At 38.9% G+C, this 144,179-nt stretch overlaps 6 protein-coding genes across 7 annotated transcripts in view; 2 read left to right on the top strand and 4 right to left on the bottom strand.

Moving 5' to 3' along the window:
* Nucleotides 1-46,721, top strand: part of LOC111224062 (cGMP-inhibited 3',5'-cyclic phosphodiesterase A-like) — a 65,254-nt gene extending 18,533 nt beyond the window's left edge. Inside the window, exons 2-15 of the mRNA XM_022748441.1 lie at nt 14,366-14,611; nt 17,216-17,361; nt 17,494-17,609; nt 17,727-17,970; nt 18,225-18,301; nt 18,670-18,866; nt 19,114-19,251; nt 35,669-35,780; nt 36,892-36,999; nt 38,024-38,223; nt 39,252-39,455; nt 39,705-39,866; nt 43,224-43,491; nt 44,972-46,721. Of these exons, the coding sequence (XP_022604162.1) occupies nt 14,366-14,611; nt 17,216-17,361; nt 17,494-17,609; nt 17,727-17,970; nt 18,225-18,301; nt 18,670-18,866; nt 19,114-19,251; nt 35,669-35,780; nt 36,892-36,999; nt 38,024-38,223; nt 39,252-39,455; nt 39,705-39,866; nt 43,224-43,491; nt 44,972-45,288 (2,535 nt within the window). The 3' untranslated portion in view covers nt 45,289-46,721. The remainder of the gene's footprint in view (nt 1-14,365; nt 14,612-17,215; nt 17,362-17,493; nt 17,610-17,726; nt 17,971-18,224; nt 18,302-18,669; nt 18,867-19,113; nt 19,252-35,668; nt 35,781-36,891; nt 37,000-38,023; nt 38,224-39,251; nt 39,456-39,704; nt 39,867-43,223; nt 43,492-44,971) is intronic.
* Nucleotides 46,722-59,519: 12,798 nt separating this feature from the next.
* Nucleotides 59,520-91,813, top strand: LOC111224059 (solute carrier organic anion transporter family member 1C1-like). Its single transcript, XM_022748438.1, has 15 exons — nt 59,520-59,657; nt 64,260-64,432; nt 74,032-74,173; nt 78,172-78,304; nt 79,544-79,665; nt 79,738-79,884; nt 81,113-81,211; nt 82,451-82,699; nt 83,123-83,287; nt 84,250-84,445; nt 85,539-85,704; nt 86,443-86,615; nt 90,060-90,124; nt 90,369-90,486; nt 91,516-91,813. Exons 2-15 carry the CDS (start codon nt 64,337-64,339, stop codon nt 91,751-91,753), a joined length of 2,109 nt encoding a protein of 702 aa, XP_022604159.1. The 5' UTR covers nt 59,520-59,657; nt 64,260-64,336; the 3' UTR covers nt 91,754-91,813.
* Nucleotides 91,814-93,768: 1,955 nt separating this feature from the next.
* On the bottom strand, nt 93,769-98,034 carry bcap29 (B-cell receptor associated protein 29). Its single transcript, XM_022748437.1, has 8 exons — nt 97,926-98,034; nt 97,274-97,391; nt 97,001-97,101; nt 96,209-96,356; nt 95,941-96,076; nt 95,690-95,792; nt 95,403-95,503; nt 93,769-95,114 (listed from the first exon to the last, which is right to left on the bottom strand). The coding sequence occupies exons 2-8, from the start codon at nt 97,363-97,365 to the stop codon at nt 95,079-95,081; spliced, it is 717 nt and encodes a 238-aa protein (XP_022604158.1). The 5' UTR covers nt 97,366-97,391; nt 97,926-98,034; the 3' UTR covers nt 93,769-95,078.
* Nucleotides 98,035-99,122: 1,088 nt separating this feature from the next.
* Nucleotides 99,123-101,290, bottom strand: dus4l (dihydrouridine synthase 4 like). Its single transcript, XM_022748498.1, has 6 exons — nt 100,961-101,290; nt 100,559-100,680; nt 100,330-100,447; nt 99,945-100,067; nt 99,584-99,810; nt 99,123-99,453 (listed from the first exon to the last, which is right to left on the bottom strand). The coding sequence occupies exons 1-6, from the start codon at nt 101,050-101,052 to the stop codon at nt 99,203-99,205; spliced, it is 933 nt and encodes a 310-aa protein (XP_022604219.1). The 5' UTR covers nt 101,053-101,290; the 3' UTR covers nt 99,123-99,202.
* A 1,553-nt stretch (nt 101,291-102,843) lies between these two features.
* Nucleotides 102,844-105,824, bottom strand: rflnb (refilin B). Its single transcript, XM_022748467.1, has 3 exons — nt 105,225-105,824; nt 104,584-104,678; nt 102,844-104,302 (listed from the first exon to the last, which is right to left on the bottom strand). The coding sequence occupies exons 1-3, from the start codon at nt 105,420-105,422 to the stop codon at nt 103,984-103,986; spliced, it is 612 nt and encodes a 203-aa protein (XP_022604188.1). The 5' UTR covers nt 105,423-105,824; the 3' UTR covers nt 102,844-103,983.
* A 245-nt stretch (nt 105,825-106,069) lies between these two features.
* On the bottom strand, nt 106,070-133,456 carry vps53 (VPS53, GARP complex subunit). 2 transcript variants are annotated; one of them, XM_022748555.1, is made up of 22 exons: nt 133,317-133,456; nt 132,771-132,851; nt 130,240-130,289; nt 130,080-130,146; nt 124,600-124,686; nt 123,925-124,040; nt 123,255-123,374; nt 120,675-120,753; nt 120,366-120,509; nt 120,099-120,241; nt 119,453-119,594; nt 118,458-118,556; nt 117,846-117,940; nt 116,498-116,740; nt 114,710-114,857; nt 114,202-114,284; nt 114,027-114,105; nt 113,489-113,637; nt 113,310-113,379; nt 112,964-113,101; nt 108,054-108,158; nt 106,070-107,549 (listed from the first exon to the last, which is right to left on the bottom strand). In XM_022748555.1, the coding sequence occupies exons 1-22, from the start codon at nt 133,401-133,403 to the stop codon at nt 107,379-107,381; spliced, it is 2,496 nt and encodes an 831-aa protein (XP_022604276.1). In that variant the 5' UTR covers nt 133,404-133,456; the 3' UTR covers nt 106,070-107,378. The 2 variants fall into 2 exon arrangements, with proteins under 2 accessions (XP_022604276.1, XP_022604277.1); XM_022748556.1 differs by having other exon boundaries at nt 107,458-107,569.
* Between the last annotated feature and the right edge of the window lie 10,723 nt (nt 133,457-144,179).

The following is a 144,179-nucleotide window of genomic DNA, read 5'->3' as shown; positions in this document are numbered from 1 at the left end:
AGTTATTAAAGAGAACCTACAAAACTACATTTCTTGTGATGAAGATTGTAAAATATACACAAAAGTTCACCTGCCTTTTCCTCTTATCCTGTTGTGTCATTCCAGTCTTAACAAGAAGTTCATGAATGATAAGTACGACTAGAGAGAGGTGTAGAGGCAGAGATGTAAAGTTGTGGCTGGTGTCATTGTAAGTCTTAGTAAATCTATGCTAACACTTTTAAATTTGCAGTCTGCATTGGGGAAACTAACCAGCAACCATTCCTAAACCATAAAAGAACTCAGCAGAACAGTTTTACTAAGTACTTTTAAATAGTTTTTTTTTGCCATGTATCTTTTTTTTTTTTGCAGTGGCTGATGGATGACAATGTCTGCCAATTACATTTTGGTCCAGAGTGAAATATTTTGACAACTGCAGTATTTTTATACTAATATTTACATTTGTGGTGCCCAGAAGATGAAGCCTACTGACTTTTTGAGCTCCATGGCTTTTCCTCTAGCGTCACCCTGAGGCTGATAAATGTGATTTTTTTGTGAAATATTTAAACAACTATTGGATGGATTGTGAATTTGGTACAGACATTTACCCTACTGTATGTCCCTGCAGAAAATTGTTAACATTGGTGACCTTCATCTAGCACCAGGCTGAAATTTCACTAAGTCCAATTTTTTATTTTAAATCTGCAGAATTACACATTCCCCCAAGTCCTTGTTGTACTGTATGTTTAGTGCCAATTAGTGCATGTTAGCACGCTAACACTAAGCTTAGAGGGTGACAATGTTAAACTCTATAGCTGCTAAAAATCAGCATGTTAGCATTTAGATGTACAGTATGACCTCATAAATGTTAGCATGGCTGTAGACTCTTAGTCTTGCTTCAATAAATAAAACAGCTCACGTGGTTATTTATTACATGCTTATAGCATTCTTAGTTTTAAATAGTTGTAGCGTTGTTGGCTAGGGTATACAGGTCTAATGGATGTCAGTCTGCACCTCACACATGCACACACACAAACACTTGCTTGACCGAGTGACGCGAGCGTGTAATGAGATCAATAAGCAATCGCTGGTGTGGTCTGGTTTCACAGTGCATTGACAGGACCCCTGATACACTGATTGGGAACAATTAACGTCAGTGAGCGGCGTTAACATGGTTTTGAGTGATGACGATGATGAGAGCATATCTGAATTCACGTGCGTGAGTGTGTGGGTGGGTGAGTCATCATCATCCAGTCCAGGAGTCCCAACTGTCTCTCTCTCTTGCTCTCTCTCTTTCTCACACACACACACACACACACACACACACACACACACACACACACACACACACACACACACACAAACACACTTTCATAAACACGCACAGGCCAAACCATGCATACACAAGCAAGCTTTGCCAAATCCATTTGGCAAGCTCGCTGGGTTGAGTGGGTAAATGGTGATTCTTGGGGTCACGATGAATCAGTTTTTATAGAAAACATTATGTGCTGTACCATGAATGAAACAATCTGCTGCCCTATGAGGTACAACAGAATTAAGGTATTGAGCAACAGCACTATAACACAGGGATGAGCCTTCCCTCAGATCATCTTACCTTATCTTATCACAGAAGTGCTGGGCAAAAATTATGAATGAATGATTTCAAGCAAATTTCACATAACATTTTTGTGGTAAAATTGCTTTGTGTAATGTAATGCACAATTGTACCATTTTGCACAAATTAGCCACAGCATTGATCTCTGGAATACATTTGTATTAATATCATAATAATGATTTGCCCAGTCATCAGAATCAGTAATCAAATATTAAAATATTTATCACTATCCATCAGGGTAAAACAGAGCAGCATCATTTATTATTATTTTTTATTCATTTTTATTTTACTTCTACAAATGCTACTATATCACCAGATGAGATCAAAGGTGGCAAGATTAGATAAGGAGAGATGAGGAAATGATTCTTTAAATTTCAATTTGTCATCATCACTCTTTCTCTGTCTCTCTCAGTGTTATGTCTCTCCTCCTCTCTCTTTTTCTGCCTCAGATGGGATCTAGTAAGAACAGTTGCTGGCCAGTAGGGGTTTGGGTCCGGCTTGCTGGGTTCTTCAGGAGTGGAGTGTCTGAGTCGTGACAAACAGAGAGTCTGTGTGTTAATGTGTGTGTCGTTGCACTTGCGTGTGCTTGTGCCTTTGCGTGTATGCAAGTGTGTGGGTGTGCATGTATAAAGACAGACTCACAGACATTCATCCAGTCAGATCTTTTGTCCCTTTATCCCTTACATGGTTTTATCACTGGAAGTCATAACAGGCTCAGTTACACACACACTGCTGTTAGTTTAAATAAGAACCCAGGGTTAAGGACAGGTCACACAGTGTGAACAAGATCTACAACTCCTGTAAATAATTCCAAATGGCTTAATATTGCCAGAGTGGATTTCATGTTCAGTACTTGAAGAGCAGTTTAAGGAAAAAAGGGAGAGGTGTTGTTAAAATACACAATACGTCGACGTCGACGAAATATGTCATATTTCATCATTTTTATTTAAAGTAGTAATTTTGTTTTCTTTAATGCTTTTGGGCAGCCGAGAAATTTATTTTTATTTTTAGCTCCTAGGCAGTTGTTTTGTTGATTTGTAGCTGTATTCTGATTTTTTTGGTTGTTTGGAGCCGTATTCTGAATGGTTGGTGTGTAGTCATATTTTTATTGGTTTTTAACTGTATTCTGATTGGTTGGTTTGTAGCCACGTTCTGATTGGTTGATATACATTGCTACAAGTCAACCAATATGGCTACAAATCAACAAACCGGCCAATCAGAGCGTGGCCACAAATTGACCGATCAGAACGTAGCTACAAACTGACCAATCAGAAATGGTGACTAGGGAGTTAGTGCATTAGAGTTAGGGGTTAGGGTTATAAGGCTACAAGGCTGCAAAATTTTGGTGGTTTAAGGTTAAGGACGATTTTGGACTTGTGAACGCGATATCTCTGGAACTCCTCAAGGGAATCCCCTCAAAATTGGCACAAACATTCACTTGGACTCAAGAACAAACTGATAAAATTTTGGTGGTCAAAGGTCAAGCTCACTGTGACCGCACAAAATACATTTTTAGCCATATCTTAAGAATTCACACAGCAATTATGACAAAGTTTTACATAAATCGATATTTGAAATGACTGTTGATAACAGGGATGTAACCTGAAACTTGTCTGCATGGGCGAGGCATACAACTGCAAGGTGGTAATTCTAGTTTTCTTTTTAAGGAGGAGTGGGTCACAACATCATGGTTGCGATTATTATGGTTTTGAATAATATTTACCTTGTAATGATACGACTGATGAAGGATATGCATTCGTAGACTAACGTTTAATGTTCATTTATGAGTAGTCAAGATTAACAAACAGTATTGGTATTTTATGTCTTATTTCTTACATTCTTGTTTACATGGGAGAATTTGATTAGTAATGTCTCCCTAGGAAAAATTCCTAATTTGTAACTGATGACAATTGATATATGGTTTGTAGCGTGACAAATTTTGGATCAGTGGTACTTTAAGTGCTAATTTTCTTTAAATTACAAATACATGCAAAAATGGTTAAATTAAAGGTACTAAGGTAAATAAAAAATTTTGGTGTCTGTGTTTGTATTGTCATGGACTGGTGAACTAACTGTCAAGGGTGCAGTTCAGTGCATGCTGGGACCTTCTTAGGACCTGAAAAATTTTAATGGAAAGATATTATAAAAAGGTGTTTTCATAAGTCTGTCCATAAATGTAATGACTGTTGTGAATTCAGAGGGTATTTGTGTCCATTCAGGTTATGTATCAAAAATATGACATTAACTGTATAATTGTATAAAATTTTTAAATGCATTTTGGTGTTTGTTTCGCTTTTAGTTTAATTGTGCCGCTTTAGCACACAGGCTTGTCCCCATGTACAGATTTAAGTTCTGCATACCACAAAAACACCCCTGAGACTGGCAGTGGTCATGTGAATAAAAAGAGCTCCCCCTGCAGTTTGCAGTGTGTTTATGCATGTGTTGACTATCCCAACAATATAAAATGCAGGTATGTGGGTTAAGATGAACCACCCCTACTTGCACATCATGTTTACTTTTCTTTTTTTTTGTGACACAAATACTTGCGTGAGGATACCGTTAAGCTATGCTTATATTTGCATGAGCGAAATTAGTAGCAGTCTACTTAAGACTGAATGATGGAGCTGTCAAAGATTATGTGGCTCAGATGTGCATTAGGTCTCTGTAATTTCCCAGCCTCTTATATACTTGACTTGAGAAGTGCTTTTGAAGCGTAATGGAGGCCATCACGGGACAGCAGAGCACAGAGGAGGATAGGATTGACAGAAGCTGAAATGTGTGTGTAGATTGTGATAGAAAGAAAGGAGACTCATTTGGTTTTCTCAAGTCTGATTTCTGCCATGGTGTGGCACTTTGACTGCATCCTTACTTTAATATAACACCTTGTTTACTGACCCAACTCTTCAACAAGCATTATAAACAAAAAAGACTCACACAGTATTTAAAAATGAAGCACATATGTTTTACATGATCAAGAAGCTCAATGTGATTCAGCATTACAGTGCTTTTATTCTTCCAAACAACCTCCCTCCCATCCCGAGGGGCTCACATAAAACATGAATCCGCTGTATTAGGCAGATTATCTCATCTGCCATTCAAGATGCAAAGTCATCTCCTGTGGATGACAGTTGCACTGTCAGGTCATCTCATTTTATGACATCAGCCTATGAACTATGACAGCTAGGGCAGTCCACAGACGCAGCACACACTCACAGACACACACTGACATGCACACTAGGCCTGGGACCAGTAATTAAATAATAATTATTATTATCAAGAATTAGGCAATATCTATTATTAAATTACTAATTTCTTTTTGTACATGAAACATTCTGCACATTGACCTTATGTAATCAGTTAAGTAGAGGATACAGCCAAAGCTGTGTTTAAACCTTAAAAATAAATATGTCAAGCTTGCCTTCACATGGATGCCATTGAGACTGGTTAATGTTTGTTTGAATAAAAGATTAGAGTACTTGTTCTGACCACATTCAATGTAATTGAACAGGGCAATCTTATTTATGTCAAGCTGAAATCACAAATGAGCTTCATGACCAGCTGAAGCTAATTAACATAATTATGTGAGTTGTCCATGCCACAAAACAAAGCTCTTAAGCTCTTAGCTTTTGTCTGTAAAATTTGCTAGCCTCTCAAAAAGCCACTCCACATTTTGATATTTTAAGAGGAACCTAGCTAATTGCTCTAACACTGTCAAAAATTATTCTAAATTTAATTAAACTGTATAATCCAATTGTAAAAAATACAGAGATTTGATTGTCAGAATTAATATTTGATTGGAGAAAATAGCAGCTCTACTGTGGCTGTCTCCCTTGACTTCTGCGAGGGCACAGGCCACTGCACTGGACTGCATGATGGACAGGAGTCACACAACGTCACCTTCACTGACTAAAAATGAAACGTATGTCAAGCTGCAACAACTGTGTGGTGATGATGGCAGAGAATTCACAACCCACCAAACAAGCAAGATGGTGAAACATTGGCGACTCCATACCTTTGAAGTGGTGGTGAAGTCGGATTGTCTGTCTGTTCCTTGATTATTTATATTCTCTCAGTCTGTAAGGATCCACAGATCAAAAGCTATAAAGGTTTTTTCATAAAAGTATTCCATTGCAGAGAGTCGGACAACTTCTTCTTTATTTCTTCTTCTTCTCCTTCTTCCTCTGATATGGTTTTTTTAACAGTTGGTAAACAGCTTTTAGGTGCATTACCGCCACCTTCTGAGTGTGGATCAAAATGATCCTAGTAAATGACATTCTTCTGCTAAGTTCGGTCTTTTCCAAAAAAAAAAAATATAGCCCTATCAAGTTTGATACAATGTTTTTCCAGTCTGTATTTGAAAATCTTCCTGCTGGTTCTGAGGACAACAAATAATTATATGTCCTTCCTGTAGACTACTGTTACAATACTCACCAGTAGGCAACTTCTTCTTCTTCACTTCTTACAACATGACAACAATTTTTCAAGTTCCGGCTGGGGGACCTTAGGTATGCTTGTTTTGGTTAGTTTGCTACCTACAAATTGGAAGTGTCCCCACAATGTTCTGTTGAGCTTTCACCCTAGGAGGGCGAGTGAAGACAGGAAGCACACAAATTGGAAAAAACGATGACGGTTTCTCCCTTGTCATTACTCTGGCCCTTAACCAATGGGAAAGCCCTAGGGGAATGATTTTAGGTACCACCCACTATAAGTAAAAATGTGAATGGTTTATTCACCTGCTATTTTCTAAACAAACACAAGCAGCTGTTGGGGCTTCAGGCATTCTGTCCATTCTGTCTGTTGTGAGAAGGTATGCATGATGCATGTCATCCATTTGCTTGGTGTAAATTTGGTCTGGTACATGACTTGTTCAATACTTTGCTCACCTCCAACAAATCCACAATGCACTTGCATTGGCTTTGTTATTTAGTTGCAGTTTTAAATCCAGTGACAGGACGTTAAGAAGGTCACATGCCGGTGATTATTATGTCAACATTTGTTCTTAGTTGTGGTGACAAGCCCTGTTAGGCAAGGAGCAGAAATAATTTAATGCAGTGCAGTTTAAAGCTACACTACACAAATTTTTTTAATACAAAAATAATTTTATCTGGCCGTATCGCACAGTAGGGATGCAACAGAAAAAGAACATCCTGCTTATCCTAACTGAGATGCCATAACTTCAACTACCAAATTAACTTCTGCTGTCAGATATGATTAACCAGTACAAAGCCCTCTCTTCATACATGAAATGATTAATCAAAATTTGTGCAAAAAGCTCAACTTCTTCCAACAGAGCAGCTGTTAGTTCTCCATTTCATCCCCTCTACACCAGCTGTTACATGCATGAAATGTATGTGGGAGGAGTGTACACTTTATTCTATGTGTCTGAATTCAAACCGTTACCTCTTGCTGACATTTATTGCCACTAGCTGTCTATTACAGCTTTAATTGAACCCTCTTATATTTTGGGAAGTACCCTTGCTGGTCATTTTATCAGTGAAGACTATCAAATTCATCCTTGTGTGTCCAGTCTGGGATGTGTTGTGTTTAGTCTAGCTCAGAACAAAGCCTGAAACCAAGCTTTCCAGCTTTGTTAAAGGTGCCGTCCAAAAATTTCAAAGCAACCATAAAAGCCCCTCAGAAACTCATCGCCTGTCTGTGAAATGAAATTACACTTTTCTCATATTGAAGAAAAATGAAAAATCATTGCACTGAGAGGAGCACCACAGGGTGGTGGTGGGTGGGGTGTCCGGGGAGCCATAAGCCCTTCCGAGTTTGTGATGTGTCCTTTTCTTTTTTCTTCATCGGCCGCACCTGCATTTGTTTCATTGGGTTAACAGAGAGAGGGATGTAGGGAGGAGTAAGTAAAGGAGAGACAAAAGAAGTGAAAGAGGTTCTGTGCTCAGATAGTACTCTACAGAGTCATGGAGTGAGCAGGTTTCTGACAGTAAATTCTGTTTTTATTCTTCTGTCTCCAGATTATGTGCCAGCCAGAATGGGACTACAAGAGAGCTTTGAGCAGATCCCAGGTCAGTGCAGCCAAGAGGGAAAGGGGAGGAAGGATGTGTGTGTTGTGTGAGAGATGTATATCCTTGGCTTATTGCAGTAGAGTAGCACTTTACTTGTTACTGCAGGACATTTTAAAACAACAAATTTTAATTCATTTTTTGAGACAATGAGATGAGAGACCAACATTATAGCATATTTGGCCATAAATGGAAACTGTTTTAAGTGGCTTTATGTAATTTTTTTACCACTAGGGGGCAGAAACACATCACAACAAACTCACAATAGCGTGCATATACATGTTATGACTAGTGGGAATCATCTTCATGCCTACCTGTTAGATTGTTGAATTAAGTCAATTTCACTTTCCTTTTTTGCAGTTCTCTTTGGCTTACTAAATAATGTGACATTATTTAGTCTCTATGCCATTTTTTCTCTATGGGCAGATTGCGAGCAGAGTTAGCCCGTGTGTTACTAGTTGCTGCCTATGGTTTTATAGAAGGCAGCATTGTTTTGGTTTTGGCTTGTCCAGATGATTACAATACCTAATGACCGAAAAGCTGCTGAAACTTGCACAGATCAGAAAAGTTAGGTGTTGATTTTCAGTTGTATCAGCAATACTAGCAACAGTTTCATTGATTAAATGTTAATATAAACATATTGGATTATCAGGTGATCTTAGCTTAGTGGTTCTCAGACTATGCTGGTGGAAACCTCTGACTGAGGTAGAGGCTACTGGTAGTAGAAATACAAGAGTGCATTTATTCTAGCAAACCTGTTAAGATTCAGCAACAACAAACCTACCATCTTAATAGACTTTTAATAAATCAATATGTACCTCAGTTTCCTGTTGTAGAAAGCTCTGTAATGATATACTCAGGTCTCGCGGCTCGGTTGTCATGCATCACCTGCTATCACCGGAAACACTTGACAAGTGGTGGGCGTAGCATAACTGTGGCCAACTGAGCCCCAAACAACTATGTTATGGTCCATAGATGAGTCACTTTGATCTTTGTCCCGATGCACTGTATCCTAGCAACCAGGTATTTTCAATACAACTGATTTCTGTGTACTGCAGGTCTTCTCATCACCGAACCACTGGTGAACATTTGCAATTGGCAGATGCAGAGGCAGGGGCGGGTGGAGAGGACAGAGGGAGGTTCATGAAACAGCAGAGGAGAGGAGAGCTGAGGAGAAGAGAGTGCGAGGAAGTGTTTGTGGGCTACATTATTGAAATGTCAGTTGCTTTGGATTGAGACTCTTAGCACTCTGACATTTGAACCACAGTTGGAAGGAAGGAAAGTGAGCATAAAGCTATTGTATCATCTATTGGAATCTAGTTTGAGTGGTTGTGTTCAAATTGAACACAAATGATGCAGAGGAGGCACTCAGCAAGTATCATGGGACGCCATCAGGACAATACACATCCTCCTAAACAGGTTCAGTATTTGTTTAATTGGAGACTTTCCCCGCTGTCTAATGCGCTGTATGTGCATCTACATGTGCTTTGCTTTGTGTGTGTGTGTGTGTGTGTGTGTGTGTGTGTGTGTGCGCACATGTGTGCAGAAAAAGGAAAGCCATTTAATCAGTAATGATGAGATGGTTTAAATAGGACAACTTGAAGCAATGTCTAAATTAAGCTTCGTGATACAGCCTAGTTTTTAGGTCAGTTACACATGTGAGAGACTGGTGTTGAGGAGCAGGAGAGTGAAGCCACTGTTGAAAGATTCACTGTCACTATTGTTTTTAGATGGGTACCATTTGTTGAGCAGCATGTCCTGTAAGGGTGGATGTGGCACCTATATGCATTATATCTGTGTGTTATCACAAGACAACACAGTGGTCTGTGTATTTTTGCAATCTTCAACTCAAACTGAAAGAACAGTTACATCAGTATCTATTGATTATGCATCATTCTAACTCATTGTGAAAATCAGAGGAAGCGAGATTTATTGCAAAATGACAGTTACAAACAAATGCGGCCATCTTGGCTGCCTCAGCAAACTCCAGTAACAACACATCTCAGCTGGCTTGCAGGCCTGCTAGTCATTATTAACAAATCAATAAATACATTTGTTAAGGATTAATAGCCTCGCAACTGTGAGGCAATCCTGCTGTGCAATCCTGCAACTGTTTTCAATTCTGCAAGCATCCTCCTGTATTCAGAACATGAACTTGGCCTCTGGCATGCTTTGCTGGCTACTACTGCTTCAGCATTCATTCTTAAAGCTGAGAGAGGTGTAAAGGCATTCTACATATTTGATACTTTTTGTCTGTACAATAGGTGTAGTAGTACAGAGACAATGGGCAGACCCACATTGTAGTGCTGTATTTACAGTGTAGATGAGACTGCGGAGGAGCTCAGCTGGCCTGCAAGAGTGAGCTGTTCTCTTTTTCACTTGACTGACCATGGCCTGCCCGTGGACTCAGCTCCTCCGTGTCTATCGCTCCCTTTCTCTCGCTCTATCTCTTTTTTCTCTTTATCTCTCTCTCTCGCTCTGCTTTCACCATCTGCCTTTATGCCTGAACTGGCTACATATCTCCTAACTGCCTCTCAGGAGATAGCTGAGGGGTGGTGGGAGAGAGGGAAAACGGACATAGTGGGAAATAGTAGATACGCAAGAGGAAAAAGAAGAAGAGTACAAGAAAAAGGAAACTTGAGGAAAAAATAATAGAGAGAGAGAGGGAGAGAGTAAGGGGGATGCCATTATGTTTCAGAGCCAGTGTCAGCATTGAAAATCTCATTTGGTATCTGAATCATCACCATTTCTGTGGAATTGGCTTAAACTTTAGTTTTGTGATAATGTGCATTCCCATGATAATAGCACAGACATGCATGTGTGCTCAAAGGGAATAGTCACACAGTACGCATGGTTCAGGGATGATAACTGAAAACATAACACAGCATTTTAAACGCATGGTTCTGTCTTCACATAATTTTCAAGTGCAGGTTCCCTTTTTCTGTGTGGACTTGCTTATTCAAGCTCCTTGCATTAGGCTGCGCCTTTTAGATCAGAGTTAAAGGTAATCACCTTTAATGAAGTAAGAGAAATGATAAAGGGGGTTTCCAGTGGTGTAGGATTTCATTCTCTGCTGCTTTCTTACTTTTCATGGAAAAAAAAATATATAATGCAATCTTAATCAATGAATAGTCCAGCAATAACATAATAAAGCTGTTTTTGTGGGTGCAGTAAAAGTGTGACCACATATTGTATGTATCCATCTAAATGCCTAACACTACTCAGAATGTGGCCTGGAGAGTGATTCAAATCAGTTGTTCTATTCTTAGAGGCTTAATGTACACAGATCTTATTTTACTTATCTGTGTACATCATCACAGAGCAGTGTTTAATATTGTCTTCTGTTACAGTGCACTGCATTTGTTGCGGGTTATGACTCATCTTTCTGTGTGAAGCATGTACTGTATTACCCTGAAAGCCTGACAGACTGATCCCAAGGGGCAACTCTGGTACATGCATGCCTGTGTGTGTGTGTGTGTGTGTGTGTGTGTGTACACACATCTACGTGCGCCCACTGTTGATTTACTCATTGACCATTGCTCCCCCTGCTGTCTCCTGTGAGCCTTTATGCTGGGAGGAATCAATAACCTTCTACCTTGCCTTGCCTTTCCACCGTGGCTCTACCAGAACAGCACTCTGTAGCGCTCCATCAGCTCAAATGCTAGTGCACGTTGCACTGAATGCACTTGCAAATTCACATGCACACTGAAGGTTGGTTTTTTTAACTCTAAGTTAAAATGCAAAAATCTGCAAAATTAAATATCAGAAGTATTCTAACAGAGAAAAGTGCTGTAAAAACAGCTGAAACACACAGATACACACACAGATACACACACACACACACACACACACACACACACACACACACACACACACACACACACACACACACATTCAAGCTCCCTCTATCTCGCTCTCTCCCTGACATTAGCTGAACAGAGTCCATTACTGCCAGGTAATGGGTGAATGTCACAATAGCAGGATGTCATAAAGCTCTGGAGTGGTCTAATGGGTTTTGTTCAGGTTGAGGTGACACATGCACACTCGTTCATGCACACATACAGACATGTGCTCTTCCAGGAAACTATCTTCCTTTGTGCTTGATGCACATTTACTCATCACATCACAGCCCTGAGCCCTGACATGTTTGAAGAGCTAATACAATCTGTTTAAGGAAGCAGATTATGAGAATCACCTGTCACTTTGTTTGAATACACAGGGGTGGTCCTGCTCTTGTTACCTTTTATGTTCCCCCTTTACACTGCCCACTTATCTTTATCTTCTTCTACAAAGATTAAGCTCTACCCCTGGCACAGATATGGATGTGAGCAGGAGAAAAACTGATAGCTTGAGCTAACTGAGGACCACAATAGAGTAGAGTGGGTAAAAGGTGTACAAGTAGAGAACTTCAAGGCTCAGGATATGAAAAACCACTGAATGAAATCGCAACGAAGTGAAAAAGTTTGGCACAGATACAAGCAGAGTGGCAAAAGGAGAGGTTGCTGTGAGTCGTTAAGCCCAGTGTATTAGCCTCAGGGGACAGGCAGATGGGGGAGTAAAGGCTGATCATGTGTGCTCATTTGCTTCATGAGTTGGCACAGTAGGGAAGAGAAGAGGATGTGGGAGGAGAGTGAGGGTGGAAGACGAGAAAACATCAGGGCAAGTTTGAATGTCTTGATTCAGCTCTCCTATTATTACCTCTAACTAGGAGGTTATGTTTTCACCTGTGTCTGTTTGTTGGTTTGTTTGTTTGTCAGCCGGATTACACAAAAAGTATTGAACCGATTTGCACCAAACTTGGAAATGGGATGTGGCATGGGCCAAGGAAGAACCCATTATATTTTGGTGCAAATCTGGTTAAAAGGCCAGATCACTGTTCCTAATGCTGTGAGACAGGGCATTCTTTTACACTGTAATGAATTTCTCAGGAAATAATGTTTGGATCTTAATGTAAAAAAAAAATGCAGGCATATGTATGGTGTTGAGATCTATGACTTCAGATAATGCCTAATCTAGATCTGGCAGACATGTGTAGGATTGGTTGGCCTTGGCGGAGGTATGCGCTCTACTCAGTGCCATTTGAGTTGGTTTGTTTTTTTTAATTTGTCAGCAGGATTACACAAAAAGTGCTGAACAGACTTGCACCAAACTTGGTGGAGGGATGGGTCATGGGCCAGGGAAAACCCCATTCAATTTTGGTGCAGATCCGGATCTTTTACTTCATTCACTATGAATTTTATTTTTTTCTAAGAAGTCTGGTGTATGAAAAGTCAACAATGAAAAGGGATACAGCTTTTTTTTACAGTTGACAAGAAGTTCCGCATTGGTGGTCAGAGGAGTTGCTTGTGTAAATACAGCAGTCTGTTCCTCTGTTTGGTTCACTATCCTCCTCCAGACCAGGCTCCTCATTCAAATCTTCAGCAGGGCTGGTGGGGCAGGGGGGGGGGCAATTTGGAGGGGGTGTTTGGAGAAGGCAACCAGACGCCCTGCAGGACTTTTGGAACCACCTCCAACACCACCTCCTGTAGACTGAGCAGGTTGCTGTTGCTCTCTGTCAGGGTCCTGGCATAAAGTTTGCTTTAAAACCACGTCAACCACACCGAGACATCACAACCACTGCACTGTAACTGATAATAAGGCCTGATTCCAATCTGCCCCTAGACCCTCCCACTCTGTGACTAAGTGTAACTCTGTGTGGAGTGACACTTGCAGCTGTGTTTAAATACACCGGAAAGCTTTGGGCTGCCCTCACCTTTTACAGCGGAAACAGGAAATTCGTTGTTACCTAAAATATTTTGGAGGCTATTGTAATTCAGTAACTGAGTCTTATGAGACTCATCTTTAAATCTTAACCTTAAATCTTTAAAAACACAATTTAAACTATTATCTTCCTTTGGAAATTTTTTTTCATTGGTTCAGGTCTTCAGTTGCCTTGCACCTTTTCAAGGGAAGTTTGTTAGAACCTTTTTTCAAATTTTTTTTCGATTATTAAAAAAAAAACACATTTTCTAGATTGCGTCGTTAGGAGATTTGTTAATTTTCATGGACAAATTGTGTCTTTAACTTCCTCCAGACTCATTTATATGGACTGACTTTACTTACTATATGCTAAATTAGCATGCATGCACTTTTACATACTGTACATGAATAATAATTGTGTGTGTATCTGTGTATGCTTGTGTGTGTGTGTGTGTGTGTGTGTGTGTGTGTGTGTGTGTGGTTTAGAGTGTGAGGAAATTGATTATAAACTAAAGAGGAGCTGATTAGCACATGCCGACATTAACAGTGGAATCCATTACTGAAACCACACATGGTTGACCTTTGACACAGATGAGCCTTTGGGCTTATCAGTCAATATGTTGAATCGTTGACAGCTAACTATCGGCAGGAGTGTGTGTGTGTGTGTGTGGGGGGGGGGGGGGGGGTGGGGGGTGTTAGTCTTCTATATTGGATATTGTAGCATGTCTATTAATTATATTTTCATAGCTATGACTGTCAGTACTCCATACTTACCTGTTATGTTCAACCCAAGTAGCTGTCTCCCAACACGCTACTAGCTTATTTTTAACTGTAAGATGTTTGATTTAGTCTCCTACAGTCCAGGGGTGTGTGTATGTGCTGTCTCCAGTACAAGGGCAACCATACTGTCTTGGTGTGATGTTTGATCATTGCATCATCATTGCATTAGACCAAAGAATGATTATCTGATTGTCTTTCACCGCCCCTCCTTCCCTCTCACATTCTCTTCTAGTCTTCGGGCACCAGTGTGGTAGTGGACATCGCGGTGATGGGTGAGGCCCATGGTTTGATCTCAGACCTGCTGGCAGACCCCTCGCTGCCCCCTAACACCTGCAGCTCTCTGAAGGCCGTCAGCAACCTCCTCAGCACCCAGTTCAGCCTCCAGCCACTGCACCGGCCCCGCATCCCTGCAGACACACACACCTGCTCTGACTCTGAGGAGGGGCCCGAAAAAACAGAGAGACTCGCCATTCCAAAGGTAAAAGTTTGTCTTTCATTAGGTGTTTGAGATACTGTCCAGTGGCTGAATGTCAATTTGAAATTCCAAAGATTAAGGATGCAAACCGGAAATTCACCAGCTACTAGGAACAAGAACACAACAAAAACAAGAAAAAAAAAAGTTTATTCCAACATGTGTGCCATTGATTACATACCACTATTCAGAGTACTCCATCAAATTAGTACTGAACTCATATAACACCCAGTTTTACAGTTTTTGTTCTTTTTTTAACTGAAAGCATTTTTCTGCCTTTTCAAAACCTGGCGCTTATATTACCCAGAGTGCAACTCGACTGCTGACAGTTTAGTCAGAGATTTGGATGTGTTAAGCTAGCTGAGCCCAAAGCAGGTAGCCTCAAGCAGAGATGAGGAGCAGGCAACTGAAGTCTGGTAACCTCATTTCTTTCTAACTCTACAGCTCCAGATTTTTTTCATTTTTAAACTTGCAGTCTTCAGACCCAACCAGAGCAATTCATGAGACTTCACACAGCTCCCTCTGGAGCCCAAAAGGCTTTATACAACTTTTTTCATGTATACAGTAATACTCTCCAAGTCTGGTAAACAGACTTTGATGTGTGAAATCGGTGAAGTTCCCCTTTAAAGTTGAAGAATGTTTCCCAGTCGGAACCAAACATCACAACCAGTAAAGGAAAATATCTGTGAATGAGAGAAGTTAGATGTGTTGTGTTCATATAACCAGCTGTATCATTGTTACCTTTTGCTCTAGTCTCGTTGTATGCTGCAGGACATATACAAACACGTATGCCCAGGTATACTTCATCCTGCATACATCACCCCCATTTCTTCCCTCACCCCTGGCGTAGTGTGGGGCTCTAATGTGGCTAACAATGACGCACAGGCTTCCAGGGGGCTTTTTAATGTTTTACAAGACTGGTGCTTCAAAATGTATGCAGGCACTTAAGGCTGTAAGGAAACTAAATAAAGCGTGTGATGCAATGCAGGGTAGCCTACCAGGAAAGTGACTAGCAGCTTTAACGCTGCCTGAGTGCACTCAAATGCTCGCCCCATGTAGTGGAACTCGGTGAGATGCTGCCTCATTTCAGCTCATTGGGGATTTGTGAGTCTGCATGTGGCAATGGGTTAAAGTTGGTGATTCAGCTGACTTGTGCTGCCCTGTTGTACGGCTCTGAAGTAAGGACAGAAATAGCAGTTACATAAAGGTAGTCAGAAATGTTGGTGACCTGGGGCCATTTTTTACTCAGGTTTTTGACTTAGCTCAACAGGACAGCACAACACTTTGTTTCATTTCTTGTTAAAACCCCAGAACAATTTGTAACTTTTGCTTGTGGTTCCTGTAAGCAGAACGTCTTTTGGCTTTCATGTGTCTTTTCCCATTGTTCAACTCCAGCAGCGCTATTTGTCTAGTTTATAGCAGCTTCCAAACCTATTTATAGATTTATATTATTCCATATCACTACCACACATTTTCCATAGAACACTATAGTGTTATAAGATTTCGCTATAGTACAGCAATGCAGTAACAGAGACTTAATGAAAGATCACATGTAGCAATCCATCATAGTGAGTATCATGACTACTTTTATTTTTTTGTCAGCCACATTATTGTTGCATAATAATGTAGAGCAGAGTGTTTCAGACCTGCAATTAAACTATATTACCAACAATAATAAAATTCACAGTAGCAAAAGCAGACACGATGTTCAGAGTGGTTGATTAACAGCATGTGCCCTTTCTCTCTGTCCTCCTATGTCACTCTTTCACACACTATTAGAGGTCTTTGATTAGATTTTTCCTTCACTGTAGGAGAGAAGTAAACCACAAAGGAATGTGAGGTCATGTGTGTGTATCTGTGCATTTGGATGTCAGTGATGCTTGTTTGTGTAGTTGTCTGCCTAAGAAGTGGATAGATAAAGAGAGATTAACATTTTTTTTATTTCTGTAGTTTATGAAATTTGAACCTCTGCTGCCCTCTGTATTCTTCTCTCACCATGTGATCTGTGTGTGTGTTTGTGTGCTTTTTTTGACAGAGAGAGATAGAGAGAGAGAGAGAGAGAGAGAGAGAGAGAGGGAGAGAGAATTTTAGAAAAACATACCAACTGTACAAAGATACAAGCTGACAAATAACTGAATTTAGCCCATGGCTTTACAACAAAGTTTACAACATTGGATAGATTGACACCACAGGGAAAATAGACATGTCTCCTTTCCACTCACCATTCTGTCTTCCATATGCTTATGAAAAAAACAGGAATGAGCTGGAAGAAAAAATATGGCATCTTTCTAGTTTGATGTCTGTACTTTTTTGATGGAGGAGAAAAGGAGGCACAACAGTTGCTCTAGAAAGATAGCTCTATTTGTTATTTTAAACATAGGCCTAAGGCTGAAATGTCTAATAAACAGAGCTACAGCCTACTGGGACATGACATTGTAATATTTGGAAATCATTAAAATGATATTTTTTCAGATTATCAAAAGTTGTGATTATTAAATGTCAGTGGATATGGAGAAATTGGGCAAAAGTGAAAAGACTTTTCTTGTCTCATCCACGTCTGTGAAAGTTCTGTGAATGTGTTTACATGCCTTTTGTGTATCTGCATTACAGCGTCTAAGGCGGAGTCTGCCCCCGGGGTTGCTGAGGAGAATCTCATCAACGTGGACCACAACCACCTCAGCTACAGGGCTGCCCACCATCGAGCCGGGCCCTGTACGCCGAGACCGCTCAGCCAGCATCAAACACACCACAGACAGGTCATTCACTGACTGACTCACACACTCACTGGAACCAAGAGGAACAAAATAAGATTGAGTTGTAACAAATCAAGATGATGTTATAGGGTTGCTGTAACTTATTTATCTGACTGTTTTCTTACATCAAACCAGTGAATCATGGAACAACTCAGTGATGATGACCATCTCAAAGAGCCGCTCCATGTCTGCCTCCTGCGCTGCCTCTGTCACCTCCAACCATCTCTACAGCAAACCACTGGGAAGACCAGGTGTGTGTGTACAAACCTACTTCACACACTGAGTAACAGTTGAGTATACTGAGTAAGGTATGAGAGGTCTTTGTTTACATCACTTTTTTTTTTTAAATTGAAAACAATCTTTTTCAGGTTTCCCCCCCTCCAACGTATCACCTCTGGGCTCTCCGTGCCCATCTCCTCCCGTCCAGGGCACTCCTGTCTCCAGCCCTACGATAAAGACATGTTCAGTGCAGCTTCCTGAGACGACTGGGCCACTAACAGAGCGAGATCCTGGCTCTGTGGCCCCGAAGAGCCATCACAGAGCCTTAACTCATAGCCAGAGCGCCCCAAGCTCCACCACCCCTCATTGGCGGCCTCCATCACTCTGCGGCAGGTAACATGCATCCAATCACACATCAGATTACATCTTAAAGATCAAATTCACTAATACTGGAATACGGCTTTGAAAACATCTGTGCCTATACAGTATATGTGTATGAGTGTACATTTGTGTGGAAATAAGTCACTTGATTAGTCTTTACTGAGAGGACAGGAGCTGTTTCAATAAGCAGACTAGAGAGAATGAACAGGATGGACCAGAGTTTGTTCTTTGAACGTGTCAGTGTTTCTCTGCTCTGTTTCTCTCAGCTGTGGCCGGCCGTTCAACAATCGACTAAACCATGGGGTAGAATCTGTCGACAAAGGAGACAGAATACCCCATCCAGGTAAACAGCAGAGTACAACCTGCAAGCTCTTGGCTTATGTTCAGTATTACACATACCTGTCCACTTCAGCTGGAAAACATGATAATAATAAGCATAAACCCAGTCACCTTGAAGGTTTAAAATTGCCTGTTCGTTCGGTTTTGCCTGTAAAACCAGTTATGAAGTTGAAGTTTCTAGTTCAACAGACACATCTGTAAATCTTAATTAAGAAAACAATATGTTGTACAACCATATTCTCCCAGTTTATAATTTGATTCACTCATACTGACCTTCTCCACACTTGTCCTCATTGTATTTTTAAATAATAACCAAGATAGTTAAATTAAAGTGAATATTTGTAAAATGTAAAATGTAAATGTTCCCCCCAGATGAGCGCGCAGTGGCTTCATCAGACTATGACAGCACCTATGACAGCACCTATGAGACCAACCACAGTGACAGCAGCGACTTTGCACAGAATGAAGAGGAGGGAGAAGTAAGCAAAAAGCCACCTGAAGCAAGGGAAGGGTGCAGGGAGTATCCAGCAGAAGGCATTCTTCTTCACCCTCTGCTGCCATCACCAGAGGTAGGCGATCAAAAAGGTTTCATTTGGCATTAAGAAAACAAGTCTCGGTTATCTATAGTGAGCTTTAAAATATCCTTCAAGATTCCTCCAAAAAACAAAAAATAAAGATAATGGATTTCTGCACAAGGAAGATGCATTTCTTTCTCCATAAGAGCAAATGAGGAGTTTCAACAATTGAATTTTCACAATGATGTAACCTTTACTTACTGTCACCGCTCCTCTGTCCTCCCCAAACCTTACCTGTCAGGATAAACCAATCTTGGCCCTGGAGGCTCTAGTGATGCCAGGCCTGGAGCCTGTGATGAGTCAACTCAACAACTGGAATTTTCCGATTTTCAGTCTAGTGGAGAAGACTGACGGCAAAACAGGCTGCATCCTCAGTCAGGTAAACACTACTTAGTGAGGCTCAAGGGCATAGGTTTAGTCTCAACATTGCAAGGCCCCAACAAACCCGCCACCACTCCAAAACAAGGAGACTGACTATGTAATGTCATCAACCAAATGGTTTATTAACATATCAGATCTGAATTTACATTCAGGAATACCCATACACAAATGTAATATACAGTATGTCCATGTGTTGAATGTCCATATATGAAATATATGTACATATGAAGTAAAATCATATCTGCATTTAAAGTATAGCCTACATATATGTAAAAATTACAAAAAAAAATTACAAAAATTAAACCTGTTAGAAATTGGAACAATATCATGAATATCAAGAAGAGTCACCATTAACCTATCGACATGTCTTTGCACTATGGGAGGAAGCCGTAGTACACGGAGGGAACCCACTAAGAGGGAGAGCATGCAAACTCCACATAGAAAGGGCCCAAACTGGAATTCAAACACATGGTCTTCACACTGTGAGGTGGCAGTTCTAACCACTGTACTACCCTACCCTGCCTCCCTATTAAAAAGACATATTATAGTAAGGCATGAAAACATCACAGTATAGTGAGGCATAAAAACGTAAAAGTAAAAAGTATTTTTATGCCTTACTATACTATGACGTTTTTTTGACATTTTTTGCCTTACTTATACTATGACATTTTTTGACAATTTTTGCCTTACTATATTATGATGTCTTTATGCCTTACTATACTATGACATTTTTTTTTGCCTTAATATACTATAACGTTTTTTGACACATTTTGCCTTACTATACTGTATCTCTCTCTCAAATTAAATCGAAGGCAACTGGACTTGTATTTGTCTGTGGAAGACGTTTCGCCTCTTATCCAAGCGGCTTCATCAGTTCTTATGTATTGGTCTCTCTAGTCCGCACTAGTCTGACCAGACTAGTGCGGACTAGAGAGACCAATACAAATACAAGTCCAGTTGCCTTCGATTTAATTTGAGAGAGAGATAAGAATGACCTGGATGAATGAGAACATTCACAGACAGATTACTATACTGTAACGTTTTTTGATATTTTTTACCTTACTATACTATGATGTTTTTTTTAACATTGTAATGTTTTACTATACTATGATGTTTTTTGAAATTTTCTGCCTTTCTATACTATGATGTTTTTATGCCATACTATACTATGATGTTTTTTGACGTTTTTATGCCTTACTATATGATTGCATTTTATGGCTGTATATGCTATGATGTCTTTTAATGTCTAATGACCTTTTTTGACATTTTTATGCCATCCAATAAAATGATGTTTTTTGTCATTTTTATGCCTTACTATACTATGTAGGTTCATGCCTTGTCATACTATGACGTTTTTATGACCTTTTATGCCTTAATATATTACGATGTTTTTTTTTATTTTTTGCCATACTATACTATGACCTTTTTTGACATTTTTATGCCATCCTATAAAATGATGTTTTTTGGCATACTATACTATGTAGGTTCATGCCTTGCCATATTATGACGTTTTTATGACCTTTTATGCCTTAATATTTTATGATGTTTTTTTAAATTTTTTGCCATACTATACTATGACATTTTTTGCCACATTTTGCCTAACTGTACTGTGACCTTTTATGCCTTAATATGTTACGATGTTTTTAAAAAATGTTTTACCATACTATACTATGACATTTTTTGCCTAACTGTACTGTGACGTTTTATGCCTTACTATACTATCATGTTTTTGAGATTTTTATGCCTTACTATACGATCACAGTTTTATGGCTGTATATGCTATGACATCTTTAAAGTTCACTATCATGACAACCCATGTTAAGCTGGCATGGTAGTAGAGTGGTTAGACCTGTTACCTTTCATTGTATAGGTTGTCGGTTTGAATCTAAATTGGCACCAATGTGTGCATAGATTGCATGACATCTCAGTCTATTATGGTTAACTTACCAGTACTTTGATACTTTGACGTCTTTATGACATCCTCTATCATGATGATTTTTTGAATTTTTTGCCATACTATACTATGAATTTTTTTGACATTTTTATGCCATCCTATAAAATGATGTTTTTTGGCATACTGTACTATGTAGTTTCATGCCTTGCCATACTATGACATTTTTAGGACATTTTATGCTTTAATATATTGTGATGTGTTTTTGAATTTTTTGCCATACTATACTATGACCTTTTTTGGCTTTTTTATGCCTTTCTATACTATGTAATTTCATACCTTGCCATACTGTAACTTTTTTTTGACTTTGTATGCCATTATATATTACGAAGTTTTTAAAAATTTTTTACCATACTACACTATGACATTTTTTGCCACTTTTTGCCTGACTGTACTGTGATGTTTTATGCCTTACTATACTATGACGTTTTTGAGGATTTTATGCCTTACTATTTGATCACGTTTTATGGCTATGTATAGTATGATGTCTTTAAAGTTCACTATTATGACAGCAGCTGCTAAGCTGGCATGGTACTAGAGTGGTTAGAATTGTTACCTCATTCATTCATTCCATAGTCTGTGGGTTTGAATCTAGGTTGACACCATTTTGTGCATAGTTTGCATGACATCTCAGTCTATTGTGGTTACCTTACCATTACTGTGATACTTTAATGTCTTTCTGCGTCACTATACTATGTAGGTTAATGTCTTGCCATACTATGACGTTTTTATGACCTTATATGCATTAATATATTATGATGTTTTTTTTAATTTTTTGCAATACTATACTGTGACCTTTTTTGACATTTTTATGCCATCCTATTATATGATGTTTTTTGGCATTTTTATGTCTCACTATACTATGTAGTTTCATGCAGGATTTTACAGGATGGCATAAAAATGTCAAAAAAGGTCATAGTATAGTATGGCAAAAAAATTCAAAAAAACATCATAATATATTAAGGCATGAAAGGTCATAAAAACGTCATAGTATGGCAAGGCATTGATCTCCATAGTACAGAAAGGCATAAAAATGCTAAAAATATCATTTCATAGGATGGCATGAAAATGTAAAAAAAGGTCATTGTATAGTATGGCAAAAAATTCAAAAAAACATCATGATATATTGAGGCATAAAAGGTCATAAAAACGTCATAGTATGGCAAGGCATGGAACTACATAGTTTAGTGAGGCATAAAAATGCCAAAAAACATCATTTTGTATGGCAAAAAATTAAAAACAACATCATGATACAGGATGTCATGAAGACGTCAAAGTATCACAGTACTGGCAAGGTAACCATAACAGACTGAGATGTCATGCAATGTATGCACACATTGGTGTCAACTTAGATTCGAACCCACAACCTATGGAATGAAAGGTAACAGGTCTAACCACTCGACTACAATGCCAACTTAACATTTGTTGTCATGATAGTGAAGTTTAAAGACGTCATAGCATATACAGCCATAAAACGTGATCGTATATAGGGCATAAAAACCTCAAAGAAGTGATAGTATAGTAAGGCATAAAACATCACAATACAGTTAGGCAAAAAGTGGCAAAAAATGTCATAGTATAGTATGGCAAGACATAAAATAAAAAACCTAATATATTAAAGTATAAAATGTCTTAAAAACGTCATAGTATGGCAAGGTATTAACCTACATAGTATAGTATGCCAAAAAACATCATTTTATAAGATGGCATGAAAATGTCAAAAAAGGTCACAGTATAGTATGGCAAAAAATTCAAAAAAACATCACAATATATTAAGGCATAAAAGGTCATAAAAACGTCATAGTATGGCAAGGCATGGAACTACATAGTTTAGTGACGCATAAAAATGCCAAAAAACATCATTTTATAGGATGGCATAAAAATGTCAAAAAACATCATAGTATCGTATTGTATCGTCGTCTCCCGCTTATCCGGATCCAGGTCGTGGGGGCAGCAGTCTCAACAGAGAGGTCCAGACGGCCCTCTCCCCAGCCACTTCCATCAGTTCCATCATAGTATAGTATGGCAAAAAATTTAAAAAACCATCATAATATTTTAAGGCACAAAAGGTCATAAAAACGTCATAGTATGGCAAGGCATTGACCTATATAGTATAGTATGCCAAAAAACATCATTTTATAGGATGGCTTAAAAATGTCAAAAAGGTCATAGTATAGTATGGCAAAACGTTAACCTACATAGTACAGAAAGGCATAAAAATGGATGGCATAAAAATGTCAAATTAGGTCATGGTATAGTATGGCAAAACGTTAACCTACATAGTACAGAAAGGCATAAAAATGGATGGCATAAAAATGTCAAATTAGGTCATGGTATAGTATGGCAAAACGTTAACCTACATAGTACAGAAAGGCATAAAAATGGATGGCATAAAAATGTCAAATTAGGTCATGGTATAGTATGGCAAAACGTTAACCTACATAGTACAGAAAGGCATAAAAATGGATGGCATAAAAATGTCAAATTAGGTCATGGTATAGTATGGCAAAACGTTAACCTACATAGTACAGAAAGGCATAAAAATGGATGGCATAAAAATGTCAAATTAGGTCATGGTATAGTATGGCAAAACGTTAACCTACATAGTACAGAAAGGCATAAAAATGGATGGCATAAAAATGTCAAATTAGGTCATGGTATAGTATGGCAAAACGTTAACCTACATAGTACAGAAAGGCATAAAAATGGATGGCATAAAAATGTCAAATTAGGTCATGGTATAGTATGGCAAAACGTTAACCTACATAGTACAGAAAGGCATAAAAATGGATGGCATAAAAATGTCAAATTAGGTCATGGTATAGTATGGCAAAACGTTAACCTACATAGTACAGAAAGGCATAAAAATGGATGGCATAAAAATGTCAAATTAGGTCATGGTATAGTATGGCAAAACGTTAACCTACATAGTACAGAAAGGCATAAAAATGGATGGCATAAAAATGTCAAATTAGGTCATGGTATAGTATGGCAAAACGTTAACCTACATAGTACAGAAAGGCATAAAAATGGATGGCATAAAAATGTCAAATTAGGTCATGGTATAGTATGGCAAAACGTTAACCTACATAGTACAGAAAGGCATAAAAATGGATGGCATAAAAATGTCAAATTAGGTCATGGTATAGTATGGCAAAACGTTAACCTACATAGTACAGAAAGGCATAAAAATGGATGGCATAAAAATGTCAAATTAGGTCATGGTATAGTATGGCAAAACGTTAACCTACATAGTACAGAAAGGCATAAAAATGGATGGCATAAAAATGTCAAATTAGGTCATGGTATAGTATGGCAAAACGTTAACCTACATAGTACAGAAAGGCATAAAAATGGATGGCATAAAAATGTCAAATTAGGTCATGGTATAGTATGGCAAAACGTTAACCTACATAGTACAGAAAGGCATAAAAATGGATGGCATAAAAATGTCAAATTAGGTCATGGTATAGTATGGCAAAACGTTAACCTACATAGTACAGAAAGGCATAAAAATGGATGGCATAAAAATGTCAAATTAGGTCATGGTATAGTATGGCAAAACGTTAACCTACATAGTACAGAAAGGCATAAAAATGGATGGCATAAAAATGTCAAATTAGGTCATGGTATAGTATGGCAAAACGTTAACCTACATAGTACAGAAAGGCATAAAAATGGATGGCATAAAAATGTCAAATTAGGTCATGGTATAGTATGGCAAAACGTTAACCTACATAGTACAGAAAGGCATAAAAATGGATGGCATAAAAATGTCAAATTAGGTCATGGTATAGTATGGCAAAACGTTAACCTACATAGTACAGAAAGGCATAAAAATGGATGGCATAAAAATGTCAAATTAGGTCATGGTATAGTATGGCAAAACGTTAACCTACATAGTACAGAAAGGCATAAAAATGGATGGCATAAAAATGTCAAATTAGGTCATGGTATAGTATGGCAAAACGTTAACCTACATAGTACAGAAAGGCATAAAAATGGATGGCATAAAAATGTCAAATTAGGTCATGGTATAGTATGGCAAAACGTTAACCTACATAGTACAGAAAGGCATAAAAATGGATGGCATAAAAATGTCAAATTAGGTCATGGTATAGTATGGCAAAACGTTAACCTACATAGTACAGAAAGGCATAAAAATGGATGGCATAAAAATGTCAAATTAGGTCATGGTATAGTATGGCAAAACGTTAACCTACATAGTACAGAAAGGCATAAAAATGGATGGCATAAAAATGTCAAATTAGGTCATGGTATAGTATGGCAAAACGTTAACCTACATAGTACAGAAAGGCATAAAAATGGATGGCATAAAAATGTCAAATTAGGTCATGGTATAGTATGGCAAAACGTTAACCTACATAGTACAGAAAGGCATAAAAATGGATGGCATAAAAATGTCAAATTAGGTCATGGTATAGTATGGCAAAACGTTAACCTACATAGTACAGAAAGGCATAAAAATGGATGGCATAAAAATGTCAAATTAGGTCATGGTATAGTATGGCAAAACGTTAACCTACATAGTACAGAAAGGCATAAAAATGGATGGCATAAAAATGTCAAATTAGGTCATGGTATAGTATGGCAAAACGTTAACCTACATAGTACAGAAAGGCATAAAAATGGATGGCATAAAAATGTCAAATTAGGTCATGGTATAGTATGGCAAAACGTTAACCTACATAGTACAGAAAGGCATAAAAATGGATGGCATAAAAATGTCAAATTAGGTCATGGTATAGTATGGCAAAACGTTAACCTACATAGTACAGAAAGGCATAAAAATGGATGGCATAAAAATGTCAAATTAGGTCATGGTATAGTATGGCAAAACGTTAACCTACATAGTACAGAAAGGCATAAAAATGGATGGCATAAAAATGTCAAATTAGGTCATGGTATAGTATGGCAAAACGTTAACCTACATAGTACAGAAAGGCATAAAAATGGATGGCATAAAAATGTCAAATTAGGTCATGGTATAGTATGGCAAAACGTTAACCTACATAGTACAGAAAGGCATAAAAATGGATGGCATAAAAATGTCAAATTAGGTCATGGTATAGTATGGCAAAACGTTAACCTACATAGTACAGAAAGGCATAAAAATGGATGGCATAAAAATGTCAAATTAGGTCATGGTATAGTATGGCAAAACGTTAACCTACATAGTACAGAAAGGCATAAAAATGGATGGCATAAAAATGTCAAATTAGGTCATGGTATAGTATGGCAAAACGTTAACCTACATAGTACAGAAAGGCATAAAAATGGATGGCATAAAAATGTCAAATTAGGTCATGGTATAGTATGGCAAAACGTTAACCTACATAGTACAGAAAGGCATAAAAATGGATGGCATAAAAATGTCAAATTAGGTCATGGTATAGTATGGCAAAACGTTAACCTACATAGTACAGAAAGGCATAAAAATGGATGGCATAAAAATGTCAAATTAGGTCATGGTATAGTATGGCAAAACGTTAACCTACATAGTACAGAAAGGCATAAAAATGGATGGCATAAAAATGTCAAATTAGGTCATGGTATAGTATGGCAAAACGTTAACCTACATAGTACAGAAAGGCATAAAAATGGATGGCATAAAAATGTCAAATTAGGTCATGGTATAGTATGGCAAAACGTTAACCTACATAGTACAGAAAGGCATAAAAATGGATGGCATAAAAATGTCAAATTAGGTCATGGTATAGTATGGCAAAACGTTAACCTACATAGTACAGAAAGGCATAAAAATGGATGGCATAAAAATGTCAAATTAGGTCATGGTATAGTATGGCAAAACGTTAACCTACATAGTACAGAAAGGCATAAAAATGGATGGCATAAAAATGTCAAATTAGGTCATGGTATAGTATGGCAAAACGTTAACCTACATAGTACAGAAAGGCATAAAAATGGATGGCATAAAAATGTCAAATTAGGTCATGGTATAGTATGGCAAAACGTTAACCTACATAGTACAGAAAGGCATAAAAATGGATGGCATAAAAATGTCAAAAAAGGTCATAGTATAGTATGGCAAAAAATTCCAAAAAACATCATAAAATATTAAGGCATAAAAGGCCATAAAAACGTCATAGTATGGCAAGGCATTAACCTACATAGTATAGAAAGGCATAAACATGCCAAAAACATCATTTTATAGGATGGCATAAAAACGTCAAAAAACGTCATAGTATAGTATGGCAAAAAATTCAAAAAAACATCATAAAATATTAAGGCATAAAAGGTCATAAAAACATCATAGTATGGCAAGGCATGGAACTACATAGTTTAATGAGGCAAAAAAATGCCAAAAAACATCATTTTATAGGATGGCATAAACATGTCAAAAAACGTCATAGTATAGAAAGGCATAAAAATGCCAAAAAACATCATTTTATGGGATGGCATAAACATGTCAAAAAAGGTCATAGTATAGTATGGCAAAAAATACAAAAACACATCATGATACAGGATGTCATGAAGACGTCAAAGTATCACAGTACTGGCAAGGTAACCATAACCGACTGAGATGTCATGCAATCTATGCACACATTGGTGCCAACTTAGATTCGAACCCACAACCTATGGAATGAAAGGTAACAGGTCTAACCACTCGACTACCATGCCAACTTAACAGTTTTTGTCATGATAGTGAACTTTAAAGACGTCATAGCATGTACAGCCATAAAACGTGATCGTATATAGGGCATAAAAACCTCAAAAAAGTGATAGTATAGTAAGGCATAAAATGTCACAGTACAGTTAGGCAAAAAGTGTCAAAAAACGTCACAGTATAGTATGGCAAAAAATTTAAAAAAACATCATAAAATATTAAGGCATAAAAGGTCATAAAAACATCATAGTATGGCAAGGCATTAACCTACATAGTATAGTATGCCAAAAAACATCATTTTTATAGGATGGCTTAAAAATGTCAAATAAGGTCATGGTATAGTATGGCAAAAAATACAAAAACACATCATGATACAGGATGTCATGAAGACGTCAAAGTATCACAGTACTGGCAAGGTAACCATAACAGACTGAGATGTCATGCAATCTATGCACACATTGGTGCCAACTTTGATTCGAACCCACAACATATGGAATGAAAGGTAACAGGTCTAACCACTCGACTACCATGCCAACTTAACATTTTTTGTCATGATAGTGAAATTTAAAGACGTCATAGCATGTACAGCCATAAAACGTGATCGTATATAGGGCATAAAAACCTCAAAAAAGTGATAGTATAGTAAGGCATAAAATGTCACAGTACAGTTAGGCAAAAAGTGGCAAAAAATGTCATAGAATAGTATGGCAAAAAATTAAAAAAAAACATCATAAAATATTAAGGCATAAAAGGTCATAAAAACGTCATAGTATGGCAAGGCATTAACCTACATAGTATAGAAAGGCATAAAAATGCCAAAAACATCATTTTATAGGATGGCTTAAAAATGTCAAAAAACGTCATAGTATAGTATGGCAAAAAATTCAAAAAAACATCATGATATATTAAGGCATAAAAGGTCATAAAAACGTCATAGTATGGCAAGGCATTAACCTACATAGTATAGAAAGGCATAAAAATGCCAAAAACATCATTTTATAGGATGGCTTAAAAATGTCAAAAAACGTCATAGTATAGTATGGCAAAAAATTCAAAAAAACATCATGATATATTAAGGCATAAAAGGTCATAAAAACGTCATAGTATGGCAAGGCATGAACCTACATAGTATAGTATGCCAAAAAACATCATTTTATAGGATGGCATAAAAATGTCAAAAAAGGTCATAGTATAGTATGGCAAAAAATTCAAAAAAACATCATAAAATATTAAGGCATAAAAGGTCATAAAAATGTCATAGTATGGCAACACATCAACCTACATAGTATAGAAAGGCATAAAAATGCCAAAAACATCATTTTATAGGATGGCTTAAAAATGTCAAAAAACGTCATAGTATAGTATGGCAAAAAATTAAAAAAAACATCATGATATATTAAGGCATAAAAGGTCATAAAAACGTCATAGTATGGCAAGGCATTAACCTACATAGTATAGAAAGGCATAAAAATGCCAAAAACATCATTTTATAGGATGGCATAAAAATGTCAAAAAACGTCATAGTATAGTATGGCAAAAAATTAAAAAAAACATCATGATATATTAAGGCATAAAAGGTCATAAAAACGTCATAGTATGGCAAGGCATTAACCTACATAGTATAGAAAGGCATAAAAATGCCAAAAACATCATTTTATAGGATGGCTTAAAAATGTCAAAAAACGTCATAGTATAGTATGGCAAAAAATTCAAAAAAACATCATAATATATTAAGGCATAAAAGGTCATAAAAACATCATAGTATGGCAAGGCATTAACCTACATAGTATAGAAAGGCATAAAAATGCCAAAAACATCATTTTATAGGATGGCATAAAAATGTCAAAAAACGTCATAGTATAGTATGGCAAAAAATTCAAAAAAACATCACAAAATATTAAGGCATAAAAGGTCATAAAAACATCATAGTATGGCAACACATTAACCTACATAGTATAGAAAGGCATAAAAATGCCAAAAACATCATTTTATAGGATGGCTTAAAAATGTCAAAAAAACGTCATAGTATAGTATGGCAAAAAATTCAAAAAAACATCATGATATATTAAGGCATAAATGGTCATAAAAACGTCATAGTATGGCAAGGCATGAACCTACATAGTATAGTATGCCAAAAAACATCATTTTATAGGATGGCATAAAAATGTCAAAAAACGTCATAGTATAGTATGGCAAAAAATTAAAAAAAACATCATGATATATTAAGGCATAAAAGGTCATAAAAACGTCATAGTATGGCAAGGCATTAACCTACATAGTATAGAAAGGCATAAAAATGCCAAAAACATCATTTTATAGGATGGCTTAAAAATGTCAAAAAACGTCATAGTATAGTATGGCAAAAAATTAAAAAAAACATCATGATATATTAAGGCATAAAAGGTCATAAAAACGTCATAGTATGGCAAGGCATTAACCTACATAGTATAGAAAGGCATAAAAATGCCAAAAACATCATTTTATAGGATGGCTTAAAAATGTCAAAAAACGTCATAGTATAGTATGGCAAAAAATTAAAAAAAACATCATGATATATTAAGGCATAAAAGGTCATAAAAACGTCATAGTATGGCAAGGCATTAACCTACATAGTATAGAAAGGCATAAAAATGCCAAAAACATCATTTTATAGGATGGCTTAAAAATGTCAAAAAACGTCATAGTATAGTATGGCAAAAAATTAAAAAAAACATCATGATATATTAAGGCATAAAAGGTCATAAAAACGTCATAGTATGGCAAGGCATTAACCTACATAGTATAGAAAGGCATAAAAATGCCAAAAACATCATTTTATAGGATGGCTTAAAAATGTCAAAAAACGTCATAGTATAGTATGGCAAAAAATTCAAAAAAACATCATGATATATTAAGGCATAAAAGGTCATAAAAACGTCATAGTATGGCAAGGCATTAACCTACATAGTATAGAAAGGCATAAAAATGCCAAAAACATCATTTTATAGGATGGCATAAAAATGTCAAAAAACGTCATAGTATAGTATGGCAAAAAATTCAAAAAAACATCATAAAATATTAAGGCATAAAAGGTCATAAAAACGTCATAGTATGGCAAGGCATTAACCTACATAGTATAGAAAGGCATAAAAATGCCAAAAACATCATTTTATAGGATGGCCTAAAAATGTCAAAAAACGTCATAGTATAGTATGGCAAAAAATTTAAAAAAACATCATAAAATATTAAGGCATAAAAGGTCATAAAAACGTCATAGTATGGCAAGGCATTAACCTACATAGTATAGAAAGGCATAAAAATGCCAAAAACATCATTTTATAGGATGGCATAAAAATGTCAAAAAACGTCATAGTATAGTATGGCAAAAAATTCAAAAAAACATCATAAAATATTAAGGCATAAAAGGTCATAAAAACATCATAGTATGGCAAGGCATTAACCTACATAGTATAGAAAGGCATAAAAATGCCAAAAACATCATTTTATAGGATGGCTTAAAAATGTCAAAAAACGTCATAGTATAGTATGGCAAAAAATTCAAAAAAACATCATAAAATATTAAGGCATAAAAGGTCATAAAAACGTCATAGTATGGCAAGGCATTAACCTACATAGTATAGAAAGGCATAAAAATGCCAAAAACATCATTTTATAGGATGGCATAAAAATGTCAAAAAACGTCATAGTATAGTATGGCAAAAAATTCAAAAAAACATCATGATATATTAAGGCATAAATGGTCATAAAAACGTCATAGTATGGCAAGGCATGAACCTACATAGTATAGTATGCCAAAAAACATCATTTTATAGGATGGCATAAAAATGTCAAAAAAGGTCATAGTATAGTATGGCAAAAAATTCAAAAAAACATCATGATATATTAAGGCATAAATGGTCATAAAAACGTCATAGTATGGCAAGGCATGAACCTACATAGTATAGTATGCCAAAAAACATCATTTTATAGGATGGCATAAAAATGTCAAAAAAGGTCATAGTATAGTATGGCAAAAAATTAAAAAAAACATCATAATATATTAAGGCATAAAAGGTCATAAAAACGTCATAGTATGGCAAGGCATTAACCTACATAGTATAGAAAGGCATAAAAATGCCAAAAACATCATTTTATAGGATGGCATAAAAATGTCAAAAAACGTCATAGTATAGTATGGCAAAAAATTCAAAAAAACATCATAAAATATTAAGGCATAAAAGGTCATAAAAACATCATAGTATGGCAAGGCATTAACCTACATAGTATAGAAAGGCATAAAAATGCCAAAAACATCATTTTATAGGATGGCATAAAAATGTCAAAAAACGTCATAGTATAGTATGGCAAAAAATTCAAAAAAACATCATAAAATATTAAGGCATAAAAGGTCATAAAAACATCATAGTATGGCAAGGCATTAACCTACATAGTATAGAAAGGCATAAAAATGCCAAAAACATCATTTTATAGGATGGCATAAAAATGTCAAAAAACGTCATAGTATAGTATGGCAAAAAATTCAAAAAAACATCATGATATATTAAGGCATAAATGGTCATAAAAACGTCATAGTATGGCAAGGCATGAACCTACATAGTATAGTATGCCAAAAAACATCATTTTATAGGATGGCATAAAAATGTCAAAAAAGGTCATAGTATAGTATGGCAAAAAATTCAAAAAAACATCATGATATATTAAGGCATAAATGGTCATAAAAACGTCATAGTATGGCAAGGCATGAACCTACATAGTATAGTATGCCAAAAAACATCATTTTATAGGATGGCATAAAAATGTCAAAAAAGGTCATAGTATAGTATGGCAAAAAATTAAAAAAAACATCATGATATATTAAGGCATAAAAGGTCATAAAAACGTCATAGTATGGCAAGGCATTAACCTACATAGTATAGTATGCCAAAAAACATCATTTTATAGGATGGCATAAAAATGTCAAAAAAGGTCATAGTATAGTATGGCAAAAAATTCAAAAAAACATCATAAAATATTAAGGCATAAAAAGTCATAAAAACATCATAGTATGGCAAGGCATTAACCTACATAGTATAGAAAGGCATAAAAATGCCAAAAACATCATTTTATAGGATGGCTTAAAAATGTCAAAAAACGTCATAGTATAGTATGGCAAAAAATTCAAAAAAACATCATAAAATATTAAGGCATAAAAGGTCATAAAAACATCATAGTATGGCAAGGCATTAACCTACATAGTATAGAAAGGCATAAAAATGCCAAAAACATCATTTTATAGGATGGCTTAAAAATGTCAAAAAACGTCATAGTATAGTATGGCAAAAAATTCAAAAAAACATCATAAAATATTAAGGCATAAAAGGTCATAAAAACATCATAGTATGGCAAGGCATTAACCTACATAGTATAGAAAGGCATAAAAATGCCAAAAACATCATTTTATAGGATGGCTTAAAAATGTCAAAAAACGTCATAGTATAGTATGGCAAAAAATTCAAAAAAACATCATAAAATATTAAGGCATAAAAGGTCATAAAAACATCATAGTATGGCAAGGCATTAACCTACATAGTATAGAAAGGCATAAAAATGCCAAAAACATCATTTTATAGGATGGCTTAAAAATGTCAAAAAAGGTCATAGTATAGTATGGCAAAAAATTCAAAAAAACATCATGATATATTAAGGCATAAAAGGCCATAAAAACGTCATAGTATGGCAAGGCATGGAACTACATATTTTAGTGAGGCATAAAAATGCCAAAAAACATCATTTTATAGGATGGCATGAAAATGTCAAAAAAGGTCATAGTATAGTATGGCAAAAAATACAAAAAAACATCATGATACAGAATGTCATGAAGACGTCAAAGTATCACAGTACTGGCAAGGTAACCATAACAGACTGAGATGTCATGCAATCTATGCACACATTGGTGCCAACTTAGATTCGAACCCACAACCTATGGAATGAAAGGTAAAAGGTCTAACCACTCGACTACCATGTCAACTTAAAGTTTATTGTCATGATAGTGAAGGTTAAAGACGTCATAGCATATACAGCCATAAAACATGATCGTATATAGGGCATAAAAACCTCAAAAAAGTAATAGTATAGTAAGGCATAAATCGTCACAGTACAGTTAGGCAAAAAGTTGCAAAAAATGTCATAGTATAGTATGGCAAGAAATAAAAATAAAAAACATCATAATATATTAAGGCATAAAATGTCAAAAAAACGTCATAGTATGGCAAGGTATTAACCTACATAGTATAGTATGCCAAAAAACATCATTTTGTAGGATGGCATAAAAATGTCAAAAAAGGTCATAGTATAGTATGGCAAAAAATTCAAAAAAACATCATAAAATATTAAGGCATAAAAGGTCATAAAAACGTCATAGTATGGCAAGGCATGGAACTACATAGTTTAGTGAGGCATAAAAATGCCAAAAAACATCATTTCATAGGATAGCATAAAAATGTCAAAAAAACATCATAGTATAGCATGGCAAAAAATTTAAAAAAAACATCATAATATATTAAGGCATAAAATGTCATAAAAACATCATAGTATGGCAAGGCATTAACCTACATAGTATAGTGTGGATGTTTTTTGACATTTTAATGCCATCCTATAAAATTATGTTTTTTGGCATTTTTATGCATTAATATACTATGTAGTTTAATGCCTTGACATTCTATGACGTTTTTATGACCTTTTATCCCTTATTATATTATGATGTTTTTTTGAATTTTTTTTGCCATACTATACTATGAAGTTTTTAACATTTTTATGCCATCCTATAAAATTATAATTTTTGGAATTTTTATGCCTTACTATACTATGTAGTTTCATGCCTTGCCATACTATGACATTTTTATGACCTTTTATGCCTTAATATATTATGATGTTTTTTTTTTAATTTTTTGCCATACTACATGCCTTATGTATACCATGACGTTTTTATGCCTGACTATACTATGACTTTTTTTGAATTTTTTTGCCTTACTATACTATGACGTTCTTCTTCCTTACTATTTTATGACTTTCAATGCCATAGTCCATTATGACAAATTTTGCCATTTTTATGGCATTGTATTCATTAATTGTAAATAAATTTTTTGACAATTTTATACCACACTTTACTGTGATGTTTTCATGCTTCATTATACTTTAATGTTTTCACACCTTACTATACTGTGATTTTCATATCCTTATTATACCATGACATTCTAATGCCTTACTAAACTATGTTCCCAAAGTGTGATTCAAACCAAGATTCCTCGCACTTAGAGGTGACTGTTCTTACCATTGTACTACCCTGCCTCCTTATTAAAAAGGCATATTATGGTAAGGCATACAAATTGATAGTACATTAAGGCATAAAAAGTAATTGTATACAAAGTCACACTAAGTCATAAAAACGTCATAGTATAGTAAGGCATAAAAACGGGTGTAACTCAGTACTGCAGGATTATTTAGATATCATATGAAGTAGTATGATAGATAGTATATGAGTAGATTTGATTGTTTAGAATTTTTTGCCAGTACTTTGAAATATACTAGATTTGACAGAATAGTCAAATCCACAGGAAATATCTCTTAAAATGCTACTCTCTCAGATACAGTCACTAAAATGCATTATTGCAAATTAAGCATTTCCCTTCTAATTCAAAATATACTGTTGAAAGTGACTCTATAGGGATTTACAACCCTTTTGTGAATGGCGTCATAGCTTAGTGTTAAAATAATTTATTAATTTAATACATAGGTTGATTCTAAGTAGTGATGATGTTCCTCATGTTATGTTTTCAGATTTCCTATCGGCTCTTTGAGGACACAGGTCTGTTTGAGACCTTCAGGATTCCTGTACAAGAGTTCATGAACTACTTCCATGCTTTGGAGAATGGTTACAGGGACATCCCTTGTGAGTAGAAGGTCTCCCATGCTCAAGTTAGTTATTATTATGGAGCATTACCTTTATCTGCCACAAGGTGGATGTACTGCTTTGTCAGAGAAATAAAGGCACCACTAACACTAACAGGCTTACTCTGTGCTTCAGTAGTTTGTGGCATGTTCATATTTCTCACAGTTGACAATAATATAAAGTTTCCTGATGGTTAAATTTTTAGTGTTTAATTTCAGAAGAGGATCATATCTATGGTATGGAGACCATGAGCTTTGTTTTCACAAAGCATTCATAAAATACATTTGAAATACAGCACGTGACCAAAGTAAGACAATTATTAGCAGTGTTTTTGATAACACAATCTGTACATTTTGAATGAAATATTAATAACCTTTTATACTCTCGCTGTTGTAGCCAGTTTTATAATCACACTTAACATACACTTAGTTTGTATGTTTCCGTGGCCCATCATGTTAATCATGTTCCTGTGTGCCATTTTGCATTATATATCATGTAGATTTTGACCAGTCTCCTGTACAGAAGTGTGAGCCTGAGACACAGCCTGTTTACTACTTTAACTTAGATCTTTTACAATTTCAGTATCTCAGCTTTAAGTTAATAACAGCTGACTGCTATCAATATTAGCCCTTTTCAAAGAAGGAATTTACTCCATAAATGCTCTGCTAATTTCACCTGTTACCATTATGATTGGAAAAGACTCTGCATTACAGCATTGAAGAGATATGACTATGAGGGGAGACATTTGCAAGCTACACAAGCCACACTTCTTTTGTAAAAATGCCTGAACACTGATGTGATGCCAAAATTAAAGAACTGGTGAGATAACAAGTTAACAGAATCTCATCCTGCACATTGAACATAACGTGCCAGATTCTCAGTAACACAGCAGCATTGTCTCTATTTGATCTATCATGTTTGAACAGAGGCCCTTCTTTTAAATGTATTACAGATTCATGACTGAGAAGGGGTTTTATTTTTCAGTTCAGTTTAATCAGTTTAATTGTGTCAAACTGTAGAATGGTTAAAACTGAGTGGTAACACAAGAGATTTCATCACAGTGGTCTTACTGCCCTCCACTGGTGTGAGTTAGAACTTTTTTTCTCTCCAGATCACAATCGGATCCATGCCACTGATGTTCTGCATGCTGTTTGGTACCTCACCACTCAGCCTGTGCCAGGTCTGCCCACCCTGCTGACTGAGAACGGGATACACACTGGTGAGGACTTTTTATACACACAGTATTTTCTCATGACCAAACCTCAAGATCCTTCCATCTTCCCCATATTTTGGGCAATATAAATCTCTCATTTTGTTCCATTCTCTTAGATTGTAGTTGCAGCATTTTTATTCTGGTGGTGTAAATCATCAAGATACATTCATTTGTTTTCAATCACGGTTCTATGTCAAAACAAATCCAACTTCAGGGCACCCCTGTGGCTTAGGGGTTCAGACGCCAATCATGAACCACAAAGGTCACAAAGGGACTGCATATGTAAATTATCTAGAAGCTATAATCTGGTGTGGCGCATGAAATGGTGACATTTATGTTGAAAGCTGCACATGGTCCCTTTTAAATAAAATAAATGAATAAGTAAATCCGGGCTACGGACCTTTATTTATTATCTCTCTCACTCATCTCCTGTTATCTCTCTCTCTTTTCACCTTTTAATAAAGTCATAAAATGCCATGAAATATCTATAAAAAATATCAACAAATCCAACTTCATGTTTTGGTCTTGCATTAATTGAGTGAGGAAGGTCAGTGAGGTTATAATACTGATAAGACTAGAACATGTAATACATCAGTCGTATTAGTGTTGCACACATTCACAGAGGCAGGCAAAGAGAAACTGAGTCAGAAAAGGCAGGCGGATAAAAGTGTGTACACAAACAGAGGACGAGTAAACACACAATGACTTACTTATAGTTGAATAATTAAGGTCTTCCTTATTGGTCTTATAGCTCTTACAACTTAAGCAAATGTTTCTGCTTTATTTATTTTCACTCGTTTCTATATCTTGAACAATTTCACAAGTGCAGTGTGATAGCAAACTATCCTGGTACACCCACCATCACATTTCATTACTTTATTTATTTTTATTTTCTCTCCTGTTGCAAATTGATAAACTAGTCTAATAGCACCTTAGGTTTTATAGTAAGTAATCAAAGTAAGCGGCAGCATTTCAGCAGAGAGCACCCTCAGTGACTCAGGATCGGTATGTGTTCTCTTTCTGCCTGTAGACTCAGAGAATGGCATTACACCTGGTGCTACAGGCTTCCTGGTGTCCCAGATGAACTCTGTGCTGGAGGAAGGCTATGGCTCCCTGGCTGGCCTTATCCCTGGCCTGGAGCTCATGGCCCTGTATGTAGCTGCTGCCATGCACGACTATGACCATCCTGGAAGAACCAACGCCTTTCTAGTAGCTACCAGTGCACCACAGGTAAATAAATGTAGGTGTGCTTCAGTGGACCTACAGTCCACTGATTGAACTATTGCTGTTACTGCAACTTCAGTCAGCCAGCTCACAAGAAATCTGTGTTTTTACTGTATGTGAGTAAGGAACATGTATAGCCACAAGCAAACACCAAGCTCAGACATTAATAATAAACTTCCACCAAAGAGTCCCACTCAAGCTACCATGTGGCCATTTCCCAACAAAGACCTCCAATGATGAAGAAACTATGTCATCTAATGAACTGAGATGGATACATCTAAATTCAGAAGTCTGCCTGGTATGCATTAGCAGTACAAGATGGCCAGCTTCAGCTATGCAGCAGATAATTATTAATTTAACCATTCATGCCTTTAAGAAGACAGTGTGTGTTGACTCAAAATGTTCTGCAGCGTTGATCAGCAGCAGATCACCATTAGTTCGCTGATATGAGGTAAAAGTGTAGCTGTGTGTATCACCAGTATAAACCTTTAGAGTAGTTTAGATGACATGATGTGAGGATTAGTAAAACAAGCTGTCAAATGAAATGTTTTTTGTAACACTTTGCTGAATATCAAATGTATGGATTAATGTGAATGATACTGCTTATCCTCTGTGTTAAAGCAATATTACAGGAAAATATATTATTTGAAGATGAGCATTCATAATATTCAAACATTAGTTTTCATATTTCATTACAGCTTAATAAAACTCAAAATGATCAAAATGCAAAAAGCCAACCAGCAATCAAAAGTTAAATGAGCTCCGCAATTACAAAGAAGTCATTCACAATAAATACCAAAATACTGAACAGGATTATAGTTATAGAGTAAGTGGGAAAAAAGTAGAAACCACACCTCACACAATCTGTATGCAGGTCAGGGCTTAAGGGCTTTACACTTTTAGGCCTTAAATTAAAATGTGTTGTTCATTTAAGGACTAAATCAAATCATGTCAAATTTTAAGTAAGCTCTTGTGGGTTTCCCATTGAAGACCGGCATCAAATGTTAACTTCACTTTCTCCTCCTCCACCATAGGCCCTTCTATACAATGACAGATCGGTCTTAGAAAATCATCATGCAGCTTCAGCTTGGAACCTCTTTATGTCTCGGCCCGAGTATAATTTCCTGGTTAATCTTGAACATGTGGAGTTCAAGCGCTTCCGCTTCCTAGTCATTGAAGCCATCCTGGCCACTGACCTCAAAAAGCACTTTGATTTCCTCGCAGAGTTTAATGCAAAGGTAAGCATTCGAATCTGCCACATAAACTGTAGAAAAAGTGACCATCTGCCATTACTGTTGTGTCATTGATTATCTCTTCCCAGCTCTTGTTTTCTTGTTTAATATTTTGATGTTTTCCTGTAATAAAAATGGCCTTTTCCTCCAGATTGTCCTAAATTTATGTTGACAACTAATCAGTAGGGAATTCCTATTAATCCATAATTGAGTTTCTCTTTTTGTGCACATACCTCCCTCTGAACATCTCCCCAGGTGGGTGATGAAGGTGTCTCTGGTATTGATTGGACTAACGAGAACGACCGATTGCTGGTGTGCCAGATGTGCATCAAGCTGGCTGATGTCAATGGACCGCTGAAGTGTAAGGAGCTACACCTGCAGTGGACGGAGGGGATCGTCAACGAATTCTACGAACAGGTATGCATATAAAAATGTCTGCAATTTAATCGGAACAAGTGGTCGTTAGCTGGTCTGATAAATAAAACATCACTTTCAAAGTTAGTAGCATTTGGACAGATAGAACCTCATTCATAAATGAATGGAAGTGTACTGTAATGAACACAGTAAGAACTGAAATATATCCATGTGCAAAAACATTTTGCAAAAAAAGGTTGCTTACAGAACTGAAAAAACAGCTCAGCTGATATTTTTTTAGTTGCACCTAATTAAAACTAATGCAGTCTAATTCAATAGTCCTGTAACAGATTATCCCCCCATGGTTATAATGTTCAGTTCCTACTGATACTGATTTAGAGAGGTGCTGATTCAACCTCATGATCATTTTAGATGATGTAGTTTATGAACTGTATTGCATTACACACAGATGTGTTTATGTTTTTTAGCTTACCCTTTGTTATATAAATGAAGTGGGCAAAATAATAGAAACATCTGTCCTACACAATTCAACAACACCACAAACTGCAGCCTCCAAAATGATTATCAGGTTCAATCACCTCTCTAAAACAGTTTATATATATATATATATATATATAAGCATCATGAAGTTAGGATATATCAGTGGACTATGAATTTGAATTTGACCAAAAGCAAGAATTCAAACATAATGAAAATAATATATAATGTGAATTTGCATTCTAATGCCCCATCAATAATATGAAACTTTTTATCCTTTTGCTTGCCTTCTTCCACTGGAAGGTCATAGGTCAGGCAACTGCATAAGAGCACCTCTGCAGGTGATAGGGATTTAGGGCCCTTCAGCAGGGTTTTTTGTGTTCAACTGCATGTTCCCTCAGAACAGAAATAGAATATTCAGAACACTTACCTACTAACTCATGAATTGGTTAGAGACTATTGTAGACAGATGCCTGGCAACAAATCCTGCTAACATTGCCTGTGATTGGTTAGTTCAAGTCGATAAAGATAAAATCTGCTTAGCCAGAGAGATATGATTACCTCCCTAGCAACAACATGTTGTAAGTGGTGTAGCACTAATTAGAGCCTTTTGAGCCAAAATTGAAGCTAATGCAGATTTTCTTTTCTCAGTGGTATCCATAATGTTCACTCTTCTCAACATTTGAAATCTCTGTATTTATACACAGCTGTACAGGCCGTAGCAGAAGTTTGCTTTGTTTATTTTGTTCATCCATTCAATTTTTAATGAAGGGAACTTGCATACTAAGTAAATCAGACTACTGCGTATCCGCTACAAACCTCTAATCAGAACTGCCCTGATAAAGAAAATGTCCTCCCTCTGATCTGTGTCTAATGCTTAGCATTCTGCTATGTCTCTCAAACCTTCTGTTCAGTTCTCATAATAGCTTTGAGAATTATGTATGTCCTATGAGCGGGAGCTTCGGGGGGTGGGTGAAGTGAGAGAGAGCGGGTGAGAGACAGAGGATGTGCGTATGCTTCCCTCAGAGGGGAGAAGGATGACCTAAATGTGTCATCCTTGACAGCGCTCATTCACAACCACACAGGAAGATTACAAGGATGGAACTCCGTGGCAACAGAGTCAGTACAGATGTGCGCACACACACACACACACACACACACACAACATACAAACGCATTTACATTATGCTCTGCAATGCACCACTTTTAATATTCCAAACATTAGCACCCCACTCATGTTCTTACTATACATACACACACACATACACCTCTATCAGGAGCCACTAGTGCAGTGCACTGACGCCATCCAGGTTTCTGGTTGCTATAGCAATTGAAGCCCTTGCCCCTCTCACCCTACTGAATTGCTTTGAAAGCCCTGACATTAGACAACAAACACAAAAGCACAATACATGACTGTGACAATGTGTGAAAGTACAACACAAAAATATGCTGTGTAACATAAAACACAACATAGAGCTGCCTGTATTATCAACTGAGAAAATCAATTCATATTATTTCACTTTTCATTTATTTTCTATCAAGATCAATGCTGGAACCAGTCAACCAATCAGCAAAAGAAATCCAAAGATGAGACCCCAACCACCTTGGCTGTATAGGACACGCGTTCATCACAGCTCTGTCTTTGTGGACGCAAAATAGAAAAATGAATGAATGACAAATATCCCAAGGATGAGGACAGAACAGCAAGACTCCACTTTGGCCTCTATTACAATATGATTACAAACCTTTGATATATTGTGGAGAGTTTGACTTTTGTGGTTATTACACCCAGCCTGCCCATATATGGTGGTAAAAAAAAGAATCACTCAGAACCTTTACGTCAGCCTTTATTAATGGTGACCTTGTGGGTACAAATACACTATTTCCAGAACCATTACTGTGCCAAATCTCTGCAAACAGTCTCATTTACATGACCGATACCTACAGAACAGCCATTGATGCTTTCCTATTTGTAGTCTTCTTGACCTACTTTCAGGAGGCTGTACCCAGAGGCAGTGTGTCTGGGACTTTCTGTGCATGCCAGTGGAGTAGTACAGGGGACAAACTGTATATCTGCATATCTAAGTTAACAACTTAAGACGACTTGAGTGACATAGAGTTTATCCTACATGTGTGAGCCTGAGATCATTTCAATGTCATATATCAATATGTAATGTAATTGATATAATGTGGTACTTTTCTCAATAAAATGTACAAATGAAACAATAAACACCAGGAGTAATACCCACAAAAATCAAAACATGAAACACAGAGAGAAATTTTCATTTAAAAAACATAGAAAAGCAGTTAAAGATGTTTTTCTTGAGCTCAACAGGCGAAGTGTTGTGAAGTCTGCAAGTTTTCACAGTAAAAGGCTGTCAGTAGTGTTTTAAACGAATTCAGTTGCCTGTGTTTTATACTTCTTGACAAGTAATTATGCCATTTGTTTTATTTTGTTAACAGCACTTTGAACATTCAATCCAGTAACAGAACAAACAAAAAAGACTGACTTACGTTTGTACTATATTTAGTGCAAATATCATGTGTCATCTGTCACTTGCTCTGTCTCTCATCAAGTTAAAAGCTTTTGAAACCAGAAAAAAACCCAATAAATTTTTTGTATTTATGCATGATCAAGATTCTGATGGTTTATAGTGACTTTAAGTGGACTGAAAGAGGTTCCTAAAAATCTCTGTTCTCTATTAATTTTGACAGTTTGCAAAGTTTGAATTTGAATGCCTCATGAATTCTTAAGAAGTGATGTTCAGTGGACTGAAGAGATCACAGGAGTCATTTCAAGCCACTTTTCTTTGCTATCTTGAACTCTCATCACTGTATAAAATAAATGTTGCATTTTTATGTCCATTTACATTTGATTATTTCTGTGCACCTGACTTATTTGCTATGTTTGTGCCCTTCTAGGGTGATGAAGAAGCAAGCCTGGGCCTTCCCATCAGCCCATTCATGGACCGGTCCGCTCCACAGCTCGCTAAACTGCAGGAGTCGTTCATCACTCACATAGTAGGACCTCTGTGCTCCTCCTACGACTCTGCTGCTCTTATGCCAGGACGCTGGTTTGACCCACCTGAGGGAGAGATGGAGCCAGAGGAGGCAAAGGAAGAACAAGTTACAGAAGAGGAGGAGGAAGATACAGCAGATGAGGACGCGTCAACAAGTTCCGACAACTCCCGTATGTCAACCTCTTAGTTATTCATGCTGCAGAAAATATGTCACTGATTATATTGAGTTTGAGTGGCCCCTAATAATATCTGTCTCAGTGAGTATTCAGTCTATATCACTTGGTGAGACCTGAGCAGATTTGACTGCACTTGAAGAGTACAGTATGTTGTTCTTTTTTTTTTGGCTCATCTCTTGGGGTAAAATTAAGGTCAAGTGAAGATTCAAAATCAGCACTGTTGGTGGAAGCTTTTTTTTTAGGCTGAGAGTCACAAAAGGAAATCAATCACCGGGCTTAGTCTAAGAGCTTTAGTGGTGTCGCTTGATTTAAGTCTTGGTGGATTTGAAGAGGAACAGGATCAAATTCTAAAGTCCGTGTGAAGCCATATCCAAGTAATGCCCCGTTTCACCTCTGCTTTATTCACCATGTGCACCAAAATTAATTTCTAAATGGGACATAAAGGGGCATTGTTTTTTGATTAATATGAAAAGGTGGTTTCAAAGTATTCATGTGCAAGGGAGAACTGATATCCACTTTATCATTATTTATAACGCAGCGCATTGTAGTTACAACTAGTTTTCTCATCTTATTGTACTTGGCCCATTCAAATGAGTTTAAAGCTGTAGATTTGAGATTTGCTGCTGTGTAGGTAGCATTTTACATTTTACTAAGACTGTCTTTGCTCAATTTTTGTATAGATTTAGTTTTAATTACATTTATTGGAAGGCATTTGTACCACTGGAGTCACTTCCTACAGCTGTGCCATATTTGGAAAGGATGCCAACAGAGACTGCATTGATCATTATATAGTTAACATACTGAATGGCCCATTTCAAGAAACAGTTTGACATTTTAGGAAATATATTTATTCCTTTTCTTTCTGAGCGCTAGATGAGAGGATTGATGTGGAGCTGCACAGTCACCAGCAGGTCAGATTGTAATTGTACTGTGCAGCTTCCAGGTGTGAATGTGTAACAGTGGGTTCCTGTAAAAGAGAGGAAACTACCCTGAATAAATAAAGGTTAAAAAAAATCTGTCCATGATATATGAAGCTGGATCTAGGAGAGGGTTAGCTTAGCTTAGGATAAAAACTGGAAACACAGGGGAAAATAACAATTAGTCTCTGTTCAAAGCTTTAGGCACATACCCATAAATCCACAACTTGTTTTTACATTTAAGTTTTTACGTGTATAACTTGTTAGTGAGCTTTAGATAGTTCCCCATTTCCAGTCTTTGTGCTAAGCTAAGCTAACCGTTTGTATCACGGACATAAATTTGCATTTGTGCTACAATCCGGCACGTTTACATCATGTATTTTGTACTGATGCTCATTCACATGCATTGTCCCGGTCAAATAGATGAATAAATAAATAAATCCTTTCATCTAACTCTAAGAAAGCAAACAAGCATTTTTCTGAAAATGCCAAACTATTCATTTAAGGCCATGTACTTTCTGAGGAGCTTGTCTAACTGTCAGTTTTGTGTCTGACAGAGCGGCAAGAAACCAAAAAGGTGAGCAGGAGAAAAGTGTTTTGCCAGATCACGCAACATATTTTGGAAAACCATGAAATGTGGAAAAGAGTGATCGCCACAGAAGCCCAGGAGGAGGCCCAGAAAGGGGACCCAAACTGCATCGGCAGCCCCACTGATCCAATCACAGCCATTCATGAGGAAGAGGAAGAGCAAGCAAGCAAAGAGGAGTCTTCGACTGACGGCCTTGATGAAAGGGAAGAGGTGCCAGCTTTAGAGGAAGAGGAAATCCTTTCGCAATCAGAGACTTCAGGGGAAAAAGAGGACGAACCAGAGTGATATTATGAACTTTGACCTCCTCTTAAACCAGGAATCTGAACGTTGTCTAAAAATGTTTGTTTCTTTCCTAACTAAACTCTTGATATCGTAGCCAGCACATCACTTTGACACAACACTGTAGAAGATGTTTTGGGTAATATGTGCCTAACAAAAACAGGGTTTGAGGACAGGGATGATGCATGCCCAGTGCATCTGACAAGGAGAGAGAGGTGAGATGGGCAAAAGATGAAATGACTACGAGGCCGAAAAAGAAGCTGAAAAAGAAAAAGAGAATGATTGGGACTGTATTTGTTTTTGTTGTAGTGTTTGTTTTAGTCTGGATCTGGTGCCCTGCCCTCACCCAGGCTGCCCATCCTGCACTATGAGCCAACCACGCTGATTCACTCATTCACTCTACCAGTGAGTAATACACTGTCACAAGTCCCCCCACCCACCCTTCTTCTTGTTGCTCCCATGCTATCAGCACACTGTGGAGCCCCCGGCTGGTTGAGGATGTGCAACAAGCCCCTTCTCCTTGAGGACAATGGGATGAAAGCCAGGGAAAAGGCTGTGTCCACTGAGGCTCAGCCGTGTGGATTTCAGAGGGAGATGGAAAAAAAGAGCCAGTTGTAGTACATTGTGTATCCAGACAAACACCCACACAAGCTTCACAGACGCACACTCACACAGGCATATACACAATGCTACAGTAGAAACACATTCCATACACAGAACTGATAGAAGTTTAACAAAGAACCCTGTTGCTATAAAAGCTTTATTCTCACTCAAAGAAAAACATACAAAACAAGGTTTTGTTCATGACAAACAATGCTTTTCCCTAGTCGCATGTTTTCTCCCTTTCTTTTGTTACGCAGAGTCAGTCCAGCACACCAACACATTTCCAGGGCACACAACTCAGGAAAGCAGAGACCCATAGAGAAAAAAACACAAAAAGGACTAGCAGTGTCCTTGTCCTTTTAATTGCCACTGCTTCAATTCGATTTTCCTTCTGTGCAGTATGAGATGTTATTGATTAACTGATGTCGCTAGATACACGGTTCCCTTTGTGCATGACAAAGGAACCACGAGGTAAACAAGATTATTGATCACATTACACTGTCTGTCAACTACAACACAGCAGATCACACTGTTAACCACATTCAAACTAACATACAAAGCACAAAACTAGGTAATAAGGTAATGTGTTTTGTTAAGTTAAGCATTTGTGTTCATATTTTATGTAACTTCCCACCGTGTTTGCTTAATCTTTACAGTAATGTACTCTCTCATGAATTCTTTATCATTTCTAACCCGGTATGTAGGCCAAATGCTTCAGAAAGTGAGTAATCCAGTAAGCCATAGTGGCCCAGGCCAGAGCTGACTCACGACTCCAAATCACCCGAGCGGATTTACGTCAATAAGACATAAAAAGAAAAAAAAAAAAGAAAAACCCTGTGGTGCCTATTGCCAAGCAGGAGGTGCTGTGTGCAAGAAACTACGTAGAAGTCTCAATCAGATCTATAATATTCAAACTGTCATTATTTTGTTGCTCAAAAAGGCATAGAAGATTATATGAAATGAATAATGTACCCAGCTTACTCTTAAAACAGAAAAACAACCACAGCTATGTACCTGTAAACTATTATTAATATATGTTGTTAATTATTCATTAAGATAAGTTAAGTCAAATTTAGGTTTAATGAAGTGCAACCCTTATAGTTTCAAATGATGCTGCCGGTGATCTTTTGTTACATTGTCAAAATCAAAATCAAAATATTTTGTTTGCTGTATGTGGTAAGTCTTCAATAAGAGCAAATAATAATGGCAGAGTGAGAGATAGAAGGATTTTACACATTGAAGAAGATGTCTTCATTTTGCATAGTTTCTTTAGACCAGCATACTCACCACACCTCTGGATGTTTTTTCTCCATTTGTAGTCCTCAGTGTCACATGGCGCATGGCTTAACAGGTGGTGTCATGCTGTCCTTTGATGTCCTCAGAGATTCAGATTGGTGGTAATGGAGAAGAAGTGTGAAGAAGGAGAACAGCCTTAGTAATGAGGCTTAGTAATGAAAGAGGAAGGAGGAGAAGAAGAAGCTTTTTAGCTTGACTTGCAGCTGCTTATGAGGGGGTCAGAGGGGGCTCAGATCTTTTTTCACATTTCTGCAGATCCCTCTGGATGTAACTCTTTGAAGATGAGCCAGTTTGTTCTGATTGAAAATCATGTGATGATTTACATTTCCAAGTCTGCAAAATGTATTACAGGGACGTGCAGTACAGTGTATTTGATGTGACATTGTAAAAGCAACCGGGGCGCTTTGTGGATTCAGATACTGAGATCTGTAGCAGGTACTTTGTGTCTAAACTGCAAAGTGAACAAGGGCATATGTTAAATCAACTGAAAGACTTTCTTGGATATAGACAGCACTTTTTGGAGAAGCCTGACACTTAAGTCTGGCTCAAGAGGCGAGGTGGATGAGGTGGACTTACATAGAGCAGAGTAGGGTGTGGTTATATCTGCATGAGTTGTCAGAGGCTTGCAACACTGTAGTTCCAAAAAAAAAAGACTAGCTGATGTGCATATGAGATTACAGAAGATGCCCAGGAGTACTGAGATGTGTTAAAACACCATAAGCATTCACAAACAAAATAGCAAACACATAATTTGAAGCCAAACAAGTTGAGAGTGGCAGGTGAGCTCCTGGGTGAAGGTCAGAAAACGCTTTTAACATCGAAAAAGTAACATCAACAACAGGAAAACTTTATACGCTGGATAAAAACAGACTAAGAGACAGATTAAACAGGCTTGTTTGCAGACACTGTCTTAAGTTTTTACTGGCTGAACTTGCCCTGCTGTGACCCAATTTCTTAACTCAATTAGAGTTTGCTAACGTTAATACAGTCTAAATCCTCAGCTGTATCCATTGCACTGTTATGAAAATGCCCATTGTGCAAAGGAGAGCTAAACTGTGCAACATAATGCCCTTGACTGCTTATTCCCTGTACTTACAAAAGGGTGCAGTGGTTGAGCTTGTTTTTACTGCTATGAAAAAGAAAGCCTTTGCTAACCAAAGCCTGAGCTTATTGTTCGTTTTTCAGCTCATGTCGAGTGCTCTTAATAGGTGTTTTAGGTCTGTTTATTTATTTATTTATTTATTTTAATTTAGAATCATTATTGCAGACAACAAAGGAACTTAAAAAAAAAACTTAGCTGGGTTTCGTTTTACAAACTACAGTCCAGCATAATACACAATTAAAAGCAAAATTACCTCCAGCGTTAATGTGAATCAGACAGGAAGCCCTGGGCAAAAATAGTCCGTAATAAAAAGCTAATGTTGCTTAGCAACAGAAAAAAAGGAAAAGGCAAAGTGATATCTGACCCCTGAAACAATTTGTGTCTTACCTGCCAACACAAATGGCAGCAGTGTATTTTGTAGCGTTTGCAGCAAGATGCACAAATGTCTTCCAGTAGCCTCTCCTTGCATTGGCTTGTCATGATAAGTGCACCTGTAGCAGTAGAAGTGACCTGTAAACATCAGCTGACACACAACAGAGCTACAAAGCTGCGGGTCATAAGGCATCGACTGGGATGTTTTAGTTGAGCATTTCTGAAGCTCTGTAGAGCAACATAGCTTTCAAACTTAAGTTGTTCTAAAAATAACCAAGACTGTAAAAAGCTCTGCGAGCCTCCTGCCTCCATAAGGTATTTAAGCAGACATGAATGAGCTTGAGCTCCATCCACTGTAAATACCCTTCCCACCACACAGTGTGTCGATGCTTCACTTGCAGTCTAATGTTTTTCCTCACATCTCACACATGTACTATCCCGTGCTCCACCCTTCAGTTTTCTGCTTGAATTCTATGTAATCAGAGAAATCAAAGCTCACTAGGAATCAATAGACGCTCCCCACCTCTGATGTCCCCTCGTAGCCCTGCTTCTCTAACTTTTTACACTACAGTGCAGCAATCAAAGAGACTTAATCAAAGCTGTGATAGAATTTGGGGTTGCTATTTTTTGTCAAAAACAATCCAAAATATTAAAGCTTGTGTATGTAGCCGTTTAGGGAGTTTTGAGTAAGCTATTTGAGAGTGGTCAACTTGTTTCTTTCAGTTTTTTTGCAAATTACACCAATCATACAGTGTTCAATCATACATATCATGCAAACTTAACATAGTTCCTGACAATTTTTCCTAAATTTCCAGGCAGCCACTGGTTTCTTATTATTTCAGTACAGTATGGAAATCTATTAGCACACTCTTGAAACTTGCAAGATCTTTGTGAGCTGTAGGTCTGAATTATTTTTGACAGTGTTTTATTATTGTTACATCCATAATGCAGTTTAAGTGTAGATTGAGTTGAGAATTCATCATTACTGCATTATTTCATCACTTAACAATAACATTATATATATATATATATATATATATATATATAGACATGACTTTCACTGGGATGGATTACATCATTTTAAAACATTGTACAAGGATAAATAGAAACCAATGGATACCTGGAAGGGTCCGCATTTTTTGCAAAGTAGTTACTTGCGATGTTAAGTACACAGTAATTCATTTGTAGTAAATGGGTCAACGCATGTAAAACCACTGGAATGGTTCCATAATCTTTGTTGGGAAGCATTGTGATTATTATTTTTTTTAATTTACTGTAGATTAGATGGAGATTCTTGACCACCATGGCATAAAAGCTCATGGCATCTGTTGGCTTTTAGGTCTTCTCATCATAGGTACACTGGCCAATGGTTTGTATCTTAACCCTACTTCCTCTTGTTTTACAATATATAAAATCTCAGCCAGAAAACAAAAGTCCAGGGTCTAAAAGACAAACTTTTAGTTTATCAAAGCCAGTATAAGTGGTTTCTTGTAAAGAACGATAAGAAGGGGATTGCTGCACACTGGATTAACTTGTGCAAACCAAAGAAACTTTTTGAACTTTGTGGTTTTTTTGTGATTTGCACAAAATGAGCCCTAAGAAAGGAGCATGTTTCTTGCATCTTCTTTTTTGTCAGTGTTATCCAGAACCCAGTGAGGATGTCTCGATATGCATTTACTGCATCCTCATGCAAAGACAGGACAGATTAAAGCAACATAAGAACCATTTTAGCGTTCATCTAACAGAATGGAGCTCATGGTGTTGTACTGTCTGTTATTTCACTGCTGTGTCAATAGGCAGCAGTAGCACTACAATGGAACTGACTAACTGTTCTGTTCTCAGACTGAAGCCCTTGTAGTTTCTTTTTGATGGTTTGAACCAAAAATATTCCTTTTTGTATTGTTTGTTGTTTCAGACATTTTAAAAGGGAGCTATGCTCCTGTGCCATAACATTTTCACATATACGTATGTATGTATGTATGTATGTATGTATACATTGTTTGAATGCTATATGCATCAGCTTTCCTTGTTTGCCACTAAAGGAAACCAAAACAAACTTTTTTTCACCACCTTTAAAGCAAGACAAACAAGGCTGGTATGTTTTTATCTACTATAGCAGGCGCTTCACAGACTCAATTCTTTTTTTCTCTCCAGTATCTTGCACTTAACACATGTAGCAATACCTACAGGATGGGGAAATTGTGTGTTTCACCAGTATTTGTTTAAGTGGAATATGACATTTTATTTCTAGATATTGTTTGAATTTGTATAAAAAATATATACTGTACAGATTCAAAAGTATATTATAACAAAAAAAACTTTTAGAAAAATATTTATTTTTACCGTTTTGTAATTTAGACACAATACTGTAGCTCCTCTATTGCCAGACTTACTGGAAGTGCCTCTCGACAATGTATTACAAAGTAACTATACAATATATTGGGATTATTAGAACCTGTCACTAGCAGAGCAGTGTTGATGTTGTAATGTGAATATTGTTGAATAATAAGATTTATAAATGCTGCACACGTGTCTGTCTTGTTCTTAAGCCATTTCTGTCAACAAGTCATGGGAGGATTGCCAGTTAGACTTTACTTCATATTTATAACACTGTAAAATACCAGTTTGACTTCATATGAGTTGCAATTGTTCCAATAACACTGATCATATATTTTCAGCTGGTAATGAGTAACATGTACTCTATATACTTGCTTGATTAAAGTATCTCTTCCAGTCCTGTTGGTCCATAATTAATTATTAATTGCCTGACATATTACAGCCAATCCTGAATGACATACAGCACAGCCTCTATGCCTTCATTGTAGCTCTGACAATGTGTGCTAATAACTTTGTAAAGATGTTTAGAGGTTTATGTATTTTCTACTTGGTTGAATCTTGTGGTTATAATTTACGTGATCACAATATGTGCATATGTGTAGCCAAGTGCAATAGAGGAACACTGCAGTACAATACAGTAGCACTGTTTTACATACCATTAAGACAGTAGTGAATGTCAACAAAAACAGACCATTTGTTATCTTTAACCTTTTTACTCACATTCTCAGTAGGGAATTCATGATCTCTAAGGTAGCAGACTAACATTTCACTTGAATGTCAGCGGAAAGCCACAACACAGAAAGAACATGTAAACTTCCCCCAGACAGCCAAAGCTCTGGGAACCTACCGCTGCCACAACGGAGCCTTTGTGACTACGAGAACAAATTTGTGTTTACAGGTTGAGCTTGGATGAAAGGCAGATAGGGAGCCACAAAGGGTCATGCACTACACATCTGATTTCAAGTGACATCTGATTGGTGGAGGGCTTAAGTTTGCAACATGGCATGGCCATTACTGTTAGACATTATGAATTTATCATTATTAACACTTATTTGTTGATTTTTGGGACCCACATGTGCTATTGTACATGCTATTGTCATTTTTTTCTACCTTCAACTCTGGAATTTAATAAACACACAAGTCATAAGTATATTAATATTATAAATTATCTAGTTAAAACTGATACTGGCCTAAATCAGCTTAAATTAGCTATTTGTAACAGCTGCCTACTTACCAGTCTGGGCAAGAGCTTCAGCATTTGTTGCAGTTACAAGACAAAAGGTTATAACACGCCCTCTGAGCAGCGCTACTTCATGGAAGACTGGACGCAACAGTGACGCTGTACTGCAAAGTGATGATACAGTCCGACAAGGTCAGTGCAAGCTGGTTAGCATGCTAACTTCAGTACAAGAATAGAAGTATACAACCTGGTTGCGTAAGTGTGCACACTCTCTTAGAAATGTGGCTATATTCAGAATCAACCAATCACATTCAAACCCATGTTAAATAGTAGTTAGTATGCACCTGCCATCAATTAAAGTGTCTGTTATTAACCACAAATTAATTTTGGCTGCTCCTTGTCTTCATCTTCTCAGTCGCATCCTACTGTGAAAGCCATGGGCCACAAAGAGCTCCCAAAGCATGAACGAGATGCTGCTGTTGAAAGGCATCAATCAGGAGAGGGGAACAAAAGAATTTCCAAGCAATTGGATGATTTACCATGGAACATAATGCAGACCATCATTAACAAGTGGAGAAAATATAGCATGACAGTGACGTTACCAAGAACAGGAGGTCCCTCCACAATTGATGAAAAGACCAGGAGAAAACTGGTCAGGGAGGCTGCCAAGAGGCCTACGGCAACATTAAAGGAGCTATTCATAATTCTCTCCTCTTTTACTGAGACCCCAGTTCGGGCTGAAGAAAAGTAGCCTCAATACATGATGCTGCCACCGCCATGCTTCACTGTGGGTATGGTGTTCTTTTGGTGATGATCTGTGTTTGTTTTTGAACCAAATTGATCTTTTGGAATTATGGCCAAAAAGTTCAATATTGGTCTCATCAGGCCAGGACATGTTTATCCAAATGATTTAGGGAGATTGGATTATTATATTTCATTATTATAATTTTTTTATTTTTTGCAAAATTGAGCTTGGATATTCCTTTTTTTTCTTTTTTTTTGTGAGAAAAAGCTTCCATTTTGCCACGCTACCTCACAGCGAAGACATATGAAGAACACAGGAGATTGCTGTCACATGTAAGGAGCAAACAGCATTTGCCAGAAATTCCTGCAGCTCCTTTAATGTTGCCGTAGGCCTCTTGCCAGCCTCCCTGACCAGTTTTCTCCTGGTCTTTTCATAAATTTTGGAGGGAGGTTGTGCACACTTAAAGTTATTGACAGTCATCTATTTTTTTTACCTTAACTGTTTCAGTTTGTTTTTCACTTGAATTTTAAAAAGGACCATTTAAGATGGAATAAGTTCTCAATTATTTACCTTGGTTTCAATGTTTTTCCATCACAAACATCTGCTATTTTAACAGGAGCGTGTAGACCTTTTATATCCACTGTACAAGAGGTCTCCATTTCATCTCATCAGTATCTGCCTTGCCAAAAATCTATTTCCCTTTGTTTCGGGGTTGTCCCTCCCATTCTCGTCAGCATGATGTTTCAGTAACACCCTGAGGGAATGTCTTCACATTTGGCACAAACATTCAATTGGACTCAAGGATGAACAGGTTAGATTTTGGTGGTAAAAATGTTTAAGGTCAAGGTCACAGTGACCTCACTAAACATTTTTGGCCTGTTGGATGTGATATCTAAAGACCACCTTAAGGGAATTTCTTCAGATTTAGCACAAACATTCACTTGGAATCAAAGCCCACCAACAGACGTTGGTGGGCGAAGGTCAAAGTTCAAGGTCACAGTGACTTCACGCTCTATTGAATGTGATATATCAGAAACTCCCAGAGGGAATCACATCTAGCACAAACATTTACTTGGACTCAAGGATGGACTGATTAGAATTTGATGGTCAAAGGTCAAGGTCACTGTTTTTTGACCATAACTCACAAGGTCATACACTTTGTGTATATAATTCATAATGTGTAATTATGACACAATTTAACACAAATGTCTGATAAGATAAGATGATGAAGTGATGATATTTTATATCCAAATCGTCAATGGTCAACTTCACTGTGACATCATGTTTTGCAAAAACACTTCTGACCATTATTCAATGCTGCAACTCAGGAAGGGGAGATTGTAACCATACTTCCTGCATTATGGCTGGTTCGGGGAGGCATACAACCATGAGGCGGTTATTGTAGTTATACAGTGATTATTTCCAATGCAATTCTTGTTTCTTAAAACAATAACAGTCAGGAGGTGGATTAGCATGCAATTGAGCTTTACCCCCTGTAAAGTACATTTTATCTCACACTATAGTTTCATTTACATTTAAACTATATGAAATATGTTACACTTAACCAGGCCCAGTAAACCTCAGTATGTTCACATATTTCCTGCCTGTCGAGTTGTGAGTAATTTAGTTTTGTTGATGACTCTGGATGAGGAAATATTTCCTCAAGAGTGAATCCAAACATTTCTTGCCATGGCATCTTCTCTGTACAGACTGATTTTTTCATACAATGCCACTTTCTTTGGTTCTTTGTTTGCCACGTACTGCACACTCCATGTATGCTAACTATTAAAATATTTCAACTTGAAAGTCGAAATGAGAATGCCAGAAATGTTTCATTGCTTCTCATCATCCGGAGCCGGTTATAGTCTGAATGTGTGCATAGACTGCACCCTGGAGCTCTTTGCCTTGATTGATAACATTTTTAAATGTAGAGCCACAATATTATCAAATTAATTCTTGGAGATCTTTGAAGGATTTTGTCCTTAGTAACTCAGCGGCAGAGTATTTGATACATTTGTCTATGTACTGTCTTGTATAGATCGAAAGTAATCCCTTTGCTAATCTTGTTTTCATTGAAGCTGCCTTCTCTTTGAAGTGCTCCTTGTCTGATCAATTTTGCCTCAGCCTTTGGAATTTTCCAGTCAGTGTGTTAAATATCAGGAGACATCCTTTTCTTTCTACTTCTGTCTACTGGGTGAAGTAAGAACATGGGGTAAGTAAGTGTCATTCATACTTTGATACCAACATGTTGCCCTTGATCTTTATGGCATGTAAAGTTTTGGTGACACGGTTTATGATATCTTCAACAGTAAATCATGAATTTCCCCTAGGGGATGAATAAAGTATCTATCTATCTATCTATCTATCTATCTATCTATCTAAATGGGTATGCTATTGACTATTCTGACGTATACAGGGAAACTGCCTTTCTCAACACCATCTCACCTCCTCTCCTTATCCTCTAAGATGTAAATGCTCATTCTGTGCTCTCTGTCCTCCTTTCCACCGTCTTTTTCCGTCTCGACAACTACTTCATATCTTAACTTATTCCCCTTCATTCATTCCTCTCTCTCTCAATAATCTGTGTCATTCTTGGGTGTAACCCTGGGACCTCTGTGAATAATGAGCATGCATGAGAACCAAGGCTTGTGAGACAGAGGGAGACAGAAAATGCTTGAAAATATTAATTTGAAATCCAAATAATTTTAACATAGTAAGATTTAGCCACTTTAGTTTGGACATGGCCATAATTACCCCAGTCCTGTAGTCCCTGTGAAGTTCTCATCAAGGAGTGAAAGAAGGAAGTTAAAAAGGGAAGTTTAAAACCAGATCTCGACCTCGAGTTTCTCCTTCAACCTGATGTATGAAGGAAAAAATATTTAAAGTCCACAAAAAGACAAGAACTGCATAAATACACACAGAGGGGCCAACAGATGCACACCTTTTGCATCAAAGCATAAAACACACCAACTCAAATATGCACACACACACACAATTAAGGCTTTGACATTGCACAGATACAGGACCCTTGACTTGCTATCACTGACGTGAACATGATTGTGTTGGTGGATATGGGTCATATCAGTTATTGACCATGTGAGCACTGTACCCTCTATGCTTTCATCAGAATTAACCCCTCAGACTGTAAACACACTTGCACTAGTGTGCAACATGCAATGACTATTTACATGACTGTAAACCGACAGTCCATTTGTCATATATTACAAATTAGCTATAATCCATGTCTAATCACATGACATTGCTACTAATACAAAGCTTTGGTCACACCACAGAATTCCACAGCAGTTCAAGCAAAATCACTGTGATCCTTTCTGAGTCATGCTTAATAGCAACCCCATATGACATGAACTATGTTTGCTCAGAGTATCGCTTTGCTTTTAAGCACAATATTAATGAAGAGGTGATAAGGCATCTCACTTCACCTATTTTACATTTGTTAATTTGGTTCTAATTAGATAACTTGCTATTCATTGTGAAAATGTTGCTTCATCAATTGTGTTAGTAAAATGCATTTGCAGATATCGTAGATGACTTGCTTTACACTAATTCCCCTTTAAACAACATGAAGTTAATTTTTTTGCAATGAAGACTGACTAGAATTTCAATCATGTCATTTCAATAATGCAAACACACTCCAGATTGGAATACTGAGATCACTGTTATGCTATTAAGCTCTTCTTTATCAATTGTTTATGTGTATTGCATTTGTGCAACACTGTACATCTTTGAAGTAAGTATTTACAGTGAGTACAAACATACACTGACCTGGGCTTTATCCAAGCCCTAATTTTGACATGTCACCACAACAACAGAGAAACATGCAAGACTTGTATGTGTCCTCACAGGATCAGTTGTAAAGAATGAGGAGCAAGTTTTGTTTACTTCTGATTTTTTCTGAGAGGCAAACTCCATGTAATTCTTTTTGGTTTTTAATCACTCATATTAAGAACAAATAATCAACAAGATCATCAAAATCTGCTCTTGTCTAGCCATCACATTTTGTACAGCAAAAGTACAGGGCATTACTAGAAACATAAGACAAGATTCTCTCGTGATGCTTTATAATGATTTATCGGCGTGTAGTAATCTTTATAAATTTCCTAAATTAATCCAGTTTAATCCAGTTATTGAAAAGGTTAAGCAACTTTCATAACTCTCCAAATTTTGAACAAATTTAATGAACTCCCATTTGATGCCACTAATTAGGGCAGAATTTCAGTTTATAGAAATTCTCAAGAGCATCAAAGTAGCAGACTAGCTGGTATGTTCAAAGACACCCAAGCTTCCTAACTGAAGTTAGAACAGGAAGACATGTCTGCAGCCTGAGAGAGCCTGACCAAGAGTAGATCAGTGGTATCCAGAAACTGCACAAACTCGACACTCATCTACCTATTGCATTGCCTTCGTTTTATTATAATGCAACCACTAAAAAGCTACTAGAATACCAGCAGGTTTTGAGGACAGAGTTTGAATGAGACATTCAAAGAATTCAAGGACATGACAGTTTGCCTGAATGCTTTTTGTAATGTGTACCGTCTGACAGCTGTAAGTACCAATGCAATCAGATACATCATGACAGGACAGGTGCAACAGTCACCTTCTGTTTCCACATGCTTACCTAACATTGATCTGTCCTACAGCAGTAATCGGATCTGGAGGAGGACATTAAGGTGTACACTCCCTCTGTCCACTTTGCAGGGGTAAGTGGCTGTGTATAACTGAGTTACAAATATGGTGCAGATTCCTAAAAGCTCTAAAATAATCTCAGAATATCTGAACCCAGAGAGGCCCAATGCAAAGATTTATAAAGCCACAGCAGTCTCCTTCATCCCGCAACCCAAGATCAGGCAAAATGATCACGGAGAGATCAAGAGAAACTAAAATAACTAATGTAGGGGAAAACTCCTCAACTCTAAACATCCCCACAAAATCCAACTGAAGTTCAATGGCCACTTCCAGCAGTCAAACAGCACATGCTACACCAGAAACATCAGATCCCCTGAATCATATGTATTTTGGAGAAACCCCTGGAGACATCTGTTGATCTTAACCTTAAATCACCAGATCTTGACCTAATTGTGAACCTCAAATCTTATTATGGCTAACATTTCTCCTCTTTGCATTTTAAAAAAAGTCAAACTATGCTTTCTGTTTAAACAAGAAAATAATCCCAGTCACTCTTTAGACAAAAAAAGTCAAAAAAGTCTTTATTCAGATGATCCTTTCATAGTGAAATTATCAAAAACATGGACCATACATACAGTGCAAACACCCACCTTCAGGGTGTAATATTATTATGATTAATTTAATGTGGAGCTTTCTTGAGGTATTAGCTTTATTCACTTACCCATACACCATGCTTTTCCCATGAGAGGGTGGCAACCAAACACTTCCTACTTGCTGACATCATTAATGATGTCATGGGTTGAACCATGAATGAGGGGGGGACTATCTTTGGTTGAATATGTTATGTTGATTAGAATTTGATTGATTCTAAGAGTTTTTCTTTACAAAATGATTCCATACAACGATATTTGTAGTCTTGTTATGTACTGTGCATGTTACGTGACACAACATTTGCCTGTGTTAGGCGTGAGAGACCGAGACCCCTGAGAGAAATATGGTTCTGCCCGAACTGATTGTGCAGTAGATTGGAGGGCCTATTTAAAGGGGGAGCAGAGGTTGAAAATCACTGTTGTATCTAAAAGTAATCTATAAGTATCTATTAAACCTAGATAATGGCTTTTGTTTCCAGCAAATAAAAAAAAAATTAAAAAAATTGAGATTCAGAAATTTGTGATATAACCCATCATGTGTCTGTTCTAAATTTGGCATGAGTGGATATTTTACAACAAAAAAAGTTTTAAGAAGTAAAAGAAACAGCATATTATCTCCAAATTATCCAAATCGTAGGAAATATAACTCTGTTCAAATCACAGACTGAGTGACCATGAGGGGAATACAAAGCATGAGTAAATGTCATCAACCAAATCAAAAGTGGGAACACAGCTGGCAAAAAAATATTCTTCTCTAAGTTTAAATTTGTGTTTTCTGATCCTTGAAAGTATGATGCTTTCAAATAACAGCTGGTACAAGACAATGTAGGCTACAGCAGCCTACTGATGAATGCACGACACTGTAAATGCTTCCCTTTATGATTCCAATAAAGCTCATTTGAGAGTGAGAGAGAGAGAGAGAGAGAGAGAGAGAGAGAGAGAGAGAGAGAGAGGAGCGTGAGCGAGGGGGGGGCAGAGGGGGGGACACGGGGGCGGGAGACAGAGAGATGGTTGAGGAGAAAGCCACAGATAGAACCGCAGATTGAGACAGCCCTCTCTGTGTGAGCTGGTCCTTCTGAAGCCCGTCTATCTGCAGAGTCGGTCCCGATAACAGGAGGCTTTGGGGGGGTCACTTTCCGTGCGCATCTAACGCGCCATATCTCCAAGCGGCGTTCACACTGACATACACCGACATGTTTCAGGAGATCCCGATTTGATTCGGTCTAGTCTGCCTGAGAGTTACCGTGAAGTCGGCTGGAAATGAACTCTGAAGGTACATGTCGGTCTCAGAGCATTCATGATAAGAGTCGGCGCCTCTCCTCCTCTCCCATCCACATGAGAAGTTTGACCGGAGCTGGCTGAAGGGAGGCTACCTGCGTTTCCGACCGGCTGTTTAGTCTTCGGAGCTCAAGCAACCGGCTGACTGTTTGACAGGACAGTAAGGTAAGCGGTTCGTATTTTACCCCACACCTGACGCTCCTCGGACATTATCCCAGCTGTGTGACCCATTGATTCAAGGAGCGTCTGTAGTGAAAAATGGCAACAGGCATTTTCATCAGGTGTGTCTGCTTATGACTGACCTTATTGCATTTATTCGGTTCCTGTAATATTCAAATAGTACTTTGTGAATATGTGTGTTTAACTAGCTAATAATTAAAAACTAATAAATAGGCCAATTAAAGGTAGTAATTCCTCTTTTAAAATGATTTTAGTTTCTTTTTTCAATGCAAACATAGGCTACAATAGTATACTGTTTTATGAACGGTGAAACTTAATAAGTGTATGTGCATTTATTACAGCACTAGAGTGAATAAGATGTTCACAAGGTGCCTGTTGTACCTGCAGGACTGCTGGCATCAATAGCATCTGCATGTTAATCATCACCGGTATTGAGAGATAATTAGAATGATGTTTTATCTACAGTAAAGATGGTGAGGCTGATTTATCATGGATCCCACTCCTGTTGCCAAACTTGAACCAAACCTAACCCCGACTCCAAATCTTAATCTAAACATAACCATCTTTAATCTTCAGACTTAACCCAACCATCCTGTTGGTTATAGGGGTTGGTGTCTGTCTGTGTGTGTGTTTGACCTTGTTAGCTCAGTGGTTATCCTTATTGAAGTGAAGGGGGGCTTTAACTAGCTTGTCTTGGTTAAATGCTTTTCTCTTTCCACTAATACCCATCGCTCCAAGGTGGTGTTTCCTGGCTGATGTGTTGACTGAGTGTCTTGACCTTTGGGCAGTCAAACCATTTAATTTTTTATTTTTTTTTTTGTAGCTGCAAATTTGTGTATTTTTTCATGCACACTAATTTTTCACTGGGGACATACTGTATGTATTTTGGTAGACTGAATATTGTGCGCATTTGCATGGATAGCTGTGGAGCTATGGAGAATTGGTGTTGGTGTTGCCAATGGCTGCTACAGTATTATCATTTTATAGTCTATATAATATTCAGTAAATTCACTTGGTAACACTGACATTGTGAAGATTTAACAACAGCCTATTCTTTCCAGGGTGCTGCCCTTTAGCAGCATGCTCAGATTCAGTGGGGAGTGATATTCACACCCCCAAAGCTATACACTGTATAAATCTGCAGAGACATACCATATGGAGATATGGAGACACAATTTATGCAGATACCATTTCATGCATATTAATTCATCAGCAAGATACAAGCCAAACAAAACTAATCGTCATATCAAGCGTTTTCAGAGGGTGGAGTGACTGAGGAGCTTAAAATGTTTGATACAGTCATTTTTATTTTAAAATGATAGCTCATGTGATTGTGTTGTCTTAGTTTACAGAATAGTTGAAGTGATGTGGTGACCATATTAAACTGAGGAGACTGGGCGTCATCCGTTGATGAGAAAAACTGCATTTAGCCTACTCCTGTTATAAAAGATATGACCAGCACAATTTATAGATGTTCACACGTATTATTTTTTTTCTTTGAAGGTACGGTCTGTGAACGACAGCAAACATTTACACACGATGTTAGCACTACTTTCAGCTATGGTGCAATATGGTATTGGTATCCGAGCTGTATACCAGTGACCTTTAAGGGCTGCTGCCTTGAAAAACAAAGGTATTAGAGATGATCATGTTTTTTGTTTTTTTTTCCCAGTTCAGTTTTCAGCCATCACTCCAGGCTTATATGTGATTGGAAGTAATCAATTTGGTGTTCTTTTGTCCTAATGGCTACATCTGTTGTTTGACAGTAACACTAGATTAGAAGCAAATTATAGGCAGACCAAGATTAAGTGTGCTCATTACACCTTACAAATGAACTGTTTTGCGACTTCACCTGTGATAAAGTGTGCGGTAGATGTAGCTTATTGTCTCTCTCTCTGTGTGTCTCCTCATCACATCAACCTCTACAGAACTTGTTTGTCTTATTAAAATTATAATTTCTTAATAATAAATGATCATGTAACAGCAGCGTGAGGCATTTTGGAGCAAAGAACAACCAACAATATGAGTGAATGAACGTTTGTGTTTGGATATTTATTCTTGATCTTTGGGAACAACACAAAGGCCTTATAATTAGCTTCAGAGCTGGAGAGAAGACCCCTGGATGCACTTTAAAGCTCTGAAGCTAGTAAATAGACTTTGATGCTTAGTTTATCCTCAACATGTGACATATTCATGTATTATGTAATTTGAATATTTCATTATCTATGCTGACTAAATTATGCTAGAACAAGTCACCCTGTTAACCTGATGATCTAGTGGCTGAAATCATGAGGACCTAAACATAGTGATAGTATACAGTGATAATGATAGTGTATAGTCTGTATAATCTGTAGTGTATTTGAGTCTTTTTACCAGACAACAGTGGCAGGTAAAATGGTGTTTGATATAGTACTGTACTTACACAGTATTTACGAGAATGGGAAATAGAGATTCAAAGATAAACTTTGGTGGTACATAAGACAAAGTTCCTGAACTATTGTATGTTTTTTTCAAAACCTGCTGCTTTTGTGGACTACTGCTTTATACTACTTAAAGCTGCTGTTGGTCTAATTCCTTGAATGTAGGTCAAACCTGTTGCGATTAGCCTGCTCCTTTTGCTCTGCTCTGCTCCTGCAGACAGAAACGTCATTATAGGGAGAAATGCAAACTTTATAAACTTTATATTTTAAGAAAATATTACAAACATGTTGTGGCACTAGTGGCAGTCTCACTGACAGAAATGGTGACGGTATTGTGTTAGTCTTCTTTGCTACATAGCAATCACTAAGCCAGTCCCCTGGAGCAATTGCATTCACTGTTTCACATGACCACTGGAAATGGACCGAGGGGGGAGGAGAGGGCAATACGTGAAATAAGCAAGACGAATGTTAGGAGTTAGAGAGAAGGAATTAATAGCAAGGGAGTGAAAGGAGGCAGGATGGAAGAAACAAACAAGGAGATAAAAGGAGATGTAAAGAAGGGGGTACAATCAGCTGATTGCTTCATCTACATGGTATACACACATGTTGTTTGGATTCTAGTGTTGTCTTATTATCTTTGAAAAAAATGTGATTATTTTTTCCCAGACTGCACCTGTGTTCAGACTGATCTGTCACAAACAATTGAAAAATGTTCAAATCTAAATTTACCACAACTTCAAAGGATAAGTGAGGTAGCCATCGGTGCAAACAACAGTGACTGACTAAAACCCTTCCTGCAGCTGCTTCAAAGTAGAAACCTTCCAGTGGATAATGGGGTATATACTTTTTTGTTACACAATTTTGATTTATATTTAGTTTTTCACCAAATTTCCAGTGAGTGAAACAAAAAGAATTTATGTAAATCTAACAAAACAAAACCTAATCTAAAGACATCTGGCAAATGAAAACAAAAGCACCACTGGATGACTTTTATAGTGAAGCAGCTGTTACCAGGAAGTGTTTATTTTGCATCAGCCATTGAGACAAATGAGACGAATAGCAACAGAGGGAATCAGATCAGAAAACACTGAGGCTGCCTTTTGTTTGGATGAGCCGTAAGAATAGGACCATGAAAATCTGATACAATTCAAACAGCAGAAACTGGTTTACACATGTAGGCACTATAAAACTGCTGAAGGGTTAACATATGAGTATGTTTCATGTGCTGCCCTTTTTCTTTGTTTGAGCCATTTCAAATGACCCCTGATGCCAGTATAGCTCAGCTTTGACCCTGCTCACAAGCACAGCATGGATACTGCATAGGCGGGCTCAGGAATGTCCTGCTGCAAATGCATGTTCGAACAGTTTACCACAGCACAGAACACTTCAAGTGGGTAGTATCATGGTAGTTAAAATGCAATACAACGGCTAGCTTAGTTAAGTGGCAACATTTTGGCTCTGCTGCTTGACCTAATCAGTGATCCCACTGCTGAGGAAAAGACACCAGCTTCCTGCATTTCATTTAGTTCTATTAGTAGATGTTGCAAAGAAAAAAACTGAACATATGCACCCACTTCCCTCCCGATTACCTAGCGCAAGCAATTGATGGGCAGATGACTGACATCAGAGTACAGTGCTGTTAGTGCTGGTGAGATTTATGCGGATTCATTATACTGAATTCATACATATTTTCACTCTGTTTACAAACCATTAGCACACTGACAGTGAGCAGTTCTGGCCTCAGAAGCAACTGAGGTTCAGCTCAGCAAATCAAAGTGCGCTTCCTCTCAAGTGGTGTATACAGTATACTGATTTTAGTTTATGCTTCACTCTGTGTTTGGTCACTTGATGACAGTTACTGGCCAGACATTAGAATAAAGTATGCAGTGGTGATATGTAGGAAAGTTTAGCTCAGTGTTTTTGATACTGTGGCTTAAAATAGTTAACTGGAAACAACGACCTTTTGTTCGGAAAAAGTGCACACGTCACCCATGTCATTACAACGTTGACTTCTTAGTTGTGATTGAAGTCTTAAGATCTCTAGAACAAATACATATTGTTTGTGTGTTTCTGTGTCAGTCTCTCCTCTGCCGGCTGCTATAGACATGTTTCTGTTTTTGTACCGAGGATGAGAAGTGGGTCACATGCTTGAATTATCCATTTGCAGGGTTGCATGCATCAGTGCCAAGAAATTGCATTACGTGGGAGACTTCTGCTTAGGAGACACAGAGACATTTCTGGAGGATGGAGGAACGAGCTGAGCAAGGACGCACGCAGGAGAATGGACGCAGTGACGGCATGGCCAGAGAGCCACGCTCCTCTCCATGCACCAGCCTGAAGGTACACGAGCTAATGTGTTGTGACGCTTTGACTTTGTATATTCTACTTTTGTTTATGTGGGGTGCTGGGCAGGTCTCTTTCCTGGCAAGATTTTGTCTGAATTCAGTTTTTCAAGTAGTTTTTTTTAGTCAATCCTCAACAATGGATGCAAGCTTTATCACACTTACACCCTAGACACAAGGACAACACATGCAGTACCAGTAAAAAGTTTGGACACACTTTCCCATTCAAGTGAATGGGAAATGGGAAGTGAATGGGAAAGTGGTCCTGAGAAAAAATGAATAATAATAAAGAAAAATAACTCAGAAGTCAGATTTTCCTTTTCTATACAACTCAGTTCAGTTCAATTCTATTCAATGCCAATTATTTAAAAAAAAAAAAAATTAATTAATGGTCCGTTGCGTTGAGTTGAATCTTCACACACACAAAACAAGTTCATTTACTTTCACGTCAGTAAGATCTGTACAGTCCTGTCATTCAAATAACCCAGCCCAGGTTTTTCTGAGCTGCTGTCTTCTGGAAACAAGCAGTTAGAGGTGGAGCAGTGACTGAACATGTGAGGATGGTTGTTAGAGGTGGTTGAACAGGTGTACGCGACTTGTGAGGGATTAGACGACCTCACATTTTACTAATATTAATATTTAATCCCCCGTCTGTCCTCTGTACTCTATCTTTGCCACTCATTCACTGAAGCTAAAGTTACTCATATGCCGTTCACGATCGATTCGTTCAAAAGAACAAATCTTTTGTGTGAATGAACTGAACTGAATCACTTCCTGAAACGATCCGTTCAGTTCTCAATTCAGCTGAACTCTGAGCGAACATGCAGGGATAAACTCACGAAGTGATTCAAGTCAATGAATCATTCAGTGATCAGTTTGCAGGGAGTGAGTGTATCCCTGTGAACAGGATTCACTCACTCATGAGTGTTTCCCTGTGCAAATGAATCTATGACTTGAATCCCTGCGAAAGTTATTCGTTCGCGGAGGGATACACTCACTCACATGAATGATTCAAGTCATTTCATTCACAGGAAGAATGGGGTGTGTTCTGGTGGGAACGATATTAATGCTGTAGGGAAATGACTTTTCCACAGCAGGAACACACATACACTTCAACATGTCACGAGTAGCGTATAGAAACAAATAGCAATAGAATGAAGCATGAGTGATAAATGGGTAAACGAAAAAAAAAATATATAGGAATATAAGGATATAGGAATATAGGAATGGCAGGACACATTAGCAGAGCAAAAAATGGCAAGAATGGAAAAAAAACTCAGTGATAGTCAGCAGCTCCTGAAAATGTCTCAGTGATGCATTTTCAGAGATTCAGTCACTGAACACAGTGAGCGTGAGCCCTGAGTGACAGTCAGTGGTTCAAACTGCCAGAATCAGACCCAGCAAGTTTAAGAGAAATGTTGAACTGTACATCAGTTAAAAAGACTTAAAAGACATAGAAACACAGGAATATACAGTATTCTGCTGTGTTTCAGTTCAGTCAGTGGAATTACTGCACGCAGTCAGAGCTACGGTCGAGCACTGAATTTGGGTGATCAAATATTTTTTAAGGAACTGTATCTAGTGGTTCAGGACACTGAAAAGAACTGTTTTGAATAGTGATGCAAACCGGGAACAAATCAGTAAGTACAGTGTGCAAGTGAGTCTTTCTGGGGGTGTTCATAAGGAGTGCCAGGCAGGTAAATAGTGGTTGTCACAGTATCTTTATGAATAATAGGATAAAGGAGCTTTAGCTGACAGCTATTTCTTTTGTAGATGCTTTGTGTGTGTGTGTGTGTGTGTGTGTGTGTGTGTGTGTGTGTGTGTGTGTGTGTGTGTGTGTGTGTGTGTATGTATGCGTTGGGGAGTCATATGCTCACTTGGTACATATGTTGGAACGCATGTGTGTGTAGAGATCAGCACTAAATCTGGTAACAAAATTACAGCAACAGCCCAACAAGTCACATGGATGATGTCTGTGTGTCAATAAGGGATACTGTAAATTTTAACCCGTGACCTCTCTGTCTAAATGTAAAGGCATTAGTAGACTACTTGAGGAACTGAATCATGCTTCTGTTCTTCTATTCATCCATTCCCATCAGTTAAAAGTTTAAAGAAAACTTCACATGGCCATTGAGTCCGTCCCCTGGGTGTCAGCACAAGGTAGTAACAGGTAGCCAGTCAACAAACACTGTTCAGACACTCATACTGGGGTTCGGCTTTTATGTATGAGCCTTACCTTTTCCCGGAATTCATTAGGGAGAAAGCAAGGCCGTACAGTGGTTATGCTTCCTTCCTTCCTTAAAGTCAGAAAACAAAACTCAATAGATCCACTCTCCCTTATTGTTCTTTGTCAAAGACGTAATAAAAAATCTGAGTTTTTAAAGTTCATATTTGACGCAGCAAAAGCAGTCCTCAACACAATCTCACCTCAAAGTGAGACGAAGTTGCTATTCTAGAGCTTTCAGTCACATCACATAATGTTAAACGCCAGAGGGAGTTTGCTCAGATGTCATGTTCGTAGCACTTCAATGACTTCTCATACATGTTGGCTTAAAAGTTGAGTTTCAGCAGCAAGTGCTTTTAATGGCTTTTCTTAAGTTGTCGATCATATCGTGTGATCTCCATCAGCAGATTACGTGTATAAAATCAATTTAGTCCTTGGAAACTTTCAAATCATCTCCCTGACGACAAAGACTGCTCGAAAAATCTCCAAGACATCCAAGTCATTTTATTAGCAACCTTTCTTCCCTAGGTGCCTTCAAATTAAAACACATGTAACTTGAAGCCTATGCAGGAAGTAACAAGAGTGTCAGCTTCCTTTAGCAAGTAAAAATAGCAGAACAGAAAACAATAGGGAGACCGAGCTTTTAATTGGCTTCTGTTTTTTGTTTATTTTTCAATATAAAAAAGTTCTCTGATTTTTCCGAGTCCCACCTCCCTTTGTTTACCGTTGCTATGCCTGTCAAGCGTTTGCACCCAGCATGTCAATCTATAGTTTTCAACTAACCTAAATTAACCTTCGAGGATATTACTACCACATCGTGGGTTTGATCCATGCATTTGATGTCATAAAGGTGCAATAGGAAAGCTCAACTAAATCCCACAGTTTGACACAACAATGGCACAAACCAACAGGTGGTAAAATCAAGGCTGTGCCCATATCATCGGTGGTGGTTGCGAAGGCGGGATATGATCACAAGTGCAGACCATCGATACATGGGGAGGCAGGGGTATTCCAAGTACATGACTGAGTGAACCAATTAAGTTTTTTAGGATGTTCTGAGTTAACCCAAGTGCGTCACTAAACAATGTAACTGGAATACCCTCAAAGATTAGCGTATTGGTTTACTGTTTAGTAGTTCATAATACAGAGTATTGACGCACCGATTATGAAATTCACGACCAATACCAATACAATGTTTAAAATAACAATTGGCCAGTAGCTGATGCTGATACAGATGTTTTCTTGTTTATTTGTTTTGTTTTTTATTATTTATTTCACTTAACTGTTTTTAAGTCTTTCAGCCCTTAATCACACTAAGTGTTTCAAAAGCTCTTTTAGCCTGTTATACAACTCAATGACAAGATGAAAATTTTCAGTGCTTTTATAACCCATCAATTATTATTTTCATGAAACTTAAATTAAATATAATTCAATGTCAACGTAAAAAACTATTAGAAAAACAATACAATCTAAAATAGAATCTTAAAAAATAGATCATAAATAAATACAAGCATAAATAGGGCTATCCCGGTGTCCAGATTGTTGCTAACATAGGATTGGACAGCAGCCTTTCCAGGGAGGGGCTTTGTGAATGGTCAACTGGCTGAAACTATGTCTTCTGCCAACAACATGAAAGTTAGTAAATCCCAAAATGAGATCAGACGCTGTTGCTTTTTCCCACATGAAAGTAATGTGAGACAATGGTGTTCAAGCAGCTTATCATAATAGAGACTGCAGTGGCAGGACAGGTTTTTGTTTTTTCTCAGAATTGTTTGGTTCCCTGACCGGCTGGGTGGGACATGGCACAGCCCGTTTCCACTCTAATCCGGTGCTCAATGTTATTCTCTGCTTGTTGTTAATTCCACCAATAAGACTAGAACTTTAGTACAACAATGTCCCTGTGTTCTTTCATTTCTCATTCATTTCTTGCTTCAAACACCATCTCAGAACTCCCTGAACACTTTCTAATGATGTTTTGTATTGCAAAATTTGTTGTTTTCTACTTTTGGACATCACTCTCACAAATAATAGAAAACGGTGTGTGTGTGTGTGTGTGTGTGTGTGTGTGTGTGTGTGTGTGTGTGTGTGTGTGTGTGTGTGTGTGTGTGTGTGTGTGTGTCTCAGACTCTTGTGTTAGTCTAAACATATTAGTTGTGTGAAATCAGTGAGCTAAGAACAAAAGCGCGTCACAGGTCACGAGGGGGCTTTGTTTAAATGTTCGCACAGACTTAATGTGAATATCTTTGCAGTGATCTTTAATCACAATGAGGCCACTGCTCATTTAACACTTGGTAGAACACCAATTAAAAGTACAGAATGAAAATGTCATTGCATGCTATTGTTGCAAATCCCAAAAATGAGCATGATGTTATTCAGAAGAAGACATCCATTACTAATGCATTACTTTCTTTGCAAATAATGACATCACTTTTGATATTATTTACAGTAGGGTTATTCTCTAGAAGTCATACCAGTCCTAATCAAAATGCATTCACTGAGACCATTTCTTTATCAGCCTACACTTTATGTTATGCAAACAATAGCCTTCATTGTCACCATTATCTGTAAAAGGACAATGCACTATTGGGGTTCCTTTGCCACAGGTTTTAATACAGGGATGTTCATTGATGACAAATTATATATGGAGTTTGCTGCTGGCATGCAATTATAACCCATATTAACCCATATTTTACAGGGATAATCTTATCGTTGCATGGCGCTGCAACTCCACTTTCTTCTGACAATTTGTAATTAAAAACGATGGTTTGACATTTTAGAAAATGTACTTACTCACTGTCTTGCAGAGAGATGGACGATACCACTCCCATATCTATTAGCTAAATATGAAATATGATACAGCCAGCAGCCTGTTTGCTTAGCTCAGCACAAACAATGGAAAAAGGGAGAAACAGCTAGCCTGCGTCTGTCCGAAGGTAACAAAATTCACTGGCACACATTCTGACAGCAGAAGGCAAAAATCATTTTCAATCTAGATATTATATCACAGTTTTGGTAAAATTTTATAAGTAGTGCAAATAAAACAATTTTCATTGGGACAGTGCCTGTTTTGTAATTACAGAAATTTAGATAAAAGTGCATTATACTGCTGCAAAAATGGTTTTCCACTAAGACTAATCTCTCAAAGTTGATCAACAACTTAGTTAAAATGAGATTTGCTATATCATTTGCCTTGACATTTTTGATCTTGTTTTTATTTTTTGGTCCGGGTTTTACAGTGTGCACTCCAAGGTCTATTTTTGTGAAATAAGTTGTGCAGATGGTGCTGGAACGTATGATGAATTTGATTTTAGCCACTAACCTATCACATTATTTCTGTCTCATGCCTTATTTTTCACTCTCTACTTTAAACCGATGAATTGTAGTTGTGTGAGGGGCCTGCATGTGAATCAGCTCTCGGTTCTCATTTCCCTTAAAAACAGTGTGATCTTAACTTTAAATAGTTACAACTAGAGGAGAAAACTCTATGGGCTCGCTGTCACATAAAGAATGCAAAGGGGGGAAAAATAAAGTATCTTTGATATGATTTTCAGAAATATACGTCTGTAATTCACTCAGCCACCCATTCTGGTACAAACAATGTCATTGTGAGCCACTAAATGACTGAACCAGCACAAGTAGGAACTAATCTTCTTATGGCCACCAAAACTGGCACTTTGTTGGTGCGAAAGGTTGAGTCAGCACAAGCACAAAGCTTTAAAAGTATAATTAAGAATTTAACGTTGATGTTGTTGGCTTAATTCCCTTTGAGGGCCACCAGTGTTATATATAATATATTCATGGCCTTCTGGAATTTCTGACAATTACCCTTCTCCTCGGTTAGGGTTAAATTCCCCACCACCACCACCACCACCCCGGGAACTGCACATGTGATGAGCTACTTTCATTAATGCCCCAGAGCCAGTACTGGTGGTCAGCATGATCTCAACAGAGGTCTGTTTGCATTGATGGATCCTCTCACATCATATCATGGAAATGGATGCACAAGGAGAGGTGCAGGGATAAGACAAGTTGCTACTTGTATCTCAGTATCGCAAAGTCCTGATTATCTCACAATTGTCGTTGCACATGCTGAATAGACTCAGAGCTAGCTTCCTCTCTAACTTTGTTAATGTGGTTTCACCAGCACTGGTAGTATAGTCAGCTGCGTCCATTCCGACTACCACTAGATGGTCAAAAGGTCAAACTGTGTCCTCACTGCTGATAATTTGCACTTTGATTTTGATTGTGATTTTGTCATATATACATATTGTATATATACTATAGTTAAATAATACTTCCAGCCATTGTCATTTCTATGGCCATGGTATGTCTTTGCCTGATCATTTATGTAATGTGACTCTCATGTGCGCTGCTTTTCATACGTCAGTGCTGGATACCCATGGTTCTTGCAGTATAAGAACCATGACAAAGACCGCAAATCATTACTTATTCACAAGCACTCAGGGAGACAGAATAAGATTACAGACACTTACTGTATAGGCAACACAAAGGTTTTATTCTTCCTCTGTCTAAACCCTGCTCTGTGAAACCAATGCAATGAAACCACTGTCAATTCCCTCAACTGGCAAGAAAGGAACAAATAGTGTTTTGAAGTGAATATGGAGGGTGAATGAGGAGTTAAAAAAAATATACACGCAAAAGAAAAAGAGTTAAATCCACATGACCATGTGAAAAACAGGCAATGTCAGTCTCTCCTGCATAGATACACACTCACACTATGTGTTGTTGTTGGAGCACCTTGTTGCATAAATCGGCATGTTAATAAATGTTTTCTTTAGACTTAAAATTGAACTTTTATACATTTATAAAATAAAAATTAGTAAAATGATTTGAGCTCTCAGGTAATAATCTATGCTTTACACCTAACATAGTCTGTGACCTTAAGGAAGACAAATAATCAACAACACATTTCTTGTAGAAATACTGTTAAGTGGAGTGAAATGAGCAGAGTGGACAGTGGACAGATTTCATTTTCTTGTTTCATTAGACAGGTGGAAAGGTCACAGAGGACAGAGAATACAAACCCTATAGGGGATTTGTTCCTATAGGCACGCTGGGGCAAACATGTGACTCTAGATTAGATTCAACTAGTCGACCATTCCTAAACACCAATTTGTTTTCATTTCTTCCATATTTCACAGGAAGCTGGGTTTATCACGTACACAGCGACCGGCATATTTCAGCATCATCCGTTTTCTCAGTGAACTTGCAAATGACCTGGCTAAGGACAGCTGTAACTGACAGTACAGCAGTCGCTTTCAGAGAGGTAAATTTCATGGTAGACTGGTTAATTATCTAATTACTCGCTACCAAAATCTAAACATCCCAAAGTATGTAAATGCAACATACAGTCATAAAACATATAGCAGATATAGAAGGGAAACTGGTGATGAGAGAGATTAATTCCTAATTATATCTAGAGTGCTTCATATCTTTATAACTTCACAAGCTGGGGACCTGTGGTTGGACTTGGAACGTTGCCCTGCTATCACACAGTCCGTATTATTGTTGTGCCTTTTAATCCCCAGGTTGGTACTTAAAGTTTTTTTCAGTGCTTTGGATGATCGCTATCTGCCTCAAATTCAGCCATTGCATTATCTTGGTTCAAGTATATCACGACAGCCAAATGTTCATCATCAAGAGCTAATAACTTTTAAAAGACTGATTACATTTGAAATGATCTTCAGAGGCTGTGGAAGCCAACAACAAGTACTTTTGAACACTGTCACTCAGAATAGGTCCTGAGATGTTGATTGTTTATGTTCATCTTCTCTTTTTGTTGGAAGTGGCGTGCTGTGTGGAAGTAACTGAGACTTTTTAAAATATTTTTTTACATTTTATAATGTAAAAAAGCCAGAGTTGACCCATTTTGTCATTTTACACATTTTGTCTTATTTGATTTTAGATCAGGAACTTATATTTCCTACCCTATGAAAAAAACTTTCTTGCACTCTGAGTAGGTTTTGGGCCGACTTTGATGTTAATGAGGAAACTGAATTTGTCCAGCAAGGTTCAACAGTGTGAGCGTTTCATTCGCATTTGCGTCTAAAAATAGATGTGTGCAAACTGTAAAATGTGTTTAGAAGCATGTGTGCAAATAAGAGGTATTACAAAACTCAGCCCAAGCAGTCACTATTTTCTTTTAACAAAAAGGTTGATAACACAACAGCAATGAAGATGACTCAGTCACTGAGCTGAACCAGGGTTGTCTGTTGAAAAAAAAAAATCACGTGATCCACTCATCAGCGCAAAGGGCCTTCTATTCACCACTTTTTGTGTCTGAACAGACTGAGCTGACTATTTTCGGTGTTCTATTGATATAATTATTTAAGCTTCAAACTGCTTTAAACTCTATAAATGGTATGAATAGTGTGAACACCTGTATAATAAAGCAGTTATTCTTAATTTAAAGCAGTTAAAAGTATAAATAATTACATAATTATTAAATAAATACAGTTTGAAGCAGAAATAATGAAAAACCTTGTGTGCTTTTTGTATTCAATAATAATTCATGAATAATAATTCAAATATCTCCTTGCAAGTTCTTTATGCGCTCCTAAATTTTTCAACTTATTGGAGCACAAAAAAAAGGAAGCATCAAGCACTGTCTGGGGTTTTGGACCTCTGCCACGAGTAAGTCTGTTTATTAGATTTCCTTTGGTCATAACTGTGAGAATTGTTGATCTGGGCCCAGTCACTGTCAGAGGTTGCTCGCTGCTCTTCACTCTCATTATAGCACAAATTAAATCAAGATGAGAAGTTGATCTACGGAGAGTCCTTCTCTGTCTCTGCTAGGTTTGGTGGCAGAGTTTTCACCGCCTTACACTTTTATTTTTTTGTCATACATGATTTTGACCTGTTTTATTATAGGACGCCCCTGTGCTAGTCCATCCCACATGGATTACTTTCTCTCTTTTATCAATAAATTCATCTTCACTCAAATACGAGCCAGCTATAGTTTCCCTCGTTGTTGTTGACGGTTCATGTTCTCCAACTTACACATTGTGTTCATCTCCATCCCTCTCCTCCCACTCAAATCCCCATCCTTCATCTGAATCTCATTATTCCTGCAATGCTGGCACTTGTTAATTAGTGAATGTTGGACAACTGCAAGTAGGTTAATGAGGGGAGTTCATGCATCGTAGCAACCAAGGTGATATCACACAAGTGCTTCCTTTTCTGTCCTACTTTGTGGAAAAAACATGTGCGAACATCACACAGTCAAGTAGATAATTATAAGTGATAATTAGGTTAAAACACTGCATTTGCATGTTTGTAGTTTAACACTCCTATAATTACCATTCTTTGTTTCTTTCTCTTTCCTTTTTTTCCATTTCACTCTCTTCTCCCAGATGTTTCTGGTGGCTCTGTCCTTTGCCTATTTTGCAAAGGCTCTGTCGGGGAGCTACATGAAGAGCACAATAACACAGCTGGAGAGGCGCTTTGACATCCCCAGTTACCTAATAGGTGTCATTGACGGGAGCTTCGAGATAGGTGAGTAGGCCTGCCAGTCACTGCTGTTATTTTGTTTTTCTATGTTCAGCCTCCATGTCATGGGCTCCCCTCCCCTCTCTCTCTCTCTGTCTTTGGGACGGAAATATGAATGGGTCACAGAGATATTCAAGCTGCAGATAAAGGATTCATCAGGCTTCCAAGAAGAGGACAGAGGGGTGTGTGTGTTTGTGTGTATGTGTGTGTGTGTGTGTGTGTGTGTGTGTGTGTGTGTGTGTGTGTGTGTGGTGAGTCATAGTGTCGACCAGGGACATAAAAGGCTCCAAGCTCTGCCTTTGCTGTCGACAGTCGGAATTTGTAAGCTTTTTGTTATGCAGTAACTTCTCTATACTGTTAATTTAATCCCAGCTTCCCCCCCCAGTGATGTACATGGGAATCATCTGGCATTTACCAGCTTTTATCTGACATGTGAATCAGCTACAAGCAGGCGGACCCTTCAGGCAATACTAAAATAATTTGTTGTGTAAGTGCAACACAAACTGCCTAGGCAGACATTTAGAAAATATCAAACAATTTTCTTCAATGCATGACCAATATTGCTTTTTCACACTGGGGAAGTAGGTTATTTTAAGGTTTTTAGGTTCTTTTCAATACAAAATGAGGTAGACGGTAAAAAAAAACAAAAAAAACAAAAAAAAACAAAAAAGGACAAAAAGACATTTTTCCTTACTAAAGCCTGACTGATATTTTGGTATGACCAATAATATTACCGACTTATCACAGATACTATGTATGTATCAGCGTACTCTATATCTTGGCTGCCACCCAAAATCTCCCATATCTCAAACTGAAGGTGAGAGAGTTGAAAAAAGTTCAATCCACCCATCACCCATCTATTTCTTTTATAAGTCACTTATCCTGTACAGCCTTGTCATTGGACAAGAGGTGTGGTAGTCCCTGTGCAGGTGCCCAATCCACCACAGGCACAAAGTTACAGCGAACATAAAATATTCTTCAAACACTATTTTTTTGTGGATGTCTTTAGTGCTGATATAGTGTTGCTGCACTAAAACAGATCAGTATAGTTACATCAAGCTATACATCAAAATATGAATCCTTTAAGGGGAACGGTGCTATATACACATCGAAGTCTGTTTCCAGGTGTTTGGGAATATTACTGCAGATGTGAAAAAAAATGTTGTGCCAAGCATTTTGTGGCTCAAGGGAGAGCTGCAAGAAATCTGATTAGCCACCTCAAATGACATAATTTGAGGTAATGTCAATAACCTCTATAGCCTGCTCCTCTACCCAGGATCTCTGACCGAACTGTTGGCAGTCTAGTTGCATCATGGGTAATATAGGCACCAGAACAAGGAAGAATGTGTGGAATAAAAGAGACAATGTCTTTGGTTCTGCTGCATCAACTGTTCATTGTGAGTCTGGCAATATTAAAGGATTGCAATGCTAAATCAGTGGAGCGCTGTGAGAGTATATACAGTATAGATGTAGACAGTGCCACAGGGAACACAGTCATGGAAATTTACTTTGAAATGAATTCGTGAAGAATCACGCAAGGGCTGTATAACTTGATGATGAAGCATCAAGGATAGCACAATGTGCTGTATTTGTTAAAAAAATCTAAATCAATTATTTTTCTTTTCTCTGTTTCAAACTAATTTCAGGTTTGAAATAGCCAATTCCTAGTGCTGGTAGTGTGATATTTCATAGAATAAAAGTTATATTTAAATTATTTGACAAAATCACAGATTTAATTTGTGAAAATGCACAGCTAGTTAGTAGATTGGGCTTGCAGCACTGCTGTATACATACCACAACTATTGGACGTACTCTAACCTGTGGTTCCTCTTAACAGTAAGGAATTCTTCATAACATTCAGCAGAATGTGTTCCCAGATTGTCCCCTGACCAGTTTCTAGGTCAGTTATGTAAGGCTAGTCCATTCAGTGGCAGTGTCTCTTGTAGGTTATAAATCATACACACTGCTTGCCGAGCGAAATGAGACCCAAAGAGATATGATTCACACAAGATGAAAGTCGTCATCCACTATAAGTCATTCTACTTCTGTTCTTTTACGTCAGACAGGCAGTTTGGGCCAAGGGTAACACGATAGTAGTGAAGAGTAATAAACATTTTTCTTCAATAACATTATGGAAGAGTGTGCAACCTGTTGCTACTCTGATGGAGTTGGGGTGTATCAGCCAGAGGGAAAGGTGAAGATGACAGAGCTGAATACCCCGGCTCTCTCTCCCTCTATCTTTCCATCTCTACGTCTCCTGTGAAAGCTGCTTCTTTCGTGTGGCCTAGGCAACAAGCTTTTTCTATAGGACCGTTGCCAGGGCAACATAGAGGCAGAGCAGGGCAGCGTTAAGAGGAAAGAAAAAAGGAAAGGAAAGGAGAGGAGAACAGAGTAGAGGGAAGACAGAAGGAGAGAAGAAGTGGGAAAGGAGTAAAAAAAAAAGAATAATGAAGATGAGAATGGGGAGTAGAGAGTTATAATGATGGATGATGATCTTTACAGCGATCACATTAGATGAGCTTAGCTGATTGGACCCAGCTGATGTACACACACACACACACACACACACACACACACACACACAGATTCAGACATAGACACAGACACGCGTGACAACAGCTGAAGGATTGTTGGAGGGTTTGACGTCATCCCATCAACTAAACCTTTACAGTGGAAAAAAGGTCAGGCAACATGGTGTTAGCTTGTCTTTCTAGGCCACTTTTCCACCTGTTTACGATGGAGTTTCCATGTCACCAATCATACACAAATGACACCAAAAGGTAACAATCGAGAAATGGCCATGTTCCTATTCTGCCCTGTTTAATTTTCATTCCATCTAACACATCTGCGGCTACATGCTGTATATCATAAAAACAAACCTCTTGGAGCATGAAGATAATGCATCATGTGTGAGTACAACCTCATCTGACTTTCAGATGCCTTCCTACGTGGGCACGTCAAAATATTTAGGTATCCTGTTAATCCAAGGAAAGTTGAATCAAGGACTTGGTTAAAGATACCATTCAAGAGTCTTCTTCACTTCTGACTGACTGGTTAGGAGGCCACTTGATTCGTTGGTGTTCCTGGTTGTTGTAAATGGTAAATGGACTGTACTTAGATAGCACTTTTCCAGTCATATCGACCACTCAAGCACTTTCCATCCACATACAAACAGTGCATACATTGGGGGCAATTTGAGGTTCAATATCTTACCCAGGGACTCTAGGAATTGACCCATCGACCGAGCAATTAGTAAACGACCCGCTGTACCTGAGCCACAGCCATTGTAACAACTGTTATTAGACTGGTTGGTGTCACCTGAGGCCAAGTGTCAGTGACAGATGGCCTCCTTTTCTCCTCTTTTAAACCAGCCAGGAAAGGAAGACTGTGACGTCCCTAAGCAAGGGCCGAAACATCAGCAACCTACCGGCAGATTAGGGCAGATAAGGGAAGATGCACGGTGGTCCTAAACAAAGCGGAATACAGTTACCCTTGATTCAGCTCTTCTTGGATAACAATGATCTGGATGATTGAGAATCTTCAAATGTATACTATTTTTATAATGAAATGTATCTACAGAATAGATATTATACCGGCTAATGCACATATGGGAAATAATGTTTGGATGATTGATTTTTAGACTGTTACATTGCATTTTGTATAAAAATTTACACATGAATTTTTCATTTTGTTGGATCAAATTTTGAAGTAAGAGCTCAATCATTCCACTTAACAGTGAAATCCAATTGTAATCTAATGACATTATCATAAAAAGCAATTGGTTGCAAATACTTGGCCAGCATACTGTACAGACCCACATCTGAATTACCCACAGGGTCACAAAAATATGCGTATAATGTTTATAACAAATGTAATAAAGCAGTGATCTGCCGCTTCTCAGACTAAATGTTTGCTTCAACTCCTGTTCTTTCTTCAGCCTGCCAGCATGTACAGTAACACTCTAAGTCCCCTGGTATTTCTGGCTCTGCCCTCCATCCTTGCAGGTAACCTGTTGGTGATAGCTTTCGTAAGTTACTTTGGTGCCAAGCTCCATCGGCCAAAGATCATCGCAGTGGGTTGTGTACTGATGTCCATTGGCACCTTCATCATTGCTTTGCCTCACTTCATCATTGGACGGTGAGTAAAAGGAGTTCTTGTTTGTTTTCAACTATGGACTATGGATACTAGTACATGTAATGCATGAGTTTCCAACACATCAATAACAGCTGCACAGGAGCTACATCATGCAAAATGCAATAATAATGTTTTTATTTTTACATGCCTGTTGACTGAAGCAAAGATTAAACAGCCCAGTAAAAATTTAATTAGAAAATGTGTTTTGGGCCAAACAGAAATTGGGTAGTGAAGCTGTTGTTTCCATGTGCATCTCATTCCTTTACAAGCTGTGCCAAACAATAATGTACCAATTCATATCCACAAGAAGATTAATCATATCCTGTATCACTAATCAATTTATGGTGGCCCTGAGGGTCAAAACATAACAACATTGCACAAAACACAACAACATTTTAGATTATGTAAAAGGTGGGACAACACTTCTTGTTTGTGATTGGATAGAACCCAAGTCCCTGGCGACAGTTCAATGTCATTTCCAATGACAACAAACAACACACTGCCGAGAAGAAGCGGTAGCATGAAATTGACTTGTCAAGGCGTAGCTTTTTCATTGAAGCAGAAGGCCTAAACGATTGGCCAATTAGCCGTCTAAGGGACTTCTCTGTAGCTGACCATTTTAGTTAACTTTAACACATGCCCAGAGTGTCATCAGTTGCTTAACAAATACAAACAATCACAGCAGAGTAGTGTTTAGAGTGTCCCTCCAGCTGATTCAGTCTTTGAATTGACTTGGATTTTGTCCAGTCACAAACAAAAAGTGTTGTCCTACTCTTTCTGTAATCTGAAATGTTGTGTTTTAACCCTCAGGGCCACCATACCAACTAGATAAAGAGTCCATGACACAGCATGAATATCAAATACACACTTTTGTTCCAGGAAGTCTGTATCAATACCATAGGAAAACCTCTCATAGCTTGTGCTATTTTACATTTGATTTTTTATGTGCATAGTCTGAGTTAACATACACAAATGCCACCATCATTTCTCCATCATATATTACTGTACCTAGTGTAGCACTGTAACTATTATAAAGAGCAAACATAGTGCTGTTCCTGTGAGTCTTGACTGTAGATGCTTGTGGGTGTTTCACTTTTCCCAGCAGGAATTCCCTGTTGTTCCATGTTACTTATGAAATCAATTTCCAGTAAAATTGACAGATTGTATCTTATAACCAAATAGAATAATTATTTTATCTCTGTCACATGATTTTTAACAGTTCCATTTGTGTTTTGTGTCCAGCTATGAATTTGAAACATCAGTGCGGTGGGTAGTGAACTCAACACTTAACCCCTCTCCATGTCCAGTGGGCTCACCAGCTGACCTGACCCAAGACGGTAAACTGCCTGAAGTGCCAGCCACAGGTGATTGTTTACACACATACACACTAGTTCAGACAAGCAGAGATGTCCGACTACACTTGTCTTTTCCTCCAGGTTGTGAAGGCGACTCTAACCTGTCGATGTGGATCTATGTGCTCCTGGGAAATGTCCTGCGGGGGATTGGAGAGACGCCAGTTCAGCCTCTTGGGATCTCTTACATAGATGATTTTGCTACTGAGGAGAACGCTGCCCTATATGTGGGTAAGAAAAGCACCACCCATTGGTAGAGATACATTTACTGACTGTTTGATAAAGGTAAAAACATTAGATTTTTTTCCATGCACATTCTAAAATATACAAATAGACTCCTGCACCAGTGCATCAGTGCTGTTCTTCTCAATCGTATCCAATCTGTTTATACCAATATGCATGTAATTGACCTGACATGCGGGGTACATTTTTGTGGATAAGTACTGCATATGACCAATAGAAACAGTAAAATTGTACAGTACAGTAACACCCTCAAGGCATTGTGCACAGCCCAGTTTATAGATACACCACAGAAAGGCAGTACAAACAGCTCCTGTATAGATGTCAGTTGAACACTTGTAAAATTTCCACACAACTGTATTTACCCTGGAGTGTATAAAATGAATAGTATGACATGGTTGAAATACAGTGTAAGTGAATGTACATAGTGTATTCTGTTAAGTCATGTGTAAAATGATGAGCAAGATGACCAGTGCAGTTTTGTGTTCTGACTGTACTGGTCTGACTGCTGAAAATGTTCTGTAGAAATTGCGCGTGATGTGTTAACAATTAGAGTCATAGCAACAAATACTGTATATGAACTAGTAGCCATCTCGTAATTGGTCAGCTTCCATGTTAACATGGGAAGCCTGTGCATCAGATGCACAAACACAGGGATCAAGCCTTTGTATGTTGCCATCTGTAGTTATTTAAACCTACAGTTTTGGCCGGGCACGTGTTGGGGCTATTGATCATCATGTAGAACTGAGCGCCGGGGCGAGCAGGCAGCACAGCCAACAGAGATAAAATGAAGGTCACAAGACTTGATAAAATACGACAAAGCTCTACATATGATGTACATATGATGCTGCTGAAGCATCATCTCCCAGTCATCACCAACGCACCCTCCCTAAACACAACCATTTCATTGGTTCAAGAAGCGCAAAGAGTGCCGTCTGTTCATCCTCATTACGCCAGGACGCAAATGGTCAAAGGAAGGTTTTGGCTGCTACTCATGGACTAAAGCAAAAGTAAACTTCAATAAGGACTAATGCAGTAAATGCTTTGTCTGATTTAAATGTACATGTATGTGTAAACCAATATTTATGTAAAATGTCGGTGTGTAAAATGTCGTGTAGTGCTTTGTATTATCTAGTGTCTCAGGGCTTAATACGCATAGCTAAAGTCCTTACCGGTTTATGTGTTGTGTGTCTCTTCTGGTGTGTTTATCATGTCCTAGGCTGTGTGCAGACCATTTCGGTGGTTGGCCCTGTGTTTGGCTACCTATTAGGCTCCCTTTGTGCCAAAATCTATGTGGACATTGGATTTGTAAAAATGGGTGAGTTTAAACAAGAGTACATTTCTAATTCTAAGGTCAGACCATTTTGTAAATTTGCAGACTTGTTGTCATTAGCTCTTCATCCTAGACTCACAAAGAGCTCATGTGAATGTAGCAGTAAAGCAGTTGGATTATTGGTGACCTATTGACAATTCTAAAACTCTCCAGTGACCTAAAAGTGGGCCACGAGGAATCAGGATTCGATACAATTACAGCAAACACTACATTCTATCGAGACCAAAAATGTAGAGAAGACCTTTCCCATGGACGACTTTTTCACATGTTACAGGAAGAAAAGCGCAGGTGTAAATAGTACAACTGATGACGGCGGAATATGGTTTCAGGGTCCCGGTATTGTTCATGCTGGCTCACTGTCACACTGTAATGGCTTACGACAGTCGAACAGAACAGAGCCATTGTTAATGTCATTAGTCACACCTGTGCTTTTGATGCCGTTACAGGTCAAAATGTTCTGCCCTGAAAAAGGTCTTTTCATTCATAAAACTGAGGCATGATGTTATCAGATACAACAACAAGAGCACCAGAGTCCTGTGTGTGCACAATTCAGAGACTCAGAACAGGTGTGCGGGATTAGCGTCAATTAGCTAATGAATGAGACAAGGTGAGGGAGGGCCACAATCAAACAGTGCAGCAGAGGGAAGGAGGAAAGAAAAGGAGGAAGCTTGATTAAAAGTGGCTACTCCTAGCATAAAGGATGTCTTAGGTGAAAGAAGCTGAGTACCTACTACAAATCCTTTTGACATCAGAATCAAACTATTTCATTTCAGAAACTGTAGCAATGAAAAGACCAACTATAGAGTGTGTAGACTGTTCTGCTTATTTCTGCTGTTGTGCCTTAAAGGCAAATATGTACTCAGTGCTTCATCTGTGCATCCTTTTCTTTAGTTATCCAGTCACGTATAGAGAGGGCTCAACAAGCTTGAGACAGCCTGTTGAACTGTTCAAACACTGCATATTGGTGTTAATTTTGCCAGCTATTTATACATGTAGTGTCTTTGTCCTGGGATGAGAGTCCATGTTAGTTTTAGTCATATTTAGTCAACCTCAACCTCTGTTTCATCACAGTTTTCGTTAACGAAAATTAACTCTGCTGCATATCTCACTTTAAAACTGTCCCATTAAACCATAAGTCACTAATATGTTCATCCTATTTGAAGTAAGCACCCTGAGCATGATATGAGCATTGATTACCTCTCATGCTCTGTATTGCCAACACAGAAACCATCACCATCACCCCAGCAGATGCCCGCTGGGTGGGGGCCTGGTGGCTGGGCTACCTCATAGCCGGGGTCATCACCTTGCTCTCTGCCATTCCTTTCTGGTTTCTGCCCCGCTCTCTGCCCATATCTGGACCCCGGGGCCCAGAGAAGTGCACACCAGAGCAGACGAGTTTCATTAAAGACTCTCCCCTTCTGAATCACAAGTATCCAGCAGACAAACATACTAGTTTTACAGAGATGGCCAAAGGTGAGGATGGATTTAGAGGTTTGCAGTCATTTAAAAATGCATTTTCCAGATTCATGTCCCCTTTGTTGTTCATAAATATAGATGATTTTAAGGTTTTATAAGTTTAAAGCCCCTGTATGTAGAACTGAATGGGCTATAGAACAAAATGGTTGAAAACAGCACATAAACTGCACCATTTATTACCCAGATTGTCTCATTTTTCTACAAAAAATGCACGTCATCACAATAATTCATAATAGTGCTATAATCACATCAATTTCTATTCATAGCAGCTTTCATTTTTTTCACAAGGCAGTACTCCTTATAATGCAACATCTAGACAGAAAGGCAAATTTCCATTCACAGCAGTAATTAGAGATGTGTCAGCCGTCACAATAACAACGAGATATTTAACATTCAGCTTACATTTCTATCCCTCTGCAGATTTCATTCCAACCCTGCGGACTCTGCTGGGACACCCAGTTTACTTGATCTACCTGTGCGTGACAATCATCCAGCTGAACTCTCTCATCGGCATGGTCACCTACAAACCCAAGTACATCGAGCAGCACTTCAGGCAGTCTGCCTCAAAGGCCAACTTTCTGATGGGTGTGGTACACTCTCCATAAATACTGCATGCGTCACATGACTTAATTGTATACAACCTGGAAAATCAGCACATAATGGAGCAAGGGAATTCCTTTTCTGCTTGGTTTGCATTGCATGGCAGGACAAGCTCTTAAATGGGCCTAATTTGCTCAAATCAATTCTAGTGTTAAGTATGTACACAACATAGACTAAAAGATAAAGATGCACAGTTTCAATTCCACATTCACAGAATTTTTTTCCCCTTTAATTTATGGTAATTTTACATTTTCTGAATGAAGCACAAACAGACCTTCGGAGAGAGGATATTGTTAAGGACAGGAGGACCGGGTTGGCTGTGTTCTAATTCAACCCGTTAACCACTACGGCTGCAGAGACGGGCGCTTTGTGAATACGACGAGTGCTTTGCATATGAAATAAAATATCTAACGAAGTTGATAACATAAGATGAAAGTATCTAGGTTCATGTAGTCTCATCAAGGGAGATGCCTGCGCTGATCGGACTGGCTGCATATGAAAGAGAATGCAATATTAGTGACCAGGGCTAATTACATGGGTATAGATAAAAGATCATGCCTTCACATTGATGGCAGATGAAGGTATATGAGAAGAGATTTAAAAAAATAAAATAAAAAACAGGGCTCTTTTTTGATCAAGGACCCTTGGAATTGCCCCAGCCTTATTTTTCATCAGAGCAACTCCAGGAATAGTAATTGCTACCTTGGGAGTGGCTAATGGGGGTCCAAATAAATAAATTAATTAATGAGTCTCAGTAGTTTACCTCAATGCAATAACAGCAAATGTTAGACAGATGATGGCCAAGCTTTGATACAATATGAAATCATATTGTCTCATCATATCTCATCATTTTGTCATCGTTTTTTCAAATCCAGATTTAGCCTTTAAATCAACATCTAATTTCAGTTGATATTGATCCTGTGTTCCACTGTTTCTCTTAATCTTAGGTGTGATCAATATCCCCGCTGTGGCACTGGGGATGTTTTCTGGAGGTCTACTGATGAAGAGGCTGAAGCTGAACATTATGGGAGCGGCCAGGTTTGCCTTTGGCACGTCTCTGATCGGTTACATTCTATCATTGTTCTTCTTCGCAATGAGCTGCGAGAATGCCAAGGTAGCCGGGGTGACACTTTCGTACGACAGGTCAGTCACAAATAATGTGTGTTGGGGTTGATGATTGCTGACTATTGTGCAGGTATTTGTTTTTTCCAATTTAGTGAACATAGTGCAATCAGTGATTTACCTCACAGATTATTACTTAGTTTTCTGTAAGTGCACTTTGCGCGTGAGTTTCATATCATAAAGCAAGTACAGAACTAAGTGGCTTTGATGTGCAGCAGTGACAGCGCAGTGGTCCATGTTAGGTGTGCAACTAATACCTGAATTTACTTATTTAACCAAAAACAAAGTTAATTCAACAGTGAAAATGTTGACTCGTATCTAGATCAAGGCACCAAATGAGCGAAGGTTTCCATGGGCACCCGCACATCAAACAACAGCATTAGAAATGCCAACAGAGCTTGCAGACTGCTGTTTGACATAGTAGGGAGCCAGTAGGTGATCACAAGCTTAAAGACCAACGAAAAAGAATCAGTTGCTGTGTGCCCAATGCACTGCTGAGTCTTAAAACTGAGGTTCAGCAGCAAGACGCAACTGTAGTGATACTGCTGACAAAACAGATGAAAAGCAGCCAGATGGGTGCCACATGCTAATTAACCTACAGTGAGTGTGCCGAAGCTGGCACGCACAATTAAGAGCCAACAGTGCTTGCGGTAAATAGAATATTCAATTTCCTATTGCTCATTAACTCTCTGTTTACTTTCATAAATCAGTGAGCAGCTATCTGCTCACTGATTCATGAATCCCATCATTTCCTCACTCCAGCTCACCGCCACCGTGGCACCAACCACCTTAAAGTAGATGCTAAATAATAACATGTGCGAGTAAGTTTGCCTACATGATTCACTTAAGTGTTTTTTTGAAGGTGTGACATTAATGAGCGAAATGAACATTACCATTAAAACAATACATAATTTTCCGTTAAAGTTAGCCATGGAAAAAAAAGAGGCAATTTTTTCCACCAAATGTATTAAAATGTGTGACAGCCTCTGTTGCTAATGTTGCTTTGGCCTGGCCTTTGTTTTTTAAATGTATTACAACTACACTAACAGATATGTCATGGCTTAGTAAATATTTGCCTCTCATTTGCACTTTGCTCTTGCTCTCTTCCTTCCAGCATGGATACGATATCTTATGATAAACATCCAGTGTTCACAACCTGCAACTCAGACTGTTTTTGTTCAGCGAGTGAGTGGGACCCAGTCTGTGGGGAGAATGGCATCACGTATGTTTCTCCCTGTCTTGCTGGCTGCACCAGCTCTGCTGGCTCAGGGAAAAACACAGTAAGTTGTCAAGGTGCTCAAATAAAAATAAAATATTGCACACTGAAAATAAATTTATGGTGGTAATTACCTTAGTAGTGTGTAGGCTGCAGCTGAACTTTAAAAGTCACAAAGCCTACTGTATATATCCCAGCTTCTGCTGTTATATGCCTTTAACACAGCTTTGTTTGGTTGAACACGTTGATGTCATAAAATTCTGTTTTAACTTTATTACATGGCCCAATAATAATAAAAAAAATGTATTACTGAGAAGTACACTGCCTGTTCATGCTTGTGCATCCATTTATCCTCATTTATCCTCAACACATTCGCAGTCAAAACAAAATGGTTTGACATCTCTGTAACATGATCAATGAATGCTTTTAATAAGGGAAAACATTTATATACATTTGCAATACTTGGTAGATTATGTGAGTGTCATGGGAGCCCTAGTCTATTTTGTTTCACTTCATTATCACAAAATTAATTGCTGATGAAAATCTGAGATGTGGACAGCAATTCAGCTCTACTGCACATGGTTGGCTTTTATGTTTTGTAATTGATTATTGATTATTAATTGATTATACTGCAACAGTGATTTTAGTGGCAACCTGTTGCCCCTGAACACTCCTGCACCACACCCATTTCCACTTGTATATATGTATGTAAGTATGTGTTGCTGTGTTTGCATGTGTGTGAATGCGTGTCTTTGTCCTGCTATACATGGTCACTTGTGTGCGGCTATGCATGTCTCTCCAGGTCTTCTCTAACTGTAGCTGTGTCGGTGTGGCTGGTAACTTTACGGCCAGTACAGGTCAGTGCCCTCACAAGGACGACTGTGACAGGATGTTCCCGTACTTCCTGGCTCTCTCTGTCATCACTTCCTTTATCATCTCCCTCGGGGGGACACCAGGCTACATGCTTCTTATCAGGTCAGATTTAAGAAAAATAATATAACACGATTTAACCATTGCATACACCTTGTTCACCTTGGGATATAATCATTGCACACTTGATTTACTGATGCAACTTTAATTTGGAGCTGTGTGAGAAGGTTTTTTTTTTTTTTTCATAGCCAACAAATATTGCTCACAGACATCCAACAAAACATGAGCCAAATTTCTAGCAGTGAATGCAATGTTTGTTGAGGTAGAGTTCCTCAGTGATATGCTAAGAGTCAGACATTTTTCATATAATTATGTTATTTCATTTCAGTTACTTGGAAAGGCAATAGATTGTTCACATACCTTATGCCTGCCTGATCTGCTTACTTCCAGGAATTATGGGAAGTTTATGTTTTTACTTGCTTCTTTAGAGATCAAAGCATCCAGAGACAATGATTGGGGCCATTACTGTTTTTGGCAATGGTAGTGTCTTTGTGTCTCTGTGTCACATGTATAAACAGTGGCTTGGTTAAACAAAGTGTTTAAAAATAGTCTGTTTCCAGTCATGTGAATTCTTAAAGTTTAAATCCCTTTATGGTGGTACAGGGTAGGAGGTCATGATCAGTTGAGAATCGCTTAGATTCTCAAAGGGCAATGTCTTTTGCTCTGAAATGAGGTCAGGGAGATTGTTAAGTTACAAGCTGCAAAGTAAAAAACACCTACTGCTGCCTTGTTTATATTATAGTGAGGGCAGATTTCCTAAGAGTAGCTGACCGCAACTATGATATGCTCGTGGGAACCTTGGTAATATTAGCTTCAATAAGATTCGATCAGTTCCCACAAACTGTTTGAGGTAAACAAAAAGCTAGAGTTCATTGTGTTCAGCAGCAGAACTTTTAGAGATTTTCAAAGGTACATCCTGAAGATTCTTCTGCAGAATGCAGAATTTTCCAAAACTGAATCAGCGATGTATCATGAATGAAAATAAATGATGGCTGGTGTTGAATCAGCAAACTCATCCTTCATTAATTTATTCTAATGAAATGGGATGTGACAGTTGGTGCGGCATCTTTCCCACTCATTTTTCTCAAGGGACAATCGGTTAATCTCCTCTACTTGCACTGGTAAAGGGCCAAGTGAAAGTAACTGCCAGATTAATATGAAAGAGATGTAACTATTTGCATGTGTGATATATCGTATGTAGGTCAGTGCTGAAGCTTCGAAAACTCTGAGACATGGATAATCAACAACTGATGGAGGAACATTTTTGCTAGCCGACCAGAGAGTGGCTGCTCTGTGTTGTGATTATAATTAAATTATATAATGTTACTCATCAATAACATTCTTTTCTCAAAGGGAACATTGTCTAATAGAGCCGTAATAGTAAATACGAGTCTAGTAATCCATGTGACTGTAGTTTGAAGCACTTCTGTCTGGTTAATTAGCTGAATTATCTCACATGAAGGTTAAACTTGCTTGCTGAAGCTGAAAATGAATTTCAGACGATTAAGCAGAGAGTTCACTTCATGGACTAGAGGCTTGGGATGTGTGTGTGTGTGTGTGTGTGTGTGTGTGTGTGTGTGTGTAGTCTGACAAGGACTAGTCCTCCTGGAAAACTGTATGAGACAGAGAGAGAGAGAGAGAGAGAGGGAGAGAGAGAGAGAGAGAGAGAGAGAGAGCAGCGCAGGGAAGCAGATGTAGAGACAGGAATTCTTCCACTGTAAAAAATGTCCACTTGCACAACTCATTCAGGCGCACACACGCAGCACAGTTGCTCTGAAATGCATCATATTTTCTCGACACACGTTCTGCTTTGAACAATTCAGTCTTAGCTCTTTTGTGGCTCCCTGTAGAAACAATCATACTGGAGCTTTTTCTGCCAACTGAGTGTTGATCCGCAGGTTGACTCAGCTACAACCAATCTGACAATGGCTATGTTTTAAAGAAAGTGAATGCATTATGAACTAAATATAGATTTGTCTGCACCTCAGCACCCTCTGCCGGCTGACACTCCACATAACACCTTACTGATGAGACCTTCCATTGATACAAGATGGCATGTGTGCCCTAGTTTTTCTTTCTATGTTCCAATTTTCCCACATAAAAGGGTTTTATTGAGAGAATGTCACACATGACATGTGTACACACACACACACACACACACACACACACACACACACACACACACACACACACACACACACACACACACACATTTCCAGAAGCCATATCAGCTGATCCTGTTTGAATGCAATGGTCTCACAGAATGAAATTACTTCATGTGCTCTGCTTTTCTTATTGTACTGTCTGATTTAATGTCTGCACAGTTATCTCTTTATTCCTCTGTTGATTCTCAGAAAGGTTCTGAGATCAGAAAGAGGCTGTATGTTATAAATGGTTTAGAAATGATGACTAATTAGGCAGAGAATTGCCCCAAGAACTGTAAAAGTATCCTGTTTACACTCAGCATTTACACAACATTTTTTTTTAACAAAACGTGTGTGTCCATAGGTTCTACCTATTTCCTACCTCAAAACATTTTGGATCATGTTTTTTACATATAGTGGGTACATGGGTTTGACTGAACTTGAGATTACTACTTAAGACTCAGTTTTAATAAGAGGTTCTGAGCATGAGTTAAGTTACCTTGAATCTGTTTTTTATTTTGTGTTGTAGTACGGTGGCCCTCAGGGACAAAACGCAAAATTTCAGAAAACATTTCAGAAAACATATTTCACGGAACGAGATTTCACGAAACAGCACAAGATTTCAGATTACAGAAAGGGCAGGACAACACTTGTTTTGATTGGACAGAAACCAAGTCAATTCAAAGTTTATGTCAGTGGGTGTGTTAAGGTGACTTGTTGCTAGACTTGAGCAGCTGGAGGGACACTCTAAACTCTACACTGCTACTCGCTGTCAGGCAACTGATGACACTGTGTCATCAGTTGCCTGACAGCATGGTAAGGTACTGCGTAAATTCAGTTCACAAAGCATTTACATGATCATCTCCCCTTTAACACAGAGGCCATGGTTCTTGTTTAAAATCAACCACATAGTTCTGTGTCCAAACATCTGTTCAGATCCACACAGCTCTGAGAAGATGGCCCTGCTAATGTCACTTGTTGCAGAGTAGCCCCCCTATCTCCTCAGTGCTAATTCTGTCAAGCGTGCTTTCAGGGTTCCACGGGACATTTCAATATATTGATACGTTGAAAGCATATTGAGAATTGCATCATATAAATATCCTTTGTTAAAATATTCCCTTAGTTTCAAACTCAGATAAAATGCATGCAATATCACAGGAAATGACATTGAACGCCAGGGACTTGGGTTCTGTGCAATCGCAAACAAGAAGTGTTATCCCACCTTTTCTGTAATCTGAAATGTCATATTTTCCGAAATATATTGTTTTGACCTTAAGGGCCACCATAATGTAAACATGGCTGATATTTTCTAACCAGTTCCTAATGTGTTTTTTTCCTCATGCAGGTGCATAAAACCACAGTTGAAATCTCTGGCCTTGGGTTTCCACGCTCTGGCAACACGTACCCTCGGTAAGTCTCCTTTAAAACCCAACCTCTATTAAGCACATCTGAATGGGTCAGGAATAAATGTGTTGTCCTGGTTTTGAATCTACCTGAAGACCTTTGCCATCGTTCTTTCAAACTGTCACTTGAACTACCACAGTGCCTGTGTTTGCTAAAGTTTCAGTGTTTGTTCTGACTGAACAGTGTTTGCAGAATCTGTTGTTTCAGCTCTGGAAAATGTGATTGCGAAACTATGTTTGTGATCCTACAGCAGGGATCCCAGCACCCATTTACTTTGGAGCAATCATTGACACCACATGTCTAAAATGGGGTCAGAAGAGGTGTGGAGGCATAGGAGCCTGTCGAATCTATAACACCACTGCATACAGGTAGTACTCACATGCATGACAGTCAGTATTTCATGGATCTTACTTTCATTTTAGGGATTCATAAGATTCAGTTAACTTCAGGTCTACTGCACTTTTATGTTATAGGTTTGAATTTCATGTGGCAATGACTTGTTGTGTGTACGAAATGTTATACAATGTGAAATTTGAAACAAATTTGCATGTTGCTTAATTTTGACACTTCTCTCTAGATCTGTTATATTGGATACAACGAATAAATGATATACCATAAACACTTCACAAAAACTTGCTAAACTTCATTTTATGTCTTTCAAATGTCCTTCATTGGCAGTCACGCTAATATGATTCATCTTTTGTCCTGTTAGCAAAGGTGATTTACCTAACCTCAGCTGAAGGCTTCCTCAAAGTGTTAACATTAATATACTGCAGGCAGAGGTTTTCAAACGAGGCATGTCCCCCAGGGGACAGCAGCCGAGGCTGTGACATACAGCTCATGAGGGCAGTCGAGGTACTTTAAAACCCTTACCGGTTGCTGCAATTTGCTTAAAAGTCGAAAACCTTCTCTGAGTCACAACTCTGTTTATCAGATTTCTTTTATAAACGTCCAAAAGCCACTTAGAAATCACAGAAAAAGGACGCTCCTTATACCTCCAGAAGCTGACTGATAATCATCGTGTTTTTAAGTTTTCTTCGGTATCAAAGTCACCTAGTGTTGTCTGTACATCCGTGTGTACAATACAGGAAAAAAGAGGAACTCCTAATGTATGATGTGGCATTCTTTAAAGATGCCATGTTGCTAAAATGTAAAGAGATATAGGCTTAAAGAAAACAGGCTCAAGATGTAGCCAACTAAAAAGCAGCATATATAAATTGTTAAATTATTTAATAAACCAGTCATTATTTACTGTTCTCTGACATGGTTGGGTTTTAGGTTTAGCCATCTTTTGAGTGACAAAGCCACTGCAGCATCATCTGCCCCTCCCCCATTTGTCCAGAACTTGTCTTCCTCTCTGACCCCCACATTTTTTTTTTTACGCCCTTGCATCACAGGATCGCATACCTGGGCCTGACTCTGAGCCTGCGGACTATTTCGTTCATTATTTGCATCCCGGGCTTCATTCTGCTCAGTCGACAGCTGAAGAAGGAGGAAAGAAATGCCATTCATGGAGCTCTGGCCAACGGCGGAACAGAGCTGGAGGCACTCAGGAAGGAAGAGTTTGTGATTTCTAATTGTGACCAACTACATCAAACATCAGATAACAGCACAGACCGGGAGACGCGGCTGTGACAGATCCAAAAGAAGTGACCCTGTTTGCCCCGCTCTCTCTCTCTCACACACACACACACATACACACACACACACACCACAGATGAACAAATACAACCCCACACACACACACACACACACAGTATGTACAGAGTGATACTGTACACAATGCGCACACACTCACATGATTTGCAGGGAATCGCACGTTGTATCCGATTATCTCATATGAAGCATAAATTCTATATTTGTACTACTGGACCTGTGAGGGCTTTGTGAATTTGACAGAAATTTGATATAACTGAAATATTTCTTGAATGTACATGCTGTTATTTTTTCCTTATAAAGAAAAGAATATTTTTCTGTTTTAATGGTGGCACAAGAGATTAGATGGGAAATGTGACTTGTACAGACTACTGCAAAAACAGTCATTCTGAACACCAGCACTTATAAAGCTGCCTCTCTGGAGTTTTCTTTCAAATGAAGTTTTCTTCCTAATCACCAGTGTTACTGAACAGAAGAAAAGTGGCCTTATAAAAACCAGAGGCATGACACTAAATTTAAAGAATGAAATATAAATATGAGGAAAATTAGGCCTTCAAAGAGATGGATTTTTTTTTTTTTTTTTTTTTTTTTTTTTTTACAAAAGATGAGGAGGTTGTTGTAGAAATGTGTTTGAACATGTTTCAGTAACTTTTAGAAGGCTTTGTTGGAGTCGTTTTGACGTCTGTGCCTCATTCACTCAATGGTTACCTCTAAATCATCTGTCTTGCTGATTGTAGAGAGCAATTTTCAGTCACACATTCAACAGACATCTGAATACCATTTCCTTTTACATTTCAGACTGAATGACTTTACAGTTGTTTGGGAAAAAAGTTTCATTTCTGACTGACTCTAAGGCCAAAGTTAGGTCTGTTGCAGTTTGTGTTGTGCGCTTTCTGGATGTGAACTCGTTCTTTTGTTTTTCGTATTCCCTAAAAAATGGAAATTGAATTTTAGTGAGATCTGCTTACCTGTTTGTGTAATGGAATCTGCCTTGATTTCAATATCGTTGACGGCCACAAGGAGGCAGTACCATCATCTTAATATGGTAATACTGAGGAAAGAAGTTTTACTAAGAATACAGTCAACTAAACTTGTTAACACTGATAATTAGGATTAGACCGAATTTGCTCAGAGTAATCTTAAAGAGCCTCATAAGGCTCTATTATTAAATAACCATTGTTGTCTGAAACAGATGGCTGAGGTGAAAGCTTGCCCTTGTGTCTGGTGGTTGCCATGTGTTGTGCCTTTTGAAGAGGCAGAATTTCTACTGTTTTAAACACTGAGAAACGATAATAATGTATGCTGTCCCAGTCTTTAGGCAAACGACTCCACTGTGTGTCAAGTGTTACCACAAAAAGTGTGCATTTGTGTCGCTGATGTGTAAAAGCTCTGCTTCTGCGTCTTCAGCCATCGCTATACTAAATGTTTGACTGGTCAGTCTGTTTTTACATCATTAGTTTTTCTGTGTATTTTTGTTCATGCATGAACTACTGTGCCAAAACCCACAAACAGAAACATCATGGTCTATTCTCAGGTTTTTCCTATCAATTTTATTCTTAAACAGCTTCGATCCAAAATCACAACCCATTTCCATGAAATCTGACACAATGATTTCTCAAAGTGAAATCAGTCCACTAGCTGCTGTATCTCAAGACAATTGTTTAGAAATAATACTTTTGTCTTTGTAAATGTATATTATCATTTTGTAAGATTTTATGTCCAAAATGGATATGTACCATTTCTTTTTGCCAACGTACAATATGTGCTGACTGTATTGTCTTTTGAATTCAGGTTCAGTTTCAGGCACAGGTGGCCACAAGTACAGATTCAGAGGAGCAACGAGAGGTATAGAGGAAGGAAGTCATTATCTCAATAATGTAAGGCATTTACTTGCATTAATCAGAATGTAAATAATTTTCTTGGATTATTTTTGTAAAATTTCAAAGAATATCGTAAATGTAATACTAAAATAAAACTTTTAATATCCAATCAAATGATGTGTTGGTGTTATTTATTCAAGGTGCTTCATTAAGTGCAAGTTTAAACACTGTAAACAAGGCCAAGAATAAAGAAACAGATCTTTATTAAACAACATGTACTGCATCCAACCACAAGGCACTTCATTCTAATTTCTGTCTGACAGAAATACATGAAAACAACTTGAAGAGGCATTCTTGCAGTTTTATGACCTGAACAGTAAATGTGGTAAACCCATGCAAGAACCGCTTTAGCACGAAGAAGTGGGAAACATTGAACTAACTGGTGATTATAGTCTCAGCTTCTCTTTCACAGTGACATCGCTTTGTCTGGATAACGGAAATATAAGAAAAACCATACTGCACTTTTTCATACAGAACAGCTGCCAGTGCAACTGGTGCGCTAACCAGAAAAATAAACACGCAGTGCAGCACGTATAAAAGAATGTGGACTTCTGTGGCCATTAACAAGAATCTGTTATTAAAAGCCTAAGTAAGCTCAAAATTTTTTCATCCCTATGTTTTACTTATATTTGATATTTTACGGAAGATTTTCATTGACATTTACATGTTAAAATTAAGAAGGAAACCAGAAAAAAAAAACACTTGGATGCCTGATGCTGTCCAACCATTAACATTCACCACAACTACTACTGTTAAAACAGAACAGTACAGAACAGCAGCTGGAAAACATGAAGATGATTTGTCTAAGTGCAAATGTACATGCAAACTGTATTTGCACAGCCATGCAAGCACAGGCTACATTTACATACTGTATTTAAGCTGCAAGTGTGAAGAACACATGTCCCTGCTAAAGTAAATCTTTAGTATCAAAATACATTCATAGCTGTTTGCCACAGCAACAGAGTGCACTAGCTTTTCGCAAATCTTCCACTTGGTGCACCGGGCTGAGACAAATACCATAAAACAAACACCCATCCTAGTTGAAAATTTCTTTAACATATCAAGTGCTCTGTGATCAGACCTGGGTCAATTACTGACTGAATTCTTTCCAAATACCTTGCACAGTTAATCTGCCTGATAGAGTGTGAACTTAAAAAAAAAAAGCAATCCTCTTAGTCACACTGTGCCAGGCAGAAACAGGGAAACACAAAATATTACTCATCCAATTTAAACCAGTTTGGTTCACCTCCACGCTTTAGAACTGTTACTGATATCAGCCAAAACTCTGTACTTCTGAGGAGCCAACTGTGATTTTGTGATATGTATGTTGACACAAGGTGATATATGAGGGCAAAGCATGTGTTGGAGTGGCTCTCTTGTGAGTTGATGTGTAAACACTTTAACTTTTAAACATTTTACACTAACTAGTCATCCTTTTTGCTTCCACTATCTTGAAGATTCTGAAAGGACAAAAAATGAAAAGCAAATGTCAGATAATATTATATTCCATTATTTTAGATTAGATTAGTGTAGGCCATTTATCTACTCTAAGTACAACTGTCTAAATGATTCTTTAGTTGAGATCCTTGAAATTAATGGGAACTGTTGGCAGTCACTAATATTAACAACCTTTGTTTTCAATGTCTCAACAAATATAGGCTCCTGCACTTTTTCAGTAGACTAACTGTATCTAAATAGTGCATGGCCCAAGAGGTCATTATCCTGCTCTGTTTAGGACTTAGTATTACCTGGAGTTCCTGATGTTCTTTCAGCAGTCTGTCGTACTCCCTGGCCAGGCCCTCCGTCTGCTTCTTCATCCCCTCTGCCTCTGACTCGGACTTCTTCAGGGCTGGAGAAGAGACAATCACACATCAACACATGGCATCATCTTCATACACTAGAGGTGACACCTTTTAAAGTCTACAGTTCTTATATCAACTTCCTGGGGTCAATACAAAAATAATACTAGCACATGTGTGTAAAAGCAACACAAACATATTTGTAGAGGATATGTGGTATATATGTGGATACTAACCATCTCCTGCAGTCTTAAGTTCTTCTCTCAGTGCCTCCACCTCCTTTCTCAACAGCTCCATGCCCTCTGAAGTGGCCTTATCACCCTTCCCTTCCATCAGAGTCTGAAATATATAATGAAATGAAAATGAAGAAATTAAATGCACATCTTTATCTAACTGCAAGTCTGAATCATTAATCTCCTATGTGTGTGTTGTCATCTAGAGCCGTCAAAGAGATATCTAGCTGTGGCCCAACCAGTGTGAAGCCCACCTGTTTCAGCAGCTCATTGTCCTCCATGTATTTCTTGGCAGTCTGGTTAGCGTTGTCAGCCTGTGCCTGAAGAGCAGCTGTAGTCCCAGACATGGCTGCCAGCTGGTTAATCAAGGTGATCACTCGCCTCATAACTCTGCAAAAGTAACCAAGGTCAGAAAAGGCCTCATTCAAGGGCTGCAGGTGACCTACTTTCATTACTGATTAATACATATATTTGTTTTTTAATTTGTCCTTTGTGTATCAGTATATGAGAGCAAAGACTCACAGCCAGAGAAAGACAGCAAAGCCAGAGATATAGAGGTTTCTCTGGGCTCTAAAAAGCTTCATGTGCAGGTGGTCAAACATGTTCGGCTGCAGCTTGGAATCTGTGCCAAGTTCTTTTTGTGAATACTTCCTCACTTCACGGACAGCGTCTAAAGAAAAAGGAACATGCCATGAGTTAGAAAGCTTAGATTTTCAACTTTTCTTATGTGTACCATCTTCATAGAGCTTTGTTGTTTTGAGATTTTGCCTACAGTAATATGATCGCCAGTGATGATAGTGACTAAAGCCCTGTCTGCACTGCCAATTTTTAAAATGCAGCTTTTTCTATCCAGGTAGGCCTTTTGTTCACATTCAAATTTGCTTTTGGGTCACTGAAAACAGACCTTCTGCAAATCTCCGGCCAGGGTGTAGAATTTAGAAGCTCTGTTTTCAGTGTTGTTGTGGAGACAGGGAAACGCAAGCTTTTGGCTTGTAACATCATTATAATTTCTCTACTGGAACCAGTGATACCTTTATTTCAGGCTTCTGATTCGCAAGCATGACTTTACAGCTACCTGTTGATATGGCATGCTCTCTAAACCACTTGACAGCATGTTTTGCGTTTTGATGTGTAGGGAGATTTTTGTTAAGACCATAGGAGAAAACCCTGTTTTAAAGCATCCAATAGTGCCCCCAAAGCTTCCTCCCAGCTCACAGCTGATGATCTAAAACTCAACAGCTCACACGATCTGAGGTTACATTTCTAACTGAAGAGTTGTGTACAAAATATTGAAACAGATGATGTTACACTTACCAAGGAAGAGAACAATAAGTACTATGATCATGGTGAGAAACACTTTGTTCCAGAACCTTGCCACAAAGCTCCAGATCCTCAGCTGGAAAATACTCTGCCACCTGCAACCACACATGCACAAACATTTACAGACATCAGTACGTAACAGGTCTCTACTCTAGACAATATACAAGCACATTACGTCTGCAGGATCACCACAACTGACACACACACACACACACACACACACACACACACACACACACAGTATGATTCTGAGTGACTATTACTCACCTCCTGGCAGAGATGAAGGGTAAACAGAGGATGACAAGGATGCCAATCTCCACATAGAGAAAGAGGGCCACAGCAGTCCATTGCAATGTCATCTTTGTTGATGGCTTCAGGAGATAACCTGAGAAAGACAAACATGAAATCTTACAGGGTAATAAGTAAAAGGTTTAGCTAGCATGCATGGCTTTTGTTCCACTTGGACAACGATACAGCCTCTGTGACAAGTTAAGCTTCCTATCCACCCAGTTCACACACCTTAAGGTAAACTCGCACAAGGTTAGCCCTGAGAGAAGTTGCCAGAAGTTAGCCCTATCAAACTCACATTACGGTAGCCTACTTACAACTTACAGTTGCTGCGCCACCACGAACAATATGTGACAACAAATAAGAGTGTGTGTTTATATGCTTATTAGAGGCACATACACAAAACACACACTAAGGCTTTTTGAAATGATGTCTCCCCTTCCATCTTCATATCATATCATCTTCATCTCCATAAACCCAATGCTAAATTCACATAAACTTTAACTACAAGCTAACGCTAACCTTAAGTGCGCCACTTAGAGAAAGCTAACTAGCCAGTTACACATTTATAATGACAATTGGGTAAGGTGCCCAAGTTGTCAGCGTTCAGACATAAAGATATACCACTTACTAATAAACCGCAAAAATGCAGACTGATAGAGAGCAACTTTTCTACTCTTCTGAAATCATCCAAAGCAAAGTTCGTCTTCCGGCTTCGCTTCCTGTTCCACCCAGCTCGTCTGAAAGACTTCTTTTCCGGTCTTATTTTTCATAATAAAATTTTGACACGTTCATATCAAGCATCAATATGGGCGGGAAATGCGTCATTGGGTTTTAATTGTTGCGTATAACATCTTAAATCTCACTGTCTGTTCTTACTCTTGTGTGTACACTCCCAACCGTTATACGTGGATTCAGCATACAGATTTAGACTTTACTTTGAAGGCAAATCACAATACTTCTGCTCTTTTTCCTTGAAGAACTCTTCATTATAAAAAACAATTTACATTCAGTAACGTAATTATATCCCTTGACTTAGTATTTATATACACTCAGTTTGCAGTATATTAGGTACACCTAGCCTATATTAATGCAGTCTAATTCGTCATGCCTGCAATAAACCCTCCTATCATGGGTCATAATGTTCAGTTTATGTTGAAACTGTTTTTAATAGGTGTTGGTGTGGAGGCTGCAGTTTGTGGAGCTGTGTAATTGTACTTGCTTTTTTTTTTATTATGCTTCTATTATTTCGTCCACCGCATTAAATCAGTGAGAGTAGGTCAAACAACAGAAACACCTCTCGTATTAATGCTATACAGTTCAACAGCTCCACAAACTGCATCCTCCTAAATGATCAAAACAATTTTAATAAAAACATCATAACCTGAAGACAAGCTTTTATTATATGACCGTTGCATTAGTTTTAGCTAGGTGTACGTAATAAAGTGCTAGTTGAGTGTACATTTATGCTACAAAAACTGACACATAAAAAGAAAAACACTTATTACATTGCTTGCGTTGCTGCTCTAAAAAGCTAGATGTGCATGAAATTAATCATTGTGCAAGTATATAATAGTTTTTGTAATTTTTATTCTTTTCCTACTGCAAGGACTCAATAAAAAGATGTATCATTAGATTTAATATTCCTTCATATCTTATGATTTTGAGAATGTGCTATTCATTGGGAAGCAAAATATCTTAAGCCTCAGTGTATACTAGTAAGACAAGCATTAAAAAAAATTAAATATTCTGTTTTAGCTATATTATTACTGTTTAGTTAAGGCTTGACTGGAGAAAATGGAGCAGTAAAGAAGACAGACATCAGTAATACAACTATAGCTTTGTAATTTTATTTGGCACAAAAATAAAAAATGCTAAAATCAAGTACATTGCATTTCAACTCTGACCCTACACTGACCCGTATGTGTTCTGGAGGTAATCTATTACAGCTGAGGTACTGGATAGAGAATTAAACACTTTTCTTTCAGGCTGGGAGCTAACCCTCTCCAGCATGTAGATAAGATGATGGTGGAAGCAGGTGAAAGGAGTACCCTGCTCTATAGATATGTCCACCCAGTCCCATATACATTCCAAAGGAGTGTCCTCATAGCCAGCGAACATTGCAGGGTTGGCAAGCAACCCCCGTGCAGCCATCACACCTAATAAGCAAATCCAGTCAAACAAGAAATTAACAAACTGAACAATAGACAGACAACACAAGACAAGAACACTGTTATTTATGCATATGACATAGTGAACATCTGTTGAAAACAATCAAAACAAACCTACCATCGATACCAGTAAGCTGGTGAGTGGACTCCACATCACGGAGGTACTTTATGTCCCCATTGGCAATGACAGGTACAGATAAGCTGTCTTTGATTGTCTTTATGGCATCATAATGGACGGGCTGGTGACGTTCTTCTGCTGTACGGCCATGGACCGTTATCCATGACACACCAGCTGATTCAGCCTTCTGACACAGATCCACTGTACGTCTCAGGTCCTTGTGAATTCTGTGGGTGACATGAATTTCTTATATTCTCTTACATACGTATATACAGATATTGATATATCTGCAATAAGCTACCATCGATGGCACAGATTTACTGATTTAGCTTTACAATTTTAGACTGGTTCAGATTTTTACCTTATTTTGATGGACGCTGTATAGTTTGGATTGTCCACTTGGTTTCTGACATGTCTGACCATATCTTTCACAAGTTCAGGCTTGTTGATGAGGCATGCACCATACCCGGCTGACATAGCCCATCTGAAAACACAACAAAGTTATCTTAACTTAAACTTATCTTAAGAACTTAAAAAAAACAAATCTGTCCAACTATCTCAGTAACACTTAATTAGTGTTCAAATAATAGAGAGGAAATCAGAAAATACAATTTGACATTAGTAATTAATCAGTCAAACAAACTGTGCTCTTTTCATCCCCTGCAAAATAAAAATGCTGAAATCACAAAGTAATAAAAAGTGACTGAAGGCCAAAATGTATCAAGGCCTATTGTCAGTAGTTGCACCTCTGGGGACAGCCACAGTTAAGGTCAACTCCATCCGAGAAAGGTGCTACCACACAGGCTGCATCAGCCAGGGTCTGAGCATCATGGGCAGCAAACTGCACTATCAGGGGCCGGTCACCTGAAGAGGAACGGGAAAAAAATTGACATCTCTGTGTAAAGATGTAATGCATTAAAAGTGATGCTGCAGGAAGGACACTATTCTGACATGTATTACAATGTTGCTACTCACGCTCATTGGTAGTGAATTCACTGTCTCTGGCTTTGACGGATCGCATGAAGTCAGCAGCAACTATCATTGGGGTGAAGCAGATGTCACAGTTGTACTTCCTCACCAAGGACCTGAACGCAAGCCTATAGAAAATAGACTTCATTGAACATCGTGTGCAAGAAACAAAACAAATGGTGGCTGTAAGATAAGATAGTACTTTTTTAGTCCCGCAGTGGGGAAATTTGTAGAACCTATAGTACTTCCCATGTTTAAGACAGCAATTCAAAGGACTCAATGAAACACTTGAGTACAAGTGTTTAAAGTGAAGTATCAGAAGTGCTTTTTCTACCCCTTGATTGTGGTTCAATACAGCAAAAATAAAGATATGAATACAATTGCAGGAGGAAAATAGATTCCATTTACTTTGAATATCGAACCATTGGGGCACATATTTTCAGGACTTTTCCCTTTTCAAACATGTCCACAATACTGGAGTTCCCGTTACATGTCTTCATTCTTCTCAAATAAGACTGCTAGCCAGCTAGCACAACAAGCTAACTAGCTCAATATCCAAAAGTAGAGTAGAGTTTAAGAGTGGTTTCTGTCGTCTGACACCTATTTCACTATTTTAAAGACGCGGACAAACTGACAATACAACCTAAAACCCCACACTATCACATGCTGATACATAGATACAGCTAGGTTTATTTCAGAACAACAATACGGGACGACGCTTCAGTCCACCATGCGGGAAAAATGTGGGCGTGTATTTAAAATCTCTGGACCCATACGTCACATAACCTAATGTATGTGTTTAAGTATTTCATTGTATTATTTTTTTAAATTATAAACACCCCCTCTAATGTATCTAGTTTAGGTCGTTAGGCAAAGTTTATTTGTTTTTCTTTTCTATTAAAAGAATATTGACGATTTCTAGGTGATTCATTACGTCACATCCATTCACGCAATGCCGCCTTCAGGTTCTGTAGGGAAAAATAGTTTTCGAGCTTTAAAATCACTAAAGCTCATGACTGCATTCAGTTTGTGGAATTAGAATAACTTGCTGAAGAGGTGGTCATTATTCACATGTAGGGGCAATTACAATGTTCTCAAAAAGGGCAGTGCTGGTTTGAAAATATGTGGTGAGGTATGCAGATGCATACTGTACATGCATGATAACTGTAATACGATAGAAGGCAAGATAATGCAAAGTACGTTTATCTTCAATACTAAGCTGTCTTTTCTAACTAAATAAGTTCAATACTTAGCTGGTTGTGAAAAGTAGCTCCATCGGTACAATGCTGTGGGGTTGCAATACCAATAGGACAAGCCCAAGCCATGGGTAACTTTATGTGTGTTGAAAGGACAAAAAGTGAAATATACTGAGGCAATGGTGAAGGAGGTTGCTCCTCAGCTCTCATCACGTCAGGAAACTCCCTCTAGCACACAAATGTTCAAGAAACATTGAACTAATGGAAGAAGAACTAATGCTACAGTCCCCCTACACACCCTACAGCCAATCAGAAGAATAGTGGATGTATTATGAGTTGGATGTAATATTCAATGTGTTATTTGTGGGATTAAGAAAAGTGACAAACTTCTGGCTTGTATCAGAAAAGTCTTCTATGTCTGTTTGTCATCATAATCATTTACAGTGACAACTAGAACAGTTTTCCCAGATGACACTTTTTTTCTGAGAACCTGGGCTGCATTTGTAATGTGACCTACTCTAAGTATACTATATAGTGACTATGTGTGGCATCATCTTAACCATCCACTGTGTACCACCACACAGCAACACAAAATCTTATCAAAATTAAGATCTGTTTTGTTGAAAATAGGATTTGGAGCATAGGATCAACCTTGCTCTGGAATCAAATCGTTGACAGAATGTTCCCTCCCAGGCCAGAAGAGGGCAGTGAAGCAGCACAATTATATAAAGCCTCTCTCCATTTGTTGAGTCTTAAAGGGACAATTCACCCAAAATCGAAGTCTGTATCATTTTCCTACCAGAACAGATTGGTAGCACAACCATCTATTAAGGATGTTTTGGTGATTTGATGAGGTTTGAATATATCAGTTGAAGAGTGTGAAAAGCTTTTTTTGGCCAAAGCACCTGTAGGAAGTTCCCATTTTTCCTGTGGAAAATCATCTCTCTTGATCACCCATTTTAAGAATTTGTACATGCCTTTCCTGTGTTCAAAGTTTGTTAGTGTGTTTATTATTTAGTAAGACCAAATAACAAAAAGAGAACTCTGCTGTTATCTTTTAAAAAAAGGACAAGCGATACTTCCTCAAAAACACAGTTGAAGAACAAATGAACACTTTATTTCAAACTGGCACTGAATAAGTGACTAATATCAAAAAGAAGCATCAAACAGATACATCAATAAGGCACAAAGAGCATCACAATTACATCCCTTACCATGACTGCAGAGACCCGTTAATGAGCTGATAAAATCTCAGATCCTAAAACTTCAACAGAATAAATACGATATCAATCCAAGTCAGGCCAAAGAAAGTGATAGCAGTGGAATGCAGCTTGTTATTTTCACTAGAAAGCCAGTGAGTGATATCAAAAAATCCAATCCACAGTAAACTCCACGCTCACAATCCATCTACACTACCTACTTAAAATCAGTTTAAGCTTACACATCACAATGAACAGAAAAGTTCCCTTTATCTACCAACATTTACACAATACATTATGAGTTGCAGCCATAAACAGTGGCTAGAGAAAAGGCTTGGTTTGAGCTTAGCTTGTGCTATGTTGTGCAGAAATACCCTGTGAAGAAACAAAACACGTGTTAAGCATTTTTCACCACATCCTATGTACAGTGTGGATAAGTTATGATTCAATAGCATGCACCCAAACTCCAGCACCACCTTTATTTGCCTTTCCTCTGCCTTACAAACTAGTCGCTTTGAACCATATCCTAGGTTAGCAGTTCTAACAGGTGCTCTTCATATTCAATGAGCTGAGACAGGCCTCATTGTTCAACTTTAAAACCAATCACTCCACATGCCTGACCAACTTGGTGTGCTATGAGGAGAGTGACTTTGCTGAGGGCAAATAAGTATTCTCCTCATCTTGGCCCATCTAATTCAGTTCTACAGCCAATAAAAATAATCATCCCTTTGAAAACTTTCAACAAGTTACAAACTCAAGCGCTTGGTTAAATATCCATGCCATGGATAGTTTCTTTCATTGCCAGGGACACACACATATCATACATACAACATCTCAGCTGTCTGCAACATCACAGTGCAGATGATTTCTGTCCACAGCTTGGGATAGATACTTAAAAAAGGATAACAGGCTACACAACTCTAAGAGGACAACACAGCAGGTCAACGGCATCCAGCCTCAGGGGAGCCACAGTTTAGGGGCCATAGGAATGCCCCTAAATGCCTTTGTGTGTCCCCAACCACCTGGCCACCCCTCCTCACTGAGACAGCTTTCTGTGGCCAGCTGCCTCCAGCTCGACACTGGACAGGAAGCGTCTGGATAGCCGGTGGCAGTCGTAGCTCAGCTCTGTGGTGTAAACAGCGCTGGTTTTCTTGGGGTAAATGATGGTGGTGCTCTTGAAGCGCTGCGGCCGATGGCGAGGCTGAAACTCCAGCTGTGTTTTGTAGCGGCGCCAAGTGCTGTGGGGCACGGCCATGATAGTCTGCCTGCAGTGTTCAAGGCCCTGGCCCCATGGCTGCAGGGCCACGTCCTGGATGAAGTGGCGGTCCGAGTTGTAGTGCACAGAGGAGGTGTATCTGTGGAGAAGGGGAAAGTGTAATGTTTTGAAATGAAAATAGTCTGAGTCCCACCTGCACAAGTTACATTACACTACACCGAGCTGTCTGTCCAAGTTCACCGTTCTGTTGTTTGCCTATGTACATACTTGGAAGTTGTCGGCCGCTTTGGTACATATTAAAGTAAAAATACTAAAGCCTGCGTGTCCTCATGGTCTGCCATTTTTTGACTGACATGCATAGCCACACTCTTCCAGCGGGTCTCATGTTGCACAGAACAGGTCATATCAAAGTCAACCCACCTTATTTCCTTTGGCGGCAATGGATCTAGTGCTATGCCTTCCCCAAAGGACAGTGGGTGTAGCTGTGGCAAAGATCCGGTGGGTAAAACTGGAACCTGCAGTGCAAAAATCAACCACTCAGTTATCTCATACGTAGCCATTACTATTGAGTTCTTATTGACCCAGTTCAGTGCTGTAGTGACCCACTTTCTTCAGCTTGCCAAAACATGCAGCAAGGTCTTGCAGGATAGTCTAAAGTGTTATTGTCAAAGAACTTTCACAAACATTTGGTTTATTTAACTCAAAAACTGGCTCATAGAGTCAGCAAAACAGTGGGTATGGTGTGTTTGGCAGACTGCAACTAATTTCAGGGCAAATTTCCTGTATGCAAGATTTATTCCAATGCAAGACAATCTGGAATTTTTAGGATGAACTATACTATAACATTTACTTTGCTATGCATTTGTGGAAACTATCTGACTCTCATGCATGCACATTCCTAGCAGTATGCCTAGTTTTCCATATCAAATTGCAAGTTATGAAATGTCCTGGCATTCAAAGGGAATGTTCAGCTGCAGTTTGAGTTCGATTGCCTTGCTACAAAGAGTCCACATATTGCTTTAAAAATCACAGGACGTAGTGAGAAAAATAGTGCTACCTACCAGGGAGCCCCTTCCCTCGTCCTCAGACACCGGGCTCACGCCCCCGGCTTTATCCGCACACACAGGCAGCAGCCAGGCGCTGGGGCTCGGGCTCGGGGGTAACCCAGAGTCCGGGCTGTCAAGTCCTCTTTCAGCCCTGCAGCTCATATCCAGTGGGTCTCCTTCACATACATTTGGCAAGTTCAACCTGCCAACCATTTCTAGTTAAAAGTTGCAAAACTCCAGCGAGTAAGACGCAGGTTGCGAAAGGGAAATATTTCCAGATTTGACTTCCTTGTGTTCGCTTTTTTTTTGTCCGTCCAGGGGTTTTATTTTGTTGCAAAGTCCCACGGTGATACTGTCAACTTCTTCCCGGACAGCATGCACGGGTGCCCGCTGGAAATACCATCAACCGGGTAACCGGTAATTCAGCTCCCCGACCTTCAACCACCTTGAAAACAGGAAAAGTAAAAACTATTCTTTAGATTGATATTAAAAGCATAGCCCGGTTCCGCAGTGACAAGATGAGACGCAGAGTATGTTGACTTCTGTAATAAGCAGAGAAAGGATGCGAGTGAGTCCCGCTGCCCGCGGCTCCTCTTCAAACTTCTTCTCCCTGAAAGGGGCCTTCACATCCACAAACACAGGAAAGGAAACGCCTTTTGAAGCTTTTACTGGCTGCTGATTGGATGAAGGATAAGCGGCAACCAGAGACGAAGCCAGCCATGGGAACACTTCCAAAGCAGCTCATTCAACATCGGGCCTTGGTAAAATCAGGTTGATATTTTTTTTCCTGCTATTGTGCAAAAATGTGCCAACTGAAGCATTATACACCCATCTGATGAAGCACAAGGGAAAATCTGTGGCAATGTTTTAATAGTGCTCAACAACTGCCTGTGTAGCACACAGTTCACACAATACAAACATTTTGTACCTGAAGGCAGGAATGTCTACACTAATGCATTAACATGTATTTGATCTACAAGGACTTGAGAAGCTGAGAGGCACTGACATGAAATTCAGCAACCATGACCAGGGAACAGACTGCAAATAGGTTTAGTTTCTCTTCCAGAGGCTGTGATGTTCTGAATTTGACATCACAGAGGACACAAGAGGGAGCAGCTTCAGAGACCCAGAGGGCACTTGGCAAAGTGTTGAGACAAAGCCATCTTGTTCTGTCTCAGTACATTTTTATGACTAAAAATATTCTTTACCAAACTGTGGAGTTTGAAATTCGGCCTGCAAGTAGAGTGTGGTTGAATGGATGGATAAATGGACACTTGCTTTTATGTCAGTGCAAATGAGACAGAGGGTTAAATTTTAAGTGTTTATATGGACAATGTACACCGATCAGCGACAACATTAAAAGTGGTGTTTTTAATGTTGTGGCTGACCCCCCCCCCCACCATCTTCTAGTCAGAGGCCCAAGTTAAAAGACTGCAGTTAGTGTTAACGTTTTTCCAAGAGATTTTAAATGCCAAGATAAAAGATGGCCTCATGTCTCACTGAAGTTGCAGGAAATCCAAAGATCCTCTTTGTCCCTGGCTGGGGGAAGCCTCGTCAGTGAATTGTTTTAGGTCACCGTCCACACAAACAATCCTGACACCTATGACGCATATCCACTTTAATGGATGGCAGAGATGCACACAAATTTCAACCCGGTATCTCCAACTTTAAATTAAAATAATTGAGGAAAGCCATGGTTACCCGTGAAGTACATTATATTCAAACATCAACTTTAATTAAAATCAGCCTGCCTACGATCATCCTGGATTAGACATGTCCCAGAGAGGCAGCCAGTGGCTCTCTGAGCAGAATTTAGTTAACAGCACTTCATTCTGTCGTGTGAGTGCAAATACACTGTGCAACAATGTACTAATGTTACAACGCTCAGACATTAGTGTCATGAAGACAAATGTGGGAAATTACAGAAGTAAATGACATATGTAGCAACATCAAGTAGCAGTAGAAGACGTTTCTTCATAATCGAGCGACAGCTTGGGTTCACATTACTGTCAGTCAGAAAATTCAGTCAACTTTTTGCTCTTTCAGTAATTCTCCACGATGACTGAATGGAGTATGAAGTCCTTGAGATGAATAACTGCAAGAGAACTGAGGATGTTCTCATCCTGCAGCCTCTTTCATTTTCAAGATGTGATTTCAGTGTGTGTCTGTTCACAGTCTCTTCTTGATGAGTTTCTCTAGTTTACGGATGCGGGAGGATTCCTGCTCAGGGGTGGGGGCACTGAAGGACAAAGAGGGCCCGCCGTCAGCCCCTGAGGGTGGAGTGGGTAGCCTCTGCCTGAAGAGCTCCAGCATGCTGCTTTGTTCACTGCGCTTCAGACCCTACACACCCAAGTACACACCAACACGGGGGAAATCACAAAGTATAAAAAACAACATCTCTTTATGGGAAAACCTGAGAACAGATGAGCTCACAGAGGCAAAATGAGAGAAGATGCAAAGTCACAATGTTAAAGCAATAGTTTGACATTTTGGGAAATACGCTTATTTGCTTTCTTGCCATTAGTTAGATGAGAAGATCGATACTACTCTTGTATCTGTATGTTCAGTGTGAACCTTCAGCTTGTTAGCTTTGATTGGCATAAAGACTGGAAGCTGAGGGAAACAGCTAGTTTGGCTCTGCCCAAAGGTACCCACATACACATACCAGCATCGCTAAAGCTCACTAATTAAGATGCTCAATCTTGTTTGTGTAAATCAGTGTTCATTCTGAATATACAGATATAAGAGTGGGATCTTCTCTTCTAACTCCCAGCAGGAAAGCAAATAAGCGTATTTCTCAAAATTTTGAACTACTCCTTTAAATTATTGGTGAAACCATCTGACCTTCATGTCCAGAATCTTCTGGAAGGTCTCAGGATTGCCATCAGCCAGGAGCTTGATGTAGTTATCAACAAACACCACTGGCGGTTCATGTGGGGCCATCACCACCTGCGGAAAAGTAGAGGTTAATGTTGATTTCACCCCTCCCTCCTTTCCTGCGCACCATCATGGGACGACCCAAGAGATCTTTAAATGATCCCACATGGGGAAGTTATGCCCCAGAATAGAGGGGGAGGGGGGGGGGGGGGGGCTACAACTGACAGAACCAAGCAGTTCTAGCTGCAAACAAAGTTGAGACTACGGTTCTATATTTAGAAGCCCACTCCTCACTCTTTTTTTCCTTTTACACACCAATTACTCCATGCATGAGCGGGCAAGAATTAGCTTCACCAGTAATTATTTTGGGGGTATAATGAGTCTGGGCAAAAATCTGCATTAGTCAAAAGCAGGCAGAAAAAGTTTAATGGGGCACAAGTCTTTCTGGATTGGATTCCCTTGGTTGTTTTTTTTTTTTTTTTCAACAATAGAGACTGGGTGGAAAACGTGGATCAAATAGCATTTCTTTCAGCCGCTACAAAGCAGACAGACCAACACATGGCTGACAGACCCCCACCTCCCATCTCATGCATACGCGTGCGCACAGGGGCAATCTCGCAAAATGTTTCTCCTATCCTTCACTTCAAAAGGGCCCAGTCTATCCTTTCAAGCTTTGCTGCTCTCTTTTTACTCAAGGTAAAATACATGAGAAGGTGAGCTGCACAGACAGGGAAAGAGTGAAGGAATCAGAAGCAGGAGAGACAGAAAGGGAAGAGCAGGCATGAAAGGCTCAGGATTGTGTGGAATTCTTTGCTTTCTTACCACCCCTGCTGACTGAGTGATTTACTTAGCAACTGTCCTGGAGCCAGGCCAAAGGAAAGGCCTGCAGGGACCTTGTAAAAAAAAAAGAAAAAGAAAAAAGGGAACGAAAGGAGGAGAGGGAGTTTAAGAATGAAAACTGGCATTAAAAGGGAGAGAGAGAGAAACAGAATGAGGAGGGGGTAAAACACTCAGGCTGAACAAGGGTGGGGATGGGGGTTGCCTTTTAAATACTCCCCAGAAGAGAACTTCAGAGGTAGTGAAGAGAGAGCTGGAGCTATGGTGGGCTGGGCTGCAAGAGCGTGGAAAACAGCCACGTCTCACAGGCATCGCATCGGCCAGGAGAGGCTGTCTCAGACAGACAGAAAGAATCCTATGTACTTTGAACATAACTAAGCACTGGCTTACATAAGAGACAACCTAATTTATTTCATCTTTAACACTCAAAGTAGATGATTTGACAGCTACATAAAGATTTAGGAGAGCTTACATAAGTGGAAATCTAAAAAAGTACATGGACTGTTCTATGAACTAAAGAACAACTTAATATTCCATCAGTTTAAAGCTGCATTAATCAATATTTTTATATCGACGATGCACCAAATGACTTTGTCTACTGTGAAGAGCTCACTCAAAGTAACAAACCCACAGAGAATTATCATCCAACTCTGCAATATCCTTCAACTTTACAGATCACTTTAGATCCTTCATTGATTTGCTTTACGGCACTGAACTTGATTGTTTTGGTTCAGTCTTACTGCTCTGGGATTTCTTTTTTAGCAAACAAGCTCTGATAAACCCAGTGTTCACTACCTGTCCAGCACTAAACGACAGAGAGACAAAGTTAGCAACTAGCCGGAGAACATTGTGGAGCATTTGGATATTTCCCTCAGGATTCAACACCACAAACACAAAATAAATGTTTATGCTAGTCCGTGTGTGCTAGATGTATAAATAGGCAACTGTTTCCTAATACCTAACAATTTTATAAGGTGATAATATGTCAATCTTGTGTTTACAGCTTGTTTTGCTGTTCCTGAGTGGGCAACAAAAAAATAAAATAAAATAAATTAAAATAAAATAATAAATGCTGTTTTAAGTCACAGTTACTTCTGATCTTTTTCAAACATTAACAGAGATCATTAAATCAACTCAAAAACCACAACACAAGATATAAAACATGCAGTGTTGTACATGCCAAACAATTCAACACCACACACCCTCAACTAATCTTGATGAATAATTATCATCGCTGTTTTGCTTAATAGCGCACCACTGAAGAAAAAGCAGCCAATAGAGGGATTATGAGTTAACAAGGTGACCAGCTCGTATATTAGGTCATTCTAAAAGCAGATGATTAAAACTTGTTGTTTCTACGTGCGTAGAAACACAAGCTTTTCTTACTCTCCAATTTCCTGCAGCAATTTCCCTTTGGGAAGAATAATGCTCTCTCTCTCCCCCTCTCTCTATCTATCTACCTTTCTACCTACCTATCTACCTATCTACCTACCTACCTGGACTATGTTTACAAGTTCTCCAAGGTACAAATCCAAACTTGCAACAACAATACTGTTTCAGTTCAAACAACTTACACTCTGCTTAGTAATGAGCTGAATTGAATTGAGTGCAAGGAATCCTACAGTGGGTTATATATTTCAATTTCTTTGAACTTTGAAAACCTAAAGTGCTCCTTCAATTGCCCCACTGAACTGCAGTTTCTTGGAGGGGCTAAGCCTCCAAGCCTCCTGATTTAATGTCAAGTCACAGCATCACAGAGTGTCATTTAAAACTATTGTTGAGGCTAGGCAGTGGAATTCTTGTATTGACTTCTCTCAATGAGTTTGTCTTTCAGAAGCTTCAGTCTCAGCCCAAGGTGGAAGCAATTACCTGCGAGGAACCTTGATGTTACTCAAAGTCAATGGCTAATATGCTGCAGGACAAAAGCCTCTGTTTACTCATATGGGCTTTCTCTTTCAAAGGCCAAACACGTTTGCAGAAGACATCTTTGTATGGCTTTTTCTTAATAGGTTTTTTTTTTTTTTTTTTTTAAAAAAGGGATGCCTTTTTCTACCAGGGGCAAAATGTAATTCACAGTTGTCTCTTATTTATCTATCTTGTGTAGCATTATTCCTCCTTTTAAATTTCATTAGGCTCATATCATCTGTCAGTCTACATTACTGAGTATTAGTGAGAATTTTTCTCTATAGTATGTTTGTTATCAGGCTTTTTCTTTTGATATTTCTTCTAGTATCAGATTTCTAGTCTGATGATGATTATTTTGTTCTCTGCTGTCATAGAAACGCATGTGAATCACTGGAAAGCCTCCATGCAGTGTCAGCGACGTCTATGAAAGTTCTTAGACTCCATATAGATCACATTCCAGCTGAGTGGGCCTGCTGGCAGTCGGATTCAGAAAAAGCAGACAGTAGTGGGCTGATGTGAATGCGTTCTATAATTCCATAATGTGAAAGCCCATTTAATGTGTGGCAGATGAGTGGGAATTCATGTATATACATTCAGGGCATTTTTCCAGGGAACAAAGACAGGCCTTACACAGGCCATATGGAAGAGTGTGCATCCCAGCAGAAAACATTCGGGAGAGGCAATCACATATGAAATGGTGTTTGACAGTCAATGTCTGAGATAGCTTCAAAAGTTAAGTTAGTCTGAAGGCTCGAGGCCTGAGGTAGGGTGTAAGAGTGGTTACAGTATAATGCCATAAATCAAAAGTATTTTACTGTCTGCCACTGATCCAATGTTTTTCACAGCAAAGGCAGGGCAGGCATAGCACGATTAAAGCAGGTCACACTGACTGCTATAAACATCAAGAAAGTCAAACCACCATAGCTTCAGGAAGGAAATGGTCTCCTGGGAGTCCAAGGGAAATCAAGGGACAGGCAGGCGTGTGCTCTGTAGTGTGTGTGTGTGTGTGTGTGTGTGCGCATTTCTGTACACTCCAGGGACAGTTAATGAGGGTGGGGTTAATCTATGGCAGCCACATACCAGTGTCCTCTAGGGTCTCATAAGGTAATTCTCAGACAAGGGTTGACTGGCTGAATCCTGTCTTTGCTTTCCCGACTGAATACAACATCCAATATACAACACGTCACACTGCATGTTTTCGTGCGTAGACGCATGGCTGCATGCATTTATTTAATTACTCACTCACCTTTCCATTGGCTCAGGGTCAACAACATACTGTCCGTGTGCCCGTCTCTCACTCATTAAACCAGTAGTGCATAAGCTTCTTTCCTATTCTGTTCCTACCTCATGTGAGGTGGGTTATTTTATGGAAACATGCTCATAAAGTGCTATTGTGAGTTTGGTTAAAGACACAATTAAAGGGTTATTCTACCCAAACATAAATTCTAAGTAGATAATCTGCTGGAGTGACTCAAGGCAAACATTTTAGTACTGGCTCGACAGTCAAACCACAAACACTTAAAAGAGAAATGTTAGTTAAGTCTATTGCTGCTTCTTATAATGGAAGCTTAATCAGTGGAAAAAGCAGTTAGCTGCAGGTTGTGCCAGACTATTCTTTGTGAAGAGTTAACGTCAATAGCAAAGGTCATTTTTAACTGGATATGTCAAAGTTCCAACATTAAATCTGTTAAATGACAAACAAGAGATAAAGAAAAGTCACTTACACAAAAGGGTCTATCTAAAGTTCCCAATCCTTTAAAGGTCAGAAACTGAAGTTTTGGTTGTAAAAATGCCCAACATGAATTTCACCACCCAAGTTAAATGTCATAAAACCTGAGCGGCTCTGATAATGTGTTTAAGTTGAACTATTTTGTATTTAGAATTGAACTGAGGTTCTCATTAAGATCCATCAGTTAAAGATGCAAGTTTATCCTGAGTTTATACCATGAAAGGTAAACTGTTTAAATTAATGTCTACTGTCTTTAGGGAGAAGGTTGAGTGCTTTTTCCATCATTCATCTGAAGAGGGGTGGGCTGCGGGTTTCTCACACATACACAGAGATTTGTACCTGGAGGCTGCACAGCATCTGGATAGAGTCTAGTTTGCATCAATGAAGCCCCCATCCTCCTCCTCACCTTAAGTATCATCTCTGCACGCGTCATGCCTTTCACCACTATCTTGGTGTAGCTGGCAGGTGCCTTGCGGAGCACCTGGGAGCCTATGGAGGGCAGATCCAGCAAGACTGTCTTCAGGGAGTGGGTGTCGAGGAGGAGCTGGTGGGGTAGGATACACAAGACGCTGAAGATTATTCAAGATTAAACATGTATACCAGTGAAAATAGTGAATGAACTGAATGCATTAATGTTCTGATGTAATACTTCTGTAATAATGCACATGTAGAGTTTAAAAAGTGCTTTGACTGATTACTCACAACGCAGCTCAAATAAAGCTTTGGGACAGAGGAGCAAAAATTAAACTTACTTGTTCAGCTCCGACCATGCTGATAGGCTTACATCTGAACAGGTGGTTTATGAATTTGGGAATGAAAGAACTACGGAAAGAGAGAGGTGACAAATATATCAACTTTAGGAACCTTTAACGGTAGTTTATAGAGTAAATAAGTATGCATGTGAGAGTGTGTGTGTGTGTGTGTATTGTACTTTGTGAACTTGATGCAGAACTGTGTGAAGTATTTGCGGGTGGAGGCCAAATTGTCTCTGATGATTGGCACATTTTGTTTAATGTGCATGATGATTGACGTGACATAAGGACTCTGGTCACCCACATGCTCCACACTCTGCCACGGCATCTGAGGGGCAGAGATGAAGGACAAAGAGACACTTCAGCACCAGAGATAACACACCAGTATTGCTCAGAATATTGCTTATCATCAGGTTTATGTGATAATCCATTTAAATGCATGACATATAAAAACAAAGACATTTTTTTGATGTGGAATTTTTCAGGTTTCTGAATGATGACTAGTTGCAAAGACATCCACACACCCACCAGAAACACAGTGTAAAGTATATTTTAAGGACAAAATATAATAATGTTCATTTCACTTTTAATGAATGACAGTGGTATTAGATTCAAATATCTTAAATACTATATGAGCTGAATGTGTGTGTGTGTGTGTGTGCGGGTGTGTGTGTGTGTGTGTGTGTGTGTGTGTGTGTGTGTGTGACTGCGTCCAACCTTGCTCATAGCAGTAAGAGCAGGGTCACAGGCTGCATCAAGATCTTGTACGAGTAGCTGGATACTATTTGAGATCACACTGAGAAAACATAAGTGATATCATTAAAACATGCTCTTCACTTTAATTAGTGTAGGCTGTAAGAAAAAAAAATACTGCTGTGCATATGTCACTTACGTGCTGAATGTATCCATCTCCCCAGTCAAGTTAATTCTCTCCACCAAGACTTTGTCTACTTTCTCCTTTAGCTTCTCTTCCAACTGAAAGACACGCAAACAACAACATGAATGCACACACATAAACACAAAAGTTTCTTTACTTAAAGTGCCCCCATTCAAATACGTGCTGATCTATTTATAAAATACTGACTTAAAATTGCTGCATGTGTGTTGCTAAAAAAACAACAACATGGATGAAACCCTTCAGGTTGTGTTGTAATCATAACTGTCACAGTGAGTTCCTTAAACCACTGATGACACATAAGTCAAAACTCTGCAACTATGTTCCTCCGCATATTCTGTCACTGCGGAAAAATCTCTGGTTCAAATCAATTAGAGGCACAGATTTAGAGCTACTTAGTCCTATGCATCTGTGAGTTTGTGTGTGTGTGTGTGTATATGTGTGTGTGTGTGTGTGTGTGTGTGTGTGTGTGTGTGTGTGTGTGTGTGTGTGTGTGTGCACATGCCTGTTGTGTGGTCGCCAAACAGTACTCCGCAGTGCTAAGGATGCTACAGATCAGACACAGCTCATCTACAGTGAACTTCGCAGCTTCTGAGCCCTCTTTCTCCTTCAGAAGACTGCTGATGGTAAGACCCCCACTGTTACTGCTGGACCTGAAGATAGAGAGAGAAGGGGAGATAGAGAGAGAGAGGAAAGGGAGAAAATAGCATCAAAAGGCATGTTTAAAATACAGATGAGAAAAAGACTGAAAGGTCCATTCAGTACATTACGCCAATATATTTGTACATGAACATGAACATATGCAAATCGATAGTTCGACTGAATAAATATGAGGCTAATATCATCATTGCGTCAATGGAAGGGATCAGGGGTTGACATGAACTCCAATATGTTGTGTATTGTTTTTCCAGACTGGCTGATGTGGATCCCTTTTGCTATAAGCTTTGATAAAAAAATAAAAAGATCTTTTTGGAACACATTTAAACCACAGGTAGAAGAAAGCCATTTTTAGAAACTGAGACACAACAGGAATAACTACAAGCAGACGCAAGTGTCGGGATGCTGGGCCAATTAGACTTCAACAACGACCCAGTCATTAATAAACGTCATAACAGAGAGATGTGGGTAAAACCACAACATAGTTCAAGCTGCTTTCAGGGGGCCCCCTTTCAAATTCTAGCCAATTCACAGCACACCACATTGGACAAGCGTGTCTGCATGTGTCTGTAAGTGTGCACACTTGCAAAGCGTCTGAGTGCATCTTTGACTGAGTGTCTGTTTACGGCTTAGAATATGGTATACATTAGTCAGTGAAGGCAAGTGTGTCATTAGCATGCATGCATATCTGAAACAGAGCATGCCTCTGTGTGTGTGTGCGTACACCACAGCCAGTGATGAGTTCTTATGTGGCCAATGAGCCAGAGATGTTTTTGCTGGTAGCGTATTAGGCTTTGCCACAACATAACCAACTCCAGATCCCTCATAGCATGCCATCCCAATCCATCAAACACAGCGAGGACTGAAGACATTAAGTTTCAAACTGAACTCCTAAACAGCTCCATCACCATAGCAAAAGAATGAACAAATATGGAGCTCTACGGCACAGCGGAATGTACATTCAATACTTGTTAGTAATCAATTTATTGTTGGTTTTGGTCTTTTCATGGTATTTGTTGAAAATAGGAAATAGCATTTAAAAAAATATTGCAGGATTTATACTATATACCAATATCTTCCTCTGTTAGATTAATAAATAAAATGTGTGTTTTTTAATTCCCCTTTTTCTTGAAATTTTGTTCAGAAAAGTCCTAAATAAATAAAGTTTATTATTATCATATTGTATTTAGAAAAGCCACCAGTTCACAAAGTGACTTTGTGTTTCAAGTAAGAAGAGGAAGTTGAAGGTTTTCCCTGTCACCTCAAATCAGTCAGGCTGTCTTAGAGCCACCATCCACTGGCCATTACAGTTCGTATTAAACCACTTTCCTATTGGCTTCAGCAAGTGGAGCCAGCTGACATGAAAGTGGCTGAATACTGAAGCAGTTTAATTTGACAATGTGAATAAAAAAAATCACATTTAGTGCTTATTCAGCACCTTGTAACAATGTTGTGCTAATGCTTACCTTTTATTTCTACACTGATCACCTCTTTGTTTTAATTCTACCATGCGACGAAGTTTCCTCACTGAAAACCACGTTAAGAATATAACTTCCCCTATATGAGAAAGGGCAATTATCTATAATAAATAATCTACGACTTTTTGTTTAAATAACTAAACCTGAACCATTCTTACTTAGGCAGGTTTCCAGAGAGGATCTTCCAAGCGTACTCTCTCAGGAATTTCTGGAAGATGGTTGTGAGGGCGATCATTGGTTCTCCAGTGCTCAGCTGAGAGCACTGCACCATACACCTCTTGTAATAGACAAAGAGGTCAGCACAGCTGGGCAGGACTGCTCCGCCCTCCTCCGTCCCCGCCTTGGGTGGGCCTTGTGCTCGGAAGTCGGCCACGAACCGGTCGATCAGTTCGCCTAGGTTCCTGCAGATACCCAAAAATGTACAGCCAAACCCACACAGGTTCACACGCACATGCACACACACATGGGTGGTTGGATTAGGGGCACATGAAAGGAATTATATGAATCAAATAAAAACATTTAAACACTAAAAACTTATGATTGGTCCGTAACCCCAATAAATAAATGAAAGGATAAAATAGCAGGCAGACAGACAGAGAACCACATGAATAAACAGGAGAAAATATTCCATGTATATCAAAATCCTCAGAACTATATTCAACAGGTCCACAGTCAGTTGGTGTGGCCCAATCCTACTGAATATTGGAACTAAAGCCAAAGCCAAAACAAGCAGGCCACTGTTCTCTGCTGCTATGTCCCACTAGGGACAAGCTGATCTGGCCGCTGCCTGTTTAAGGCCTTTGGACACAAGTGAAATGAGGTTGTGGCTGCAGAATAGGTCAATCCTGTTCTCTTGAACAGACAAACAGCATTTAACGCACCAGAGAGACAAGAGCCAGGGGCTGCATGCAAGCACAGTAGTCCCAGGACTGTGTTCAGTTTCAGGAGCGATCACCATGACTGGGGGGAGGGGAGAGGAGAGAAGGGTCTGATGGAGGAGAAGTAAAGGATGATGGTAGAAGAAAGAGGAAGGGGAGGTGAAAACAGAAAAAGAAACTATAAGGAAAAGGGAGAGACATAAAAAAACAAAGGCCAAGAGACTGAGGTGAAGAGAGGAGGAATGAAACAACAATTACACAGAAAGAAAAAGACCAAAGAAGGGCTACCAAAAAGAAAAAAATAAAGAGGTGGGAATGAAAATGGGCAGATCTGCTACGGCAGCACTTCTTCAACCTCCCTCTCTCTTTCTCTTGGTGTCTGTGGTCGTGCAGCTAATGGGAAACATTTCTGCCACAGTGGAGACAGAGGCATGTACAGGAACAAGAGATGGAAAGACAGAGGAGGCAATGAAGTAGAATGGGAGGAGGGGGATCTGATTGATGAGTGGGCAATGGAAAAAGGATGCATGTGCCAGCTTTATGCACAACCTGCTCCGGATTCTGCGTCCATGTACCAGAACACAATTTGCTCTTGTCTCTCTTGCTTGTAAGAGAGTGTGTTGCTCACTTGTCTTGGGATTCTATGTAGACATATAGATGAGGTTCAAAACACTTGGAGACAATGCCATGGAAAGGGTTGTCCGGAGCTTTGGGCTTCCTGGGCTGAGAGAGCGGAGGAAAATGGGCTATTAGTGAAATAACAGGTTTTAGTTGTAGCTGCTCTGAGTTTCAATCATCCAATCAGTGAGTTTATGTTTTGCCTCCTATTCGGTGAGCAAAGGGTAACTGTCAAAACTCTGAATACAGAAACTGAAACCCAGGTTCTATATTTGACACATTACCATATGTGACATGTTAGAAACTGAAGCAACTTTCCATGCAAAAAACACATAACTATATATATATATATATGTATATATATATCCAAGAAAACAAGTACATCAGATAAGATTCTTGTGTTCAAACTAATGCCACATAGGTGCATGATAGTAAGTTGATGCAGTACATGGAAGAAAATTTCAATAAGGGTGCTACACTACTCTTCCTCTTGCCAACGGAATACCATGAAGTGAGTCATATTCTCTTTAAGATTAACTGGCCTCAAGAAAGCTCCACATCGGAGGAAGGAATATTTGATGGTCTCTTCAAGTTGCAGAAAAGTCAGATGGGGTCAACTTACCTTGGCGAGATCTTCATCCTTTTCTGTGCCCACATCCTCACCTGCCTCATCCTCCAGGAAGGGGTTGGTTGGGTCTAGGGGGCTCTCAGGTCTCTTTTGCTGTAAAAGCACAGAACTTACGTTTTTCTTTTTCTCCAGCTCAATAATAAGAGCATCGTGAAAGGTTTGACTGCCACTAAAGCATTCCATGGTAACAATAGTCTTGAGTGAAAGGAACTACTTTTGTAATTGAAAATAAAGTACAGGTTGCATCACTGTCTTTCCATGTCTATGTAGACCATTTCATGTGAAGCTTCCATGAAACTGCACCCCCAATTATAAAATTCCACTCAACCAAATCTCTGATCGAATTACAGAGCCTAACAGGCATGGGTGTAAACTGAACTGAAAACAAAAGGGTCTCTGTCTAGACTAAATATTGTCAGTTCTGAACAAGCTTGGCCTAGTTGTGCTCAAACCAAACTAATCATGACCTTTTTTAATCTGACCATCCTCTGTGTATCGCTTCCACACGCCAATGGTGATTAGAAGGTTTCTTCAGGCTGTGACACCAACAGTGCTGTGTGTGTGTGTGTGTGTGTTTGTGTGTGTGTGTGTGTGTGTGTGTGTGTGTGTGTTTGTGTATAGAACACAACAGACTACAAATCAGCAGTTTTATGCAAGTGTGATCGTGGTACAAACGAAAGTCATTTTACTGAAACTATAACAAAACATAACTGAAAATATTTCAACCAGTGATAAGGTCTCAGTGGAGAATCTTGAAGTAAACTTTTACTTGCCATGTGACAGATTTTTTGGTGGAGGATGCTGTGATTAGATGACATTTCATATTGCAATATGCAATTATATTTCAATTACAATCTATGATCAAATTTTCTGTCCTTCAGCTATGTTTGTGCATTTTCAGTTTACATAATCCTAAATATCTTAAATCGTTAGCTTATGTTAGCCGTGTTATTGGAGATGGATTGTGTGTCTGTGTGTGTTTTTCTCACTCCAGGTGCGTCAGTCAAGGTGCATCCTGTGAAGCGTTTGGCCAGTAAACCCTCAAAGTTTGTGGTCCTCTGAATGGCGAACAGAAGCAGTTTCACCTCAATCTCCTTAGCCCGTGTTCGCATCACTTTGGCCAGTTCCACCCTTAGGAAAAATAGACACAGTTTGAGTGTATTACCATTTCTGCATTTTCACATTCCAAACTGTTTCAAATAAACCTCTTACATCTGTCCTTTTTCAGAAAAAATATGTCTTGTCTGGCTTTTTTCTAATGACACTTCGATATTTGCCAGATGTATTTTTTTTTATTGATAGTTGCAGCCTGGAGCAACACAGAAATAATGCCCATTACTTTCTTCTGTTGTGTAGCTGAGGGGAAAAGTCTGAGAAGTATGGACACTAGGTCACTGCTCATGTAGGCCACCTACGTCAGCTGCACCAAATCACAGAGTCATGACAGGCACGCCATACCAGTGTGGTTCACTTCATGATGCAGAAAAATTCCCACAACCAATTTATCAGTTTCTGCCTGTTTAATTTCTCTTTTGTCCTTTCTTATGGACAGAGACAAGGTATATATATCATTAAGTTTAGTGTCAATGCTTTTTTTAACGTATAGTACATACAGTATGTTGTACATGTCTTTACCTGGTGATGTGGCAGAACTCCACAGCAATACGCTCTGTCATGCACCATTCCTCCGGAAACATGCGTCCATATTTCTCCTCATAGTCTACCAGTTGCCGCTTGATCCAGGCATAGCGACGATCGATCTTGTCCAGCCATGCAACCTGAGCCACAGGGCAGGGTACACTTTCATTAATCTCTAGATACCACCTTTTGCAATTAGGTAATTAGGTATCTACTGCAACTAGAAATGACCTTGTTTAATATAGAATTCAATTTCTTACTCACATCTTGGTTTTCCTGGAAGAGCACCAGGTACTCTGAGAGGTGCTGCCTGATGAACTTTTTGATGATCTCCTGTTTGATGCGTGGGTCCAGCACATTGGCCACCAGACAGGCATCTCTCAGCACATTACTGGGACCACCTGGTCTCTGGGTAGATTGTATTGTGATATAAAAGGTTAAACTTAAACTTTTGTACAGGGCTAGAAGAGGACAAGAAAATGTCTAAACAGAGGAAAATGGAAGGAATTTGTCTCCAAAAAAGAAGAAAATGAAACAAACATGAAAATCTGGATTCTTCTACAATATATTTACCTTGGAGCCCTGAGAGGGGAAGGCTTCTTCAAAGTCTGCCAGGATCTGAGTCCCCAACTCACTCTGTGCTGCTTTTACTCTGAATAGGACAAAAAAAGAATGACACTTAATTCCACATTGTTTCCTCAATCAGCACAAACATCAACTTTCATGTGAAAGCCTCCAATATGCACCACTTTAAATTTTGAACGTTTTTGGCTCACTAGAAACTAACTTTTTATAGCTGCCAGCCATAGTTAAAAGACATCTGTTTTAATTATTGTTCAGGAATTGTGGAGAAACACACTCTACATTTTGTCATCCCTCATTAACACTAAATCTAAAGCTATGAGTTTGCTATGTACTAGTTACTTACTGACAAAACAACAGCAGTAATGCTTTTCAACTGTCACACCTCCCAGCAGAGCTTTTACAATTACTGATGTAAAAGCTTTTCAAAACTCTGGAAATGTTTTTCACAGTAACTAAATTAAAAAACTGCAGCTGCCAAGTGTCTGGCAGATCTGCTCCCATTTCCTGTCACAGCTTATTCCCTACATTTGGTAGATGTTTTTCAATCCTGTGTGTGTGTCTATGTGTCTAATAGCGCACAAGTCTGCAGGTGTCTTTATGTGCATGCATTTATTTCTTTGAAGGGGAATACACTGGCTTCTGTGCGGTAAAGCAACCACGAAGAGAGGTGATAGAGAAATGCTTATAAAATGAGATCTATAATCTGAGTCTGTTCAGTCTTTGAAGAGTTTGTGTTGACCCGGAGGTGCCTGGACCATGTTAACCAGAGTCATGACAATCGTCCAGAATAAACAGGAGAGAGTGGAGAGACATTATCACTGATGGATGCCAACTGAACTGGTAGCCTTCATTTCAAATGCTCAATATTGACTAAATACCCAACTATCCACTTCTCTCGGGGAACTACTGCGTATGAGTCTCTTATCACACACACTGTAGCGACTGTTTCCGCTGTGTCTCACACGCTGATAAACTGATATCAGGAATCATCTCGTGTCTACAGCTGTCTTATCTGGTGCGGACCAAGCTGTCAGCACTGTAGTCAGTGTGCGGGTGCCTTTTGTCTAATCATGCACATACGTATACAGTGCATGGTGCAGCCATAAACAGCCAAGCACAGCATCTCTGTGACAGCTGAGTAGTGTAGTTGTGACGGTGAGAAAAGCATCCTGCTCAACGGTGAGTCAGGACTTTGCTATCAGATTAATTTGATGTTTAATAGTCATGCTACATTCACAATGATTGATGTATTTCTTACCAAGCAAAAATGGTCTGACTGTATAGATTACAATAGAAAAGTAAAAGTTCTGCCTTACTGCTCCAAAAACTGTGTTACTTTCCCCCCTGGCTGTAATTCTGAAAACTCCCCATCTGATCCTTCATACTGTCTCTATATTCATTGTTGCCTATGATTGTCTGATCTATTTCTTGCCTGTGCATCTGTCTCTTCTCTAATTCTGCTATCTCTTGCACTGTGGTGGCTCATGTGTCACGTCTCTCACAGAGAAGTAGTGATTTTTTTTTTCTATTAACCGCTTCTGTCCGGCTGTCTGCCCTGCCTTCATATCTTTCCCTTCCCCGTGTCTCTCCTATCATCTGTTTCTCCAGCAGAGTCACTTCTTCCACGCAGCTGTTATTTGGTATGAACACTGTCTGCTGCCACACCTCAGTCAAAACAGAACAGAAGGTCATCTTTTCTTGTTTTGGGGGATCAACATCACTTTGAACATGAACATCAAGTTGGCCATTGTGTCCCAAACTGATTCTGATGTTCTTGGAAAACATTAGTAAAAATGGAAATTTAATTAGCCATAGCTGTGGGAAACAACAGAATAGTAATGCACTTTGTTCTCTCTCTCTCTCTCTCTCTCTGTAGGCGTATGTGTGTGTGTGTGTGTGTGTGTGTGTATGTGTGTGTGGGTCTGCTTGTGTGTTTAAACAAAGACCACATCTAGATATTGACATAACTCTCCAGACAAAACAAAGACTCCTAAATATAATATTAACTGAAATTGTATATTTAACATGCATGAACAACAACCTCAAGTGCACAGTGTGATAAATGCATCTTCCACACGCACTAGTAAAAGATACAAACACACCCTCTCAAAAGTATGCCTCTAATCTCCGACTATGGAAGAAATTCTGGCATAACAGGACCCTATTCAGTGCGTTTCCTTCCTGTGTGTTCCTGTATGTGTGGGATTGTGCGTGTATCTGTGTGAATATCTGCATAAACAGGATGTAATACGCAAAATACCTCCAGCTAAATACTGTAACCACTTTTCAACAGTTCAGCTGACGAGCTGTGGAATATTTCAGCTGTAAGGAGAGCCGGCTGCTGGAATTGAGCTCCTCTTACAGTTACCCTGCTCACCAAGCAACCCAAGTGAGCTTGAGCAAGGCATCAAACACCTAGTGTTCAAGAATTACTACAATGCAGCTGATACACTGGAAGAAATTATACTTGAGGAAAATATGAGAAAGAAATATCCTTATGTAAACACGTACTGTATATAACTGGTGTGTGTGCCTGTGTGTGTGTGTATGTTTGTGTGCATTAGTTACCTCTCAGAAAGCTGTCTGATCTGGGGAATGCCCATGTACTTGTGGAAATGCTCAAGCACATTGACGACCCCCTGCAGCAAGTTGGCCACCTCACCATACTGCCTCTTCCTGGTCATGGCTCTGGAACACAACACAGATGTGAATTACTCATATTATTATATTAAAAAATCTCTGTGACTACAACTGTGACATGCTGGAGCTAACCACCCCTGTAAACACGTGCATCTGTATTGGCCTAACATCAATCTAACTGTATCTCACTTATAAATGTAAATCAATTTCAAAACACCCTTCACTTAAAAAGGCAGGATACAGAAAAATATGGATCTTAGAGATTAAAATGGTCCCTTGTGTGAACTGCACTGGTTTTGTTTTATACAGGATGTTCTTTGTGTTTTGTAATCTAGTTCAGAGTAGCAGTTTTTACCCCCCAGGCCACTGATTTTGTCAACCTCAATGAAAAAGATCGATTGCAGCCGACGATTTGTGGGTTACATAAGGTTTGATACTAGATCTGTCTTGTACTGAAATCAGTTAATGCTTTATTATGGGTGCATCTCATAACTACAGAGTCTCCAAACAACTTAAAATACTTTATTTTGGTCAAATAACCCATAACCCTTGAGGTAAACTGTGGGAGTCTTGTGGTGTGAAATGTGATTGTACCCACTCTAAAGAGTCCACACCCCCTGCCAGCATATGCAAGTGGTTGAGGGTGGTGATGGATGTGGTTAGGTGACGCTTGGCATGGTCCAACTGCTTTATGTCCCTTGTAATCTCCTTAACCTGTGCAGGAAGAATAACAAGTCAGACAAGCTGGTCCACAGAGAGACAGAGAAGCAGGAAACAGCATGGAAGAAAGAAGGAGGTAAAAGTACAGCAATGGGTAAGAAAGAAGCAAGAACAGGTGAACAAATGGAAGTGTTTTTCACTGGATGGAGCAATGGGATAAAGAGAAATAAAGCAAGATGAACAACACCCCCGCTGCTTTGAGAAATAACTGTTCCTAGATGCCTCCTGAGGGAGGCTCTGGTTGCCAATCTCCCCCCTCATCACTTCCCTACTCACCAAGACCACTGGCCTTCCTCCGACGCACACAAACACACTCACACAGCACTGCTTGATGCAGACAGACACATGGAAGGTGCATTACATCGCCTTTAAATAACTCTCCCTACTGTCCTCTATTGTAACACAAGGGAGGATACAGGTTTTATCTCCCCTGTGCTAGGGTCATGTCCCTTGTAAGCTTCAACAAGCCACCTTTGTGTGTGTGTGTGTGTGTGTGTGTGTGTGTGTGTGTGTGTGTGTGTGTGTGTGTGTGTGTGCGTGTGTGTGTACATACCATTTGTTCAGACTTCTCTGCCTTGTCCTTGATGTCTTTGATTTTGCCAAAGAGTTGTTGGATGGCTATCTGGGCCTCCTCCAATGCCTGCACAAAACAAACAGACAAATATGAAAGAAGACACATTTTTAACTACTGTGCAAGAACCACTAAGAACACATGCTTGTGTGTGTGTGTGTGTGTGTGTGTGTGTGTGTGTGTGCGTGTGTGTGTGTTCATTCTTAGAGTGGGAAACACTACAAATCAGTGGTCTGAGCAGGCTTGAAAATCTGGGTCCCTGAGGTCAAAGCCCAGCTCAGCACATCCCTAATAATGTCAGAATAACACTCGAAGCAGAAACAGCAGCAGGAAGAGAAAAATGGAAAACCAAACAGCACTGCTGGACCAAATCCTTGAGAGGAACATAGAGATGAACCTCTTCTCCCTCAGTTTACGCCGACATACTGATTGAAGAAAGTTATCATGCCACAGCTCCACTGAGTGGACATCTACAGAGTTTTCTACCTGTTAGCTGATCAATCAGTAGAGCAATGGTAAGTCCAACTGTATAGACAGAAAAAAATAGAAAAGGTCCTCTGCTGTTCAGTATTTACACATAAGGCACAACACAGGTGTGTATCTCCATCTGTATACAAACTCACTGTACCTTCATACACTGAGCTGGCAGACTCTAGTGTACTGTGCATTAATAGCCAGTCAGCCTAATACATGTGCATTAAACTGCCTTCTGGTGTCTGTTGGAAATATCAGAAATGACACAAAAGGGATGAAAGTCAGGATTTTGTTTTATCCACAAATTCATGGGTAGAAAAAAATGAAAACCTGTCAGCAGCTGATGGTAAAACTGATTTATGTCTTACTTCACTTTTAATTAAAATGTATCACCACATATATAAAAAAAAAAAATAAAAAAAAATTCAATGTATTTCCTAAAAAGAAAGCAAACTTTTAATAATTCTTGCTGCGAGAGGTGGGGTGGAGGGAGTATCTGTGAGTCAGTTGTGGTGTGAGTCAAATTCAGTCTGGGTCAAATTTCCAAGGGATATTTTGTTTATCCGGTCTCACCACTGGCTTTGGTCCATGTGAAAAATTACCCCACTAATGCCCATTCCCAGCCCTAGAATGGGGGCAATGTCAAACAGACTAATTGGACATCTAATTGACAAGCTATCTAGATATCTGACGTTGATAGGTTTTAAGTTGACATGCAGGTCATGAGGCTAAGCTCTGCATAAAGGCTATCACTAAAAAGGCTAAAGAGATCATTAGCAGTTTTAACAGCCTATAAAGCCAGAGCGGATTAGATAACATTAGACAGATACAATTGTAAGATAGCTGAAGTGCTATTCTAATATTTCCCCATCATCTGACATGGCAGCTGTTCTTTGATGGTCCTAAACAGAGATTTTGCTCTGATATCTGATGCCAAAGTAATTGGCTTCACTTGGCCTGATGCTGTGGCGGCACTGCAGACACAACTGACTCTCCTCGGGGACGGACACGGACACACACACACACACACACACACACACACACACACAAGGAATGCTAACAGCCGGCACCAGCTGTGCAAGGAATTTACCACTTTTACAAGCACCTCTGAGAAACAAGTGGACAGCGAGTGAACAAACACACAAAAACTGTCCACGTGCATACACACACACACACACACACACACACACACACACACGCAAACATATACAGCTTCCAGTGACAGCAGACGATTAACTTTCCTTCCTGAGTGGTGTCAAAGAGCAATGCTTAGTGACAGTGTCATGGAGACACGGTCAAAGTCAAGATGGCACCATATGACCAGGTCATAAAGTCACAACAAAACCACTTTGGTGTTTAACCCTGTGAGGGGAGTTTTAACCTGAATCCTTCTGTCAAGACAGTCTGCCACATAGGCCAATCTGAGAGGAGGTTAAGTACTGACTAAATTTTAACCAAGATGAGCAAAAACTTGAGCTTGATTGCATCCTTCTTTCTTTTTAGGCCTCATAAAACCCTTTGGTTGTTAGGTGATAAATGAATTGGAAAAATGATGGCAGGTTACATGGTTACTCTTTGATCGCAGAGTGAGGAGGAAGGGAGTGCCACTGAATCTTTAAAGAGGTTCCCTGGAGGACATCTTCAGCAAACAAAGTGCATTCAGAAGAGGCCAGAACCTCCAAGGCTGCAATTGTTGCAGCAGACTCAGCTGAGTCAATCTGGCTGGCTTCCTAGCGCTCATTTCCTGTATTTAGCCTTGAGAAAAGTAGAGGGAGACCACTGCCCAGCAGGCGCCTCCATGCCCAAGATGTTATCTGCTCTCACACAAACACAAGCATACACACACACACGCGCGCACACGCGCACACACACACACACACACACACACAGATGCACACATACACACACCAGTGTGTCGCTAACATGCAATAGGCAGCACATGATCCATGGCACACATTAAGTGGTATTACAGAGTTTAAAAAAGTGTGGAGCTTCTTTCCAAAGCTTGAACAGGATTGGGGGGATGTATTTCACTCCTCCATCTGACAGACATCAGTTTAGCTCTCTAAAGTAGAGGGTATATTAAATGGCACTTCTGAGCTCAGGGCCAAAGACAATAAATCAGATCAAACCAACTTTAACAGTTGGCACACTGCCTGAGCACAACACTTCATGTAAACACTTTTAGTGAGACAATTTAGAGAGAAAACAATAGCTCAGCAAATGCTTTGAATAGAATTTCACCTCCAGCTTATCATAGGTCAAAAGCTAATATCCAAGGAGACACTTCTAATGCATTCTGTTATAAATAGCAATATGTCACTATGCTGCTGAAAAACAATAGAAGATTTTGGCACAGTTGGTGAAATAATAATAATGATTAATTAATCAGATTTATTAAGCTATAATGAAAAAGTCACTAAATGTAACTGAGGCAGAAATTGATGGAATCTGCAGTTTTCTTAAAAGAAATACAAATACAGAACGCTGAACGTTATAAACACTGCAAAACTGTAAATTAGCAGACAGAACAAAGACAGCGACAGAGAAGCTGAAAGCATGGAAACTAAAACAGGCTGTGAACAGCTTTTTATAAGTTAACGTTAAATATTTACCTTAAAGTCGATTCTATAGGAAGACCACCCGACACTGTATTTTCTAATGTAGTCCTCTTGGTACCACAGTGGACATAAAGAGAGCCCAAATGGACCAAGTCACACACATACAGAAAAAAAGTAAATGCCAGGTTCCCAACCTCTGCAAGCAGCAAGAACTCATTATCAAGGTGTGACACTTGAAATGCGTGTGCATGTAAACTGTTGTGTACAGCAGCTCGATGTGGCAAAAGTTGGAAGAGCAATCAATTAGCATGACTGTGGCAGGAAGTAATTGATAACAAATGTTCGGTCTTGTTAATGACCCTCTCTGACTCAGACATCCACACATGGACTCCAACCAAAGTGCTTTCAGATCCTGAACGTTGCAAAAAGATGAATAAATGCAAAATAACCTCTTCATTTGCACTATGAAATTGAGTTCAGCTGACTGCAGGAGCAGGTGTGCATGAGGTATCCATATCACCATGACAACGGGCAGGCGAGAACATCATACAATGGCAGCTGTGTGTGGTAGGAAACTGTCGGCTGGCAAACTAGAACAGATACAGATATTTTTGTGTGTGTGCCTGTATGTTTGTGTGTGTGTGTGTGTGTGTGTGTGTGTGTGTGTGTGTGTGTGTGTGTGTGTGTGTGTGTGTGTGTATTTGCCAGCACAGACTGGTGAGGAGATCCCCACAATCTGCCCTCATCATCAGCACTTCAGGAAATCATGCAGGTTAGAGGGATTAGTCTGCACTGTCATAATTTCTGGTTAATCACAGTGTTCATGTCATTATAAATGAGTCTGTCTCTCTGCCACTGGACACTATGTATTACAGTCAATCATAGTGTCACCAGTTTGGCTTTTGTGGCTGTGTGTGTATGCATCTGTCTTAATGTCATGCAACAGCCACTTCAGTGTTTAGTGAGTATTCATTGGCTGGAACCACCCACACAAAATGATATGGACTCATGGCAAATAAATTATCTACCAAATACTGATGTTATGTATTCATTATATCATCACAAAAATTCATCACCTCACTTATTATTGTGATTGTTACTATCTTTTGTTTTCTTTTTCTTGTTTTTTTTTTTTTTTTTTACAAATGAAACAAAATCTAACTCCTCGTTGCCACTTTTTAACAACACGTAATAACGGTAATTAAGTTGTGTGGGGTCTGTCCTTCAACATAATCGCATTAACCAGCTGCTACAGCGAATGAAAGGACAAACACTAAATGTGCTATAAAAACAATAACATGTTAAAAGTAACAGCCATCAACACACAAATTATCAGCTCTATTAGTTGCCAGGGTCTAACCACTAAGACAGTCACATTTCCACACTCTCAGTCCTGCAGCACATTACTGACTCACTCCTTACAGAAAAAAATCCACAAGGAAAATCATTCCCCATTTCTCCTCCACTTTCTCTATCTTTCTCTCTCCATCCTTCTCTATAAATGTTACCATCTTGGGTTTCAACCTGGGGATTGCATTTAGCTCTGTGAGTGAGTTCAGTCAAGAGTACAAACGACTAAATTGCTGATCCTGTTGGTTTTATTCTATTGCTGTCTTTATGTTTCAATCGCCATCTTGAAATGAACACCTCTTCATCTTTCCGTCTGCAGAAAGGATTTTCCCTCTGGAAATGTTGGAATGGCTCTGTGGGGCTGGAAAAATAAACTAAAATTATTGTGTGTGACTGTATAATGTTATTGGTCTGGATGGGATTTAGAGCGTTTCCGCTACCAAACAGTAGCTAACTAGGAAAGACAGGGCCACCAGGCCAGACACCCTGACGACAACGCACACCTAATCATGTCAGCTGGTCAGAACATACACGGCTCCCCCATCAGGTGTCACGTTCCTTCTAAGCCACAACTCCTTGACAGAGCAAGGACCTGGATTAAATCAGCAGGGGCTGTTCTTTTCCGTCATGCACCCACAAGAAAAAGGCAAAGACTCAAATGCCTGGGTTTAGAAGAAATCCAAGTATTTACATACGGGAATCTATTTCCCAGACGTGTTTTCCGTAAAGAGGGGCAGTTTGAGCAGCGGGAATGGATCTGAGTCATCTTGTCCTTTTCCATGGAAGCAATGTGGAGAAAGGAAAGTGCAGGAGAGGGGGAGGATCATGTTTGTCTGGGTTGGGAGTAACCAACGGCACCATTTTAACTTCAGGAGAAGGATGGTGTTTTGAACACAGCATGATGAACAGGCATGCTGTTTAGCATGTACAAGATGCCAATGTGGTAGTTTATCTCCCCATGCTGTGTTTCTACAGTGATGTGTGAGGAGCAGTGCTGTACTATACTCCAAATTCAAAGTCGACCTGCTTCGCCTAACCACTGCATTATGTTCCTTCATGAGCTGCAGCTCAACTCACCTGTCTGCCATCCTGGCCCACATTGGTCTGGCCTCTCACCACCGTCCTGATATTGTCGTCCAGACGCCTGTGAAATGTGACACAAAGGTGCAGTCACATTGAGGGTTAACTACAAAACAACAACAAAATATGCATCATTATATAATTTACATTTACTCACCGAATCTTCAGACGAATCTTGTTTACCACATCATCAATATTAGCCAGAGACTGAAGGAAAAGAAGTCAGAAAAACATAAAGTAATCTTTTATCACACATCCTAAAAAAAAAAAAAATCACAATTTTTGACTCTGACTTTGAAACATTCTGTCTCACACACACATGCGCTTACTCTTTTCTATGGGTAATAACCACTTAAGTGCCTTATCCTGCTATTGCTATGTGCTGTTGCCGCTTTATTTTTCACAAAACAAAAATCTGTGAATAGAAATACATGCTTTCTAGCATTTAACACATTAGTGCCCAAACAAACAGATGACTTTGCTTCAAATGATACTAATCTGTACTATAATATCCACACCTTAAATTCAGGAAGTGTAACCTCTCACCTGTTGAATTATTACACACAATAACCAAGTAGGTGAAAGTACATGCACAATGCTAGGAGCCCCTCTACAGCATATAACCACAAACTATAGGGTTACAGTGACCCCTCATGGAGATGGAGAATATATACACATGCATTATATATCTATTATGTATGGACACGGTATAAACAGTTTTTTTTTTTTTTAAATTAACATGCAACAGTCATTTAGGATTAACACTACACACAGTCATATACACTACATGTACACACACATATTCCATCTACATATACAGTGCCTTCAGAACGTGTTCATGCCCCTTCAATTTTTTACATTTTACGTTGCAGCTTTATGCTAAGATAAATTATCTTTTCCCTCATCAATAAACACTCGATACCCCATAATGACAAAGTGAAAATAGAATTTTAGAAATTTTTGCAAAGTTATTAAAAAGGAGAAACTGAAATATCACTTTGACATAAGAATTCAGACCCTTTACACAATACTTAGTCAAAGCACCTTTTGCAGCGATTACAACCTTGAGTCTTCTTGGGAATGATGCCACAAGCTTTGCACACCTGCACCTATCCTCTCAAGCTCTATCAGGTTAGACGGGGGCCGCTGGTGGACAACCATTTTCAGGTCTCTCCAGAGACGTTCCATTGGGGTCAAGTCAGATCTCTGGCTGGGCCACTCAAGGACATTCAGAGAGTTGTCCCTAAGCCACTCCTGCGTTCGTTGTCTTGGCTGTGTGCTTAGGATGATTGTGCTGTTGGAAGGTGAACATTGGGCCCAGTCTGAGGTCCTGAGCGCTCTGGATCAGGTTTTCATTAAGGATATCTCTGTACTATGTACCAGTGTCCCTGTCACTGCCGCTGAAAAACACCCCCACATCATGATGCCTCCATCACCATCCTTCATAGTTGGGATGGTATTGGGCAGGTGATGAGCCCTCTCTGTTTTCCTCCAGACATGTCACTAAGAATTAAGGCCAAACAGTTCAATCTTGGCTTCATCACAGCAGAGAAACTTTGTTTCTCACAGTCTGAGAGTCCTTTAGGTACTTTTAGCAAACTCGGTTTTCATTCTTTTACTGAGGAGAGACTTCTGTCTGGTCACTCTGCCATAAAGCCTGGATCGGTGGAGTGCTGCAGCAATGCTTCTCCCTCTGGAAGTTTCTTCCATTTCCACAAAGGATCTCTTGAACTCAGCCAGAGTGACCATTAGTTTCTTGGTCACCTCTGTTACCAAGGTCCTTCTTCACCAATATCTTCCCTTTTTGCCAGGTGGCCAGTTCTTGAAAGAGTCCCGGTTGTTTCACACTTATAGAAGCCACTGTGCTCTTGGGAAACTTCAATGCAGCAGACATTTTTTTTGTAGCCTTCCCAGATCTGTGTCTCCACACAATCCTGTCTCTGAGCTCTGCAGGCAGTTCTTTCTTCCCCATGGCTTGGTTTTGTATGGTGTATTGAGAGTAGATTGATTTCTTAATAGCATAAGGTTGCAACACAAAACATTGCAAGGGTCTGAACACTTCACATGCACTGTAGATCAATCATTGGCATGTGCAGTACATACACACATAGACACATGCATAAAAACTTGAACTAAAACACGACTTTTTGTTCAGTAATTTTTTATCCTGAATCTGTTTGTATAGTTAACTAATCAAGGTTAGGGACTGCGAATTCACTTCAGCTAAACGCCTTACAAATGCTGCATCCGTTACATTTATTTTCCAGAGGTTACAATGGTTACTTGTATTGCGCCGGTAGTAAAGTAAAACAAAACAAATTTTCACCCATGCACAGGTAAAGTTCCTATTTATGAATCAACAGGGCTTTTTTAATTATGATTTTGACATTTCAAGGTAGAGAAATGTGTGATGACTGAATTCAACTTAGCTGCTTTAGTTTCAGGGTCCTGTTATTGTGCACGCTGGCTCAATGGCATGGTTTTGAACAGTAACACCTGCACTTTTCCTAGTGTGCCTGCTGTGTAAAAGATCATTTGTATGTTAACCACTAGTAATTTTCAACTAACCAAAGACATAAAACTGTCAGTTCACTTATATCATATATATCTATCAGATATAAGGCTGAGCAACACTAAAACGACAAGCCTGAGCCTGGCTGCAGACGTTTGTGTGTCATTTGACTGCACCTGTTCGGTGGGGAACAGTGTGTTGATGTACTCCACAGCATTGAAGTCTGCTCTGTCCAGTGGGTCTTGGCTGGGGAAAACCTTATAGACAAAAGACAAAAAAACGTTTTAGCCAGGGGGTTACGACTGTCACACTGAATATCTGATGGTGCATTGGGATGACTTCAACATGCAAACCGGCGATGCCCTGTAACGTTATCCATGGGTGTCCTAAAAGAACAGTAGCTAACCAATGCTGACAATTTGCATATAATACGTGTTGTTAAACTAGTTAACGTGTGTAACTACAGGTGTCGCGTTATTCTACAGGCAATGATAGCTTCGTAAACATTGCTCCTAGTTAACGTTAAGCCAATACTTTCTTTCCAAAACCTTTCTGTAAGCTAAACACCGTTAGTATGCCGGTAGATTGAGTGTTTTGTAGCTGGCGGTCGTAACGAAACAGCAGTGTCACATCCAGGGTTAGCCTGCTAACAGCCGGCTGTGTTGCCAGGACCAGGAGCGGGGTTTACAAAAGCGATGACAGTAACGAGTTCAAACTGGTACCTGCTCAATGGCTAGTTGCACCTCTGGGGTTAGATGCAAAATAGCCTCCAAATCCTCAGCAAATTCAAATTCTTCTTCCTCCATCATTGTCAAAACAACACCAGAGATCTCTCCGGCATACCACTTCCTGGTTGGGAGGCTTCTGGGAGAGTCGAGCAGGTCAGTGAAACGGTGCTTTCAGGGCTGTCGGAAATCAGAGCGATAAGTTATTATTATGATGAGTTCTAATACAACAAATACACGGGGTTATATCTGGGCGTATAGTGAATTATTGGTTGTCAAGATGTGACAGTTAGGGGTAAGGGGTTAAGTGATGAGTATCATTAATTATAATTATTCATAATCATGTAACATTGCTGCCTGATATTCAAAGTAAGTAACAGCTGTTTCCTATGTTTCCATTGTTAGTTTTACACCTTTACCAAGTTAAAACATCAGTAGGTCTTCATTATTTTTACCTCTGCCACAACAGCAGAAAGTACTAGCCATATAGATCTAGCTATTACAGTAATCTTCCACAAATTATTTTCGTTAGGTGCCAGAGAATTAGATTACAAGTACTAATAACTAATAACAATATGGGTCTTCATAGTTTCCCCATTTTTCAACTTAACTGAAAGACTAACACAAGACTAGTATTTCTATTGTTGTTTACAGATGATGCCTTCCCTGTGGCTACAGAGGATTGCTATCGCCAATGTGCATAAGAGCAGTTAACAGAAGGAAGTCATGAGGAGCATGAGCAGGCATCAAAATGCCACATCACCTCTCCTGACTGCATGGTATACATGCAGTGTATATTTAAACATCTTCTATTTCTTTATAATAATTACAGGAAAATTACATCAAATATAGAGAGATAAAGTGCACTTACAAAACATGATCTTTTCACTTTTTATTCCACCTCGATCCCTTAAAGCCCTGCATGAGCTGAGGTAATGAAAATCCCTACATTATCACTATATTTTTATTAAATTTTACACAGCCTTCCATCCTCTTCCCATATGGCCTGCCTTCCACAAGTCTTTAAATGTACTCTTAGCTGCTGTTCTGATCTTAATACATTGTGGTATTTCCTAACCTCTAACATGATTCCACTGAAAATGTGGCTGCTCCCTCTTGCAGTGACAATTTTAACTAAAATTGGCTCCACCACACCTACTGTGTCAAGAAACCGGCCCCCCACTACAGTAACATATTACTACCATCTGTAGCATACATTGTCATTTAAGGAGCAGCAGTGCCCCCTACTGTTCCAAAAAGAAGCAAACACAAACACATACACACGTACATACACACACGCACGCACGTACACTCACATGCTCCCATAAGTCCCAGCTCCTAAGCATTACACTGTCTTGTTTTATTCCAAAGAGAGGCATATAAACCCGTAACAGAGCTTTAAGTACAACATTTTAAAGGACAAGACAGGAGAAGGGAAGAAGCATGACGAGACAGATGAGAGAAGAGAAAAAGAGGAAAGCAGTGGAGAGGGGAATAAGGAGATGTGACAGAAAAGATAGGGGGGTAGGAGTAGTAAACTATAAAAGAACAAGGACAGGTTAAGGAGAAAAAAGAGAACAGAAAAGAAAGGAGAAGACAGAAATGGCAGTATCAGGTTTAACCGGATATTATCTATAGAGATGAAAATCAATTGGGGCATAGGGAGAAGGAGAAAAAGGAGGGGGAGAACAAGAAATTAGGTGATCAGATGTAACAAGTCCTTATTGCACCTCTAGGATTTGATAGTCTTTGTGATGGCTTATTTTTATAACTGGAAGAAAAAACATATAATTGAAGAGGCATGAAAATGATTGAATTTATGACTCATAGAACAATGTTGCACTGGCTTTTGTTAAAACTGTTGAACTTCATTAGCAAAAAAGTGTTGTCTGACCTTTTGAAAGGATGAAGGAATGTACTGAAATGCAAAGGAGGATCAGAGTGGAACTCAGAGGCGATGAAGGACAAGCACAGAGAGAAAGAAGGCAGGAAGAACTGAAGAGATGGCTGTAGTGTATGGTGTTAGTGTGGGGGCAGAGCAGCTGTTCGACAGCAGATATCAATCTCTCCCACAGAGGAAACACATCATGTTGCACAATTCACCAGGGATCACAGCTAACACTGCAGATTAGCTGTGTGTGCATATATGAGCATGCATTTTATGATGATAATTGTTATTTGAAAATGGGATGTCATGCCAATTCATGGTTTGGTTAAGATGATAGTGCATATGATAGCCCTGGTAATTGCTACAGAAGTAAATGGCTATGTAATCCAGCTGTTAGAAAGAGCCAACGTGATACCACCATCAATGGTTGAAAAAGAATTAACATCCCTCTCTTAAGTCAAATTACTATTGCAAAAATGTAAAAAAATACTCCAGCACAAGCTTCTGTATCAAAGTAGGAATTTGACATGCTGAACTTATCTTCTTGTTGAGAGTTAGATGAGAAGGTCAACACCCCTCTCTCATATGTACATACAATATGAATCAGGCAACTCCATGTTTTTCACACTTTTGATGAGTTATAATGAAAAGATGCATTTATGCAGCAAAAGAAAGAAACTGTCCGTCACTATTTTCCTGCAATTTCTACAAGCTTAGTACAAGACAGGAGGTTTGGTGGTAACCTAATAAGCTGCTTGCACAGAGTTGTTTTGTAAGAGGAGGACAATTTATTATTTATTTTTTAAAATATAAAATCTTAGTCCACAAATTAAAAAATACCTATAGCTGTCAAATAAATGTAGTGGAGTATAATGTCTCTCTCTCTGATTGTGGAGTAGAAGTAGCAGAAAATGAAAATACTTGACTAAATGTCCATAGTTGCTTTCCCCCACTGGGATAAACACATTCTGAGTCACATTGGAAAAGGCTGGGTAGACAGAATGAGTAGATAACCACAGCCATGATAGCGCTTAATTAGCTAGACAGTTTCTGATAGCTTGTGGAACGCCATTTACTGCTAATGCTTGAGCTGAGTATGCTGAACTTTTGTCGCAAACAGTTTTTTTTTTTTCCCGCTGACCGGGCAGCGTTCAAAAAACAAAAGACTTCAGGTCAAGCAAAAGCAAGTGGTTCAGCAAAGCGAAGCATACCTGAGTCTCTGAAGAGGAAAATAAAGGCAGATGAGATTAGTGCATATCAGGGTGAAGTCATCACAAGGTCTTGGACTTATGTGTGCCAATGGACATGGTGTCTTCCAGGGTCGTGAAGAGGCCAAGATGTAGAGCGCTTATGAGAATGTTTGTTTCAAAGTCCAGAGAGGAAGATACTTAATATGAACCTACATGACAAGGTGAGGCCATCAATCTCTTTTGTTTTTAAATCTTTCAACTACTCAATAAGCAACCATAGACATCCGCACAGTTCATTTAAACATACCAATATGTAACATGAAAGCTGCATGTCTACCTGAGTGTCCATCTGGTGAAAATATCAAACAGTTGAATGAAACCTTGGTAGGATACTGACCTGAGACAATCCTCCAACATGATGGGTGTGATTAATACTTTTCTCCCCAGATCAGCTTCTTCAGGCATAATTTTCAATTGGAAAAGCAAGGAAGATTTACAAAGTGGATGCAGCAGTTGGGGCTTGGAGTGTAGTCCTGCTGGGGTTTAACTACTCCTGGAAGAAAAGAAGGGAATTGTCAAAGATGTAAGCAGAACCAAAATTCCCTCAATATCCAATCCAAGGTGTTCTATATGACAGGATTTTCAAAAATTGTTGCATCTGTCAAACATCAATGCTTTTGTGTGCCAAATGTTTTGTTGAATTTAAAAAATACACATAAATCATGCTGATTACTGTACATATGCAATTAATGCAAGAAAAAAAATTATGTAATGTCTTTGAAGTGATAAAGGGGATCACACATCTCAGTCCTTGAGAATATCCTGAGAACAGAGTTTACCTTGACTCTCTGGCAGCTGAAACCCACCACACAATTTTTGCCCATTGCCCTGCAGCATCTTACTGTCCAGCCAAAATGAAAAGCACTTTTAGCTACATTAATTTAGCTATATCATCCTAACCTAACCAAAGTTGTGTGTCAACAAATACAACAAAGCAACCTTGTGGACCAAAACCTCTGCTATTGCCATCTTTCCAAATCTTGTCAGATCTCTAGAATATTTTCATGGGTTAAATCCTACAAGTTCCTCGACTGTAGGATTCATGGGAGACTCCTGCTGAAAGTCAGCTAAGACGCTTCCAACTCTCACGATCCATGCAGCTTGTCTGGCCTCTTCGACATGATCACGATGCATAAATAGCCATCCGTGAAAGAGAAGACGTGACAAACTGCATGAAACAAACAATCCACAACCAATAGGTGAAGAGCTTCTGCAGAAGAGAAAAACTCACAAGGCAGAGATCCAAGGCTGGCAGAAGTAGATGCTTTGCTCTCCAGCCAGTCTTCAAGTAGCAGCCAGACAGCTTTCTGATCAAGCTTGAAAACTGATCAAGTGAACATGCAGATCTTGCCTTATGAGCTCTGTCTTCTCCCTACTCCACCACTCATGTAGAAATCTATGTTAGTTTAAATGAGATAATATCATAATATCATACATGTGGTATGTCCGAACCTACCGCTAGCCTAAAGAAACAGTGGTAAGGTAAAGTTTTGGGGAAAATAAAAATTCTAAAACAGGGAATACTGTCTTATGTGTGTTGCCACGAGGCACAAAGGATATAAAAGCAAATTAAAGATGCATTTTCTGTTACTTTATCACTTTTGTTATGAGCATCAAGTAGTGAACATTTGATATTAAGGCAGTGCTGGTAGGCATCCTGCTGAAGTATGATTACACTAAACTAAATGTCATCTTGGAATAGAACATTCAGCCATTAGTCCTTTGTGGTACAGTACCTACATGCTCTGTGTGACACTAAGAATAATAGGAAAATATGGTTTTAACACTCCCATCCTTCTCCCGTTATCAGTTAAAATCAACATGCAAATTTAAACGAAGGTTAAATTTAATACAAAGCTTTAAAGAGCACTGCAATCATCTTATTTTGCCAAGATTATCTGTCATGGTGTATTTACAGCCTGATTTGTCTTTAAGCTGATGAAAAAAAAAAAAAAAAAAAAAAAAAAAAAAAGGAATCAGAATGATGGTTAATTTTAACTCTTAAATGAATTCAGCCACAGGGATTTCCGTGGTGCAATTGTCACAGTGGCAGGTAAATTTAAAATGATTGCATTCATTTATTTACAGATATGGGGTGCAGGAGAATTACTCCCTCTGTGATACAAATTATAATTACTCATGTAAATTGTAGGTCTAAAAGAACATGAGGATGTCAATGCTGTGGCTCACAATTACAGGTGCTTGACATAATTTTATCTTATTAAACTTAAACTGCCATAGTTGAATCTAACTGTAAATACTTTTTCACAAAATCATTTCTGTGGGAGATTTAGCACCCTCTTAGCACCACGATAACGGCAGCATGGACAAGAGAAGAAGCCTTGCCAGGGGGAAGGTTAGCATGGAAGGAGTGGATGCTACAGCATGTTGGCTGACAGCAAGAATCTCCTAATACTGCATTGGTGCTATAGTCTTCAAGTCCTACACCCTCATGTATCATTCATACATTATTATTGAAGCACTCTATCCATGATATTCATTGTCAAATGAAAAAGTACAGTTAATTTGACAGATTGCCTACTATAGCACATCTCTCTAACATATGGCTATATAAACAATGAGTAATACATAAAGTATTCTTTTGTTATGCAATTTCATATCATATATATATATATATATTTATATATATATATATATATATTTATATAATAAATATCATATTTATATATTTAGCCCAAATACTGAAACCTTGCATCTGTATGCATTTGTCTAGCATGTGTGTCAGAATGTCTTTCTGCAAAGGGTGTAAAAAAAAAAAAAAAAAAAGGACTCGAAAACTCAAATGAACACTTTCCTCTTGTGCACCTGTGTGCACCAATGTGTGTGTGTGAATCCATATATAATATATGCATTTGTTTTGATGCACATGTGCATGTCTCCACAAACATGCTTGTGTATACATATGTTACATGTGAGTGTGCTAGGGTGCGTGTGAGTGTGTGTGTAGTGACAGATGGTCCGTTTAATAACCTTGCAAGCATGGTCGCCTGTGGGGTTGGCATGCCCAAGATGTGGGGAGTGACCTTGTTTTTTTATGACCACACAGAGAGCAACCTGTTACAACTGGGAGTGTGTATTACGTGTGTGTGTGTGTGTATGTGTGTGTGCGTGTGTGTGTATGTAGGATTATCATTGAATACCACTTGGTTCCTTGGATACAAATGGTATAGTTCATGCTAAATGTCCTTGAAACAGTGGCAAACATCATTAAAAAGCTAATTAGAAAATGTGGATATTTTGTGAAATACACTTACTAAAGATGAATACCACTGTCCATTCAGACTACAGCTGGCAGTTGGTTATATTAGCTTAACACAAAGATTTGAACAAGGGGGAAAAGTAGGCTAGCTAGCCAGGACATGTAGGTTATATCTGTATCTAGCTGGCATTATACTGTATCTCAACCTCTAAACTCTAACTTTGGTTAATCGGTACGAAAGCCAAAGTTAGAATGGGATATAATACATTAGTTGGCGATCTGCAGAGGTGCTCATATTTAAATTTTATTCCTTTCAGACATAGCCAGGCTAGCTAGCTTATTTTGTACTTCACCAATCTTTATGCTAAAGGCTAGTCTAAAAAGCTAACAAATTGTTAAAGTTGAATCTATCAAACCCACAGAAAACATAAACAAAAACAACAAAAAAACACTGCATCTATATTTGTAAAAATTGGGCTGGGATCAAAGTTGACACTTGGGAATACAAATCACACAGAATATGTTGTTTTGTCAGCTGTCAGTGAGAGACCTTTCCCCAAACTGGTATGACATGTTGGTGAGGGGGAATGAAATCACTTTCCTGTAATATAGCATGGTGAAGAATGAGACATAGCATTAGAATTACAGTGGAAGAGATAAATCATACCACACATTCAGGATAGACAAGCAACCCACAATTCTGTATCATTCAAATAAATCCTCTCAGGCTTTTCCTCCATCTGCCTGTATGTTTGCAAATTTACATTTCTCAGTTTTTCATTTAATTTCTCCGATATTGGTCTGTCCTACCTTAATTGCCCTTTTTCTGTGTCATATGATTGAGCTGAAAAAGCGCTATGACAAACCGGAGCGCTACCGTGTGTGGGAGTGTTCCTGTGCACGCATGCAGGTGGGGGTGCAAATGACCGTGAAGGGGTATACGTATGATCAAGTGTGCTTTGCATGCTTGCGTGTTCCCAGGAGCACATGTGCCTGAGAGTGTCTGTGTGTGTATGTGTGTGTGTGTGTATGTATCTGCTTAACTTTTGTGTCAGGGTATGTAGGACTAATCAGAGCACGGAAGATCCTGTAGTTGCGAATAATAGTAGCAGAACACAGGACGTTAGACCTTTTTCATGTCAGTCTTTTTCTTCCATCTTAATTTCATTGTCTGCCAGTGAAATCAACAGGATAATTACATGCATGATTCAGTTTGCTCTATTTCACCCTATCTTTCTGTACCATTGCTATCTTCTTTCTATTTTCTTATCTACTATTTATCCTCCCTGCCTTACTTGGTGTATTTTTGAGTATGTCAGACTTTGTGTTGATGTTCCATTCATGGTATTCAAGAGACACATGAAAAAAAAAGGAGAAGATGTGCAGAGGAGAGCATATGACAATATGAATCACATGTGGAGGATGCAAGACCAGAAAGAAATCAAGAAGGGAGATTAAAAGAAAACAGGAAATACATGAGCAGTCACAGACTTCATAAGAACTTTTGAAAAGACTTCTATTTCCAAATTCAACCTATTCTATGTGTGCAGTGTGGGTCCTCGTGTGTTCGTGTTCAAACATTAGTTGGTCTGATCTTGAAAACAGAAAAATAAAGTACGCTTTTTCTTCAAGCTTCTAGATCCTGAGATCTAAGAGCCACTTCAGAGCCCGCTATATCTGCTCCCCTAATGCCATATTGTTGCACATACCGATATTGCAAATATGCTTTGTTTGAAATACTATGGATGATATGGGTTCACTCTTCTTCTCTTCTCTTCTCTTCTCTTCTCTTCTCTTCTCTTCTCTTCTCTTCTCTTCTCTTCTCTTCTCGGGTGTAATAACTACCAGTTAAGACTGTGATTACCCCTAAATATTGATGAGTACATTACAGCTGTGTAATTAGTTCACTGGACTCATCCATTTCCATTGCCAGATCAATCTGCCCTCAAGCTGTTGCATTGACACACAGGCACATGGACACACAGGCAAAACACACACTTCATCAGAGCGGATTTGTGGGATCTTGAGGAAAATCCACTTCTGGAATTAACAGCAAATGAGCTGAATGGGAATTCTCGTTAATTTAGAGCCACGTCTAACATGTTTTCATATATTACTATTAAACAAATGAAGTGTGCTCTACACTGTACATAGTAGTACTCCATAGTACAATGTAATTCCATTGCATTCTTCTGCTTTACGCAAAACGTACATACAGCTTACATGTCCGGAGGAAAGAATCCATCATGTCAGAGCAGCATACACTGATCAGCAAAAGCAAAGACCAAAACATTTGATCTCCTCTGTACTGCCATATTTGGGCCAGACATACATGAATGAGAGCACAAGGCAAATATATGCTGTAGTCTTAACTTTTAGCCTGTTTGTTTCTCAGTACTTTTTGACTTTCACAAAATCTTTAAAAGTAGGGCATAACTATGTGTTGTAATAAAAAAAAAAAAAACAAACAGCTTGGCGCTAGTGATCAGCAAACTTTAGTCAAACTGGAATAAATTGTGTTTTTTTTTCTTTTTCTTTTTTGGCTACTGTTTTCTGACACAAAACAAATGGTTATAGTCTTTTTATAGGATTTGTTAAATATCACCAGATTTATCCTATAATCTCAGTACTGACGCCACCTTCAATTTTCATTTTTTGTGACACACCCCATGGGACATGCACTCGACTCAGTCTGCTCTTTGATTTGTGTGTCATTCTGTCATTAACTTCACTTCTATTATACAAACAGTGAAAAATACCTTCAGAATAATGTGATGCAAACAAAGAAAGACACTATTGTTTTCTTGTGTTGCTGCAGCTTCCGAGGGCATGTATCTCCTGCTAGTTGGTGTTAATCTTGCCTTCATAAAACGTGTTAATGCTCAGTGTTAATCAGGGCTTCTACTGAATGTGTCTGTGCGAACAACAGGCTGCTAAATGTCAACTGTTACCGGATTATCTGCTGCCTGGAACCTCGTGATAATGATATATGGAGTATGCGTTTCTGTGTGGGTGCTTTTGAAACCACGCATGCGTGTGTGCGATTGCAAGTGTGCATGTGGTGATTAAGACAGGCTATTTCTATTTTTTCTGGCTCCCTGAATGATTTCCCTTTGAGTGTAAACCCTTTATTCTGCCGCTTCTATTAAATCAGACGGAGACAGAGAGAAATCACGACAGAGGAAGAAAGAGAGCGTGAAAGGAAGAAAGATACCAAGCCAGAGAAAAAGAAACACTGAGAAACAACGACAGAAAGCGAGAAGGAGAGACGTTAAGGAAGAGAGGGAGAGTTTTAGAGGGGTGTATAATCCCTGTAGTGTTTGTTGTTGTTCCTGTCTGCAGGGTGGTAGAATTTGAACGCTCCATAAAAGCCTGGCTTGGGCTCAGTTATCCCAACTCACACAGCAGTCTTCGCCATAAGTGCTTCATTCATTGTTCCATCAACCTGGCAACAAAACCAAGAAAAATGCATGAAATGAGAAGCAACAACACAAAATGATCAAACACTGAACAGCTGGATAACCATAACAATTAGAACCTGTTTCGAAACTCTTGCCTGTACCAAAGCTCATCAAATAATACTTACATAGGTACACACCAACCTGCATACTAATAATCAGTGTGTCTCATTAAGTCAGGTTATTAGACCTCAGAGTTAATTGAGTTATTCTGATAGATAATAGGGTCACCTTCATTTCCTCTTCCTTCAGCCTTCATTTTAACCCCCTCTTGATCCTTTTTCTTCTTCTTTTCTGAACCTGACTTTTGTTTTCATTCTGTTTTTCCACCTCCTTTTATGATGTCTCTTCGTCCCTCACCTCTGGTCCTGTCTTCTGTCTTCCAACCTCATCATCTTCCTCTTTTTCTATTCAACCCTCCCACGATCTGTCTGCCAGTGGCAATTCTTTCTTCTTTTTACCCTCCCCCCTCTCTTTCCTTTTATTTTGCCCTGTGTCCTTCTTTTACATTCTACAGTCATCCCGGCCAATCAGTCTCTCCGTCTCAACATCAATCTCAAAATCGCCTCTTCATCTCTTACGCCAGCCAAGGTCGCAAGAAACCTGGGTGTCATGTTTGATGACCAGCTATCCTTCTCTCACCCTGTTGCATCTGTCTCCTGGTTGTGACGCTTTGCTCTATACAACATCAGAAAAATCAGACCTTACCTGACTGAGTACACCACCCACCTCTTGGTCTAGGCCGTGGTTATCTCTCACCTCAACTACTGCATTGCTTTTCTGGTGGGGCTCCCTCCATCCACAGTGAAACTCTTAAAGATGGTCCAGAATGCATCAGCCTGTCTGTTCTTCAATCAGCCCAAAAGGGCACTTGTCACTCCGCTACTCATCAACCTACACTGGCTACCCATGGCCTGCCCGAATGAAATTCAAGTCACTAATGCTGCCTTCAGAGTAATTACTGGGTCTGCACCCATCTACTTGAACTCAATGATACAGGCCTTATGCTCCTTCTGGGCCACTGTGCTCCTCCAAGGAAAGTCG

The sequence above is a fragment of the Seriola dumerili genome, unplaced genomic scaffold (assembly GCF_002260705.1).
Source record: "Seriola dumerili isolate Sdu_G_001 unplaced genomic scaffold, Sdu_1.0 BDQW01000122.1, whole genome shotgun sequence".
Lineage (NCBI taxonomy): Eukaryota > Metazoa > Chordata > Actinopteri > Carangiformes > Carangidae > Seriola > Seriola dumerili.
The sequence above is the reverse complement of the archived record's forward strand: the minus strand, read 5'-3'. Positions and strand labels throughout refer to the sequence as shown.

Excerpts from the sequence above, each read along its gene's own strand:
- LOC111224059 (XM_022748438.1), top strand. The coding sequence starts at position 64,337 with ATGGAGGAACGAGCTGAGCAAGGACGCACGCAGGAGAATGGACGCAGT. Across the intron at positions 79,885-81,112 it reads GAACGCTGCCCTATATGTGG|GCTGTGTGCAGACCATTTCG; the intron begins GTAAGAAAAGCA and ends ATCATGTCCTAG. Across the intron at positions 83,288-84,249 it reads AAAGGCCAACTTTCTGATGG|GTGTGATCAATATCCCCGCT; the intron begins GTGTGGTACACT and ends TCTTAATCTTAG.
- bcap29 (XM_022748437.1), bottom strand. The coding sequence starts at position 97,365 with ATGACATTGCAATGGACTGCTGTGGCCCTCTTTCTCTATGTGGAGATT. Across the intron at positions 96,357-97,000 it reads ACTTATTGTTCTCTTCCTTG|ACGCTGTCCGTGAAGTGAGG; the intron begins GTAAGTGTAACA and ends CTTTTTCTTTAG. Across the intron at positions 95,115-95,402 it reads AAGAACATCAGGAACTCCAG|AATCTTCAAGATAGTGGAAG; the intron begins GTAATACTAAGT and ends TTGTCCTTTCAG.
- dus4l (XM_022748498.1), bottom strand. The coding sequence starts at position 101,052 with ATGAAGACATGTAACGGGAACTCCAGTATTGTGGACATGTTTGAAAAG. Across the intron at positions 100,448-100,558 it reads TGAATTCACTACCAATGAGC|GTGACCGGCCCCTGATAGTG; the intron begins GTGAGTAGCAAC and ends GTTCCTCTTCAG. Across the intron at positions 100,068-100,329 it reads AACTGTGGCTGTCCCCAGAG|ATGGGCTATGTCAGCCGGGT; the intron begins GTGCAACTACTG and ends TTGTGTTTTCAG.
- rflnb (XM_022748467.1), bottom strand. The coding sequence starts at position 105,422 with ATGGTTGGCAGGTTGAACTTGCCAAATGTATGTGAAGGAGACCCACTG. Across the intron at positions 104,679-105,224 it reads ACGAGGGAAGGGGCTCCCTG|GTTCCAGTTTTACCCACCGG; the intron begins GTAGGTAGCACT and ends TTTGCACTGCAG. Across the intron at positions 104,303-104,583 it reads TTGCCGCCAAAGGAAATAAG|ATACACCTCCTCTGTGCACT; the intron begins GTGGGTTGACTT and ends CCTTCTCCACAG.
- vps53 (XM_022748555.1), bottom strand. The coding sequence starts at position 133,403 with ATGATGGAGGAAGAAGAATTTGAATTTGCTGAGGATTTGGAGGCTATT. Across the intron at positions 130,290-132,770 it reads CACTGTTCCCCACCGAACAG|TCTCTGGCTAATATTGATGA; the intron begins GTGCAGTCAAAT and ends CTTTTCCTTCAG. Across the intron at positions 124,687-130,079 it reads TGGGCCAGGATGGCAGACAG|GCATTGGAGGAGGCCCAGAT; the intron begins GTGAGTTGAGCT and ends TGTTTTGTGCAG.